Here is a 141,464-nt window from a genome sequence, read left to right as displayed (position 1 = left end):
CTTCCCTCGGGGGAACATGAAACAAGGGAGGGGACCCCAGAGGCCAGGAAAGCCCCATCCATCTGGGGACTCTGTAGGGAAGTTGTGGGAGTGTTTGCTTTTGAGTCCTGGCCCATGGCTATCACTCATGTGTCCTGAGGAAATGTGAGATGGACCCATATCTTTATTTACAGCAACAAATAGAACAGACCTTCCCTCCATTCCCTCCCTCTCCCCTTCCAGTCTTTTCTATACCTTTCCCCCCTCCCACCCCACCCTGGGCCCAAGCCCAGCCCTGCCCTCTGGGGTCACTGTATGGGTCAGGCCCCACAGGAGGGGAGACTGGGGAGGGGCTTGGCTGAGGTCAGGTGGGGTGTCTCTTTTCACATTTTGTTGTCCTCTAAGCCTGGGGGCAGGGGAGGGGGGAGGCAGGCACAGGGGCAGTGAGAGGTAGAAAAGCGCACAGCCCCAGCACCCCAGCCTCCCCCATGTCCCGGCCCCCTCCCCCAACTTTCACAGTGTTCTGCAGCCCTGGCAGCTGAGCCAGGAACGGTCCCCCCTCCCCCCAGGCCTGAGGTGCTGTTGTCCAGGGAAACCAGCAAGGAGGACCAGCACCGCCCTCTCACCGGGCTGGGGTTCCGAGAGGGCTCGGGGAGGGTGGGAGAGGCCCGGGGGAGGGGGAGGGGGCGGTCCAGCCTCGTGTGACAGCCGGGGACACCGCGGGTCAGGAGGAGAAGCAGAGCCCACAGCACTCCATGCAGATCTCCAGGCAGTCGGCCGACTCGCAGCAGGCGTCCAGGATGCCGCAGTCCAGGTCGCAGGGCAGGTCGCAGTCAGCACACTCGCCGGAGCCGCAGCAGCAGCAGCAGAGGCACGAGTCCTCGGAGCTGCAGGAGCCGCACGTGGCGCAGTCCAGGACGATGTTGCACAGCGTCAGGAACTCGCAGAACAGGCAGGACAGGATGCAGTGGACGCAGCAGTCTGCAGGCGAGACGGCCAGGGGCCGGGGACCAGCCGCGGGCGCAGGCTCACTGAGTGCTGACATAACGCTCGTGCAGCCCTCCCCCGGCTCCGTGAAAGGGGGACCCACCTTCCAGGTGACCCCAAGACACGGACAGTTACGTGGAGTGAGGGTCTGAGCCCCGGCAGCCTGGATCCCGAGTCCCTGCTTTGACCACCCTCGGTCATTTAACGAACACCGAGGGGTGACGTGTTCCAGGAACTGTTCTAAGTGTTGTGCACGAATTAAACTCATTGAAACTTGCAACGACTCCTTGAGGTGGGGCTGTATTAGCCCCTCTCTACAGATGAAGAAACTGAGGCACAGAGAAGTCACTTCAAAATCTCTCCAGGATCCTACCACTCTGCTCAGCTCTTGCCTGGTGACAGCAACTGCGACCTTGCTGGCCTCCCCACTCCCTGCCTTTGACTACTGCTCCCGGCCCGCACCTACGCCGCAAACACACGGAGGCCGGAAGGACCCTTGAAAAACTTCTGTCGGATTCCACTCCTCCTGCCCTCACAGCCCTCTAGTGGCTTCCGCTTCACCAGGAGGAAAAGCCCAAGAGCTCACAGTAGCCCCGACGGCCCCTCCCCAGATCACTCTGCTGTGGCCACACTGGCTACTCCTGGTCATGCAGGCACTGCCCCGTCCCCCCAGTGCTCCAGCCCCAGATACATGCTCTGCTCATTCTGTCCCCTCCGTCTTTGCCCAAATGTCCCCTCTCTGGGAGGCTTTCTGGGAGCACCCTCTTTAATACTGCGAGCTGCCAGGCCCCAGCCCCACCCCCTCGCCGGGACCTGCTCTACCTCCCCGCCCAGGACTTAGCACTTCCCTGGGCTTACACAGCTCTCCCCGCCTCGGTGTCTTTGTCTGTTACGGTCCCTAGACCGGTGCCTGGCACATTGTGGGTGCTGAGAAAATACACAGGAAGTGAACTAACACACGATCCTGCCTTGGGCACCCAGCTGGTACGCGGTGGTGCTGGCTCAGCAGCCCGTGTTCTGAACCGCTGGCGTGCTGCCAGGATGCTGGGCTGGCACCCCTCCCAGGGGTCGGGCCATGGGCAGTGTCCAGTTCCCCTGACCAGGCGGGCCCCTGGCTCAAGGCTGCTGGTCCTGTGGGAGTCTCACACCACCATGCAGGCTCTGACGTCCCCACCCAGTCCTGTGTACAGGGAATGGGGGCTCGCACAGCTGGAACCCCTGCCATCTATGGCAAACTGGATAAGGGAGTTCTCTTCAGATGCAAATCTGATGAGGTCACCACCTTGCTTAAAACCCTTCGAAGCTCCCTACTGTCTTCCAGATGAAGTCTAGACCCACTATGCAGCTTACCAGGTACTCTCCACCGCAGGAGTCCCGGTCTGCTTGGAGTCTCACCTCCCACCATTCCTCACCTGGAACTTCATAATCTAGCCACACTAGCCAGTTCTCACCTCTGTGCTAAGGCACCCTGGCTAGATCCTCCTATGGGTCCTTTAAGGTTTGCTCAGACACCTCCAGAGCCTTCCCAGACTCCCCTCCCCAGCTTTCTGGGCTGGTGTGGGTGTCCCCCTGTGTTCACTTTATCACTCATCATTTATCTTTTTTTTTTTTTTTTTTTTGCGGTACGCGGGCCTCTCACTGTTGTGGCCTCTCCCGTTGTGGAGCACAGGCTCCGGACGCGCAGGCTCACCAGCCATGGTTCACGGGTCCAGCCACTCCGCGGCATGTGGGATCTTCCCGGACCGGGGCACAAACCTGTGTCCCCTGCATTGGCAGGCGGACTCTCAACCACTGCGCCACCAGGGAAGCCCACTCATCATTTATCTTTTATCACATCACAGAGTGATCACCTGTTTGTATCTCTCTGATGAGAGCTTTTATGAGGCCATGGCCTGGGTACCCAGCACACAGCACAGTGCCTGGCTCAGAGCAGATGCCCAGTTCACTTCAGATGCATGAATACCCCCTTCATAAACAAGCCTGTTGGGCAGAATCTGCTCTGGGGGGGGGGTGAAAGTTATGAACACATTGTGTGCAAATGTGTACACTGAATCCTGTTTGCAGAGGACCAGCCAGAGTCCCCCAGCGTGGAGAGAAATCACTTAAAAGTTCTGGGGTGAAGGTCAAGCATCACTGGGCTACAGGTAGCCGTCACCCATGCTGAACTGATGCCTGGTGGGGAGGGGGACCTGACTGCCCAGGTCAGTCCCTCAGAGGACCTCTGTGTGGCAGGAACAGTGGCTGGTATATCTGGGTGCTCTGACCTCCCACTGAACCTTGCAGCCCCCATCCCGCCCCAATTAAGCATCTGATGGTGCATCATTTTATTACGCTAAGTGCTGTGCTCTCACTAAACAGATGGTCCATTCCTCAAGGAAAATTTCTGTTTCCAGAAATGAGGTGGCTTAAGCTGGACGAGCCCAGATGGCTCCATTTCTTGTTAGAGCAACTCTGGGAGAGTAGGGATGAGAAGGAGTTGGCCTTGAGAACTCACACGTGCCTTACCTTACCCAACATGTGTCCTCTGCAAGGTTCTCTGATTTAAGAGTCTTGCATCAGACTCCCTGGAGGGCTTGTTAAAACCCAGACTCCCAGGCCCCACCCAGAGGTTCAGATCTGGCGGACCTGGTGTGGGGCTGAGATGCTGCGCTTCTAACCAGCAACCTTGTAAAGATGCTGCCGCTGGCCCCTGCATCAGACTTCGAGGAAGCCAGCTTTGGAGGCTTCTCCCAGAGGGAGGCGAGATGGGGTGCTTACCTTCCTGCGCCTGGAGAGGGATCTGGGAGGCAGCAGACTTGGTGCTGCCCTTGCTTTTCTTGCTGCCTTGGCTGGCTAGAGATGGGTGTGTCTGCAACTTCCGGTGGGCCTTGGGGCCCCCCAGGGCACCGTTCCCTGTCCTCCTGGTGCCGCTCAGCTCCGAGGGGTGGCCAGAGCCATTCGCCACTAGTGGGGTGCAGCCCAAGGGGTTCCCCTGAGGCTGGCCTAGGAAGATGATGAGAAAGGGCAATGGTGAAGGTGGGAGCTGGCGGGGAGCTGGGGGCGGTCCCCGCACACCCTCCCGGGGCTCTGCTTGAATCCTGCCTGCTTTGTTCCTAGTTACACCACAAGTCATCTAGCTGATCTGTATTTTGCAGATGGGGAAACTGAGGCCCAGGGAAACTGACTTGCCCAGTGGCACATCATGAAACAGCCACAGAGTCGAGCCTGGCTCCTGACTCCCAGGTCCGTGCTCATTCCCGAAAAGACAGAGGTGCAAGGCAAAGGGAGAGGCTCAGGGCCCTGGACCCCACCTTCTTACCCCACGTGAAATCCACTCTCCTGCTCTTGGGGTCCTGGGATTTTGGCGAGAGAGGTGGCAGTTGGGGGTGGAGGGACAGCAGGGAAGCGGTTAACCATCTCCTCGGCCCCTGCCAAGCCCCCTGCTGCTTTTGCCCTTCGTGTGCCAGGTGATTGATTGGAAACATCTGTTTGGAGATGAATGCCCTGGCCCTGGAATCCAGGGGCTCCTCAGAGCAGCCCCCTATCTCCCGCTCCTTCTGCCTTCAGCTCCCCGCCCCATCCAGCCTCTGTGGGGCAGCTGCAGAAAGGGCTTGCTGAGGGGCCCCTTGGGTCTGACGAGGGGGAGAAGGGAAGAGGGAGGCCAAGCAGGGAGACCCCAGAAGCTGGGAACTCTGGGTCCCCATCCTAGGCTGAGGAACCGAAGCAGCTTTATCAGTGGGGTGTGGGGAGGCTGGCCCTGGAGGTCCCCCCAGACAGCCCGTTCTTTCCCTCAGGTTTGCCCACCTGGATGGCACGGTTCTGTTCTCAAGAGATGAGGGCAGAGGGTGTGTGTGTGTGTGTGTGTGTGTGTGTGTGTGTGTGTGTGTGTGTGTGTGTGTGAAGAGATGAGGGCAGGTGTGTGTGTGTCAAGAGATGAGGGCAGGGGTTTGTGTGTGTGTGTCTCAAGAGATGAGGGCAGGGGTGTGTGTGTGTACGTGTGTGTGTGTGTGGAGAAGTCTGAGAAGGGGTCACAGGAGTTCGAGGATCCCTCTGCTCAGGGGCCCTGACTCCTGGGCGGGACCCTCTGGCCCTCAGGACCCTCAGTAAACATGAACGTGGGGCACTTCCATCTCTCAGGCCCTGGGGTCTAGATCCCCAGCTCCCTCTGGGTCAGGTCTCTGGGTTTGGATTGTGGCAGGAGGGGGTGTCTGGGGCGGGAGCTGGAGGCCGAGGAGAGCGGAAGGGGGCCTCAGTGCTTCCCCTAACTGAGGGGGCTGGGCCTTTTAGTAATGGTGGGAGCACACTGCTGGGCACTCACTGCACGCCGGGCACTGTTCGGAGCATTTGGCATGCGAATTGTTCTCAGTATCTCTATAGGGCAGTATCCTCCTTTTACAGATGAGGAAATCGAGTCCCAAGGAAGTACAGTAACTTGTCCAAGGTCACACAGCGAAGTGTCAGAGGTGGGACCAGCCTGGAGGCTAAAAGCTGGGACTCGAGAGCAGAGAGGCAAGGAGCGGGGCAGAGGTTGGGAGGCAAGGGACTGAGGAATAAGCTGCTACTATCACAGCCATCACTACTTTTATAACTAGTAGCTGACATGGTTTGAGCTGTGACTAGGTGCCAGACACACACAGTGTTAAGAGCTCTAAGTGTAGTAACTACTTCCTTATGTGCTTTTTTTTTTTTTTTTGGCCACACCGAGTGGCTTGCGGGATCTTAGTTCCCTGACCAGGGATTGAACCTGGGCAATGGCAGTGAAAGTGCTGGGTCCTAACCACTGGACCACCAGCAATTCCCAGTAGTAACTTCCTTAAGCATCAAACAGATCTACTATTACTAGCCCATTTTGCAAATGAAAAAACTGGGGCCCAGAAAGGGTAAAACTTACCAGAGGTTCCACAGCTAGGAATTGGAGCGGGGAGGGGATGGAGATTGGGAGAAAGGAGCTGAGGACAAGCTGGGGAGTCAGGGAGATGATGGAAGACAGGGCTCTGGGGAGGACCGTGCTGGGAGCCTCTGGCCCTGAGCAGTGGCTGGTGCCTGCATCCGGGTAAACAGGGGTAAGGCCAGGGGAAGTGGCCAGGCCTGAATCATCCTGCCCCCAACTCCTGGCCCCATGGTGGGTGACTGGGCTGAGTCCTTAGCCAGCTTCGGTGCCCCCTGCCCTGCTGCCTAAACATGGACACAGTGACCAGAGGGCGGGAGCGTGTGGTGAGCTAAGGGCCCAGGAGGTTGGGGCAGACACAGAGCTCGCCTGTGGCCATGGCTGTGGCGGTGGTCGTGGTGGCTGAGTCACAGAGCAAACACTCACGGCCCATAGACACAGGGGTGTCTGTCCAACTCCCATCCAGGCCCCCTCCTCCGTGACCATGGCATTCATCTCTTTCTCTCAGTTCTGCTGGTGGGTGTGTCTGGAGGGCAGTGCACTAGCAGGATTTAGTAACCCTGACTTCCAGGGAGTCCAGCTTACCCCAGATGCCCTGGTTGAAGGCGGTTCCACACTTGGCCATGCCAGCTGGGCAGGCAGGCATGAGAAAGAGCACTGGGCCAGGAGACCTGAGCTCCCCAGTCTGTGTCCAGGGAGAGTGGGTCTCCGTGCCTCAGTTTCCTCATCTGTAAAATGGGCTTGGCAAGAGCTATCCTGCTGCCTCAATACAGGCCAATTTGGAAAGCGCGTGAGATCATGCAGGGAAAGAAAGTTGGAAAGTGCCAATGTGTCTGTAGATTTTGCGGATCTTACTGGTAATTACAAAATGATTCTGGTTGTCCCTTCCCCTGCTCCTGAGGGTGACAGTGGCGAATTCTCCCTTTCCAGGACCTCCTTGGAGACACTGAGCTAAACCTGGGAATATAGAGCTGAGTTTTGCTCCTTTCTACAGAGAGCAACTGCGGGTGTCTCTCCTGCCGGTTTGCTCTTGACACCCTGAAGGCTGGGCTGCCTCAGGCTCTGGCTCCCTGCCCCTGACCTCACGCTCTCTTGTCCTGAACCATATTGCCTGGAGCCTGGCCACACTCATTTTGAACTAATTTTATCCGAATCATTTTGTATGTGGAGGTCTTCTTCCTAGACAGAAAGGGCAACATCCTACACCTTTCCACCGCCCACACCTCAAGGTCCTGGCCCACCGGTAGGCTCCCACAGGCACCCACGGCATTTCTGCCAGCCCATCTGCATTGGATTCCCTAGAGCAACCCCTACATGTTGCCATCCCAATCCCCTGACCCCTAGGACTCACGTGTCACAGCTTCTGTGGGGATGTCGAGGTCAGTGCTGTCCAGAGCCTGGGAGGCCCCAGGGCCATTGCTTTGGGGCATGGAGGGTGCCGCCTCTTCCAGGGAGCCCTCCTCTAGCGCTGCCTCTGCAGGTTGAGCGGATCCTGTCACTACCTCCAGCCCAGGCAGGAGGGATAGGGTGTGGGCTAGGGAAAAAGCAGACGACCGAAGGACATTTTCCTGGTGCCCTCCTGTTTGCCCAGCCCTGGTCCCCTTCCCACAGCCCAGAATGCTGTGAGCCCTTATTCTCGGACTCTGTACCAGTTACCCAGCCCTTACCCTATCTGGCAACAGTGCCAGACTCTAGAATAGAAAGTTCCCAAACCACAGCCTGTGAACAAGCAAGGGTGTGTACACGTGCAAGTGTGTGTGTGTGTGTGTGTGTGCGTGCACCGTCAGGGAGTGGGGCCCGAGATGCACGGTATAAGGGAAGTGGGGGGAGGCAGAAACACAGCGCAGGAGAGAAGAGACAGGCAGTGATGGGGAGACAGGGACAGGCATCCAGAGTGACATGGAGAGAGAAAGAATCAAAGGCACAGTGAAAGGTAGAAGCAAAGACAGACAGTGCATCAGAATGTGGGAGACTGGGCACGGAGGAGGGCGCCCCAGACGCCCAGTGACAGACAGCCCGGGACAGTCAGGAGACTCAGCAATTGAGCGAAAGTCAGCGATGGAGAGAAAGATAAAGATGAGGTCAGAGGCAGAGGCGATGGAGAGGGAGTGGGGTACAGACAGAGCAAGAGGGAGACAGACAGTGAGCAATTGGGGCCGAGAAAGAGGATGATAGCAAGAGAAAGAGTCAGAGAACCCTGGGGGGTGAGGCGGAGGGGCTCTGGGCAGGAAGAGAGACGGGGAGACGGTCCGAGAGGGCTGGAAGAGGCGTATGGCAGCCACATGTAATTACAGTGAAAGGCTAGGCCCCTCTGTGCAGGGTGGGCGGAAGGCAGAAATGGAGCCACCTACAGTTCCTGAGGCAGCAGGACTAGGGCCCCCTGGGTCCAGGGGAGGAAAGTTCCGGGGGCTGAGATGTGGGGCAGGGTGGCAGAAAGGTGACTGGGCGTGGGAAGGCCTGAGGGTGGACAGGAAGGGTGAAGCCCAGGGTCATGGGGCCAGGGGTCAGACTGGGCCTCCCATCAGCCCCCAGGTCGTGCAGTGGGAATGACAGGGGCCTCAAGAGGGTGCCCCTCTCCCAAGCCGCACTGGGAGCAGAGGAGACAGAAACGAGAGACTCAGAGAGACACAGAGGCCAAAGGCTCAGGGAGAGGAGAGTGACACAGGGAGCCACAGAGAAAGATGAAGAGAAAGGGTGATGAAACCCAGAGAGTAAGAGGTCAGCGCCCACCCGTACACACCACACACAGAAATCACGAGACACACCCACAGGGACAGAGAGAGACGAAAGCTAGTCTTGGAAACAGTAACGGAACCAATCACAGAGCGCAGAGGGCCTTACATAGGGGTTCCTTCCCTGAGCTGTCTCCAAATGGGGGCGGAGGGGTAGGGAAGGAGATCATTAGAGGGTTCAATTCAGGTTGGGTGTGTAGGTCTGGGGGATGGGAGCATCCTGGGGGGAGGGGACAATCCAGGGGCTCAGAGACCCCTGAACAATCCTTGTTCCAAAGACCCTGGGCTCCCACGGCCAGGGGGACCGAGGCCCCAGGGACCCCACGTGGGTCGTGCAGAGAGCAGCTGGCATGCTCCCACCTGCCTAGGGAAACCATTGACCCTGCCTGGAGCTGGGAGGTGGGACAGGGTGCAGGGAGGGCTGGGGCTCCCACCACAACTGAACGGTTCTGTGCTGGGAACCCCTCCTGGTGCCCGGGGAGGCAGGGGGCAGGCCCCTCCAGCCCCATCCATTCCTTGGGCCTATTGAGAGCTCTCTGCGTTCTTAAGAGGTCAAATGGCTTTGGGAGCATCGCAGGGCTCGGACGAGGGGGAGCAGGGAAGCAGAGATGACCCCCAAGGGGGATCCAGGCCGCCCGCTCCATGGAACCTCTCCCAGCCCAGAGCCTGGTCTACAGCAGCACAGACGGGACAGGACAGTGGAGGGTCACGACCAACCTGGCACGGAGAGGGAGGCTCACGGCTTGAGTCCTAATTCCCAGAAAGGGAGGGGGCCGCCCAGCTCCAGTCTCTGGCCCCAGAGGCGTCTTGCCAAAGCCCTGAAGTGGAGCGCTGACTCTCCCAGGTGGTGTAATGACAAAGGCCTGAGCCAGCAGCTGGAAGACCCAAGCCTTGGTTTTTACCAGATACCAGCTTGGGCGAGTTACCAGGAATTGGGTCACCTTGTGTGAAAGGGGGCTCACCATGCTTGTCCCTCAGGGTTTCAAAGAGTAAATGAAACACTCAGCAGTGCCTGGCATGCAGGGGGCCGCTCACATACGCTTCCACCTGCCCATCCCCCTGCCTGCCCTCCCTCCTCTCCCTTCCTTCCTTTCCTCCTTCCTTCCTGTGTTGTTTGGTGTGATAGCTACGACGACGCACCTCCCAATACATCAAGCACTGGGTGGACCAAAATGAGAAAGACCTGGTCACTCCCCCAGGAGTCCTCTGTTGGGGATGGGGTGGGTGACAGTCACATACACCGAAGAGCAAGAGTTACAGCAGGGGCATCTAAGAACTGTGGAAGCACAGAAGGTGGGCACTTATCCCAGGGGTGTGTGTGGGTGTGTGTGTGTTTGTATGTGTCTAGGAGGCTTCTTGGAGAAGGCAATGCCTACATTGGGTATTAAATAATCAATCAGTCAGCAAAGAAGGGGAAAAGGACCTTTCGAGAATAGCAGCAGAAGCCAAGACCCCAGTGTGAACAGCCATAGCATGAACGCGGGGAGACTAGAATGATAACTGAGGCACGGTGGGCCTTGTGGTCACTTCCCAGGCTTTCTCCTGAGGTCACCAGGGCACACAGAGGTGACACTGTCAGTCCTGCAGTGCAAGGAGCCAGGATTGCAGCCTCTTGGCCCCCAGGGTTGAAGAGGGAGGAAGGCGAGGAAGAGGAGTTAGGAGACTGGTCCTCACCTGGGCCCTCCTACCCCTATGTCACCTGCCACTCTCTGGGCAGTCTCTCCTAAGTCACCTACAGGGCTGGTGACCTTGAATCTGGTGGGAACAGGAAATTACAGAGAGCACAGACAAAGTCTCGAGGAGGCCCCTCCTGCAGGAAACCTGCCATTCTGGGGTGAGCATCAGACCTCGGAAGGAAACAAGGGGGGAAAGTAAATCCAGTCCAGTCATCTTGACCTGGAAACACTGAGGGACAGACCTCCTGGAGCCGGGAGGGCTGCGGAGAGGACCCAGCAGACACTGGGGGAGCAGCGCTGAGGGCAGAAGAGGAAACTGTGCTGAGGGCCCAGAGACGTGGGAGCAGGCAGAGAAGGAACAAGAAGTAGCTGGAGGACCTGGTCTGTGGGTGACACACTGCCCAGGGGCCCCAACGCCAAGATGCTGGAGAAGAAACAGCTCTCCCTCCAAGCACATGGAGCCGAAAAACCAGGCAAGAGGCGGGGCCCATGTGCTCAACCATCAAAAGACGGAAAGAGCCCAGCTTTCCTTCTTGCGACCAGGAGACCCCTGCCCAGCCACAGAGGGGAGAACATCTCTGAGGAGAAACTCCAGGAGGATGGGAGGCCAGCAAAGGACAAGGGCCACTGTGTGGACAAGAAACTCAAGCTGTGTGTGAAGGCATCTGCCCCGGATGGGGGTGGGGCTGGAGTCCCTGGCTGGGGCCCCACCAGAGCCACCTTTTTCTAATGTGCACAGGGGGTAACTCCCTGGCGGTCCAGTGGTTAGGACTCTGCGCTTCCACTGCAGGGGGCATGGGTTCGATCCCTGATTGGGGAACTAAGATCCTGCAAGCAGCACGGTGCAGCCAAAAATAAATAAATAAATAAACTTAGAAAAAATAATAATGTGCACAGCGGGCCAGCCAGTGTCATCTTTGAGCAGAAGCCCCAGCCCTGCACTTCTCTCAAGAGTCCCCATCTCCAAGGGGGAAACACAGAAAGGCAAGAGCCCCTGTGCCTCGACATATTCTCATCCTTAACATGGGATAAGGTTCAGGTCAATGCCCTGAGTTCTGGAAAGACAGCCCCAGAAGAGGGTGGAAAAATCACCTTTAAATCCATAAGCCCGAGAGCGAAGCAGAGAGACTCAAGCTTCAGCCAGACCCTGTGTGCTCCCTCTGCCTGCTGTTCCTGGATGGAGAAGGAGTTTGGGGGACCTCTTCCAGGTGGGAAGGGTTCATTCCAAGCCTGGAAAGTGTCCACAGGGCCCTCGTCCCCAAGCTCCGGTGCCTGATGCCTCCAGCCGAGCCCTCTCCATTGTCTTCGTGGACAGTGGACCCAGCCTTCCCCTTTGGAGCTCCGACCATCTCTGCAGAGAGAGGGCCAGGATCTGATCTGCTCAGAGAGTAGTGACCAAAGCCCCACATTCCAATCTATCCCTGGCCTGGTATTCAAGGCCTCGGTCTATATCTTCAGCCTACTCAATGGACAAGGAGCCTATGTTCCAGGCTGGCCGACCTCTCCATGGCCCCAGGCCACCACAGGGCCTTCTGCCCAATCCATCCAAGCTTATATTGTTCCCCTTGATCAGAATGTCCTACCTCTCCCCTCTCCCCAAATCCAGCTCATCCTTCATGACCCAGCTGGAGTTTCACCTCTTCCTCCAGAAAGCCTTCCCTGACCCTCGAGCCAATAGTCTCTCCTCGGAGTGGCCACTTACTGAGAACTCAGCGTCCAGGGTTCCCTGCTGTAAACTGTAACTAGGGAGTGAAGTGCGGGTCCTCAATCAGACTGCAGCCCCAGTCTGTCTCTGCACCCCCAGTAGGCACTTAACAAATGTCTGTTGCTGAGGATTGAGTTCTGGAGCTTGGAGCCCCAGGTCAGGAGGAGAGAGAATGAGAAGGTGAGAATTAGGGTTGGCACCCGGCACCAAGAAGGCAAGAATGTGGACTCGTTTGATACACACTTGTGACACACAGGTCACAGGCTCAGGTCACCAGGCTGAGGACTTGTGAGGGCCCGAGATGGCCAGTTAGGCTGGGTCCAGTTGGTTTTATTTTAGGTCTGAAGGCTCCAATTCCCCAGGAAATTCAATTTAGAACCAAGAGCAGGAATGTGACGCCACAGTGCTGGACAGAAATCTGTGGGTTAGGGAGCCAGGCTCCTGGGGCTCTCGGGGCTGGATGGGGAAGAGGCCACTGGGGGAGCCAAGGGTGTGCGGGCTTGGCCACCTTCCCCGACCAGAGCTGCCCTGGGTCCCCTTGCACCCCTGTCTGCATCTTGGGTGGCTGAGGGAGGGGCTGACTTGCTCCCTGGCTATCTTGCCAGCAGGGCCTCGGCCTTGCTGTTCTGTCAGCGCTCAGCAGGGAGCGTGGGGGATTCTGGTCTCCGATTTAGGCGTCTGTGGGGTTTTGGCTGGGTCTCCTGCGGTTTGGGCTTCCTGGGCAGCAGGCTCATTCTCCCAAGGCAGCAGAGCCAGGCCTTCTCGTGTTATGAAAGCCACATTGTCTGGCCCAGCCCAGGCTGGGGAGGGGGCTCGCTGGGGCACTGGGGGGCCTCAAGTTACAGCCCAGGGCTTAACCCTCCCAGTGGCCCACCCTGGCCCTTGCCCCTGCCCTGAGCACATTCAGCCCCTCCTTTCCCTACTGGGGCTCGAAATGGGTCACACAGGGGCGAGGATCTTGGAAGGAAGGAGTGGAGGCGAGAGCAGAGAAAATGGATAAGCAGGGGAAGAATGGGAGAGTTGGAGAGAAGCAGGAGGCCGAGAAAGAGAGGAGGGGCCAGGGACAGAGAAAGAGCCTTCCCAGGCCTCTGCCCCTAGCTCTCTCTCCAGGCTGCAGGAGTCCAGTTCTTGGGGGAGTTTATTCCCCAGAAGTCCCTACTCCAGGGTCCCCACAGAGGGGGGAATCTGAGGGCTGGTGGGATGCACAGCAGACACACTAGTCTCACGTACATGCCGGCCCCTGGCCGAACGTCTCCCACTTGTCCTCACTCTAGGAGACCCCCAGCCCCACCCCACACCTCCACAGCCCTGGGTCTCCAAAGGGCCAGCATCCACACCAGGTAGACCTGGGCCTCTCCAAACGGGCAGACCAGCTCCCATGGGCGGATATGGAGACTGAGGCCAGAGAGGGGAAGGAACTTGTCCAAGGCCATGCAGGGAGTTAGTGTCAGAGGTCCAGGACCAGACCTCCGTTACTCAGAGACTCAAAGAGGGGAGAAAGGGCGAATGGGGCTGGGTGAGAGGAAGGCAGAAGATTAGACTAACCTAGAGCTGGGATTAAAGGCATGAAATCTGGGCCTGTACTCCTGCATGCAACCCCTCCAGCCTCCCGCAACATATCCCAGATGTTCCTGACTTCTCCCTGTCCCTGTGGTCCATTGTGAGCCTCAGCTCACATGTGTGTGGTGAGGGGATTGACTGAGAGCCACAGCCCCAGGACTCCCCTCTGCCCCCTCCTCGGACCCCCTCAGGGAGTCACAAACCCTCCCGGGTTGGGAGGCTCCTGCAGGAATCCCAGGGAGGTTACAGACCCTGTGAGTTGAGGGAAGGGGTGTTTCACTCGGGTGGAGAAGGAGATAAAGCGTGTGTGTGTGTGTGCGTGCGTGTGTGTGTGTGTGTGTGCGTGTGCGCGCGCGCGTGTCCCTGCAGGGTAGTGGTGGCGGGGACTGGCCGGGCCCGGGTGGGGAGGAAGACGAGCGAGACGAAATGGCAAGGAGGGGAGGGGCCGGGTCCTGTCGGACAAAAGTTTTCTGGAAGCACTAGGCTCTGGCTGGGTTGGGGGAAGGGAAGGAGAGAAAGACTCAGACACCCCCGCCCCGCCTGAGGCCCCCATAAATATTTACACACTGGGCAGAAAAGGCTGGGCCACCAATCCCAGACGGACAGACAGACACTGCGGTGTGTGTGTGTCTGGTGTTGGGAGTGGGGAGAGTTGGAGCCAACTTGGCGCGGCCACCGCCTCCGTTCGGGCCCTACCCCCATCGCCTCAGCCCTCCATTCTCCTTGGACCCGGTCCCCGATACCCAGATTCCTCGCCTCCACCTCCACTTAAGCTTCCCCCGAACCCTCTCCCCGCTTCTCAGGGAGGAGGGGGGAGAATGACCACCGCCCCCAACCCCCTACCCGGCTCTCGTCCGGTCTAGCTCTCCACCCCCGGTCCTACCTGGGCCGGGGGCTGCGCTGGGGGCTCCATGGGGCGCGTCGCAGTGAGGGGGGCGCTGGCCACTCACCTGGGACATCGGCCCGGGACCTGCGGGAAACAGAGCTCAGCGGGCGGGGCGGAAGGTCCCCGCGCGCGCGAAAGGGGAAAAGGGGGCCGGGCAGAGGGCGATCCAGCGGCAGCCGTGCGCCCATCCCTTCTCAGCCCGGCCCCCGACCGACTTACTCGTGCGAGCTGCGCGCCGCTCTCTCGCGCCGCGGGGATCACTGCACGGGGCCTGCCATGCACGACGGCCGTGAGCGCCCCAGCCCAGGGGCAACTCGGCTGCACTGCACTCGCCCCGCGCCCCTCCCCTCTCACTCGCTCCTTTCTCCCATTTCGGCGCCAGCGCGCGCCGCTGGCCCGCTTCCTTCTGCCTCCTTTCCCTGTAGCCCCCTCGCTCCTCCCCTGCTTGCTTCTCCTCTTCCCTCCCCTCCCCCCCGGCCCACCCTCTCCCCGCCCCCTCCTCGCCTTCCCAGGCGCCCCACCACCACCACGTCCCTTCCCCCGCGCCGGGCTCGGCGCTGCCTGGGCGGGACACGTCTGTCCGCGGGGCGCCGCGGCTGGAGCCCCCACAGGAAGCCGGCTCCGCGCGTTTCCTCCGCGCTCTCGGAGCTGGGCCCAGTCTCCCCAGATCCCCGCCCCCCTCCCAGGCCCAACGCCCCGGGGGGCGTGCAAAAGGGGCCGCGCGCGTTCCCCTTCGCCTGTCCTAAACTCTGCGAAAGTTTTCGAAAAAGCAAGAGAACGAGAGAGAGAGAGAGAAACCATGGTAACCACAACTACCTCGAGCCAATTGTCTGAACACTTGTGGCCCCCAAATCTCGTTGTCCTAAAGGTGGGAGTGATCAAGTTTCTCAGGCACCCTTTGCCCACCCCCTTGGTCTCTGCCCCGGGGTCCTAAGCCTTGGCACAGACCAGAAGTTGTCCTCCGGGAAATCCGGTTAGTGATCACCTAGCATCCCGTGTCCTAGAGCAGCCCTAATTCCCCCACCTCCACCAGCCGTGCGTGGGAATTTGGTCAGAAACCCAACTCTGGAGGCAAAGAGAGGTTCTCGAGTTCAGCCTTTCTTTTGGCCCCAGACTGGAATCCGAGGCCTTCCAAATTGCGGGCGCTCGGGAAAGGGGAGACAGGGAACCCCTCCCGGCGGGGGCAGCCCGGCGACACATCTGGAATTGTGAGCTGGGTCCCTCCTCAGGGCCGGGGGTAGGAAGGAGCCGTGGCCAGAGAGTCGGGGAGGTGGGGGGAGTTCAGGGACCCTCAGCGTGGCCCAGGGAGTAGGTCCCCGAGGATGGGGGAGGGCATGGAGCCTGCGGCCCGCTGGGTGGCGGTGGGCGGGCGGGCCCGTGGGATGATCAGGTGGGGCCGCCCGCTGTGGTGACAGCGTCTCGGCCACGCTAGACCAAGGACTCCTCGGAGCCGAGTATGGGCTCCCCACCACGAGGGCCCGTGAGCAATTAGGGAGGCGACGGTTGCGCCAGGCCCGTTCTCCCGGTCCCGCCTTCCAGTCCGGGCTTGAAGCCGGGGCTGGGACGCGGGGGCCGAGCTAGGGACTCGGGGCCTCTCCTTGGTGTCCCCCAGTCCCCGCAGTCGCTACTTACGACGCTCGAAGGTCCTCGCGGCGCCGTCGAGGCCAGTACCGCTGTGGTCCCCACGGCTTTCGCCACCCGAGGCCGCGTCCCCGCGATGAGGCCAGGTGGCTTCGGCCGGAAGTGGGGGGCCCCGGGCCGGGAGGAAGGGGTCCGGCTCCCGCGGCCGCGCTGCTTGGTGAGGGGGCCTGGAACTCCGGGAGCCAGCCCAGATCAGGCTGTTGTATGGAAATTCTGGGGAGCAGGGCGGACTCCCCCTTCCCGGCAAGGTCTGAGTCACTGGGACGCGCCCGCGGGGCTTGGCGACTGCAGCATTCTGACCAGCTTACCTGGGTCCGCGAGCTTGGCCTCATCCGCCGCCAAGAGTGGAAGTGGAAGGGCGTAAGGGGGCAGGGTGGTGGACATGGTCCCCAGTGCATTCCCCACCGTCGCTCTCCGTCCTCTCCTGAATGTGGGGCCCCCTCCCTAACCACAGACCCTAGCCCTGCACCACTAACCCGCCCCGCCTCCCCCCTGCTTCTCAGTCTCTATCTAGGGCCCCTAAACTCTGGATCGGCCCAGTCTCCCAGCCTTACTGTCCGAAATCAGCTGCTTGGGATCCAAAGTCCTCTGAATCTGGCCCAACACTAATTAATATGTCTGGTTTGTTGGAAATGTAAAATATTTACATTTAATCCCACATACCGGTTATACAGGTGTGCTCAGTTTGTGAAAATTCAGCAAGCTGAACATTAAGGTACATACACTTTTTTTTTTTTTTTTTTTTTTTTTTTTTTTTTTTTTTGTGGTATGCGGGCCTCTCACTGTTGTGGCCTCTCCCGTTGCGGAGCACAGGCTCCGGATGCGCAGGCCCAGCAGCCATGGCTCACGGGCCCAGCCGCTCCGCGGCATATGGGATCCTCCCAGACCGGGGCACGAACCCGTATCCCCTGCATCGGCAGGCGGACTCTCAACCACTGCGCCACCAGGGAGGCCCCATACACTTTTTTATATGGCTATTATACTTGAATGAAATGTTTTAAAAAATCAACACTCATTAAAATCAACATTCTAGGGCAAAACACAGTATGGTGTGATGACCAGGCGTGGGACTCCAGTTCCAGATCCCAACTCCACCATCCACGTGTTTCCTTGGAGAAGTCCCTTTACCTCTCTGAGCCTCAGGAGGGATGAACACTGGGGGCCTCCGTGTGGAACCTAATAGTTTCATTGCTATCCAGGACTAGGGTGAGGTAAGTGGGGCGCTCCTCTGGGGTGCAAAATTTAGGAAGGTGCCAAGATGAAAAAATGTTTTAATTCAATATTTTTAAAAAGCCAAACCAGCAAATTACAGCCCTGCCAGCCAGCTGCCTATTTTTATTTATTTATTTATTTATTTATTTATTTATTGGCTGTGCCTCACAGCTTGTGAAATCTTTTTTAAAACTTTTTATTTATTTATTTACTTACTTTTGGCTGCGTTGGGTCTTCGTTGCTGTGCGCGGGCTTTCTCTAGTTGCGGTGAGCGGGAGCTACTCTTCGTTGCGGTGCGCGAGCTTCTCATTGCGGTGACTTCTCTTGTTGCGAAACACGGGCTCTAGGTACGTGGGCTTTAGTAGTTGTGGCACCCAGGCTCAGCAGTTGTGGCTCGCGGGCTCTAGAGTGCAGGCTCAGTAGTTGTGGTGCACGGGCTTAGTTGCTTCATGGCATGTGGGATCTTCCTGGACCAGGGCTCGAACCCGTGTCCCCTTCATTGGCAGGTGGATTCTTAACCACTGTGCCACCAGGGAAGTTCCAGCTTGTGAAATCTTAGTTCCCTGACCAAGGATGGAACCAGGGATTGAACCCAGGCCCTCAACAATGAAAGCGCTGAGTCCTAACCACTGGACCACCAGGGAATTCCCCAGCTGCCTATTTTTTTTTTTTTTTTTTTTTTTTTTTTTTTTTTTTTTTTTTTTTTGCGGTACGCAGGCCTCTCACTGCTGTGGCCTCTCCCGCTGTGGAGCACAGGCTCCGGACGTGCAGGCTCAGCAGTCATGGCTCACGAGCTCAGCCGCTCCGCGGCATGTGGGATCTTCCCAGACCGGGGCACGAACCCATGTCCCCAGCATCGGCAGGCGGACTCTCAACCACTGTGCCACCAGGGAAGCCCCCAGCTGCCTATTTTTATAAATAAAGTTTTATTGGAACCAGCGACAGGATTAGGGTGAAGCCAGTGAGATGGGATCATGCAGGTTCAGGGTTAGATCCTGTCTTTATTTAAAATATTGGCATTTTGTTCATTATAGATTTTTTTGCATTAATGTTGATTTTTAGATATATTGCAGGAAAATACTGTGTACCGAGTAATTACCGAGTAATTGTAATTACCGAGTTTTCTGATGCTCCCTTAAGTTTTGCACCTGAGCCTCACTCACTCTAGACCTTATACACCTCACCGTTGTCCCTGGCCTATTACTGTCTTCTGCTGAAGGACCTGGCTAGGGCCCCGGAATAAATGAGCGGGAGGCTGAAGATGCTTCCACCCCCCTCACCACCCCCCTCAACACCAGGTAGGCTCTGCATTCAAGCCCAGGCCTAGCTTTCCTGGGGCCCACTGATCAGTTCAGAGTCAAATGCAAAGTCCTTACAATGACCTTCAGGCTCCAAGAGCTGGGCTTGACCTGCCATGGCCTTCATCTCCCCTCACTCATTTCCTTCCAGCTTGCTGCTCCCTGAGTTTGTTTTTTCAACTTGCCTCATGTGCTTGCCTCAGGGCCTTTGCACTTGCTCTTCCCTCTGCCCAGAATGTGCTTCCCCTAGATATTCACTTGGCCCCCTTCCTTGTTTCCTCTACTTATGTCACCTTCTCAGAGAGGCCATCCCAGACCGCTCATTCTCTGTCCCTTCCCACCCCTTTATTATTCTTCATAAACCTTTCACCTCTTGTTGATTAGTAGAATGAAAGCTCCAGGAGAGAGGGGGCTTTGCTTTGTCTGCTAGGGTATTCCCTAGAATTGGGTCTGACACAGAGAGCTCAATAAATATTTCGTTTCACAGATGGAAAACAAGGGGCCAGAGAGGGGAAGGGGCATTAGCAAGTCACGCAGTGAGTTGGTGGCAAGAGCTTACTAAATCCCATGTTTCTAGACTCCCAACTCAGTGCTCTTTCCTGCCTCCTGGGGCTTATCGTCACCCCCTACCCCCACAGCCCTCCAGACAGCGAAGGGTGACCCTGCACAGCTCTCCTGTACGCTCCCTTCCACACAATGTGATTACAGAGCCTGGCCAGGCTCCAGACCCTGGCATCCACCTCTCTCCAGTGTCCAGCAGGCAGGCACAGCTCTTCCTGGCTTCCTGTCTGTGGCACAGGGCTGGTCAGTGGCTGGGCTGGGTTCCGCAGCTGGACCACAGCTGTGGTCTCCATACCCTGGAGAATGGGGGGCAGGCCATTGTGGTGCGACCTCCCTGCAGAGGACTGTATTGAAGGGGGTGTGTTTGTGTGTAGTGGGGGGAGGGGGATGCTGGATAGGAACTGAACAACTAGATAGGAACACCCTCCCTAATGAGCAGAGTGGAGAATGGGGCTCTAATCCCCCCTTCCTCAAGGACATGGCATGCGACGGTGGGAGGGGAGCTCTGGGCCCCAGGCCTGATTCTGTTCCTTTCTTCTATTCTTTTTTTTTTTTTTTTTTTTTTTTTGCAGTACGCGGGCCTCTCACTGTTGTGGCCACTCCCGTTGCAGAGCACAGGCTCCGGACGCGCAGGCTCAGCGGCCATGGCTCACGGGCCCAGCCGCTCCGCGGCATGTGGGATCTTCCCAGACCGGGGCACGAACCCGTATCCCCTGCATCGGCAGGCGGACTCTCAACCACTGCGCCACCAGGGAAGCCCTTTCTTCTATTCTTGGTGATCAGAAGACGGTGGTGTGTCACATTCAGTACACATGAGTTGGGTATGTTCTATATGCCAGCCCCTTGCTGGATAGTTCTAGATTTGTTGCTTCCTTTCTTTTCTTTTTTTTAAATTTACTTTTTTAACATCTTTATTGGAGTATAATTGCGTTACAATGTTGTGTTAGTTTCTGCTGTATAACAAAGTGAATCAGCTATACGTATACATATATCCCCATATCCCCTCCCTCTTGCGTCTCCCTCCCATGCTGCTTCCTTTAATACCCACACAGTCCGGATAGCTATTATCCTCATTTTACAGGTGAGGCAGCTGAGGCACAGTGAGGTGAAGTGACTTGCCCATGGCCACACAACTAGTATGGGTTGCAGCCGGGACTTGTACCACATTTCTTTTATTTTTTTTATTTTTTTTGGCCGTGCCGTGTGGCATGCAGGATCTTAGTTCCCTGACCAGCGATCGAACCCATGCCCCCTGCAGTGGAAGCGCGGAGTCTTAACCACTGGACCGCCAGGGAAGTCCCTTGTACCACATTTCTGAAGCCCACTGCAGTGCTCATTCCAATCCCTGACATGGCCTTTAGCACAGAGAGAGAACTGTGATGTTCTTCGGGATGTGTCCCCCACCTCCAAGCTGGCCGCTGGAGATGGAGGCATGGCCCTGGCCTCCCTCCTCTGTCTCATTGGTAATTGGCAGTGTAGAAAGAGCGGGGCTTGGTTTGGTATCATGGAGACCCAATTTACATTCTGGCTCACTCACTTCTGCCTAGCTCTGTGATTTGGGGTAAGTCATTTGAACTCTCTGAGCTTCCAGTTCTGTTGTGTAAACCCAGGAGGATGGTTCCCACTTCACAATTGGGAAGAAATTAAGTGAGCACCTGGTACAACATCAGAGGCTTCAGTAAATGGTAGCTCCCTTGCCCGGGTCTGCCCTCCCTGACGCTCACCCAGCAGCAAGCAAAGGGAGCCTCACAGGGCATGTGTCCAGCACGTTACATGGTGCTCACTATGCGACAGGCACAGTTCACAGCACTTTACATGAATTAACCCGTTTAATAGTCACAACATTAAATATCAATTAATATTAAGTACCAGTATTTCCCCCATTTCACAGGTGAGGAAACAGAAGCACAGAGAGGTTCAGCAACTTGCTTAAGCCTCACAGCCTTCCCTTCAGCACCATCTTCCCTGAGGGGAGGGAGGGGTCTCAGGGCTGATCCTCTACTGGATAGGTCCTCTTCATCCCCCAGGGAAGTTAATTAATTCTGAGCTGCTGTTAATCACGTATAAATGCCCTTATGCACTGGCCTCCAAACTTTTTTTTTAAGTAATTCAACTTTATAACAATTATAAGTAAACCTCTTAAAATTTTCTGGACAGTGCCAGTCTTAAAAAAAAAGATTTATTTTTTAGAGCAGATTTAGATTCACAGCAAAACTGAGTGGAAAATATAGAGAGTTCCCGTCCCGTGCACCCCCTGCCCCACACATACCCAGCCTCCCCCATTATCCACATGTCCCCCAGAGTGCTACATTTGTTACAACTGATGGATCTGCACTGTCCCATCATTATTACTCAAAGTCCATAGCTAACATTCAGGCTCATTCTTGGCATTGTACATTCTGTGGGTTTTGACAAACATATAACGACATGTATCTACCACTATAGTATCGTACAGAGTATTTTCACTGCCCTAAAAATCCTCTGTGCTCCACCTAGTCTTCCTTCCCTCCCCCTAACCTCTGACAACCACTGATTTTTTTTTTTTTTGGCTGCGTTGGGTCTTCGTTTGCTGTGCATGGGCTTTCTCGGGCTTTCTCTAGTTGTGGTGAGTGGGGGCTACTCTTCTTTGCTGTGCGTGGCCTTCTCATTGTGGTGGCTTCTTTTCTTGTGGAGCACGGACTCTAGGCACGCAGGCTTCAGTAGTTGTGGCATGTGGGCTCAGTAGTTGTGGCTTGCGGGCTCTAGAGCGCAGGCTCAGGAGTTGTGGCGCACGGGCTTAGTTGCTCCGCGGCATGTGGGATCTTCCTGGACCAAGGATTGAACCCATGTCCCCTGCATTGGCAGGCAGATTCTTAACCACTGTACCACCAGGGAAGTCCCAACCACTGATATTTTTAACTGTCTCCATAGTTTTACCTTTTCCAGAATTTTGTGTAGTTGGAATCATACATTATGTAGCCTTTTCAGATTGGCTTCTTTCACTTAATAATACATATTTAATGTTCCTCCAGGTCTTTTCATGGCTTGATTGTCCATTTCTTTTTTTTTTTTTTTTGCGGTACGCGGGCCTCTCACTGTTGTGGCCTCTCCCGTTGCGGAGTACAGGCTCCAGACGCGCAAGCTCAACGGCCATGGCTCACGGGCCCAGCCGCTCCGCGGCATGTGGGATCTTCCCGGACCGGGGCACGAACCCGTGTCCCCTGCATCGTCAAGCGAACTCTCAACCACTGCGCCACCAGGGAAGCCCTGTCCATTTCTTTTTATCACTGAATAATATTCCATTATCTGAATGTACCACAGTTTCTTTATCCACTTTTTTAATTGAAGGGTATCTTGGTTGCTTCCAAGTTTTGACAATTATGAATAAAGCTGCTATAAACATTTGTATGCAGGTTTTTGTTGGATGTAAGTTTTCAGCTCATTTGGGTAAATACCTAGGAGAATGATTGCTGGATCGTATGGTAAGAGTATGTTTAATTTTCTAAGAAACCTGCAAACTGTCTTCCAATGAGGCCGTACCATTTTGCATTCCCACCAGCAGTGAACGAGAGTTCCTGTTGCTCCATATCCTTACCAGCATTGACGTTGTCAGTGTTTTGGATTCTCGTCATTCTGATAGGTGTGTAGTAGTATCTCATTGTTGCTTTAAACTGCATTTCCCTAATAATATATGAAGTTGAGCATCTTTTCATATGCTTGTTTGTATCTGTATATCATCTTCAGTGATGTGTCTGTTCAGGTCTTTTGCCCATTTTTAAATTGGGTGGTTCATTTTCTTATTGTTGAATTCTAAGAGTTCTCTGTATTTTTGGGTAACAGTCCTTTATCAGATACATCTTTTGTGGGACTTCCCTGGTGGTTCAGTGGTTAAGAATCAGCCTGCCAATGCAGGGGACATGGGTTTGATCCCTGGTCCTGGAAGATCCCACATCCCGCGGAGCAACTAAACATTTGCGCCATAACTACTGAGCCCGCGTGCTGCAGCTACTAAAGCCTGTATGCCTAGAGCCCGTGCTCTGCAACAAGAGAAGCCAATCACAATGAGAAGCCCACACACCACAATGAAGACCCAACGCAGCACCCCCCAAAGTAATAAATTAATTTTTAAAGAATAAAAATTTTAAAAAAGATGTCTTTTGCAAATATTTTCTCCCTGTTTGTGGCTTGTTTATTCATTCTCTTCAAAGTGCTTTTTGCAGAGCAAAAGTTTTAAATTTTAAGTCCAGTTTATCAGTTATTTCTTTCATGGGCCCTGCCTTTTGTATTATATCTAAAAATCATTGACAACTGCCAGGTCATCTAGTTTTCTCTTACATCATTTTCTAGGAGTTTTATAGCTTTGTGTTTACATTTAGGTCTGTGGTCCACTTTTAGTTAATTTTTGTGAGGACTGTAAGGTCTGTGTCTAGATTATTTTTATTTTTTTGTATGTGGATGTCCAATTGTTCCAGCACTATTTGTTGAAAAGAGTGTCTTTGCTCCATTGGGTTGCCTTTGCTCCTTGGTCAAAGATCAATTGACTATATTTATGTGAGTACTTCTGGGCTCTCTGTTCTGTTCTAATGATCTATTTTTCTATTCTTTGCCAATACCACACTTTCTTGATTACTGTAGCTTTATAGTGACTCTTAATGTTGGGTAGTGTCAGTTATTCAAGTTTGTTTTTCTTCAATAATGTGTTGGGTACTCTGGGTCTTTTGCCCCTCCACATACAAACCATTTTTTAACGGCTTTATGAAGATATAATTCACATACCATACAACTTACCCATTTAAAGTGTATGATTTAGTAGGTTTTGGTATATTACATTACTAATTGTTTTAAATTATGGTAAAACATTTATAACATACATTTTTCCATTTTAATAATTTTAAGTTTACAAGTCAGTGGCAGTAATTACATTCAAAATGTTGTGCAACCATCACCACTATCTATTTCCAAATCTTTTTCATCACTCCAAATAGAAATTTGCAACTACTAAGCAGTAACTCCCTAGTTTCTTAGGTTGGCCATGACAAAACACCAAAAGCTAGATGGCTTAAAACAATAGCAATTTATTGTCTCACGGTTCTGGAGGATAGGAGTCTGAGGTCAAGGTGTCAGCAGAGTCATGCTCTCTCTGACGGCTCTAGGGGAGAATTCTTCCTTGCTTCCTCTAGCTTCTGGTGTTTTCTGGCAATCCTTGGAGTTCCTTGGCTTGTAGATTCATCACTCCAGTCCCATGGCCATCTTCTCCCTGTGTCTTCACATAACCTTCCCTCTGTGTATGTCTTTCTCTGTGTCCAAAGGACACCAGTCATACTGGATCAGGGCCAGTTCTAAAATGACCTCATCTTAACCTTGTTAAATTTGCACAGACTCTATTTCCAAATAACATCACATTCTGAGGTACTGGGGGTTAAGACTTCAATGTATCTTTCGTGGGGGGCATAATGCAACCCATAATACTCCCCATTCCTCCCTTTCCCCAGCCCCTGGCACTCTGTAATCTACTTCCCGTCTCTGTGAATTTGCTTATCCTAGATAAGTGGAATACAATACTTGTCCTTTTGTGTCTGGTTTATTTCACTTAGCATAATATTTTCAAGGTTCATCTATGTTGTAGCAGGTATCAGACCTTCATTCCTTTTTATGGGTGAATAAATAGTCCATTGTACGGATATGCCACATTTTTTTTTACCCATTCATGTGTTGATGGATACTTGGGTTGTTTCCATCTTTTGGCTACTCTGAATAATGCTGCAATGAACATTAGTGTTCAAGCCCTGCTTCCTCTAAAGTATTTGACAGTGAACCTATATCAAGTTTTTAAAATTGCCCATCAATCTCCATGTGTCATTTACTTATAAATTATATACCTGTGCTACTATGTTATATATAGTGTCCATAATAAATATGCTTAAAAGTGAAAGGGTGAGATAAAGAGTAAATATGAATGAATCCAATATAAATGAAGTAAACATAAATAAGTGTTTCTTCCTGAATCCCGTTTTGGAGACAATGATGTACCACTCTTCCTGAAAGAATATATGTGATTGACAGACGGCCTTGCCTTAACCTCCTGGTTGTAGCTTTCTCAGGATCCCATATTTCTTTGACAATCTGATGAAAATTATGGGCACTCTCCAAAACAACTTCCCTCAAATAAACATAGCATTTCCAGTACAAGTTTGGGAGATCCATAGAAGCCCAGAAAGCCTCATTTAAGATTACTTGCCTTAATCTGAAGGACTGCTTCAGTGGTGGAATTTCAGATATCTGCATAAAGTGACATTTGAAGGTGGGGAGAAAGAATTTTATTCACCTCCGCAGCCCTGTTTCTGAGTCTATGTGTTTTTTAGGATAACCTGACATTGCTGAAGAGAACAAACAAAGCAAAATATATGGAGATTGGAATTGCATCCAATAATCAGAAAGTGCTTCTGAATAGCCAAGAGAATAAAACAGAACTGCAGGTGATGAAGGTGGTGGTAGGAGTGGAAGGGGGGGTTGTTGGGTGGGGTGTCGTGTATCCTGGCCCCTGAAGATGCCCATGGACTCCCACTGATAGACAGTCTGGCTTTAAGTCGCCAAGCTGATGGGTGGGATAATGTCAGATTCCCACTAAGGGGAAAATCACGGAGAGTTTGCATTTGGGTTTCCTTTCTGCTTTGGACCTTGCAGTAATAAGAAGCAAGCCATTTTCACATTCTCATTATCATCTCATTTACTGCCATTCGTATCAATTAGTGTCCAAACAGGGAAACAGAAACCATTCTAGGTGCTTTTAGCAGAAGGGGATTTAATACTGGGAATTGGTCACAAATGTCTTAGAAGGGAGGAGGTGATGCTCAGAGGCTAGGAAGCTGCTACCATCCCTGGGCTGGAACCCACAAACCCACACCTGGGGTTGAGTAGCTGGAAGTGTTGCCATGGGAACAGCTGCCACTGAACAGCCAGCAGGGACCCTTCTTGCCCACTGATGCTAAGGAAGTGCCCACCCCAAGTGTCCACGCTGCTGCTGCCAATTCAGAAGTAACCTGCGGAAGCAGAAAACTCTGCTTCTCCCTCCCTCATGCCTCCCCATCTCTCACCGGTTCCTCCCATTCGCAGAACCTAACTGGAGTTTGGGAAATGTAGTTTGCTAGCTTCCAGCGCCTGCAAAACACAGAAAGGAGGACGTGAAGCTGGGAGCCAACAGACAGAGCACCAGCAAGTCACAGCAGCCACCGCAGACCCCACCAGAAACAGACCCACGTGGACCACTGAATTTTCTGTCTCCCCTCACCTGGGGTACCCTCCTTGAAGACAGGTGCTATTTGTCCACCACACTTTCTCCAGCACCTTGAACGGGGTACCTGAGTCAGTGCTCCATAAAGCTGTTTTCCCTGACCATTTTATCCTCCCACGGAGAGAGGGTGAGTGTTCTCTGCTTTCAATGTATAAAGGAACCAAGGTCCAGAAAGTCATGACTTGCCCAAAGGGACCCAGCTGCCATGACATGTCTGTCTGACAAGTCTCGGGAAGGCTTTGGGTGAGGACAGGGCTGACTTGGCAGCTTTCTGTGCCCCACTGCCCGCCACGCCTTCCGGTCTGGCTGCCCAGAGCAAGCTGTGATGTGGATGTCTCTTTCAGGTCTACAAGTGCTCTCAGAGCTGAAGCCAAGAAGGGCTGACTCAGCTGTGACCTCCTCAGGGCTGGGAACTTCCTCCTGCCCCAGGAAATAGGGCATCCTGGCACCTCTCTGCCAAAAGGGCCACGCTGGAAGTCAGGTAGGCTAGTCAATGGAGACAGGGGCTGGAAGAGGCAGGAGCGGGACCCTGCGTGGGACCCTCCCTCCTCTGTTCCCCAGGGTGGAGCTCTCCATCGCAGAGTCTCTGCTATACTTAGAGTGACAAGATTTCCCAAACCAAAAATTGGTACATGTGGTTAGACACATATGAGTGTCTTTGTGAGGAAAATGGGAGAGAGGGTTAGAAATAGGGTCTATCTCAGGGTTTCTCAATCTTGGCACTCGTGACACTTGGGGGCCAGATGGTTCTTTGTTTGGGGGCTGTCCTGGGCACTGTAGGATGTTTAGCAGCATCCCTGACTTCTACCCACTAGATGCCGGTAGCATTCCTCAAGTTGCGACAACTGAAAACGTCTCCAGACATTGCCAAGTGTCCCCAGGGCAGGGTAGAGGGAAGCACTCCAGTTGAAAAACAATGGTCAGAATTCCCTGGCAGTCCAGTGGTTAGGACTCCATGCTCTCACTGCCAAGGGCCCGGGTTCCATCCCTGGCCAGATGATAGGATTCTGTGCAGCGCAGCCAAAAAAAAAAAAAGCAATGGTCTATCCCCAAAACTCAGGTTGCATCTCTACACTGGACATGACCAGTGGCCAGGAGATGGTGCCCAGTCTGGCAGAAATATAGTCCTGCCCCTTGAGGAGAGAGGCACAATTCTGGCCCTAGTCTGAGGGAAGAGACAGATCCTGACCTTGGGGAACTTCTGGACTAATGGGGGAGATTAGACAGCCCCAGAGAAACAGGAAAACATGGTGGTTAAGAACACTGAACTTTGGAGCCAGAATCCAGTATTCAAATCCTGGCTCCACCATTAATAGGATAAGTTACCTCTTCGAGCCTCAATTTCCTTATTTGTATCATGGGGATAATGATGTTGTAGAGTTCTATGTTGTAGAGTTCTATAAAATTATTTATTTATTATTTATTTGTTTTTATGGTCTTTATTTTTTAGAAAAGTTTTAGGTTTACAGAAAAATTGAGAAGCTAGTACAGAGTTCCCGTATATCTCATAGCCAGTTTTCTCTGTTATTAACATTTGTTATAATTAATGACCCAACACTGATACTTTTTATTATTAACTAAAGCCCATAGTTTATTCAGATTTCCTTAGTTTTACCTAAGGTCTTTTTTCTGTTCCAGGATCCCATCTGGGACAGCTCATTATATTTTGTTGTCATGGCTCCTTAGGCTCTTCTTGACTGTGATGGTTTCTCAGACTTTTCCTTTTTTTATAAATTTATTTATTTATTTATGGCTGTGTTGGGTCTTTGTTGCTGCGCACGGGCTTTCTCTAGCTATGGCGAGTGAGGGCTACTTTTCATTGTGGTGCGCGGGCTTCTTATTGAGGTGGCTTCTCTTGTGGAGCACGGACTTTAGGTGCATGGGCTTCGGTAGTTGTGGCACGTGGGCTTCAGTAGCTGTGGCTCACGGCCTCTAGAGCGCAGGCTCAGTAGTCGTGGCGCACAGGCTTAGTTGTTCCGCAACATGTGGGATCTTCCCGGACCAGGTCTCGAACCGTGTCCCCTGCATTGGCAGGCGGATTCTTAACCACTGTGCCACCAGGGAAGCCGTCAGACTTTTCTTGCTTGTGATGACCTTGACAGTGTTTAGGAGTACTAGTCAGGTATATTGCAGGATGCCCTTTTACTGGAATTTGTCTGACTTTTTCTCATGATTGGACTGGGATTATAGATTTGAGGAGGAGAAGGTCACGGGGTAAAGCACCCTTCTCATCGTGTTGTCTCAATACTACATCCCATCAACATGACTTATGACTGTGGATGTTGACCTCGATCACCTGGCTGAGGTGGTGTTTGTCAGTTTTCTCTGCTGTGAAGTTCCTCCCTCTCTCCTGGCTGTTCTCTTGGGAAGGAAGTGGCTGTGCACAGTCCACGCTTAAGGAGTGAGGAACCTCATAAGGAATTTGTGAAGACTGAATAAGTGCAGAAATACATGCTCCTTAGAACAGTGCCTGGCATGTGGTAACCCTTCCGAACGATTTGCTGTTATGATGACGATAGGGAGACCCTCTGAAGAGGAGATTGGATGGTCCCCACACAGAAAACATACTCAGGGCAACTTGTAAGACGGTACACTGTGTTAGGCAGAATAATGACCCCCACCACACCGCCAAAGATGTCCCAGAAATTTATGAATACATTGCCTTACATAGCAAAAGGGATTTTGCAGATGTGATTAAAGGTATGGACCTTGAGATGGGGAGATTACTCTGGATTATCCAGGGGAGCCAATCTAATCACATAAATCCTTAAAAGTGGAGAAGCTTTCCTGGCTAAAAGTACAGAGAGAAGGGCTTCCCTGGTGGCACAGTGGTTGAGAATCCGCCTGCCAATGCAGGGGACACGGGTTCGAGTCCTGGTCTGGGAGGATCCCACATGCCGAGGAGCAACTAAGCCCGTGCACCACAACAACTGAGCCTGCGCTCTGGAGCCCACGAGCCACAACTACTGAGCCAGCGTGCTGCAACTATTGAGGCCCGCGCGCCTGGAGCCCGTGCTCCGCAACCAGGGGCGCCACCGCAGTGAGAAGCCCACACACCACGGCAGGGAGTAGTCCCCACTCTTCACAAATGGAGAGGGCCCGTGCGCAGCCACGAAGACCCAACACAACCAAAAATAAATAAATAAATAAATAAATATATTAAAAAATAAAAGTACAGAGAGAAGGTACACAAGGTCAGTGGCTTTCGACATGGACGGCAGAGGGTCAGAGAGATGGCAGCATAAGCGCTTGACCTACAGTTGCCAGTTTTGAAGATGGAGGGAAGGGCCCCGGGCCCCAGGAAGGCACACAGCCCTGCCAACGCCTGGAGGTTAGCCCCACGAGACCCGTGTTGGACCTCCTATCTACAGAACCGTGAGGTGATACACCTGCGGTATGTAAAGCTGCTGACATTGGTCGAGGCAGCGATAGGAAACTGATACGTGTGCCAACAAGCATGGGGTTGGAAGTGGAAATACAGTCCTCAAGCAGAAATTGCTACTTACTAACTGCAGATGAATCAGCTTTCCAGCCCTCTTACCCTGAGAACTCAGTTCTTCCAGAACAATAACAACAACCACCAAAAAAACATTGGTGCTGATGCTGCCATTTCTTGGGGGCCAGCTGCGCCCCAGGCACTCTGCTGGGGCTTTTAGAACACTGTGTCGTTTAATCTTCACACGGCACCATGCTGTCTCTAGATTTACAGAACAGACAGAGGGAAGGACCTTCCGGCCTTCTTCACTCCTGAGTCAGCTCGCTGCTAATAATTAACTCTTTACAAGTTGGAAGTGGATTTTCAGTAAGTCAAAGTCCCTTTAAATCCAAGGGGTCAGTTAGAGGAGATGTGTTTGCTATCTTACAGGCCTTGGTTCAGGGCTGCCTAAAAATGAGTCCTGGTAGATTTATCAGACATTGCCAGAGCATCTGGAATATCCTGCATTCATTCATTCATTCATTCAATAAGCATCCACGAAGCACCAACTATCCCCTGCCCTCTAGAAGCTCCAACCCTATGAAGGAGAGTGGGGCTTGGACTGGCATAATTGTAACCTGGGCAGGGTAGGACTGTGGCCTTCAGGAAGCATGTCATAGGTGTTTAACTGGGGAGGAGGCACCAGGATGTGGGAATCCAGGAAGGCTGCAAGGAGGTGGCACATTTAAGTTGGGTCTTGAAGAATAAGTAGGCTTCACTAAGCAGAGATGATGCCTGTGGCATTCCAGGTAGGACAAAGAGCACCAGCAAAGGCATAGAGGAAGAGAAATGGAGGCTGTGGTTTAGATCTTTTACTCCTCACAGGGTGCCCATGGAGTAGGTACTATTATTATCCCCACTTTGCAGAAGAATAAACTGAGGTAGAGAGCAGTTAAATGACTTGCCCTGGAACACACCAAGCTTACAAGTGGTGAGAGGGGTGTTTGCAGCCCGGCAGTCTGACTCCAGAGCTCCTGTTTTTGGTCCGCTGGGGAAATGCAAGCTTAAGCAGGGTGAGTTTAGATGCTCATGGGCGAGAATGAGTGAGCTTCATTGATCCATTCCCTTTGTCATTCAACAAACATGGATGGAGCACCCACTGGGTGCCAGCTCTGGGCTAGGGGAAACAAGGGGACTCGAGGAACTCCCATCTGGAGGAGAAGGGAGACATGCAGATGCTGAACCCCCTTGCTGTACAGTGAGCACCCTGAGAGATGGGCAGGGGAGGGAGTGTGGAGACCAAAGGCCGGCTCCTGGGAAACCTTTTCCAGGAGGATGGGAGATGGAGCAAAGTCAGCGAAGGAGACAGGGCAAAGTGGTCAGAGAGCTTGCAGGAGAGTCAAGGGGGCAAAATCAAGCCCACCCCTGACATTTGCAGGGCCTGGGAAATGCAAATGGCTCCCAGCCTGCCCCTCCCCCTTTCTTTTCACACCTTCAGCTTGTCCTGCAGAGTGAGGGTCTCCTATTAGTGGAATGCATGCACATTCCAACCGTAAACCCCAGCTCCGTCTGTGCTCTCCACCTGCAAACAGCTGCCCGTAATTGCCCCTCAGGCCCGGGGCACATGCACCCGTCATGTTTCACCCTCAAGAGGACAAACCAAAGCAGGAAGCCCTTGCAGGCTCTGGAAGTGGGCCTTGAGCTGTTTGGGCAAAGATGCCCAAATATTGGGTACCTGGAGCGTGGCCCAGAAGACAAGTCACGTGCTCCGGGGGTGGGGGCGGCATGCTCTTTGGCCTCATGAACTCCTTGTTCTGTCAAGGACTCTGGTTGTCTGGGTCTAAAGGTCATTTTGCAGACAATTATGGAAGCCCTAAGGAGAGGTTTCCTCCGATGTCACATTCTCCAGGGAGGTTGAGTGAACAGGATTAAGAAAAGGCCACTGCCCGAGAAGGTGGCCCTGGGCTTGGTGAGAGCAGAGTCTGTGCAGGGCGGGGTGTGCAGAGATGTGGGGTGAGTGTGAGGTGAGGGATGGGAGGCAGAGAGCACAGAGCTCTCTTTCAGGAAATTTGGCAGAGAAAGGAAATAAAGCCGGAGGAAGGGAGCGTGAGGGGGAGGGAGACGAGAGGGAACGTCTGTGTTCCTTGGTGTTTAGAAGGCAGTAGACAGGAATATGTTTTAGTCGGAGGGAAAAGAGTCTGTGGTAAGAGAGAGAGGCTGAGAAACCAGGAGAAAATATGTCCAGAAAGGATCTTTTTAACTCATCAGACAGGGGGTATGATGGCCTTAAAAAAAAAAAAAAAAAAAAAGGAAGGATTCCTCTTTCTCTGAGTGAAGATGGTGGGAGGAGATTGAGAGATTGAGGGAGCCCTAGTTGGGGGGTCTGGATTGTCCCTGAAATAATCCACATTTGTCAAACACCCATTCACTATGTGTCAGGCACTGTTTTAGGGGTGCTAAGCATGTAAGATCTCACCCATGTCTCACGACGGTCCTTAGAGTCAATACAATTATTGTCCCCTCCATCTGACCATAATGGAAACTGGGGCACCAAGAGGACTAGTAACTGGCCCAAAGTAACACATCTAGTTACTAGTGATCTCAGACTTAGGCAAAGGGGCCTCCAACCAGGGATCTGCAGTTTAGAAGGCTCTGCATGTCACAGCCACATGGGAAAAGAAATTTACTAACAGAATGAGACTTCAGCTTCTGGCCATAATGAAGTGACAGGGACTAGGTTTACGCTCCTGCCTTAAAAAACTAGGACTCCAGACAAAATAGCTGAAAAAATGATTTTCAGACTTTGGTCAAAGACAACACGGGACTGGTCCCTGGAGAGAGGGAAACAAATGAGGTGAGTCCTGTAATTACCCCAGCTCCCCACCCTCAGCAGTTTCCAGGCTTCAGTGCAGGGAGGAGGGAATGCAAACAGAGCTTGGATGTCTTGCTGATTGAGAAGACAGATTTAGAAAGGTGCTAGAAATTCACAGGCCAGAGTCCCAGGGAAGTGGAGCTGAACATATATCCAGAGATCTGCAGAGGTGTCTCCTTGAGTCTGGCTGAGCACTGATTTGCACACACATGAAAGGAAAGGCTAGGAAAAGAGCCACTGAAGGCAGAGCAATGCCTGGAGCTCACACAGGGCAGGGATTAGTTTGTGTTCCCATCAGGCAGAGTGGAAAGACCTCATAATACACGGGGTATTGAGTATAGTCCTCAGAAGCGTATCCCCTTAGCAGAGGTCTAAATTAACCTTGGACTAACAGCTACTCTGTATCTGTCCTAAAAATCTTAAAAGCAAGCCTCAAAAGTATACATCTTACTTCAAGTATGTTAGCTATGTGCCAGAACAAAGTCCAACACTGCTTAAAGGAATGCAACAAACTCCTACACCAAACAATGGAAAATTCACAATGTCTAGCATCTAATCAAACTTCAGACCAATGGCCCGAACATAGAGGCAAAAATTCTAAACAAAATTTTGGCAAATCAAATCCAACAATATGGGGGCTTCCCTGGTGGCGCAGTGGTTGAGAGTCTGCCTGCCAATGCAGGGGACACGGGTTCGTGCCCCGGTCCGGGAAGATCCCACATGCCACAGAGCGGCTGGGTCTGTGAGCCATGGCCACTGAGCCTGCGCGTCCAGAGCCTGTGCTCCACCACGGGAGAGGCCACAACAGGGAGAGGCCCGTGTACCACAAAAAAAAAAAAAAAAAAATCCAACAATATATAAAAAGGATAATACATCATGACAAAGTGGGGTTTATCTCAGGAATGCAAAGTTGGTTTAATGTTTGAAAACCAATCAATTGAACTCACCATATTAACAAACGAAAAAAGGGAAACCATAGGATCATTTTAATAGATGTAGAAAATTTGACAAAATCCAACATCCATTCCTGTTAAAAACTTTCAGAAGACTAGGAATAGAAGGGAAAGTTCCTCAGTCTGATAAAGAACATCTAGAAACAGGGAATTCCCTGGTGGCCCAGTGGTTAGGACTTGATGCTTTCACTGCCATGGCCCTGGGTTCTATCCCTGGTTGGGGAACTAAGATCCCACAAGATGTGCAGAGTGGCAACAACAACAACAACAAAAAATCTAGAAACAAACAAAGAACACAACAACAACAAAAGGACATGCTAACAAGTAGAAAGGTATGACCCACGATCAGGAGAAAAATCAATCAGTAGAAACAGATTTAGAAATGAAGAGATGAAATAATTAGCAGAGGAAGACACTGAGATAATATAATTGTGCCTCACTCATATGTCTCATGTATTCAAGAAGGTAGAGAAACATATGAACATGATCAGGAGAGAAACAGAAGTTATAAAAAAAATCCAATAGTAATGTCCAGAAGTGAAAAATATAATATCTTAAATAAAAAAATACACTGAATGTGATTAAGAACAGATTAGACACTGTAGAAGAAATGATCAGAGAATATGCAGATACAGCAACAAAAAACATCCAAAATGAAGCCCAGAGACAAAAAGAAGAGGGGGAAAAAACATAAAGAGAGCATCAGTGACATTTGAGATACTACCAAGTCATCTAACATATGAGAAATTGGAGACCCAGTTTGGGGCAGGGAAATAAAAAATATATATTTCTCCAAAGGAGAAATAATGATAAAAAAATGTTCAGGTTTGATGAAAACTAAAAACAACAGAGCCAAGTGGCTCAATGAACCCAGGCAGAAGAAACAAAGAAAACCACATAAGAAGACATCATAATCAGATTGCTGAAAACCAGTGAGAAAGGGAAAACTGTATAAGCAGCCAGAGGGAAAAGAACACATCTCAGACAGAGGAACAAAGAAAAAGAGGGATAGCATATTTCTCGTGAGAAACTGTGCAAGCCATAGGACAATGGAGAGACATCCTTAAAGTACTAAAAAAAAAAAAAAAAAAAAAGAAAGAAAAGAAAAGAAAGAAACCATCAACCTAGAATTCTATACTTAGTAAAAATATCTTTCAAAATGAAGGCAACCTACCTAGACTTTCTCAGACCTAGATCTGGAATAGTCAAAGCAAATTTGAAAAGAAGTAGAAAGTAGGAAGACTTATACTGATTTCAAGACTTATTATAAAATTACACAAAATTCAGTGACTTTTATATTTTTCTGTCTGTCATCATAGAAAAAGCATAGCTCTGTGTACACACGCTTACACGTTTTTGGTTTTACGGAAGATATATTTGTCAACCTAGGAAGCTGGAACTTTTTAACGTAATGGTTTGTTAGCTTTATTTGCAGCTTTTAACTCTCAAGATATGGAACTGGGGAGTCTCCTCTGCACTCTTGCCCTGGGCTGCAAACATGAAATGTGGGGCTGTGTCTAGTAGGTGATAGACCCCAGACCTCACCAAAGTGGTCTGACCCCAAATGTTCCCCACTGCACCACACTGCCTGCTAGTAGAGAATGGGGAGGGTATTGGGGAAGAGTAAAGCACAACTGTATAGCACAGGGAACTCTACTCAATACTCTGTAAACACCAAGTGGGAAAAGAATCTAAAAAAGAGTACATATATGTATATGTATAACTGATTCACTTTGCTGTACAGCAGAAAGTAACACAACATTGTAAATCAACTATACTCCAATAAAATTAATTTAAAAAATAAATAAAATAATGGGACTTCCCTGGTGGTCCAGTGGTTGAGACTCCATACTTCTACTGCAGGGGACGTGGGTTTGATCCCTGGCTGGGGAACGGGGATCCCGCGTGCCGTGCGGCACGGCCAAAAGAAAACAAAAATTAAAATAAATAAATAAATAAACAAAATACTGTATTCAAAGAAAAATAATAAATCGATTCCCACTATATTTCAGTAGGGGGGAAAAGAGAATAAAGCACAGAGGAGTTTCTGGAAGAGGCCTGTAAAGATGATAAGAAATGTCGTAGGAGTGGAATTTAATGTACAGGAGGAAAGTTTAATGGGTGAAGGAGGTAAGGGCGGTGGGGATGCTGAGGGCTTTTCTTCTGGGGACAACAAACTAACTGGAAGTAGGGTTATCAGGAGAGAACTTGTAGCCTGGAGCTGGGAAGCCCTTGAGTTCTGACCCCTCTGTTGAGATGATTCTCAAGGAGTGGAAAGCCAGTTCACTTGATGATTGTAAAGATAAATGCATGAGGGCTTCCCTGGTGGCGCAGTGGTTGGGAATCCTCCTGCCAATGCAGGGGACATGGGTTTGAGCCCTGGTCCGGGGAGATCCCACATGCCGCAGGGCAACTGAGCCCATGCGCCATAACTACTAAGCCTGCACTCTAGAGCCGCGAGCCACAACTACTGAGCTCACGTGCCACAACTACTGAAGCCCACACGCCTAGAGTCCATGCTCCGCAACAAGAGAAGCCACCGCAATGAGAAGCCTGTGCACTGCAATGAAGAATAGTCCCTGCTCGCAGCAACGAAGACCCAACGCAGCCAAAAAATAAATAAATAAATAAATTTATTAAAATAAATAAATAAATGCACGAGAAACAAAGCAACATACTACGTTCTGGCAAGATACTTTGCCTGCTGGATACCACTAATGCCGGGCCAGCAATAGCTAGTGGTAGAGCGTGTTAGACACAGGCTAGCACTAAGCCAACATCTTTCTCTTTGGTGGTATCAAAAGGATTAAAAAAGACTCAAAGTGCAAAGTTACTATTTAAAATATATTTTAATTAATTTATTTATTTTTGGCTGTGTTTATTTTATTTTGGCTGTGTGTGTGGGCTTTCTCTAGTTGCAGCGAGAGGGGGCTACTCTTCGTTGTGGTGTGTGGGCTTCTTGTTGTGGTGGCTTCTCTTGTTGCAGAGCATGGGCTCTAGGCGCATGGGCTTCAGTAGTTGTGGCACTTGGGCTTCAGTAGTTGTGACACACAGGCTTAGTTGCTCTGCGGCATGTGGGATTTTCCCGGACTAGGGATTGAACCTGTGTCCCTTGCATTGGCAGGCGGATTCTTAACCACTGCGCCACCAGGGAAGTCCCAAGCAAAGTTACTTTTTGCCATCAAATCATCTCTGGGACACCAGTGATACAGCCCGCATCGTCTGGGAAACATTGCTCTGGGCCAGACTCCTGAGGGTGCAAAGCCGAGTGGTCAAGCCAGACTTTCCCATCTACCACTGACCTAACGTTATGTGCTGGTACCTTGTCTCCAAAGACAGCTCCCAACAATCTCTCCCATCTCTGTGCCATGTCGCTCCTCCTACCAGGAGACAGAGGCTATCTCCACTCCTGTGAGTCTGAGCTGGCCTTGGGACTCACCTTGAACAATAGAATGCACCAGAAGTGAAGTGTGCCAGCTCTAGCCCAGGAATTAACTGACGGCTTCTGCCTGGACTCCTTGGGGCCCTGGGTTGCCACGCGAGAAGCTCACTTTGCTGGAGAAGGAGGTCCAGCCACCGCAGTTGAACTTCCAGCTGAATGTAACCAAATGAGTGCCCCACTGCCGCCACAAGGAGCACAGGTTCTGCCCAGCTGAGCCCCCAGAATCATGAGAGGTAAATAGCTGTTCTTTTAAGTCACTATGTTTTGGAGCAGTTTTTACACAACAGTGGGCAACTGACCATATGCCAAGCACTGCCAACAGTCTTACATGTTATTAATCCTTCCAGCATCCCTGGGAGAAATGTTACCTTTTGCTCCATTTTACGGATGGGAAAACCCAGGCTCAAAGGGTGACATCACCATGCCCGCGGTCGCACAACTAGAAAGTGCTGGAGTGTAGACTGGACCTAGTCTGTCCAACTCCAAGATGGGCAGGACAAGGGGCTGGCTGGGAGACCAGGGGAGAACCCGTGTTCCCATGCCAGGAGGGAGAGAGAGGTGCCGCCCAACTTGCTCTCGTCCAGGACCGTTCTGGTGCCCTGGCCAGAGTGCAGCCGGCTGAGGAGGGCACTGCAAGATGGAACAGGAGGCCAGGTTCTGCACTGGGGGTTAACGTGGGGAGAAAGGGGCTCTGTGACCAGGAACTCTTTGACTCAGACGGATCCCAGCCCCCCACCCTGCCTGGGACACCACCAGACTTCACATGGTCCCAATTGGATACTATCTCTGAGACGGTCTCCTGGCTTGTCCAGCTTGCTAACCCCGGGACGCACATGGCCAGCCTCCTGCTACCCAGTGCCCATGCTGTGATGGATACGGGGCTGCCCACTGTGGGCATTTCCCTGGCACAGAGGTCCCTCTTGCCTGTCTATGGCATCCTGCCAAATAGTCTTTTCATGTCACAAGCTAAACCTGAAATTCCCCTCCCCACCTTGATCCTGGATGCTTATATGGCTGAGAGGGGACATTAACGACACTAGTATCTCCTCAGGCCCGTAGAGCCCGCACTGATTCAGAGCTGGATGCCCAGGGATCCCTCCAGGCATCTGTTTGCGTGAATTTACTAACAGACAGGTGGGCATTCCTTGGAGGCCTGGGAAGAGAAGGGATGTTTCTGGTGCCCTGGCCTGGGACAGAGGGAGACAGGAGAGGAATGAAGTGAAATCAACAGAGGGGACTGTGGAGTGTCGCTCTCAACCTCCAGTCCACCCTTCTCTGGAGAGGTCAGAGAGCTGAAAGCCACATTTCTCAGAACTCGTTGGCAATAGGGATCCGGGTGCAAATTAGTTTCCCCCTAATGTAGATGCATTGGGTGGTATTTGGAAGCAGCCGTGAATGCCCTTTTGGACTGCTTTTGCTCCCAGGAAACGTGGAGGAAATGTGCCATTTTTCTGCTGCAGCCTCCCAGGGGCCATTCTGTAGCTTCCTGGCTGTTGAGAGGCCGGTTTGGCAGAAGCAGTAGCAGCTTCCTGATCCCTGGATGGCAGCCATGGGGTGTGATCTTGATCTCTGCGCTCCAGTGGGGCCTCAGAGGGAGAAGTCCCTGCTGGGTCCCAGATGCTCACCTCCTCTTCTGGGAGATGTCGTTCTCCTGACTTGGGCAGGGCCACACCTTTCTGGTAGGAGCCACATCTCCCTCTGCCTGGATGCTTGTCTTCTCTTCTTCTTACCTCTCCTCCCTCTTTCAATCCTCTCCTCACGAGAGCAGCTCAGTTTCCAAACTGTCACTTATTCTGTAGATTCGAAGGTACCCCTGGGCTTGCAGGAGGATGGACAAGGAATCCAGAGGTTGACAGTGTAGCCTTGGAGCTGTCACTCACCACCTGAGCCCTGGGGAACACGCCCTTTCTTTTGTGGGCCTCGGTTTTCTAATCTGTAAAATGATAGTGTTGAAATGAAAGTTCCCTCCCAGCTTGAACCTACGATGATTCATTCCACAAACACGTAATTGAGGGTCTGCTGTCTGACAGGTACTGGGCTGGGTGCTGGGGCAACAAGATGAATGGGGCCTGGTTTTGGCAGAGCTCACCTTCTAGAAGACAGGCAGGTGAATAAGCACGGAATTAAACCATAGAGGGCTGTGTGCTGTGCTGTGGTTGAAAGAATAGAGCTCTACCAGTCTTGTGAAGAAAGCAGCAGTGTCCTGGCTCCCTGCCCTCCACCTCCACCCCTCCACCCCACCCCAAGTCCCCCCACTCTCAATTCTTTTAGATGATTCCTTTGAGTTTTAGCATCATACATATCTGTAGAAAAGAGACTTGCATCGCTACTTTTTGACTTTTCAGTTTTAGGTGCCAATTAAGTTCTCACTTTATAAGATGTAGATTAAATTCCCTTTTATCCACCCTCCCCATTAGAACCTTCCCCCAGAACCCCTTCGTGTCTCCCCATTCTTCCAACATGGTTACATCATCCTCTTGGTTAAATGGGATCTCAGTGTCTTCATTTTTATGACTAAATGTTATTTATAGCTAAACCATGTAGTTAGTATATTATTACTATTTCAACATTTTTTTCTCTCTAGAGTGAGCTGCCCTTTTTTATTTGCTTAGTTTTCCTCATACATATTAGTGTTTCAATCTCTAAATCTTCCCTGGTAGTGTGGATCTCATCTCAATATGTCCCAATTTTAGGCATTCTGAGCATTTCATCTTGAAAAAATCTCTCCCAGAGCCCTTTCACTTCTCCAGGAGAACCTGCTTGCTCTCTACTCCTGGCACGGATCCTAATCTCTCTCTTACGTTGATTTTCTGCTTTCTTTTTCTTGTGTTTGGGGGAGGGAACACATCCTCCACCCTCCCACTGTGAGAAATGGTAAATGAGAGTTGCAGTTTGGGGAGAATTTGCATGTCTCAACATGTTTTTATTTTACAAATTAATAGTTTAGCAGGGTATGGAATTTTAGGTTGGAAAAAAATCTCTTAGAACTTCTACGGCAATGCTCCATCATCTTCTGTGACAGTTCTGTTGAACAACCAGTGCTGTTTTGAGTCCTGATCCTTTCACGTGACTCAGTTTTCTCTCTAGAAGTTTGTAGCATCTGCGTCTCCAGTTCTGAAATTCCATGATGCTGTGCTTTGGTGAGGGTACATTTTTTTTTTTTTTTTTTTTTTTTTTGCTGTACGTGGGCCTCTCACTGTTTTGGCCTCTCCCATTGCAGAGTACAGGCTCCGGACGTGCAGGCTCAGTGGCCATGGCTCACGGGCCCAGCCGCTCCACGGCATGTGGGATCTTCCCGGACCGGGGCACGAACCCGTGTCCCCTGCATCAGCAGGCGGACTCTCAACCACTGCACCACCAGGGAAGCCCAGTGAGGGTACATTGTTATATGCTCATTGGCCTGTTCAGTTTGGAACTCATGTTCATCAGTTCTGGGAAATGTTCTTGAAATACTTTTTAAGGGATTTTCTCTTCTCTGTTTTTTCTGTTTTCCTTCTTTGTTTTTGTTTCTTTGTTTGCTTGCTACAGTTTGGGAGGATATCTTTAACTTCCAGTCTTCCTGTTTAATTTTCATTCCTGTTACGTTTTAAATTTCTGAGACCTCATTTTGTTCTCTGAATGTTCATTTTTATAGCACTTTATTCTTATTTCATGGATGCAATATCACATTTCTCTGAGAATAAATAATTTTTTTAAAAGTTTCTTTCTCTCTGCATAACAGTTTCCTCCAAATTGCTTTCATCTGTTTGTTTTGACCTCTGTTTTTCACATTAGACGCTTTCCTCATACGTCTATGAATCTTTGGGTTTCTGGGGTTTTTTTTAAGTTTATTTAGTTTATTTATTTTTGGCTGTGTTGAGTCTTTGCTGCTGCATGCAGGCTTTCTCTAGTTGCAGCGAGTGGGGGCCACTCCTCGTTGTGGTGCGGTGGCTTCTCTTGTTGCGGAGCATGGGCTCTAGGCACATGGGCTTCGGTACTTGCAGCACGCAGGCTCAGTAGCTGCGGCACACGGGCCCTAGGGCTCGTAGGCTTCAGTAGTTGTGGCTCGCGGGCTCTAGAGAGCAGGCTTAGTAATTGTGGCGCACGGGCTTAGTTGCTCCACGGCATGTGGGATCTTCCTGGACCAGGGCTAGAACCCATGTCCCCTGCATTGGCAGGTGGATTCTTAACCACTGCACCACCAGGGAAGTCCCTGGGTTTCTGCTGAAGCATGGAACTCTAAAAGCTTTGCAACTGTGGGCAGGCCTTTGCTGCCTCTGCCCTTTAGAAACCCTTGATGTCAGAGTCCTTCACCCAATCCCCTGTAGTGGTCCTGCCTCTCCTACATCAGTGTTTCCTCCAGCCCAAAGGCCCTCCATCTTACTCACTCCAGAATATGCATCTCCCATCACCTACAGTGGTACAGGGAGGGGAAGGGACCTGCCTGCACAGAGTAGGGGAGGGATCTGGAGGACTAACTGCTCCTTAAACTGACTTTCAACTAGTTTGCTTTTTTTTTTTTAATGGACTTTATTTTTTAGAGAAGTTTTAGGATCACAGCAAAATTGGGTGGAAAGTATAGAGAGTTCCCATATACCCCCTGCCCCACACATACCCAGCCTCCCCCGTCATCCACATTCTCACCCCAAGGGACATTTGTTACAACTGATGGACCTACACTGACATATCATTGTCCCCAAAAGTCCATAGTTTACATGCAGGTTCACCCTTGGTGTTGAACATTCCATGGGTTGGGACCAATGTATAAAGACAAGTATCAACCATACAGTCTCACAACGAGTATTTTCACTGCCCTAAAAATCCTGTGCTCCACCTATTCATCCCTCCCTCTTCCCAGCCCCTGGTAACCACTTACATTTTACTTTTTAAAATTCGCCTTTATCCCTACTTCTAGAGGTAACCAAGGTAACCCATGCCAACCCTCCCCTGACCTCTGGGCCCTGAGTGTGGAGCAGGGGGAGGCAGGGAGATTGCCTCTCAGCTGCCCTCTTCACTAGCTGAGGACTCAGCTTTCTCTGCCCATCCTCTCTCCAGCTTCTGAAACTTGTTGCTGTTGTCTTCTCCCTTGTTCTTTTTTTTTTTTTTTTGCTGTGTTGTGCATCTTGCGGGGATCTTAGTTCCCCAACCAGGGATCGAACCCAGGGATCTTGCAGTGAAAGCAGAGTCCTAACCACTGGACTGCCAGGGAATTCCCTCCCTTGTTCTATTCTATTTGTTTCTATGAGTCTACACCCTAAAACAAATCCCTCTGCTGTAGTTTAGCAGGGCTTCAGGATGGCTGGAAGGGAACTGCATGAGCTCAACTGGCCACCTTTAATTAGAAGCTGCTCCAGTTGGATTTTCTGTTGTCACCTCAAATTCAACTTGACCCAGACACCCCACCCCTGGCCCCATCTTCTCCTGCAAAATAAGCTCCTTCTCTTAGGAGATTCTTAGTAGGTTCTGATTTCTGCCAGTGGCTTCTGCTGCTCTGTTACCCAAGGCTTAACACCATAGGGTCCTCTCTGCACCTGTGTGTCCCTTGCCTCCTGTTCATGAAACTAGTGTCCCGTCCGGTGTCCTTCCCATTTCCCCTCCTCTGTTCACAGAGGCCGCCCAGATCCAGCCTCTCACACCCAGGCCTGAAGGAACGGCCTGTTACTGATCTTCAAGCATCCTCCCTTCACATTTAACCTACGAAATGTCTTCAAACAAACTTGCCATGGTCATGTCATTCACGGCTCAGAAATATTTTGTCTAGAGTAAAAAGTGCCAATTTCTGAGTTAGGTAGGGGAGTTTCTACAATATGACTCCTATCCGCCTCTCCTGGCCTCATTCTCCTGCTAGGACCGCTGGGCATGGTTACGGCCACTCTGAACACACTGGCCCTTCCTGACTCTGTTCCCTCTGCCTGCACACCTTTCAAGACTCAGCTTAAATGCCGTCTCTGAAACAGAGCTTCACAAGTTATCCCGGGGAAGTTGCCAACACCCTCTTCTGTGTTCCCAACCTCAAGTCGAATGTCCTAGTGCCATATTTCTTTTTTTTTTTTTAATAGTTATTTATTTATTTTGGCTGCACCAGGTCTTAGTTGCGGCATGGGGGGTCTTTAATTAGGCATGCGGACTCTTAGCTGCGGCATGCACGTGGGATCTAGCTCCCTGACCAGGGATCGAACCCGGGCCCCCTGCATTGGGAGCGTGGAGTCTTACCCACTGGACCACCAGGGAAGTCCTGTATTACCATTTTTCGGCTTACATATCTGTCTCTCTTTGGGGTTCTCTGAGGGGAGGGACTGTGTCTTATCCATCTTGTACATTCAGGGCTTAGCTTGGTGCCTTGTATACATTAAGTTCTCAATAAATGTTGAATGTATGAATGATTGACATTATAGTTATACTTCATTATTTGTGTCTATTCTTTTCTATGCTGCTGCCTTCATTATCACCATATTAATAACCCTTTGATAGGAGGATCGTTTTAATAATTAAACTCCCTGCAAGTGTCCTTAGAAGGGCCTTCTTTGTACCAAAGATTGTTCACAGCAAAAGGGGAAAGAGTATGTTCTTTTTGCATGTCGCCTAGCTTCAGTTATTATTTTACTTCTTTACATATCCATGTTCTTTCTCCAGCTGCTCTGTAAGCCTCCCGAGGGCGGGGCCTGTGCCTAGCTCTTCCTTCCAGCATTCTCCATAGCACCCAGCACCAGCCTAGGTAGAGAGGAGGGGCTCAGTGAGGATTTGTAGATGGAACGCGTGTGCTCTGAGGTCGGGGAGGATAAGTGGGCTGGTCTGGGGTGACTCTCTGATGTGGAAGCAAAATCAGGAAGCCCAGCTGGGCCTGGGTCAGGCCTGGGAGGAGGGAGATGGCAAGGACCAGTGTGGACTATGGGAGAAGGAACAGCCCATCACAGCCAAGTGTTCTCTGGGAAGCAGGGAGAAGAGGAAGATGAGGAAGGAGGGAGGGGGAGGGAGGAGAGGAATGTGTGTGAACAGAGTGGCAGCGGGGTGGGAGGTGGCCAGTGCAGTGGGGGAGGAGCTAAGTGGGTGGGAAAGCCTCCAGGGTCAAGGCCTCAGGGCAATTTCTTCCCTCTAGGGGCTGATCAGCCCCGGTCCCCCCACTCCCCTGCCTCCCGTTCGCCTCCGGAGCCCCACTTTGTAGTGTGGGCATCAGAGCCACCTTCAACTTCATTGCTGCTGAACCTTCCCTCCCTCAAGTGAGCACCACCAGGCCCAGGCCTCTGCTCGGGGATGGTGTGCCCTGCTCTCTCCCTCCTCCCCTCCCTCCCTCCCCTGGTGGGTCCCATGACCATTCCAGACTCTCCCTCCCAAAGGGGGCCCCACCCCTCTTCCTGAGCAGCTGTGGTCGAGTCCTGGGGGAGATCCTGAGAAAGGAGATGTGAGAAACACCTAATCTGATGGCGCAGGGAGGGTCCACTCACAGACACTCATGGGAGAATCAACCTGAACCTCTGCTGCCCTCTCCCCACCCCGCTTAAATATGTATCAGAAAACACAAAATCATTACAGCCGAGAAGACTAACAGCAAAACCTTTTCTAGACACTCCATGGCGGTGTCTCCTCCCCTCCACCTCTGGGGTCCTTCTTCTCTCGCTCCCTTTGCTGCTAAACTCAGTGAGAGAGAGATTCCCCCCTCGCCTCTGTTTCTGCTTCACACAGGGACTCCTTCATGCAGCTCTCCTGTGCTCCTGCTCTCCTCGGAAACTATGCTGTCCTAGGGTGCCAGGGGCCTCCTGTTGCCAAGTCCCTGTTGGTGGCGGTGGCATGGAGCCTGAAGGTGTCCCTGGCCTTGCCTTCCGTGAGCACTGCGGCCCTGCCACTGCAGAGCCCCTGCCTCGGCCTCGGGACCACCTTCTCACCAGTTCTCCTCCCTCCTTGCCCCCTGACCATCTCTGTCTTCCTTCACAGCCATGCCTCTTGCCCCACGACCAGATGTGGGCCCAGATGTGCTTCACCAAGGTCCATTTCTCCAGCCCCTCTGCACAGGGCCAGCTGGCTGTCCTGCCCCTCCCTGCAGGCCCAGTTGAACATCGAACTTCTTCCTTGGCTCTGTCTTGAGCCCAGAGGGGCTGAAAGCATGAGATTTCTTCCTCTGGCCCAGGACCCAAACCTTGGAATCATTCCTCTTTTGTTTTTAAATGAAATATTCCAGCCACACAAAGGTACAGGGAATAATGGAATGAACCCCTGTGTTCCCACCAGCTGGCTGAAGAATAAACCATTATCGATATACTTGAAGCCCCTTGAGTACCCCTCCCCATCGCATCTCCCCTTCCCCAAAGAGGCAGCCACCATCCTGAATTTGTTATTTATCATTCCTACAAATTCTTTAAATGTTCACTGCATGTGTATGTGCCTTACATGATATATAGCTTTCATAGGCATGGCTTTATGCATTATGTAAATGGCAGCACTATGTATCTTTCTTCCATTTTCTCCCCTTCAAATGTACCCAGCTGATGACAAGTAGCTCTGGTGTATCCCTTTTCTTTGCAGTCTAATATTCCATTGTGAAAATGTGCCACACTTGACGTCCCCCCGTCCTGTGAATAGACATTTCAGATAACACTCAGCTGAGGTCATTCTGGACCTCCCTTTTCTTTGCAGTCTAATATTCCATTGTGAAAATGTGCCACACTTGACGTCCCCCCGTCCTGTGAATAGACATTTCAGATAACACTCAGCTGAGGTCATTCTGGACCTCTCTTCTCTCGTGCAGTCACCAGGTCCCAGTTTCTACTCTGTTGTTCAAAAAACCTCCTGAGATCATTTTCCAAAGCAACCTCCCTATTTGGGACTCCTTCGCCCATCCCCTGGACAACCCCAGTAGCCACCTAATGGTCCCCACAGCCCCAGCTTAGCCCACTCGCCCCACAGCTACTTTCTCCCCACACCTGATGTCAGACGGTTCCCCTCTGCTCTAAACCCTCTCCTGAGTGCTACCCCTGGCCCCCCAGCCTGGACTCCCAGCTTGCCTTTGGACCCTCCAACAGTCACTCCTACTGGCTTTCCAGTATCATCTCCCAGTCCTGCAGCCTCTCTGGCCTTCTTTTTTTTTTTTTTTTTTTTTTTTTTTGCTGTATACGGGCCTCTCACTGCTGTGGCCTCTCCTGTTGCGGAGCACAGGCTCCGGACACACAGGCTCAGCGGCCATGGCTCACGGGCCCAGCTGCTCCGCGGCATGTGGGATCTTCCTGGACCGGGGCACGAACCCGTCTCCCCTGCATTGGCAGGTGGACTCTCAACCACCGCGCCACCAGGGAAGCCCTCTCTGGCCTTCTTGACTCTCCCCTAAATGCCCTAACCCATCCCACCCCTCTTTCTCTGGGTGGTTGCCCCGCTTGCCAGGCTCTCCTACTGAGCCTCATCTTTCCCTCGAGGCTACTACAGTGCCGTATCTTCTCCGAGAAGCCTGCTCTGAACACCTCTGCAGGCCACAGCATGGCGTGATGGAATCACGGATTTCGCCCCTGCCAAGCTCACTTATGTATTTATTGAAGTCCCCCTCTGATGTAAACTCCTCGGTGACATGGGCCACACGTTTGAATCTTCATCAGCAGCACCAGCAGCATCGCTGCTGACAGGGTATCAGCAGGCGTGGGCCCGTGTGCATGCTTCACATCCACCGTTCCATTTGATTCTCCCCTTGATCTTCTGAGGAGTCAGGGATTCTGATCACCACTTTATAGATAAGGAGACTGCACCACAATTCACATGCCAGGGGCCTAGCCCGGTGCCAGAGGAGGTAAATGTGGGGCGGCAATGACAGCAGTGGGCTGGGTTTCTGTCAGTCCACTGGCTTCTGGGCCCCTGCCTCTCTCTCCTCACTCAGCCCCTCGTTTTCTGCCACGTGAACCTTCCCAAAGCTCCATCTAGGTCTACCTACAAGCTTAGAACGTCTCTCCTCTCCCCACTTCCTACCCAAGTTTCCCCCTCCCAGCTGCAGCCTCTCTTCCAGGGAGTCCTCCAGGAGTGCACCAGTCCCCTCACCCCCATGGTAATTGGCACCCAAGACCACATTTTGTTAACAGCTATTATGTGCTGTGGGCCTAATATGCACTAGATATGTTTTGACATGCTGTATAATTAATCTTCTCAACAAGCCAGTGATGATCGCCCCACCCCAGTCTACAGACGAGGAAACTGAAGCCCAGAGAGGTCAAGAAGTTGTCCCAAGGCCACAGAGTCAGCAAGTAGCAGAGGCAGGGTCTGAACCTCTGCAGGCCCTGAGTTTTCTCCCCTGCAGTTCTCGGCACTTGGCTGATCACGGTCAGTTTCCCAGCCAGAGAACCAGCTCTCTGAGAGCTGAGTCCCGTGCGTCTCTGGTGTCTGCCCACCCGTGTTCCTGCGTTTGGCCTGCTCCTGAGCCCAGGCAGTGCCCTATGGAGACAGTCTGAGTTCCAGGTATGAGAGCAGGAGGGGCCCTGACCCCTAGCAGGGGTAGAAGCCTTCTACTCAGGGCCAGGAGCTCCAGAATGCCCACCCCACCCTGTACCAATCTTGCTAATTCGACCCATCTCCCAAAGGTGGCCAGTGCCCCCTCCGCACACCCCCTCCCCGGACCCTCTTGGGTAGGACAGAGGGCCTTTCAGCCTTGGCTGCCACCGTGACCATCTTCTTGGGAGGGGCTGTTTTTCTAAATTTTTGAACCTGAGGTGGAGGCAGACCGCAGGCGTGGAGGGGACCTGGGCCTGTGTGATGGCATGTCACTGTGACTACCGTGTGGTATGTGTCCCTGCCCTGGCTGGCCACAGGATAATTGCAGGCTTTCAAGATGGAAGGGACCTCTTGGTGTAAATGTAGCTAGCTAATTAGCAGCACGTGTGTGTGTGTGTGTGTGTGTGTGTGTGTGTGTGTGTGTGTGTGTGTGTGTGTGTGTGTGTGTGTGTGTGTGTGTGTGCGCGCGCGCGCGCCTTGTGAATCTGCACCCACTCCCACCCCTGCCCAGGGGCCTCTTTGCCTTTACTGCTCAGACTCACTCCGTTTTCCAGCAGAAGGCCCCCCAGTACCCCCCTCTCAGCCTCATTAGTTTTATAGAGCGTTTCAGCCTTCTTTCTCCGGTTCCCTCTGTCCCTTAGTGACATTCCAAGCCCCAACTTACCTCATTCTGCCTAGAGAAGAGCAGCATCTGGGGAACTCTGAATTCAGGGCCTGATTCCTGGCTCTGAGGCACTCTGTACCTCAGTTTCCCCTTTGGGAGTCTCCAACAAGGGGTGGGGGGAAAGCCAAAGTGTATAGCGTCACTAGAAAGCTGAGACTAAGGCACGGAGCCGCTGTCTTCCCTTCCCCCACTGCAAACCAGATTCCTCATTCTTAATGCTTCATCTGTTAGCCTCTGAGTCCCTGAGTCTCAGTTTCCTCATCTGTCAAATGGGGATAATAACAGTATCTAACTCGGAGCTGTTGTGAGGATTACACAGAATATGGGGCTTCTAGAATAGTGTGTGGTATGAGATAAGAACATTAAATGTTAGTAATTATTGTTACAATTAAAAATCTTTACTGAGCCCTTTGTGGTGCGCAGTGTACTAGGCTCCAGAGGCGTCATCTCTCCAGATCACGCTCATCTCTCTTCTCCTATTTCTGCTCAGGGTGCTTCATACGTCACAAGTTGGAGGGGGTCTGGAAGCTCCGAGAAACAGCAGGAGGAACCCTTTTCTGCCCGAGGCTAGAGACTGTTCTCAGGGACATGAGGTTGTAGGGCTGTGGTTGTCACAGGAAGCTGAGCGCCCTCTCCCCACACCCCCACCTCCCATCCTCCCCTGGAGGGCAAATTTGCCCAAAGAGGAGCAGAAGCTCGGCTTTGTCTGAAGCGCCCTCTGCTGGCCATCGGCGAAGGCCTTGGGCAAGGGCGGCGAGTTAAATAGAAGGTTGGGGGAGGAGAGCCTTCTGAATGTGAGGGGAAGGGGACTTCTGCCCGATGCAGAGCCCACAGTGCCACCTTCTCACCCTCAAAATGCCTGGCTTGGAGTTTTGTTTTGTTTTTTTTAACCAGCCTGAGAACAGTTTCCAAAGACAGCTTCTCCCTCCCCTGGTAAATGCTGAAATAGACCAGGGCAAGCAGCCAGCCAGAGCTAACAACCTGCCCCCCAACAGCTGCACAGAACAGTAGGAAGGAGAACAGCTAGACAGCATGCAGAACTTCCTGACAGCAAAACATGATTGGGGGCGGGATGTGGGAGGCGGTTCTTATTTAAAAGAAGGTAACGATGTAATGACGGGGAGGAGTGTCCCGCGTGGCATCTGTCAGATCAGAAAGGAAATTATTGAGTCTGTACTCAAAAGATGGAGGCCCACAGCAGCCTCCTGTTTCTCATATTGTAAGACCTTCTTCTCTGCCAACACCTGGGATAGATCTTCACCCCATGTCCAAATGTACTGACCAGACATTTGCCGGATCCCTGTGGGGAGGAATCAAAAAAAAGGACTCAAGTTTGAAGCAGGAGTTAGATCACTGGACGGACTGCCCTGGAAGTGAGGCTGGGTGTATCCTTGTCCCTCTAGAGTCTCCCATGTGGGAAGGATGCTCCCAGGGCCAGCCTAGAAAACAAATCTTCTTCCGTGGGTGGAGTAGGGAGCTTGGCAGCCAACACCTCTGGATTTTCTAGAAGGCTGGTGGGTTCCAAGGGGAAGGGGGGAGGGGAAGCGGCGGCTGCAGTGAAGCTGAGGGTAACTGCTTCATTGCGTTGTAGAGAATGCCGTTGTCCACACCAACTATTCTGTTCTACCGTACAGAACCCTGGCGGCCTCCACGGAGAGCGAGGTGGGGCAGATTACTGTATTATCAGCGCCACTTGTTCATAGCGTCTGGTGGGCGAGCTGGTGGGTGGAGGGTGGGGATTCTGAGCCCCCAGGCTGAGCTCCCCTGGCCTGACCTGGCTGGGCCCCTCCTGAGATGCCCTCTGAAAGGAGGGACAGGGTATTCACCCTGGGCTCTACAACGTCCGGAGGATTCGAGCAGGGGGAGGAGGCAGGGTGGACAGAAAGTGGGGAGAGTGAGACAGGACACGGATGATGGCTGAAAGGAGAAGGAAGGGCCCGAGACCCGTAAGTCAGCGGAGACTCAACCTCCAGCTCCTGCTGGCTCTTTCCTGCTCTACTTCCCTCAAGCTTGGCTTTCAGAAAGTTCCAGCAGTTTGGTGATTTGTGGGGTTAGCGATTCCAGTTCTGCTGCTTTCTCAACATCTTCCCCCCACTCTCCGCACTTCCGCCAAGTACACACACTCCTTCCTGCGCCCTGCTCTGGAGGAGGGAGTGTCTGGAAGGTGAACACAGTGCGGGCAGTAGGGAACTGGCCGATAACCCAGTAACGGCACTGGGGTCTGAGGAAGGCGGAGGGGGCTCCCTTGTTGGGGCGGGGCAGCAGATGGGGAGCCAGGACTTAATGTGGGCTGGTGTGGTGGCGCCCCCCACCCCACCCCGTCTTTAACAGCCTGCAGCTTTTCCTCCCCCAGCTGTCGGGGTCCAGATTGCATGGGCTAGAATAACCTCTTTTTCGACCTGAGCCCACCAGTGCTAGGACATTGCACACAGGGGTGGGTGAGCATTTCAATGCCCCCCCCCACACACACACCTATCCAGGTAGCCCCCAGGGAGACACGGGTGATGGGCCCAGAGGCCACCTGGGCATGCGGTCCTGCAGCAGGAACCCTCTCCATCCCTAGAGGAAATCTACTCCCTGATGAAAACATCCAGGCCAGGAACCTGGATTTCAAACCCACGAAGGAACCGGGGCAAGGAGCTGTGACTTTGAGAGAAAACAGGAGAACGATGGAGAGACCTGGTTTGAAATCTCCGAGAACACTAAGATGACGGATGGAAAAGGGGGCCAGGCGGAGCAGAGAGGAGCCAGAGCCCTGGCTGGGATGAACGTGGAGGTGCCGGTGCCCGGGGCTCAAGCCCACTCCTGTACGTGCAGGAAGTGCCCCTTCAGGAGCCCCCAGCTGTCCAGAGCCACCTTTGTGCTTCCACGCCCCCTGCCCTCCCTCCCCTTGCTGACACACGCAGGGCCCTGTGAATAGAGGACGTTTAATATTTCTGTGCTGGTCAAACAGAACACAGGTGGGGAGTACACAGGGGAGGGGGCGGGGGGCCCCCTGCCTCTTGGGAGGGGTGGCTTGTGAAGGGGTGTATGTGGGGGGTTTCTTGGGAAATAGTCCAAGGAGTCTTCTCAGCAAAGGGGCCTGGCCTGGGGTGCCATAAGCATCAAATACACCCAGTCCTTGGCCTTAAGTTGGGGTCCCCCATAGGGGGTCTGTGGAGAGTCTCACTTTTTTTCCAGCTCCTTCGCTGGAATCCACACTCCCAGTGTGATGGGGGACTTGGTCCTGGAGAGAGGGGTCTGGAGAGCCCCCAGTAAGCAGCCCAGGGTTGGGAAGAGGGCTCCCGTGCCCACCGCCCAAGGGGCCGAGGACCCCGCGGGGTGCCGAGGGCTGCCCATCTCCTCCCCTCTGCCTGCTTTCCTTCCCCCGGGCTGGGCAAGAGCAGAGGGGAGGTGAGCAGGGCCGCCAACCTCTACTGAGTCCCAGGGTCCTCAGGGTGGGGTGGAGGGAGGGTGGAGAGAGAGGGTCTTGGCCACCAACAGACACTGTAAACTTTGGTTTAAAACAATAACTTAAGTTGGGGAGGGCTTCCAGCCTGGGGCCGGGATGAGCAGGGGGTATGGGAGGCGACAAAGGAAAAAGCCAACAAAAAGTTTTGGTTTTTGCTTCCGGCATAAGAAAGGTCTTTGGTCATCTGTGTAACTGGGGGGAGGGGGGCACAGGGGAGGGGTGCTGAGGGCGGGTGAGGGAAGACTGCGATGGGGGACCTGAAGGCTGGGATGGGAGTGACCTGTCGGGTCACAGCAGCCACCGTATTCATCCCACCCGCCCCTCAAGCCTGGTTTCAGCCTGGCCTTTCCCTGGGACACAGGCAGATGCTTCCCGCAGTCCTGGCACCACCTGGGGCCCCAACTCCAGCCTCAAGGGCAGCTCGGCGGCCTTCAGCGGGTCCACTTCCACGAGTGCACCGGGCACAGGCCTCTGTGGAGGAGGTGGGCACCGGGCCACTTCCTATGCTCCCTGGCCTGGGGGGCAGCACCCAGCAAATGGGGGTGGAGGCCCCGTTCGGCCCTGTGGGGGGGGACCTGGAACCAGGCATCCCTGCTCCCACGGAGCCCCCCAGGGCACTCCACTTGTCCCCCCACCACCACCACCAGCTGTGGCTCTTGATCGGGCACAGCTGAGGAGCTGGTTTTTTCTGGGGCTGCTCTGAGACTTTAGCTGCCCCCAACCCAGGCCAGGGCAGGGGTAGGAGCGGGGGTGGAGCTACTTCACAGTAAGGACCAGAAGGTGGAAGGGAGCACAAATTAGGGAAACGGGGGCCTCTGGCCAGAGAGTACTGCCAGAGCAAGATTGGGGGGCCCTGGGTGTGAGAGGGTGGCTCAGCCCCGCCTGCGGGTCTCCATGGCACTGAGGGGCCCTGCGGGGGCGAGCTGGTGGGGGAGGAGGGCCCTGCTGCTGCTGCTGGTGGTTGGGGGGCGGGGGAGGCAGGATTCGGATGTGGGCGGGGGAGTCTGAGGAGGGGTCTGGGCCCTCCGTGTCCTCTGCCAGTCCCAGACCAGGGGTTCTGTGTCCCCTCGGGGGGCGGCCGGTCCCTGCCCCCCGACTCCAAGCGTCGTCAGGTCAGGTCACCTTGGGAGTTGCTGGCCCAGCCCCCCATCTGAGTCCTGGAAGTGCCTTGAGGTTGGGCGGGGCGAGGAGTCGGGGTAGGTGGGGCCTGGCTTCCGGGAGGGAGGGGTCTCACCCCTGCCCTGCCTGCCCCTAGAGGCCCTTAGGACAGTTCCTCTCCAGGCAGCTCCTCCTCCAGGTCCCTGTCTTCTGGAGGCCCCGAGGTGCTGGGGTTAGGGGGCCCCAGGGGGGGTCCCGGCCGCCTGTCTTCCTCCGCCTCAGCTGGCTCCTCTTTCACCTGCACCTGGTGGCTGTGACAGAAGGGATGATGTGGGCACCCTTGAGGTCCTCTCCTGCCGGCCCCAGCCCAAAATGCATCCAGGATCTGGGGGCGCAGGGATGTGTCCAGAGCTTGCCTCCCCAGGACCCCCTCATCTCTGAGCCGCTGGGGCCTGACGTCTCAGGTCTGGTCTCCCTTCGAAGGAAAGGAGGTCTTGGGATGGACAGAGATTGCCTTTGGTTGGGAAGGAGAGAGGAAGGGAGATGACAGAGGATGGAGAAGGGAGGGAAATACAGAGGATACGGGGGGCGGGGCGGGGAGCAATAAGGAGGGGCCACCTGCCCTGGGAAGAGAGCTGTGCTGAAGGCGACAAGATGGGGATCCCAGCTGCAGGGGGAGAAGACTCTGCCTTCCTGATGTTTGCGGGGGGCACGGCGGTGGGCTGCGGTCCATGCCACGGGCTCACCTGTACTGGGGTGGGGAGAGGCGAGGGGGGCTGCTGCTGCCGTTGCTGGGCAGCGGCTCCATGGGGGCGCCCACGTCGTCATGGCTGGGGGGCAGGAGGCTGCTGGCGGAGCCAGGGTTCAGCATGCCAGGGCTGTTGAGGAGGGGGAAGCTGCTCTCGGCCAGGGCAGCCTGGAGGGTACAGAGTTGGGGCCTGTCAGCGGACTCCACCCAGTCAAGTACTGTCCCTTCCCCAGCCCTAGAGAGCCTCCCGTGTGTCCCCGGGCTGGCAGATCTCTGGCACCCCCTCCCAAGGCCAGAGCTCCGAAGCTGAGCTGCCTCCCAGCTTTCCTGAGAACCTGGGCCTGACTTCTTCCCTTCCCGGGAGACAGAGGACCCCCACCCCCTGCCCCCGCTGCCACCCCAGATCTGTAAGCCAGGGAAGGGATCACCACTGGCTATGCCAACCTACCCGCTCTGTGTCCCGTCTCTGCCAGGGAGGGTGGGGGAATGTCTCTTCTGAAGACCAGTGTGCTGGAGGGAAAGTGAGGGGGTGGGAGGGCACTGGGCGGGGACCAGTCCACTACCTGGTAGCTGGCGTTAAGTGCTCCATAACTGAGGCCCGAAATCATGTTCTTCACCAGGGTGGGGCTCCTGGAGGAGAAAGAAGGCAGCGTCTGCTTCATTCATTCGCTTGTTCCTCACTCGGGCCTTGACCCCAACTGAGGGCGTGCTCTGTGCCAGGGACTATCCCGTTCATTATCCTGGGAAGCCAGAGTTGCCTGTGCCCCATCTTATTCAATCCTCCCACTGACCTGGCACATCTGGGACCGAAAGCCCCCTTCACAGGTGAGCTGCCGGGGCTCCTAGGGGCCCTGGAATGTGCCCAGGGTCTCAGGGCTGAGAAGTAGGACCCAGATCCCTCCCTGTGTCTGTCTCCACGTCAGGTGGCCCAGTATTTTCTCTCCAGTCTAGATTTCCCGATGTCTGGCAAGGTCTGAGTGATAACCTCCATAGTCCCCTACTATAAAATCCACTTTCTTGCCATCCTGAATTTTGGGACATCCAATAAGCCGTGTGCTCAGCCTGTCCCCACATGCTCCACACCAAAGGCTTTTCTGCACAAGAAAGTGTTCAGGAGTTGGGTCAGGAAAAGCAACGGCTTAAGGCCATCCTTCCACAGTGACTACCCCCAGTTTAGAGGGTGTCTCAGAGAGGTTAAGGAACTGGCCCAAGGTCACAGGGCTGGTGAGAAGCAGAGGTGTAATTCGAGCCCAGGTCTTCTGATTCCAAGTTGATAACAGGATATAAAGATTCCAAGCATTGTGACTGGCACATGGGGGCACTCAGAAGGGAATGGCTTTCCTTTTTGGGTCCCAACCCTGCCCCAGCACCCACAGCTGCCTGAGGGTAGAGAGGCTCTTGTCTGGGGTGAAGGAATCTTTGAGGGGCACAGGCACCCACAGAGAGCCATCTAACTTGCTCCAGAGGCCCAAGATACGCAGGCAAGCCCACGTGGGGTGCTCGGAGTGGGGAGGTGGTGGTACTGGAAGGGAAGCTGAAAGAGGAAACCTCCCCCAGGTTCCTCAGTTTCCACTGGAAGCGCTGCGTGGTAGAGGTCAGAGACCCAGCTCTGCCAGGAATCTGCTGTGTGACCACCCTCCAGCCCCTTGTCCTCTCTGGGCCTCCTCTCCCTGTAAAGTGAAGAGGTGGGGCCTGGAGATCTCACAGACTGGCTCATCCTGCAATAAGATGGGGGAGAGTGGCCCTGGGGATGGCAGCCCCCTCCCCAGCGGCCACACTGGCTGCCATCTGCCCATGCCCCAGCTCCGGCCGGGGCTACTTTGGGCTTCTGTCTCTCTCCGGTGCCAGGTTCCCCTCAGCTCCTTCCCTCAGTCAGAAGCAGAAGACAGAAATGTCCTCTTCCTAATCAACTGTCACTTCCAGATTCCAGGCTCTCCCGGGCTCCTTCAGCCCTTTTCTCCCCCGCCCCCAACCCCACAGTGGGAAGGATCCGGGGCAGAAAGGTACCCTGGAGAGGTATGGGGGGGTGTGGGCCCACGTACCCCGTCATCTTTGGTGGTCTCCGCTTCTGGTATTCCCGCTCGTCCACAGTCCACACGGCGCCCTTGACGTTCTCCACACGCACAAAGCACTTGTGCAGGCTGAGGTTGTGTCGCACTGCATTCTGGGGGTGCAGTGACAAGAAGCAGATGCTCAGAGGTGGCCCCTCCTCCACTCAGGGGAGCACAGACAAGAGGGTCCTCAAGTCCCACCTGGTCCCACCTTCCCCAGCAACAAGCAAGGGGAGGGCCGGGCAGGAGAAGATGCAGCTGGAGCCAAGGGAAGACCCCTCTCGGCCCTTGGAGCCAGGGGCTCCGGCATCCTCACCACCGCCAGCCCGTTGTATTGTCTGCTCCCTTCTCCCTGCCACGTTTTGGAAAACTCTGTCTACCAAGTGAATGATACCTCATTAGCAATAATCTGTTTTCTCAACATCATTAGTCAGATGCATGTAGCTGTTAGGGCTTCTGAGCGGCACGAGACCATACTCAGGTCCTGGCACCTCAGTGAGCCTGGGACACCTTACCTCAGGTGCACACAGAGTTCCCATTAAGCCTTTAAAAGTTTTGGGAGTAACTCAGGAAGCCTCACTGCAACCTTCCTTGACCACCTTGGAGCGTGGGAGCCTTGACTTTGGGCTGTGGCTCAGAACACACGGCTTATTGAGAGCATGAGGTATACAGCAGAGGCCTAATACATACTTGTTAACATAAAGAAGCTGAGAGAAAGGAGAGCCCGGGTTTAGTGGCTGTACAGCAGGAAGAGGAGGGAAAAGTCACCTTGTCGGTCCCACCTCCTCCCAGCAGGATAACTTCAGGAATTGAGGTCATGCAGTTTGTAGGACACTTGGGTGGGGGCAGGGGTGCTTGGCCCAATCCCGCCCCCCCGGGAACCTGGGCCAGGGCCCTAATCCACCCCACCACCGCCCACCATGTGCCTCGCTCCTGTCCCCATGCTCTCCTCTCGCAACTTCACAGCCCCAAACCGTCCCTGTCCCCGTTACCTGTCCCCCCCTCAGCCTCCCACACCTCATCTCCAGCCTTGTCTCCTCTTTACATTTCTAAACGGGGAAGAGAGCAGGCTGGGCAGGCAGCCCCTGCCCCTGGAGATCGGTCCCCTCTCCCTTTCTCCCTTCCAACTCTTGCCACTTGCAACTGGCCCGATTTCATTACCAATTTTAATTTGCCTCTAATTAAATCCTGTGTATTTTTCCGACTCGCTTGCTAATCCACGAGGGAGGCGGGCGGCTGGAGTGGAATCTCTTGGAGCGATAATTACAAAGGGCCTAATCACGCCGGGGCTCCTGCCTTGGAATAAATTTGCCCGCATTACGGGGCTCCGATCCTCTGCTTTGCAAATGAGAATGACCCCAATTTCCGAGGATGGCCTCACTGGGGCTTTTTTCCCTCATTTCGAAGCCTGATTCGTGATGAGAGACTAATTCGTTACGCTGAAACATTAACGGCAATTTAAGGGGTCTGGCAGGGGCTGCGTAAACAAAAGGACAGGCCCACAACATGGGCCCTGGGAGGGGACAGACACAGGGGAGGGCTGGCGAGGACCATCAGCTTGGCAGATGGCAGCTCTGTCCCCGGATGAACGGCAGCTGGCCTGGCCCACGCCGGCTCCCAACCCTTCTGCCCTGGTCTGAAGTGGACAGCATCCCAGGGTGGGGGCCCAAGAGGGTAAAGGAGGAGGAAGGAAAGGGAGCTGAAATAGTTGAGGAAAAGAGGAGGGACCTCAAGGGGCAGATAAACAGGTCGGAAGCGGGGGGTGGAAAGAAAACAGAATTGGGAGTAGACAGGGTGCATTTCCCAAGTGACATGAATGGAAGCTTGGCGGCAAAAAACCCTGAAGGTCAGAGTGGACCGCAAGCTGAGGTGGATTCTGCTGGGCCACAGGGAGGGCGCAGGCAGTGCCCCCAGTGGCAGAAACAGCAGCAGAGCACAGTTAAATGGGAAGGTCACTCAATGAGCTGGCTTCTTGCTGGGACCTAGACTAGGGGAGGGGAGATGGAGGTGAAGACCTGGGAGGGAGGCACGCCGCTGAGATGACCAAGGCTGGGCCACCAGTCAAAGGTGGTAAGAAGGCCTAAGGGGGCTGGGCTACAGGAGAGGTGGCTTCATGATGGTCATCGAGGGGTTTAAGAAAGTCACCTAAACCAGCTCCTCCCGACCTCAAGAAAGGAGAGAAGTAGAGATTGCAGAGGGTGATGCAGTTAAGAGAGAACAAGAAAAGAGGGTAGGTGGATGAGAGGCACTCTGCCCCCAAGGAGAAGGTTGTCTAGGGCAGTGAGGCTCCACATTGACTCCCCTAAAGGTAGAGGGTTAATACACAATATTAAAATGAACATTACGTAACAATTGTAATGATCCCTAAAGTTTGTATAGGACTCTATCATTACGAAACCTGGTATCCAAACTGGCCTGCAGGTTGGAGACTGAACCAGGTGGCGCCAAGAAGGCTCTGATGGCTCAGAGAGAGGGCAGGACTGTGGTTGGCAGGAAATGACATCACTCGCAGCCAATCACAGCAGCTGTCCCAGCCTTGCAGCCTCTTTGCCAAGCTTTGGGAATTGGGCACGGGGATACAGAAGGTCACGGCGCAGTCTCTCCTGCTGCACTTAGCACAGAGAAGACAGAGAAGGCTGGGCCCTTACAGACTCCACCTTGTCCTGGTCACTGGTAGGGAGGGGGCCCTAGTGACACTTGTTGAAACCTGGTGGGATCGGGGAGGTAGGCTGTTTAACTGCAGCCTCTGCACTGGCCAGCAGAGGGACTCAAGAACCAGGGATCCAACTCAGGTCCTGAGATGTGGGGGACTCCTTCCCGGTGGCCATCCTACCCGACACTCCCTTCTCCTTCCCCTCACCCCCTCCCACCCTGCTGCACAGAACCTAATATTCTCACCCATCAGACAGCCAGACAGACTCATACCCCCCATGCTGGCTCTAGAAAAACAAATGGCTTAGTGTCCCAGCCCACAACTCTTTGTGTCCCATTTTCCTAGGTTCCCTCCCTTGTCTGTTTCTGATCCCCCAGGAAAACTCTTATGGCTGAAGGTGTTAAAATGACTAATTGGATGAAGACAATTATCTTCCTGCTACTGATGGCAGAGCTGGGGAGAGTGTGAGCGTCTCTGTTTGTGCCCCAGTGTATTACAGTCCAGGGTCTTGGTCCACCCACGTGTCCAGGCCTGCGAGCCCCCTCTCTCCACCGATCCTGGGCTTCAGAGCATGCGCCTTTAGACGAGGACTCTGAACCCTGAGGGTCTCCTGTGAATGTAACCCAGGCCTCCCTACCAGGCTCGGGCACTACCGACTCCTGCAGGTCCTACTTCAGGGGGCTGGGGTTTTTGGGCCCATGGGGGGAGTGCTCCAGAGAGGTGGAGGTAGAGGGGCCCAGGGCCCAGCCTGGAACCTGGTGGGGCCACTTCTATAGAACTGCCTCCCCGAGGGGACTGTTAGGCAGCCTTGGTCTCAAACAGATCTGGAGGGGCTTCCCTGGTGGCGCAGTGGTTGGGAGTCCGCCTGCCGATGCAGGGGACACGGGTTCGTGTCCCGGTCCGGGAAGATCCCCCATGCCGCAGAGTGGCTGGGCCCATGAGCCATGGCCACTGAGCCTGCACGTCCGGAGTCTATGCTCCGCAACGGGAGAGGACACAACAGTGAGAGGTCCGCGTACCGCAAAACAAAAACAAAAACAGAAAAACAAACAAAAAAACAAAAACAAAGAGATCTGGAGATGTCCAAGGCCGCCTGGGACCCTGGCAAGGAGGAACGGGCATGCCTCACCTTCCAGGTGGCCGTGTTTCTCCGGAAATAGGCGAACATCCTGGTGAACCAGTTATAGATCTCATTCAGGGTCAGCTGCCTGTCGGGGGTTTCCAGGATGGCCTGTGGACAAGGAAGAAGTACGGGGACCCTCAGTCTGGGCCTGCAAGGGCCACAGGCCTGTGTGCTGTGCCCCAGCTCCCCTCAGCCTGGCCCCTAACTCATCTGAGAGCAGAGGAGACCCGCTGCGGAAGCATGTGGACAAGGCTGGGGGTGCTCGATGGTCCCGAGAGGGGCAGGCTGGTTACAGCCCAGCCAGAGGCTAAAGGGAACACGAGCCTCGAGGGCCACGCACTTGTGCGAGGAGCACGTGAACTTCTGCTGGAGGGAAAATGGCTCCAAGGGCCCCTGCCCTAGACCGGGAAGGAAAGCAGTATTCTTGGGAGAAAGAGGTCCGGGGGTGGGGGCTGTTTGGAATTTATCCTGGTTTTTGTAAAGGGCACCCTAAACATGAGATGGCGTGTGGATATGTGTATGTGTGTGTGTGTGAGAGCATCTGAGAGAGACAGAGAAAAGGAGACAGACTACAAGTGACCCTAAGTCTATCAGGAAATTGTCTCATGGGAGTGTGTGTACGTGGAAATGAGGGTATGGATGACACAGGGGGTGTAAGTGGCATCAACAGTGTGTGTGCTCCCACACAGGTCTGAGTGACCAGCAGGATGGCTCAGCCGAAGCCCACGTGAGGGGCCGTCCGGCTGAGAAGGAAAACGCAGGTGTGAGTGGGAGATGGAAAGTTACGTTCTCTGGTCCCAGGACCCTGCGGGAGGGGTGCAGACTGTGTGCCTCCCCCCACCCCCCGACTCCGTCTACCTTCCCACGCTCACCTGGCGGATGAGGGAGGCGTAGGTGAAGGGGGGCCGGACGTCGGCATTCTTGTAGAACTCGTGATTCTGGGCCAGCTCTGGGGGAGACAGGCAGAGGCTGAGGTAGCCAGAAGGGGGGTCCAGCTTGGGGAAAGACGCCCCTCCCCACGGCCCTTACCTGAGGAGATGGGGGAGCAGAACTTGTCGCTGGTCCTCCGCCGGGCAGGTCCCCCACTGTGCAGGGAGGCAGAGCCGAGGCCAGGGGGCCGTAGGGGGGTGACAGGGGCAGCGGCCGAGGTGGGGGGGTGTACGAGACCATCTGGGAACGAGTCCGCTGCGGAGACGGTCACCTTGGAGAATGAGGAGGAGCCGGAGACTGGGTTTAGCTGTGAGCAACGGGGAGGATGCTGAGACCAGTGCCGACGGGATGAGGGGTCCGGGGTGGGGGGGCGTGGTTCTTGGAGGGCCGCAGGGAGGGGAGAGTCACTCACTGGCTGGCTGAAGGGCTTGGGCTCCGAGGGCCGCATGTGCAGATGGGCCATCATGGCCTGCAGCCGCTCGCTCTCCTTGGCGAGCTGTGGAGAGGTGGGAGGTGAGCAGGGGTTGTGCCTGGTGTCGGGGAGCGGGCGGGGGGGGAGGCGGGCGCAGCCGGGCCCTCCTCCTCCACATACCAAGCCCATCACGACCATGCGCCCCCGCCCTTGGCACCCTAGCTCCCTCCGTCCCTTGCTCCTGGAGGACCTCGGCTTTTCCCTGCCCCTCTGGCCCCTCACACCTGAAAGCCAGGACTGGGGGCTGCCTGCTCCATGAAGCCCTCCCCGCTTCTCCAGACTGTGTGTCCCCAGCCTAGACCCCCGCACAGCCGCTGCACTCTGGGGGGCCTTCTTCCCAACAGCACACGCCTTTCCTCCCCATCAAGAGCAGAGGCTGTGGCTGAACAACACCCAAGTTCAGAGGCACTTGTGTGTGAGAGTGCCCTCACATACTGAATGGAGATGCAGGAATGGATGAATGATTCATTCACCTCTATTCATAAATTCAATAGATCTTTTACAACCACCCTCTCATGCAGGGAGCTCTGCTAGGTGCCAGAGGGAAATGGGTAAATATTGATTGGCTGCCTGATGGACTGTCCTGAGTAGCCTCCTGAGTATTCCGTGCTGTAGAGTGTAGACTCCGGAGCCAGACTGCCCTGGTTCCAATCCCAGCTCTGCCACCCACTGGCTGAGTGATCAGAGGCAAGTTACTTCACCTCTCTATGCCTCTGCTTTCTGTATCTGTAAATTGGGCATAATAATAGTACCTACCAACCATATAAGGTTGTTCAGAGGATCCCCTGAGTCACATAGGTATTTAGTATAGCACAAGGTGAGGGCTCAGTATGTTAGCTATGCATACCATTTCTGTTGTTTGTATTAGTATGAGTCTCTTCAGGACCTCGCATCAGAGAGGCCCCCAACCCTGGTTTCCCCCTCAGAATCTGGCTGCCCTCACCTTACAACCATGGTAACAAGGACCTAGAAAGCATTAGATGACCCTTCCATGAGACCCCCTAAGTCCCTCCTGGAAAGTCAGTGCTGTGGGTGAGGCAGGGGTGGGAGCCCCCCGCGCCCCTCTCCCGCAGCCTGAGGCCACACCTGGATCTCCAGCTGCTGCACCACCTGCATCTGCACGCGGCACTGGGCTGTGCTCCGGTCGTCCAGGGCGTGCTCTGTGTTGAGGTGTCTTCCGGGGGAGGAGGGGGTGGAGAAGAGAAAGTTGGCCCTGGTTCTCCTGCTGTCACCACCCACCCCATCCCATCCTCTAATCCCGCCCACAGCCTGGAAAGCAGACAGACCAAGAGATACAAAGAAGGGAAGGAGATGGGGAAAAAAACAAACACAAAAACGGGGCAACGGAAGAAGCCGCCTTCTCGTCAGCCTCCTTTGATGTCTTTGCTAAAACCCCAGCTACAGAGAGATCTAACTGCAAATGAACTAATTAAGTAAACCTCTGACGAAGCGTGAAAACAATTTGTTTGACCCTGATGCTGCAAGGGTCTGGGAGACAGTGGAGTTAATCAGTCAGTGACAGAGCCTGGCACGGCTATGGCAGCTGGCTGCCTGCTGCCAGCCGCCTGTCCGCCAGGCCCGAAGGCCGTCGCTCTCCGGGGCTGGGGCTGGGGGAAGCCGGGGAGGGCGGTGGGGGAAGTCTTCTCCTTCTCCTCACACCCCCAACCTGCTGGGCTCAGCAGCCTGGGGTCGGGGTGGGGAGGCTGCTGGCCCAGGAAATACAGAACGCAGACGGGGTAGGAGTGACCGGGGAGTTGATGGGGGGCAGAGAAGGATCGAGGCCCCCCCCTGGGGTGAGGATGGCAGGACAGCTGGTGGCTGAAGGCGCAAGAAGTGGCAAGCTAGGTGGCAGGCTGGGGCATGAGGGGCCCTGTTAGGGGAGGCAGGCTGGGGGGCAAAGGAGAGTGGGGCTGACACCTACTTGATAAACTGGCCCAGGTCTTCACACAGGGTCTCACAGCCTGGCCACTTGCACTCTCCGTGTCCGTAGAGGGGGTGGGAGCCGGGCGTCTCCTCGTGGGAGGAGCTGGGAGGGCAGGAGGGAGATGGTGGTCAGGGACCCTGAAGACCCCGGCAGCCCTGGGTCCCGCCCAGCCCCAGCTCCCCTACTGATGACGTTTCTGTCCCTAATACAGGTTCCCCAGAGGCCAGGCACAGCTGTGCGTGCCCCGGGAGAGGCAAACCTGCCGGTCCCTGAGCTGCACAACCCCACCCCAGCCTCTACCACAGGTGCCAGCCCTCAGGGTCAAGGCCAGTCCCCGGGCAGGTCTGCAGCACCTCCTCCCAGCCGGAGCCCCATACCTGTCTCTCCGAGGTGTGAGCACAGTGGGCTGTCCGTTGGGCAGGGTGTGGTGGGAGAGTGGGGGTGAGACTTTGGGGGGGGCGGCGAACGAGGTAGCGGTGGTGGCCGTGCCGGTGAGGTCCAGCCCCTCCTGCTTGACGCTGTCCTCGGCGGGCTGCCCGGGGGCACCCTCACCCTTCCACAGCTGGGGCAGGTCCGTCGGGCACACGGCTGCGATGGGAGGGAGAGAGAGGGGAGGCTGGCCGGGCCCCAGGAATGCATGGGGCCCCCACCTCACTCCTGGGAGCGGGGGCTGCCAGCCTGCGGGGACAGCGAGGGCGTGGGGCTGGGGCTGGCTGAGGGGTGGGCACTCACCTTGCGGGAGGGTCTGGAGGGGCCCCGAGGCTTGGCTGGGCTGCAGGCTGACCAGCCCCTGTCTCTGCAGGTTGAGCAGGTGCTGTTGCTGCAGCTGTTGCATTTGCAGGAGCTGTTGCTGGAAGGCCAGCTGCTTGTTCCCCAGGGCCTGGTGGGGGGCCCGAGGGGGCGGGCAGAGAGGGGTGCCATCAGCCTCAGGCGTGCCATCTGGCCCCCACCCTGAGGCCACCCCTTCCCAGGGCCTGTCGGCCCCCGGAGCTGTCGTGGTGGTGTCCGCAGCTGCAGCCTCCCTGCTCCCAGCCCAGCTTCCATAGGGCTGCATGCCTCCTCGCAGGAAACACGCACGCACACACACACGCACACACGTACGCACGCACGCGCGCAGACACACACGGCCAGAACCAGACACGCAGCACGAAGCCCTCCCCGCTCCCGCCTCCCTCCTTCTGCTGCTTCGGCTCCCGCACCACAGCTGTGCTCGCCTGGGGGGCGCGGGTGGCTCTCATCACAATGATGGATGAGCCTGTCAGACTCCAGGGGCCACTCCCGCCTGGCGGGCACCCTTCCCACGTGCCCGGGGTGCCCCCCTTCCGCTCTCAGGAGGGGGCCTTCTCCCCTCCAGCTCCTCTCCTCTCTTGCTTCTTAGATACAGAGAATCAAGGCATTTGATGGGACTTTAAAAGATCAGCATCGACAGGTCATCAGGACCCAGGCTAGGGAACAGTCACATCACTACTGCCCAGATGCCCGCCGCCTGCCCGCACTTGCTCACTCTGCTCTTGGTGGCTCCCTCTCTCCTGCTCTGGCCCCCCCGCCCGCCCCTCCCCCCCTCCAGATTCAGTACTTCACACAAGCACTGACAGTCAGCCTGTCAGCAAGCCTTTTCAGAGCCCCAGGAGCCAAGCATGTCCCAGGCACTCTGGAGGCAGGGATGGCTCAGCCCACCTGCCCTGGAGGTGGGGTGGTGGGCTGGCTATTCAGCCTAGAGACAATTCAGAGAAGGAAGAAAATAGGAGACCTTTGAGGGGGAGGCTGAGGGCGGGAGGGAATGACTGGGTGTCAGCAGGGCAGCCTCCTGGGAAGAGGCAACTTGACCTCGGCTGTGGTCTGGCCAGCAGGAGAGAAGTGCGTGTCTGGGACATGGGGTGGGGGGCACTGCAGGGCCTGGTATGGAAGCTCAGAAGGCACTGTGGCCCAGATGGGGCAGGGGGTGCAGGCTGGCGAGTTCTCTGGAGAGGCAGGGCAGGATGTTACAAGAAGCAACAGAAGTCGGGGCAGGGCTGAGGGGAGGGACTGAAAGATTTTCAGGACCAGGCTAGAGGGCTGACGTGCTGGGTCACTAACAGACAAGCAGGCAGGAAGAGGGCATGACCACGAGGCAGCCGCTCCTGAGTGCGGACCATCCGACACTCACACACCCGTCTACGCCTATGTGCTCAGATAACACAGGGCTCAGCCCTTCTGCTCCCCATATCCAACAACACAAGGCGAGGAGAGGAGGACTGAATGCGGCTGAGGGGAGGTGGCGGAATGTGGGCCTCCATCCCCCCATCCCGCCCCCCAGCCTTTCCTGGTTTTTCTACTATCCCAAGGCCATTCTGTCCTGACCACTTTGGGACTCCCAGCCCCTGGCTAGGAGAGGGCTGCCGCTGCAGGTGAGGGGCGGGGGTCCTTTGAGGGGCACATCCGGCCCTGCCTGAGCCCCTTACCTCTTTGGGTTGCTGCTTCCCAGCCTGCTGTTGCGTGAGGAGCTGTAAGTGGAGTTGCTCTTGCTGTTTCTTGTAATATTCCTGGAGCTGGGGGTCGACAGCAGAGCGGGAGTGGGTTAGCGCAGGCGAGGGACTGCTGACCCCAAAGCAACGGTCAGCCCTCTCGTGACTGGGCTGCCGTCAAACAGACGGTCCAGCAGGGAGATGTCTGCTCCGAGAGAGGCTCTCCCGGAGCAGAGCCTGGACGGAGAGGGAAGAGGGGAGCCTCCCCCTCCCTTGGTGGGGGAGGGTGAAGTGCCAGGATGTTCTTTGTCCTTCCCGGGGGTTTGGAGATACAGGTGGGGCGCTGTGAGGGCACATGGGGGTGTGTGGGAGTCTGCTGTGGGAGAGGCCTGACCTCTGACCCCTCCCCAGCTGTCTTGGAGGAATGCAGGTCAGTCCGGCCAGAGCGGTCTCTCTGGTTTCTGCCCCTGCTTTGGCCTTTGGTGATGTTGGTAGTAAACAGGGTGGGAGTGGGGAGGCCAGTGCCTGGAACACCTCGCCCTCCTCTCCCTGCCCTTCCGGGCGGCCCCGGGGCCAGACTCACCTGCTGCAGCATGAGCGCCTGCTGCTGCTGGAGCAAGGCCTGCAGCTGTGGGGGTGACAGGATCTGCTGCATCTGCTGGGGGGTGAGCATCTGCGGCGACATCATGGCCACCGACACGGGCACCTGTGAGATTCGGCCCCGTCAGCCCCTCACCTCTGCCCCACGCCGGGGGAGGGTCCGCGCCCAAGCCCCTGCCCACAGCGGGGCAGAGCGGCTCCGCAGTGAGCTGCCTGGGCTCACATTCTGGCTCTGCCACCTGCTAGCTGTGCATCTCTGGACAAGTGACTCACCTCCCTTGTTCTTGGTTTTCTTGTCCCTGAAATGGAAGTAGCGATAGTGCCTGCCTCTTAAGGTCATCACGAGGGCTCATGAGTTAGTACTTAGAACAGAGCCTGCAGGCGGCTGGACATTACTGCAGGATGTGCTGTCTTTGGCACAGGAAGATTAGACCCCAGTGACACTGGTTAGTAGAATCCATGCTTTGCAGGGTGTCTCCCCCAGTGATGGGGAGGGGCAGCACCTAGCCACTGCTGACTCCTACTCGGTCTGTTCTGAGAACACGATCCACAAGGTGGGCCTGGCCAGGAGGGCAGCCTGCAGCCGTGGGAAGGTTTCAAAATGTAGCCCACATGGCATGAGGACCTGGACTTTGGCCCCTCTCACATGCGTGTCACGTACTCCAGCACACCTGTCTAGACGGCACACACAGTGACCGGGAGCTGACGCCCAGGGAGCACCATGAGGGCCACCCTGTGTGAGTGTGTACGTGTAATCACCTAACTAGGTCCAAGTGGGGTGGAAAGAACACCATGCAGAGACGCGGGGAGAGGCAGGCTGCTCCTCCTCGCTCTGCAATGAACTTGCCAAGTGACCTCCAGCCATTCACTGGCTGTCTCTGGGGTGTCAGTTTCCTCCACCGTAAAACAGAGATGCCTCCTTCCAGCTGGAACTTGCAGGATTCTCATAGTAGGGCAGCTTTCTGCCCTCTGCCCTGGGTGAGGCCTCTATAGGAGGCCCAGAAATCTAGCTACAGGGCTTCCCTGGTGGCGCAGTGGTTGAGAGTCCGCCTGCCGATGCAGTTGACACGGGTTCATGCACCGGTCCGGGAAGATCCCACGTGCCGCGGAGTGGCTGGGCCCGTGAGCCATGGCTGCTGAGCCTGTGCGTCCGGAGCCTGTGCTCCGCAGCGGGAGAGGCCACAACAGTGAGAGGCCCGCGTACCACAAAAAAAAAAAAAAAAAAAAAAAAAAAATCTAGCTACAGGCAAAAGGTTCAGGGAAAAGCAGTATCATCATTCTTTCCCCAGTTCCCACCTCCCCTGAAACCCCTAGCCTGTGCAGTCAGAGCCTGGGTAGTCCAAGTTGCAGCACTGTCTTGATGCCCAGGACAGGTGTCCTGACAGGGCAATTGGCCATCCCCATCACTCTTCAAGCTCCATGTGCACAAGTCTCTAATCTCCCATCTCACTCCCCAGCCCAAGCAGAGCTGACACATGGCAGGCACTCACTAAGTGTGTGCTCCCCCGCAGTTGAGTTACCTTCCTGGCAGATCAACCTTGGGGCAGGGAGGGAGGGGTGCTGGTGGGCCAGTCCAGGGGGAGTGTCTTGCAAGAGACTTGTCCTGGTCAGGACAGCACAGGTTATGTCCCCAGCAGATTCCTGGGCCCTTTCACCTTCCCCCAGCCCCACAGGCAGGGCAGAAGAGGAGGAGTTGGTTCCATTCAGGATCCCTGGCAGGGGCAAGGCTCAGCCTCAAGCCACCAGTGAGGGCATCCCCAGGCAGAGGAGCAACGGGGGAAGTGCAGTGGCTCCAGGGACATCGGTAGGTCTCACTGCCCCCACCTCTTCTTGCCCCCCTTCACTAGTGGCTGAGCCCCAGCCCTGGGCTCCCCTCCTTTACTGCAGCCATCTCTGTGCAAACATCCCTGGAAGGGGCACCTAGCTTTTTAGCCACGGCCACACCGTGTGAATGAAGGCTCTGAGGGGCCTCTAACGAGGAGCCCTAAGCGCCAGGGTTGGGACTCATGCCCAGGTCTGTGTGCTCTGCAGTTCCTGCTGTTCCCACATCTCGCACCGCCTGCCCACACCCCGCCGCCCAGAGCAGGTCTTGAGAAGGGTTAGGAGAGTGTGTGGAAATGGAACCATCCAGGGAGCTCAGGGGTTCGATGAAGCTAGAGATCCCAAAGGCCAACCTCTCTCTTTACAACTGTCTCCTGGGGAGGCTCGGGAAAGTCAGGCTGCAGGGCTGTTCTGGTCCCCACTCTCGGAGGGTCAGGCCATGGCACAGATCCAGCCCCCCCGTGCAGAGCCAGCCTGTATCCTTTGCTGGGTGCCCCCGAGGCAGCTGCATACCTGTCCTTTGACGTGGGGGCCCCCAACATGGTGGAGCTCAGAGCCCTGGATTTCTGAGTCAGATGACCCAGGTTCTTATCCCTGACATTGACTATCCCTTTGAAATCGCCAAGCCTCACTTTCTGCATCTGCTAACTGGGTTTGGCACAGCTGCCCTCCCCGCTTCACAGGACTACTCAAGATGATGTTGGTGGCGGCTGATTACATGCCAGGCGTGCCAGGTGCTTGGCTAAGCCCTTCATGTGTATTATCTCCCTGAATCCTCACAGCAGCCCTGGGAGGAGGGTACCATCATCGTCACCATTTTAGAGGTGAGAAAACCGAGGCCTAGAGGGACAGTGGGGGAAGAAGTAAGTGAAGGTGATTTGTATGGCCATGAAATTCTACACAAATGTAAAGAAAATTACTTTTTAAAACATTCTGGATTTTCCTTTTCCCTTCTTTCCCTCCCCTCCTCCACGAGTGCACCTTAGGCACGCCAGGGGCCCAACGTTCCGGCCCCAGGGGCATTACGTGGCAAGGGTCACTTTGGGCAAAAGCTCTGGGCCTCCCATGCTCGTGGCTGTGAGAACTGAACTAGAGGAGATGGACAGGGCCCCCAGCCGAGGAGACTGAGCCTAGACACCCAGGAGGTCTTTCCAGGCACCAGGGGTGTGAGTCACTGCGAGTGGCCTGCAGGAAAGGATGTGGTATTTCCTTCCTTGGGGCTTTCCTACTTGGAGGCAGGGGAATGGAAGAGATGACCTTGGAAGGCCTCCCCGGCCCCTGCTGTTCCTGCCAGTTGGCTGAGCCGCAGGCTGGAGAGGTGGCCGCAGTAATCTGGATGGATTACCTTGTGTGTACTTGTCTTGAAGGTGGCCCAGCAGGGTCAAGAAAGGTCAGTGAGGTGGCAGCTGCCTGCTATCTCCTGAGCTGGCTGAGCCCATCCCTTCCCCTCACATCCCTTGGGGGTTCTGAGGACTGAGCTGGAGCTCCCCTGGTGTCCCCACTGACCCCTCACCAGGCTGGGATGTGTCAGGATGGGCACCGTCGGCTAGTCAGCCCAGCGAGGCCCGTGAGTCACCATCTGGAGGGCGGCCAGGGCAGCTAAATGCTTACAAAAGCCCTGGCAGTGTGAGCCCCAGGCAAAATGCCGACAGCTGCCTCCAGCCCCTCCCTCGGGGACCCTGCTCAGGCCTGGAGCCCTCCAACCACCACGTAAATCATCGTGGGGCAGACACTAGGTGATTTACAAAATCATCTCGTTTTATCTTCACCATCCTACGGGATAGATGCTGCTATTAGCCCCATTTTGCAGATGAGGCAAACTCAGGCCCAGAAAGGTTAAGAAACTTGTCCAGAGTCACACAGCTGACAAAGGGCAGAGCCAGGATTTTAACCCAAACAACTAGCTTCAGAACTCACACTTTCCTGCATACACTGTGATGCTGCCGCGTGCTTAGCACAGTGAACTGCAGTCCCCAGTACAGAGCCCTGGCCTGATGGTTCTCTGGGCTTGGGGAGATGGGGGTTCTTGGGGCCATGTCTGAACTTCTCCAGGAGCCTGGAGCCCCAAACCCTGGATACCTTCCTTGCCTCTCATCCCCACCCTCAGGTTCAACATCTCCAAGGAAGTGGGGCTTCTGACCCCGCGTGGGGTCCAGGGCCTAGAAGTAGCTTTTCTAAGAACTCAAGGCTGGTGGTGGGATAGGGGAGAGCGTATTTTGTTGATCTGGAGCCTGAATCAAGTGGGTAATGCAGATCTATGGCAGCCTCTTTCCCAGTGGTCCCCAACTCAAGGCAGGATTGCCTGCCCACTCACCTCCCAGCCATGTTCACCACCCCTCTCTTAGAGCCAGCTTCAGAAGAGTTTCTAAAACCATATTAGGTCTCCAGCTCCAGCCTGGAGATTGCCTGGCTTGTCCCTGTGCCTGGGCCCCAGGCAGGGAGAGCTCAATCACAGAAGGCAGCACAGGTATCTGGGAGTTTGGGCAGAAGGTTGGCTGGAGCAGGCCCCTTAGCTGGGCCCAGCCTTCGTCTCATCTTCTCAGCCCCCATGCCATTTCTAGAAGTTCTTCTTGGTGTCTCACCACGATCTTTCTTGCTGCAGCTCCAGCCAGGACTGAGGACTACCTTCTGGTCATTTGCAAGGGAGTTTAACCTAAACTAAGCTCTGGCCTAGTCTCCCCACTCACCCAGGGACCCCGATCCCCATACTTAAGAGGTTGAGTTTGGGTCCTTGATTCTGGCACCAAATTGTATCCATCCCAACCCTCAGCCTCTAAATAGGCTTCCTCTATGTCAGGTACCATCCCTGCTCCTCCCAGCCCAGCATACATGGTAAGCACTCTGCAAATGTTGTCAGTTTAGGAAGTACTGAGTAAGCTTTGTTGAGCGACCCCTCTCGTTTTTGGGGGGTGCGGGTGATCTCCGAAGGAAGATTCCACAGCCTCTTTTCCTTTCTTAATTACTTCAGATCCTACCCTTCTTACCCTGCTGCAAAGTCCTTCCTGATGTCTGACCTCAGTCCCTCCAACCACCATCCAGCGCCCTCCCTCTTACTTGGGTCAGGAGACCCTCTCTGGGTTGGGGAACATTCCTACTGTTCCCCAGCCTACCCCTCTCCCTGTTCTTAGAAGGGGGTACTAGGCTGGGCCCAGGGTAGAAAATTCAGAACAGATTCAGAACAGTAGCCCGAGGGCCACTTCAGACCCAGGGAGTATATGGGGGGCTCCTGAATTCAAAGAGACCCAGTCCTGACACTACGGGGGCATGAGAACCTACTACCTCATTCCAGTGTGAGAACTTTTTCTTCCAGTTAGTGGCTATCCGAACTGTCCTCCCCTTCCCCGCCCAGGGCACTACCCCTCTTTGCCCAACTCCTCCTCCTGAGGCCTGTCTCATTAGGTTGGAGACTTTTAAAAGAGGGTCACTGCTCAGGCCCCACAACTGTCCTGTCCGGCACCTTCAACTTCTTGAAAGCACTTGCGGAATGCAAGCTTGTTTCACAGAAAACCCAGATATGCCCTCGGAGCCACAGAGCACTGGAATCTGCCCCAGGAAAAACCCAGTCCCGGGTCCTTCTCCGGCCACCCTGTACCCCCTCCCCGCCCTGGTCCTCTCGTCCCCCCAGTCCCTCAGCACCCCACCCTTCAGGCTTCGGCGCTTTGCCGATCTGATCAGTGCTCACCCTTCCTCCCTTAGATAAACTTCCTTCCAAAGCCCCGCTTAGTCCCCTCCCCAATTTGGAGCCACCACCCCTCCCCCCCACCCCCACCCCCAAAAGGGGTGGGGAGAGCGAGGAAGCCCGGCTGCGGGGGGAGGGGAGCAGGCTGCCGGCGGAGCTGTGACCCACCCCGACTCAGACGGCAATTCTCCCAAGTTCTTTGTGACACAAAAGGTAAACAGAAGGCCTGGCTTACCCCTGCCCCCAACCCCATCTCCCCTCCCCTCCCCCAGCCAGCCAGATGGGCCGGCACGCTGCGGGGAAGGGGGCGGGGGACAAAAAGGGCAGATTGTGCAAAGGAAAACAAGAGAGACAGAGAGACATCAAGAGACAGGAAATGCGGGGAGACAGAGAGAGCTGGTGGGTGAGAGACGAGGAGGTCGGGGGAGGGCGTAGTGGCCTCGGCAAGTGAGAGAGCCTGGGAGGGGAGCAGAGAGGGACGGGCCCAGTGACCCAGACGTGCCAGGGAGAGACCCTGAGCGCAGAGCCAGGGAAGAGGAGGCAGGCAGACAGGTACAGAGGCAGAGGGCTCAGACAGACTCAAACTCCGGGCGACAGACGCGAGGCTTGGTGGAGGAAGGGCTGGGCGGTCAGGTGCGGATGAGAAGGTGGTGTTTCTTCACCTGCCCCTGCAGTGACTGCAATCCCCTCTGGAAAGCCGCCCCCTCTCTGGCACTGGGGATGGGGCCAGAGCAATTCTCCAGCCGGTCCTTCCCCTCCCTCGGTGCCAAGCCCACCCTCCGACCTGGCCCCAGCCCAGCCCAGCCCAGTACAGCAGGGCATCCTCCTCACCTGCACGGCTGAGGCCGACTGCTTGCTGTCATTGTTCCCTGGGGAGCTCAGGCCTGAGGCCTGCTGCAGCAGGAACTGCCGGGCCACTTGGAGAGCCTGCAAGACAGGGACGAATCAGTGCTCCGAGTAGACGTTGGGGGGCAAGGGTCAGTGCAGGATCCTGGATTCAGGGAGCGTTTGGAGAGAATAAAGGGGAGGAGGTCAGGGTCATGTAGAAGGTCTTCGGGATGAGTGAGAGGGTCACAGGGTCCACCTGGGCTAGGGGATAAGGATAAAGGTAGGAGTCCCTGAGAGAAGCTGCCAGGCTTTGGGGATCAGAACCCGTAGGGACTCACTCTGGGACCTGGTGAGGTTTTGTTGGGACTCAATGGGGTCAGCAAATGGGTCAGCGGTCAAAACAAGGACGCAGGAGAAAGTCGTGGTGGACTCAGGCTATTAATAGTAGGTACAATTTGTCGAGCATCTACTGTGTGTCAGGCACTTTACAGGCAAGATGTCATTTAATCCTCTCCTGGGAGGGTGTGAGGTAGGGATTATCAGTCCCATTTTGCAGAGGAGGAAGCTGAAGTTAAGTAATACGCCCAAGGTCACACAGCTAGGAAGCGTCAGAGCCAGGATTTGAGGCCAAGAAGCCTGGCTCCAAGGCCATCTGCCTTACTAGGTGGTCGGTCTGGGGGCTATGGGAGTAGCATTCACTTGGAGTCAAAGCACACAGTTGGGGGGATGAGGGTGGAGTCTCAAGGTCTCAGGGTCTGAGCGCTATGTGGCTTTACGAGTCAGTGCAGGAAGTCTGGGAGCAGGGCCTTGTGGCACTGGGGGAATTGGATCAAGTCCTGAAGGGAGTGTGAACTATCAGTGAGTTACACTGACTGTAGTGATCGGGGCTTGGAAGCCACGGTGGCTCAGACTGGACTCTGAGCCAGTGGGATCATGAGAATGGGAGGTGCATGGAGTCTGCAGGAGGAGCCTCTCCGGCCAGGCAGTGGGCCTAGGAGGTGGGCGGACGAGCAGTGAGAGGTTGAGAAGGAGAGGTCAGGTAGGAGACAGAGGCCAGGAAGTTCTCTGTAAGGTCAGCCAAGCAAGCCCTCCATCCCCCGCCACTCCAGGTCAGTAGAGGGCTCAGAGGCAGGGGATGTGGGGACCTGTCCTGAATCCACATTTCAGGAACACAAAATATACCCAGGTTCCTCAAAGATCTACTTGGGGGCCAGAGCAGTTGTGTCCAGGCCTTTGAAGGGGGGCCAGGCATCAGGTAGACCTGGCTTTGAAGCCCAGTTGTGCCGCCTACTGGTAGTGTGACCTTGGGCAAGTTATCCCCTACCTTTGTGCTCCAGTCTGCTCTGCAAAACTGGGCCACTACCGAACTCTGAAATACGTGCGGGTGGGGGTGGGGTGTTAAAGGACCAATGCTTGGCACTTGGTCGGCATTCGAGGAGCGTATCCTGAATCTCTCACCTCCTCCAGCCTCTCCCCAGCGCACCTATTAAATGCCACAGGCCACCTGCGGCTTCCTCGCACATCTATCCACACACACTTGTCTGTCCTCACGTGGACTTCCACTCTCCTACCCACCACGAGCACCACCAAGGCAGACCTATAAGGTGGGACACGGATGCACTCATAGCCCCCCACCCTGCCACTCAGCAAACACTTAGGGGACGCCCACTGTACACCAAGCATATATACACACCCCCTTCTCAGCCCTTTCATTGAATAGCTGAGCCTCCCTGAGGCTTAAACCTAGTTTACCTTAGGACAGTACCTAAATACACCCTGGTGTATCTATGGGAGCGTGTCCCAGGGCAGACCTGGCATCCAGATTGGCACGCCCCTCACCAGCGCCCCAGATCCTAGGCCTCTTCCACACCCCTCCTCCCCAGGACCTCACACTGGGAGGAGTGGCCCGGGGTTGCTTCTCTTCAAGATTCACATCAGAAAGTAGAAATCTGACCTGAGTCAAGGGCTCTGAGAGGCTGTGGGAGGAGGTGCAGGGTGAAGAAGAGGGTAAGGAGGTGGCCAGCTGGTCATCCGGAAGGGGCCCTGCCTCTATGTGCCTCGTTTTTTAGGGACCCCGCCCCAGGTCTAATGACACGGGCTGGACAGATGCTCTTTGTCCTCCAAAGGTAGAGATGGGGTAGAGGGGTCAGAGATCAGGGGGCAAGGTGGGTGAAGGATGGCTCAGAGGGGCTGGCAGCCCAGGTGACCCAGAGGGGATGCTGGTCAGGGTGGGGGGAGGAAGCCCCCCCCCAATCCCTGGTGGGAAGAGGGGAGCCACAGGGGAGGGTTTTCCAGGGGAAGTTGGAGGGAGTCCCGAGCAGTCTCCTGGTGGGGGTAGTGGCCTGGGGGGCTGGATTCTCTCCCCACTGACTCACTTACTTGGTGGTCCCCTGGAGCATGAAATTACAAGATTTACAGGAAAAAAAAATGACAGGGCCTTGCAACCTCATTCCTGTGAGACCTCCCTGCGACAGGCCCCGCCCCTCCTATCACTCTGAGCCTTTCCTCCCCCGTTAGGCCAGGTGACAGGGGACCAGGTGAGACTCTAGGCCTGGCCAGGTTGTCACCTCCTCTGACCTCCCACCCTTCCCCCCACACTCCTTCCTTCCGTTTCCTACGTGCCAGGGATGGTGCTGGGTGCTGGGCATACAGAGAAACAGAACTTGGCCCTGCCCCAGGGCTCAGGGCCTGTGCTGTGATGAGACGCCCGTCACAGACTGAGGTGGAGATGGACACCAGCACCGGGGCCCAGACGAGGTGGCAGCACTGACTGGAGGCTGGAAGGGCAGGTTCACCAAGTGGACAAGGAGGGTGAAGGGTTCAGGGCGTTCCAGGCGCAGCGACCCTCACACCACAGACGACTGAAATAGCTGGTGAGTCTGGGGACCTGGAAACCACTTGCAGGGACAGAAAATCGAGCTGTGCTGGAGGTGAGTAGCCAGAGAGGCTGGAGGAGCCCACGGGGCCTGCTCCTCTAGGCACTTCATTCATTCATCCTTCACTCATTCCTTCATTCACTTTCATGGCCACCCACCTCATACTGGCTTGGAGAAGATGGGGAGGTGACAGTGGGCAGCACACGCTCATTTCATGGACTTTACTTACAGCCCAGCCTTGACCCAATTAGGGACTTGGTACCACCTAAAGATCACCCTATAGGTGCCCAGTGGTGAGGGTGATGGGCAGACCCTGGGTTTGGGGCCCAATCTCCTCTCCCCAGATGGCCTGGACATGTCACTGACTGCTCAGTGCCCTGTAATGCTGCTCCATCCCCCACCCCCATCTGGACCCCTAACCAGGGATGGTGCTCTGGGAGGAGGGGCGGGGGAGGCCCTCTGGCCTAGGATGTCCTCCTCCAGGGTGGTCACCCAAGGGATCAGGTAGGTCTAAGACTTTCTAAAGCCCCATCCGAGTCACAGTCGCCACTCTGGCGGCACCAGGCATGTGTCTGCACTGCCTGCTGTGGCTGGGGACTGATACACGGGGTCCAGTTTCTCTTCCTTGTGGGCCAGATACAGCTTTGAGTAGGAAGAGGCATTGAGAATCCCACCGGGGAGAAGGCATGGGGGGGCTCAGGGTAGAATGGGAAATTGGGAGCCATCTGGCCTTTTAAACCTTATTTTCCTGCTCCCTCCACCCTTCAGACTGAAAACCAAATGCCCAGCTCTGTGGTTTGGGGAATGAAGTCTAGTTTTCCTCCAAAGGAAGCAGTACTGGTCCATTCAGGGCCCGGACCCTGGTCAAAGGGATCTGGATCCAAATCCTGGCTCCACCAAACACTGAGTGACCTTGGGTAAGTCACATCACTGCTCTGAGCCTCAGTTTCTTCCTGTGTAAAATGGGAATAACCCTGTAGTCGGCTCACAGGTTTGCTGTGAAGAATACATGTGACAGTGTACATGGAGTACTCAGCACAGTGCTGGCAGTGGGTCCTGGATGGACATTAACTCTTGTGATTGTGATTATTGATCTTTCACCTTCCCAGGCAGCTCCTGATCATTTGTCCAATGCCACCCAGAAGGACTTGTTAACCAAGCCCTCTTCCGTCTACACCCACCCCCATTCCCCCTCAAGCCTAAGAACTCAGTCTCGCTAATGAAGCCGAACTCTCCTCCCCCAACCGCCCATTCAGAAGTCATTAGCAGGAGCTTCACAATTAGGAACAAATGGCTTATAACGGATGGCATCCAGGGAGGGCGGCAGGGTTGGAGGGGAATGAAGCTAGTGCTTTGAGGGCAACAGGGAGCTGCTATGAAAAGAAAAACAAGTCTTGGGGCAGATGCATCTCTCATCTTCGGGATGAGACTACACCCTCATTTCTGTCTTGGAGAATTTGGGGGAGGACCAGCATCCTCTCTATGGAGGCCAGGTGCAGGGGTGTTTACTGGTTCTTTCTCCAGGCTGGAGGATCCCAGGTCTGTGTCGGGGTCCCAGCCTTACTCTGTGCGTTTGGGAGGGCGGGGACGTGGTGCTCAGGGAGACAAGCACGAAGGGCTGAACTCTGAGAACAGAGAAGCAGAGTCACGCAGGTCACAGACCTGGTGAGCTGGAGTGTTAGAGGGTATCTAGTCTAGTGTTTTCCCAATTGCTGGTCATGAGCTAATGGTGGGTCATATAATATCAACTTAGAAGGTCAAAAAAATAGGAAAAAATACACACACACACACGAAAACATCAGAGTTACTAGGTAAGTGTAAGCATTGTTTCGTGAAACTCTTGTGCGCTGCCACTCCAAATAAAAGGCATTTCTTACGGCAGATCTCCAGCAAAAAGGTGTGTGAAACACTTATCTAGTTCACTTTATCGATATGGAAACGGAGATCCGAAGAGGGGCAGCGAAGCGCCCAAAGTCACACAGCGGCAGAAGCAGAACCTGAGTCCCCCGGGGCCTGACACGGGGCTCTGCACAGGGACGAGGAGCCAGGAGCTGGGCAGACAGGATGGAGGAACCCCCGCCCCAGCAAACTCTGGTCTAATCCCGATGGTGGTAAAGAGCAGCCAAAATAAACAAAACCCAAGCTTCTTTTGTCTGCATCTAGCTAATTTTGGCAAAATTGGGATCTCAATTGTCATGATAATTTCAACTGGGAGCTGTGGCTAGATTTAGGGGAAGGGGCCCTAGAAGGGTGTTTGGTGGGCCGGCCCACCCCAAACCTGAAAAGCCCTCCCAGGAAGGCCCATCACCTGCCCCCCACCCCCCCGGAATATGGCTTTTGATTCATTTATCTATAATTCATTTTTGTGAAGCCCCACAGGGCACTCACACTGTCCTAGACACTGGGGACATGGCGTATTTGTTTTAATGGAGCTCATGTTCTAATGGGATGAGACAGACCCTACAACAAAGCGAAGCGAGCTGTGAGAGACGGTGGCCAGCGTTACGCAAAGGACGGCTGGCTGGTTACTTAGATTGTGTGGCCAGGGAAGGCCTCTCCGAGGACGCATTTAGGATTAGGGGGCTACTTTTTCAAGGGAGGGTATTCACGGCTGGAAGGAGCTGGTGCAAGAGCCCGGAGGTGGGCATATAAGGTTGGAGCATTATGAACCAGAAAGGCTAGTGTGGCCAAGCTGAGTGGCCTGAGAAGAAGTCCCAGGGGTGAGCAGCAGCCACATCACTGGGACGATGGCTTTTTATTGCCTTCTACACTCAAGGAAAAACTGCTGGCGGATTTTAAGCAGGAATTGATACAATCTCTGAGAGGAGATACCTAACCCACTGCTAGTAAACAGTAGGTACCTAATAAGTATTTGTTGACTTGAATTAAACAGGAAATGTCTCTCCATCTACCCCTTGAAATACAAGTCCTCTGGGACCAGAGTGTGGAGGGAAGGGGTGCAGGGAGAAGGGTCAGGGGTCAGGGGCCCCCACCACTAAGGGTGCTGACCTGAGGAGATCCAGGTTCTCCACCAGCCAGGCTTTATCCTCCAGCAAAGAGACATAAAAATGAAATTACACAGAGAAGGGGGGCAAGGAGGATGGGGGAGAGGAGACCATAAAACCCCGAAGTGATTCTACACCTTTTTCCCTTGGAAAAAAAAAAAAAAGCTTTTTGGAAAAGGCTGTAAATTTTTTTTACACCAACCTCGTAAAAATGACATCGGCGCATTCTCAAATTAGAACCATTAAAATGAAAACCAGCAACGCGCAGATACAGACAGGCCCACGTGGGTGGGAGACGCACAGACCGGTTTTAGGACCCCTTCACCGCCAAGCGAGCGTCTTGAGAATGCCTCCTCTCCACAGAACAGAATTAACAAATGAACCCAACGGTGCCCAAAAGGGCAAGGCCCTCCCCGGAGGCTCCTTCCTTCCCTCCCTTCGTGCCCCCAGCGGGGAGCAGCCCCAGGCCCATCCAGCCCCTCTGGGCCAAAACCGGCTCCACCAGAAAGGTCCAGCAGTGGCATCTGGGAAGGAGCTGAAACAGTGCGGGGCAGTCGCGGGATGGTGGCGCTTCCCCTCAGAGAGACTCCTCCCAGATGCGTCCCAGTAACTGGAGTTCTCCAGAAGGGTGTCTACTCCCAGGCCTGGGTTCAGCGCCACCCTCACGCTAGCCATTCCGCAGGGGCTGTAAGTGTGGGGTTTAGAGTGGGGACTGTGGGGGGCATGCAGTTCCCTCCCCACTGACTCCCACAGGGGCTCCTCAGAATGAAGGGGCTCCAGTAGGAGAAAACCTAGCTCACCCGCTGGGCAGTGGCCCTGGGATGCGGCCTGTCCCGCTTCAATCCTTCACCCTCAGAAGCGGAAACACTCACCCCCTTTCCCCAATTCTCCCCAGTCCCCGAACTCCTATCAGGAAGGACAAGAACTCTGGTAATAAAAAGGGGGTGAGAGGGGAAAAAAGAGGGGGTGTCAGAACTCCACAGCAGAAGGGAAACCTGGGAGCACAGTGGACTTGCTCTTCCCTAGTCCCAAGGAAGCAGGGGCCTGAGCATCCCTTTCCCAGGCCCCAGGCCCTCTCCTTGACCTTTCTCTCCCCTCTTAGGGAAACTTCCTTTTTTGCTGGACTAGGGGGCAGACACACAAAACAGGGTGGCCTTTGGTTTAATAACCCAGGAAGGGTAAGAGAAGGGAGGTTAGGTCCTCTCCCCTGAGGCATCCTCTCAGGACCCTGCCTGTCACCTTACTACCTGGGCCCACCTCTCACCTGCTCTCTGTTCCCAAGCAGGAGGGAGCGGTCGGTCGTGTCTAACACTACCCCACAGCTGTCCCAGGTCAGGGACCTCACCCACGGGAACTTTCTAAGTCTCGCCTCTGAGGAGTTCGCCTCTGAGGAGTTCGGGTCCCAGCTCTCCCTCCAGGCCCCCAGCACTTCCTTGGAAGGGGCTGATTCTACGGAAAGAAAAGGGGAGTTTGGAGGGTGTAGGACTAGAGATGAAGGAGCAGAATCTGGGGCAGGAGGGTGGGAGTCCCAAAGACTGAAGAAACGGGCCCCAGACCTGAAGACAAAACGCAACTGTTGACAGCGTGTGTGAGGTGTCTGGGCTAATTCACCTCTGAAGCCTCCCCTTTCCACCCCCTCCCCCTAGAGGAGAGCCAGATGGGGGAGGAGAACAAAAATCTCTTCCATTCTTCTTTCCCCAGCTCCCTGACACTCCCCTCACTCCATCTCTACGGAGGGGGGTGAGTTAGAAGCCCATGGATGTGCAGAGCCCCCAAACCATTTTGAATCTCCTCACAGGATGTGAACAGGGTGGGATTTGGCCCCAGTTGCCAAGGCAACTGCAGTGGGAGTTCCCAGACGCTAGGCAACCCTCCTGTGACCCCCGCTGACCTGTCACCCCCGCAACCAGAGGACAATAGCAGTGCAGGCTCCAGAGGCCCAGGACGCCTTTCAGCTCAGCCGCAGAGCCAGCAGCCCTGCCCGCCCCCACTGTCTGGCCCAGTCCTCCTGGCCCCAAGTCCAGCGAGCATCCAGCCTGGCCCCCAAAACCTCCCCAGGCGCTCCACCTCACCTCCCCAGAGCTGGCACACACTTCTCCCAGCCCTGGCTGCCCCCCATCAGGGATATTTGTGGAGTCTATGCGGAAAGCCCTACACACTGGGAACATTTTCATACAGGTGAAATTAGATTAGGAGAAAATGCAGGGGCGACCTTCAAAGAAAAAAGCCATCCTAGAGGGGAAATATGTGGCCGGGGGCCACTGAGGAAGGAGACTTTGTCTTGGTGAAGGAAGGGAGGGGGTTGATAGGCAGCTGGCACGCCTGTTCGGTCCAAGGCATTCTTTAACAGCAGCTGGGGATCACCAACTCCAGCGGGCCAGCAGGGTGCCAGGTGCAAAATAAGGTTCGTGTTTGCTGAGTGAATGCACGCTCCAGGGCCCACAGCGCTCTCCTCTCCACGCTTCCTTCTCAGGGGTGAGTCTCCAGGAGACTGGAGACCAGATGAAAGCCCCAAGGACAGAGTGGAGGCGGTGTGGCTCTGTCACTCACCAAAGAGAGGACTGGGAGGAGGGAGCGGGAAGCTGGGGCCTTGACTGCTGAAATGGGGCAGCCAGAGGGGGACCCTCTCTCCAGTCAGACAGAGGCTGGCAGCTGAGCCCTGTCTCCCCTACCCCGCCTCTGTTTAAACAAGCTCCCGGCCTGCTGTTGCATGGAAACAGGCGCCTGCTCTTGTTCCAAAGTGACGTGGCTGCCCTCTTCAGCACTGTTTGTTTCAGCCTAAAGTCCTGTCACCAGCCTGACTTCTGACTCGCCCTGTTTATCTCTCTCTCTCCTTTGTCAACTCATTACTCCCAAAGGCCAAGACTGCATTTCCAGGGCTTGTTTATCCAGAGCAGAGGGGCAGGGACCAACAGACCGACCGACAGATGGACAAAGAGGAGCCACGGAGGCACTAGGAGGAGGGACCAGGGCACTGCCCGAAGACCCACTCACGCCCTCTGCCTCTGGAGTGGCCACTTAGAGCTGGCGCCCATTGCTGCTTTTGTTGATTTGTTTTAAGAGCGCTTTTAGATTGGGAGTGGAGTACTCTCATTCACTCACCAGCAGTGGTTAATTTAGCACCTACTAGGCGCCAGGCCTTGCTGCCTCCATTGCCCTCAGGGGACTGTGAGTGTGGTGGGAGCTGAGCCCTGCACTAGGAATCGGGAGACCTGAGATCCAGCCTTTCCCGTGTCACCTGGACAAGTCAGTGCTACCTCTGGCTGCCCCCTCGTTGTGACATGGGAATAATAACACCCATCTCCCCAGGATGGTGAAGCAATTAAAGACCCAAAGCACCAAACAGAGGCAAGGTGTTTGTTTGTCCTCGAAGGACTTCCTGGTGGGGGTCGAGGAGGAGGGGGCACTCGCTGGGCCACGGCCCTCTTTCCTACATTCGCTCTACCCCACAAACAGTCAGAGACGCTTGTTGGGGGGGACCAGAAGGTGTTACCCTCAAGCTCCCCCCAAAGCCTCGCTCATATATTGGAAGCAGAAGGACAGCCCATAGACTGTTTCCTTTTAATTGAAGATTTTGTAATTTTAATTTTGCAGGGTTCTTTTCATAGTTTGGAGCCAAGAAAACCTTTTTTAAGTCTCAAATATTTTCCTTGGCCCCAGGCACTACGCCCATAGTGAGCCCAAATGGATAAAACAGCCCTCCCTCCGCCCGCCTCCAAATCTCCACCCCAGTTTATTTGTGAAACAGATATAGGATTTTCCAGGACTTTGGGATATTCACCAAAACAAACAGGGATAACTGGAATGTGGAATATAGATGGTAAAACATGGCCTGAGCGCAACGCAGAACAGAGAAACCTGATCGGTACAGACAGTTCTGTCCCTCCGCACCCCACACCTCTCCCCACTTATCCTGATATCTGTGTTCAGTCTTCTCTTTAAATAATTTTTTTAAAGACACTTTCCAGTTTCAGTATTCCTCCCAGCCCTCCCCCGACATTCAAACTTTTTCATAGCTCTGTCTGCACAGAGGTGCAGGAGGGGAAGAGTTTTCACCCATACAAAATGGGTGGCCTTGGAGACTTCTGGTGGGGTGTGTTCTATTATTATTTGGATGAAGGGCAGGGTTCTGCCCTTTGACCTTCTGTCCCCCGTAGGTGGTACAGATTCTGTGGGTCTCTTCCCCAGACAACCTGTTTAGGAGGGCTTGGGAGATACCAGCAAACTCCCAAGGACCATCTCCCTGGAGAAAGGAGACAGGCCCTTACTGCTCAAGTTTCCACTGTTTGCAAGAGGAAGGAGTTTTTTAAAGTCCTCAATTCTGTTCACATCCGTACTGACCGGGGATTTTACACCCAAACTGCATCTGATCCTAACAACCCCTGTACTTTAGGTGCCAAGAGGTAAGGGAAGCCCAGGACTGGCCAAGGTTGACTGCTGGGAAGGGGCAGGCTGGGACTTAACCTGGGTTTGTTCAGTTCCTGCATCAGTGCTGGCTGACCAGCTCAGTGCAGAGCGCGGGGCCGAGCTTCTGACGGTACTGCTTCCAGTGCGACCTCTAGCTTCAAGAAGTGTGGTGGTAAAGGGCCCCTTAGGGGCTATGGAATCGGGGGAGGAGCCCCAGGGCAAACCCGGGAGAGAGCATAAGGGCGATGTGGGTACACACATCTGTGTGCACGAGGCAGGGGTGGGGTACGGGCAGGGAGGAACATGCAGTACCCGAATTTTCCACATTCCCAGCAGAGCCCCCAAGGGGCAATGCCACCAGCAGTGATTCGAGGAGCAAAGTCAAATAAGAGAAGGAGCATCCCAAGGCCAGGGCTGGCTGGGCCGGTTCTCCTGAACTTGTCAGGCACGATTCTCCCTTTTTCCCGGGTGGGGCCGGGACCTGGGGCCCCTGCTCTGTCATAACCCAGCTAGGCTTCCCCACCCCCTAAGGCCTCTCGATCCTCAGAGAGGCTGGTCTTGGACTCCTGAACTCTGCAGTTTAGGGTGGGAATGATGAAGGGGAAGAGGGCGAGGGACACAGACAGGGCTTCCAGTCTGAGCGCTGAAAATGGAGGCCTGCCTCTGCCTACTGCTCTTGACCTTTTCCCAGCTGCCTTGACCCTTGGTGCCTGGAAGTTTAATCTCACAGCTAGCTTGCATCAGGGGCCCAGGCGGAGGTGGAGGTGGGGAACATTTTATAATACAAATAAAATGAAGATACCACTGTGCACAGCCCCCCTCCCTCAAAGAGCACACACCTAGAGCAGGGTCTCCCTACCCCAACCCTGTTTGTTAACTTAGCGGGAGTGCGGGAGGAGAGCCCAGGCGCCCACCCACCCAAGACGCACACCCTCAAGCCTGCTGCCCAGGCGTCTGTCTGCCCTTGTGGGCGTTTCTGAGGCTGCCCTAAGGTCCATGATCTCAGGGCGCCCAGCCCCACTTCTCTTTCTGGGAGGGCGGCTCTCCCCCTGCCTTAGTGACCACTCGAATGGGAGCGCACAGAGGGGGTCCCTGCAGGCTGGACCTTCTCAAGAATGTTAAAGTGAGGCTGCGTGGCAGGGAGCTGTGGCCCCCAGGTGGCCAGGGTGTAGTGGGAAGAGAGGCCTGACGCCCCTCTCCCCTCTCCTGGGTTGCTGGGGAGAGGCGCCAGCTCCTACCTGTTGCTGCTGGAAGTGGAGCAGCTCCGCAGGGCTCATCTCGCCGTTGCTGTCTGCGCCCGCGGCCGCATCCCTGCCTGCGCTGCCTCCGGCGGGGCCCGCAGTCCCGGCCCCGCCGCCACCGCCGCCACCGCCGCCGCCGCCGCCGCCGCCGCCATCGGCCTGCCCGGAGAGGCTGCCCACGCCGTTCTGACCAGACGGAGCCGACCTGATTGTCTCCGAGGCGGATTCCACCATCATGTCGCTCTAGCGGGACCTGGAGGGGGAGGAGAGACACGGGGGAGGGGCTGAGGCTGGACAGGCAGGGCGGGTTCCACCCGGGGAAGCAGGCGGTGCCCCTCAACACCCCATCCCTAAACAACACAACCCCCACCAAGTCCTGGGGCGGCTTCTCCCTCTCAGTTTCCTGGAGGCTGATCCCGGGACCCCTGTTGCGGTGCAGGCCCTCCCTCCTAAGGTCACCCTCCGCCCCAGGCAAGGGAAGCTCCAGACTGAAGCGGAGGCCGCCCCGTTGCCCCCCCATTTCCTCGAGGAGGCGCTCCCCCCACAACCCCCCCCACACCCAAACCGGTTCAGGCCTCTCCCTCCAGGCTAGTGTGTAGGGAAGAGCGAGGAGGGGGCGGGGGTCCTGCAAGGACTTGAAAGCAGGTGAGCTAGTCCCCGAACCACCATATTGCCCGCCCCCGCCCACACGCACCTGTAATGGCCTTTGTGTTTGTTCCCCCCCTAGATGGGGAGTTCCCCAAGAGAAGGGCCTCCTTCCCGCACCCCCCACCCACACACACACACACAGCAAAAGCCGCTGCCATTTTCCCAGCAACTATTGGGTGCCAGACCCTCCGCTGGGCCTGGAGCTGTGCAGGGAAGGCAGCTGGTGGTCCGACTTCTCTGACCTTCCATTCTAAGGCCCTCAGACCAGCACCTGGCCCAAAGCAGACACTCAATATTTACTGTCTCTACAGGCAGCAGGATCCCTTCTCACAAGAATTGTGGGAGAATAGTTTTTTGGGGGTTTTTTAATTTTTATGTATTTATTTTTGGCTGCGTTGGGTCTTCGTTGCTGCACAAGGGCTTTCTCTAGTTACGGAGAGCGGGGGCTACTCTTCGTTGCGGTGCGCCGGCTTCTCATTGCAGTGGCTTCTCTTGCTGCGGAGCACAGGCTCTAGGCGCGCGGGCTTCAGTAGTTGTGGCTCGTGGGCTCTAGAGCGCAGGCTCAGCAGTTGTGGTGCACGGGCTTAGTTGCTCCACGGCATGTGGGATCTTCCTGGACCAGGGCTCAAACCTGTGTCCCCTGCATTGGCAGGTGGATTCTTAACCACTGCACCACCAGGGAAGTCCCGGGAGATATAATCTTGATTTTACAGGTAGGAAACTGAGGGTCCAGAGAGTCAGAGGATTTACCCAAGGCAAAGTCAAGGCCTGAATCCTGTATCTTCCCCCATCTCCCCCAATTGCCTCTCAAGGAGTGGCTGAAACATGCTCAGAAAGAGAGAGGGTATGACTGGGATAGTTATGGTTATAGCGAGGAGGAGGCCTGGGTTTCCTTCTACAACTCACGGAGGCTGTACTATCTCAGGGACTTGTACACAGACTATGAAGCAGATGGGGGACTTCAGCATGCAGAGCTGTTCTCAAAGTCTGGGGTCTCCAGCTATCCCTAGATTCACAGCCCCTTGAGAGGAACAAAAATTTCAGCCAAACAGGACACAGTTGGTATTCCCCACTGATCTCTGACATGAGTCTTAAAACTCCCTAAACCTCAGTTTCTTTGTTTGTATAAGTAATTACTCCAAGCCTCTCAGATCCTGTGAGGAGTAAATAAAATAGCACGTACAAACCACCCGGCAGAGTAAGCGCCAATAATGATGAGTCCCTTCTTCACCTGTCCTATTTGTAAGGCTGAACACCCTGGGCTCAGAGAGGTCAAAGACTTGGCCCAGATCACACAGCGATCGGGCTGGAAGCCAGCCAGCGTTCTTTCCTCCCTTCTTGATTACCTTTTGGCCTTGGCAGACCCCACAACCACACGGTGTCCCTGACCCAATAAATAGGTGCAGGAGGGCCTTAACAGAGAAACTGCTGGAAGGATTATTTCCCGAGTTCCTTCTCTGAGGTGGCAGCCCCCCAATTCTCTTTCACTCTGGAAGAACTCTTTTCTCCTCACTCTATTGGGCCACTTGCTGTTTCTGTCCCTGCTGTCAGCAGAGTGGACAAGACAGTGAGGGTATCTAGGTGTGTGAAAGGCCCGTGGGGAGGCCACTAGTTCACGTGTGTGCCGTATCACCCTGTTCTTGTGACTCCAGGTGTCTGTCCCAGTGGACCTGTGTGGCCTCCTGGGTGACTGTGCTGCTGGAGTGTCCCACGTTTGTGCGTTTCTCTGTGTGTTCCCAAGGGCTTGTTGCTCCCCCACCCCCTAGCTGCTGCTCCCAGTCCTGGGTTCTGCGAGGAGCTGGGCAAGGGCAAGGGCAAGGTTGGGGGCAACGGTTCAGAAGTGATTGAGCACTTGGTCTCCGGCCTTAATGGCCGTGTCAGCCCCAGGGCCAGTAGCTACCAAATGATGGATGGGGTGGGCACCGTCCTCCACCCACCAGAGCGCAGGGCTCCAGCCCCTCCCCACAACCGCCCACCTGGATCCCTCCCAGCAGCCTACAGAGCACGTTCCCTCACTCAGGCCTGGGCCCCAGCTACACGAGGGGGATGGGGAGACAGCAGGGGCCGCTCTGCTCCCCCTCTGCCTGACCCTGGCCCCGCTGGGGGTGGAGAGCAGCTGCCTGCCCCATTCCAAGTCTAGCTTCCCTGAGATCTGAAAACTCCTGGGCCCCAGGGGACAAAGACCAGAGCCTCAGGGGTGTGTGTGCACAGGAGAAAGGAGAGAGAATCCAGCAGTTTCTTCTTGGGGTAAAGGGAGAGTGCCCCCCTTCCAACATTCACACACACCATAAAGTTGCTCAGACAGCAAGTTTGGAAAAGGGAGAAAAAAGGAAGGAGGACGCAAACAGAGGTGCCCTTTTCTTTTCTTTTTATTGGGGGGGGGGAACAGAGCGACACCCAGTGAACAACATAATTGCTTCAATGTGGCGTGTAATAACAGCTATTCAAGGGCCGATCATTCATATTAAACAGGGTGAAGCCAGCCTCTCATTTGCATGCTTGAGATTATATGCATTTGAAAAGTCATTTCCGCAGGGTGTACCAATGGCATTAATTCCCACGTGGCGCGCTGCTCTGCCCCCTCCCGGGGCCTTCACCTCTTTCCAGGCTCGCGCCTGCCTGTCCACCAATACCAATCCAAACCTGCAGGTGGGTGCTCCCAGGACTCTCCTCACCTCTGCCCTGAGACACCTGTCCTCCTGAGGAGGAGCACAGCAGCAGCCTCAAGCCTCCTGCCTGTCTCTCTGCAGGTGTTGCAACAGCACTGGGTTGCTCCCTGCACTGTGGGTGAGCAGGCTCTGGGTGCCTGGCGCCCAGCCAGGTAGGGATGGGGTGGGGTGGAGTGGGGTACTGGAGGCAGGCCTTGATATCCGTGCCCTGCACCCACAACAAGGGTGTGGGCTGGAGGGGAAAGGCAGAGTCCATGGGAGCCTGGACTTTGGCTAGAGAAGGCAGGGGACTGGGTGTCAGGGGGCCTGAGCTCAGTCACAACCAGCTGTGACTTCTTTGCCCCCCTCCTTCTCTGGGCCTCCATTTCCCCATCTCTACATGGAGAGGTGGTCTTGAAGGTCTATTCTGACTTGGGAGCTCCAGGAGGAAAACTCCCTTGTCAGTATCTACACAAGAAGCCACCGTGTTCTAGCGGCTGGTGAGAGCCACCGAGGTTCCACTTGAATCACAGCTGTCCCTTTCCCAAAGGGAAATGTAGGCCTCAAATTTCCCAATGGGGACCGGGGCTGCCTGCTCTGGTACTGAGGGGGACCCTCCAAGAGCCCCCTCCTCCATTCACTCCCACCCTTCCGCCTCTCTCCACACACTCCTATCCTGCCAATCCGCGCTCCCGCCCCAGGCACCCATTTCCTCAGTAAAGAGCTGCTGACTACCTGCAGAAGTGGAGAGGCGCTCTGGGAATGAGACCATCTGATTTCAAGGGCCTGCTGTGTGACCTTGGGCAAGTCACTGGGCTCATACCAACAAGTAAGGAGAGGCAATTAGAAGGTCTTTCTAGGATTTGCTAATGAGGCCCACCCCAGCCTTCCCTGCACCCTCTCCTACGCTGCGCTGGGGGCAGAGGCCGAGTCATTTCCCGTGCTCTAGGATTTTTGTCTGGGGTGCTGGTCCTGTCCTTGGGTAGGTCCTGGTCTTCCGTCTCTCAGGGTTCCCTTGGGGAGCCAGGGCACCTCGGAGCCTTTGGCCAGTACCCCGACGCTCCCGACGCTCCCGCAGACAACGCCGTCCAAAGGAAGGAAGGAAGGAAGGAAGGGAGGGAGGGAGGAAAAAAGGAAGCAAGCAAGCAGGGTCAAAGCCACAGCCGCCTCTTCCGCTCCGGGGGAGCCTGCGGGCCGCCCGGGGTGGGGGGGGGCGTGTGTGGGGGGGTCCCACTTCCCGAGGCTCCTGGCCCTTCGAAGAACGCGGGCTCGCAATGAGGGCCGCCTCGGAACGCGCCCGGGTCCGCCTCTGTCCCCTCCCTGGCCGGAAGTGACGAGTTCCACCTACCTTGGGGCCAAAGGGAGGACCCAAGGGCTAGGGTGCTTTCGGGGGAGGGGAGAAGGACGGGGAGCCCCACACGCGTAGAAACTTTTTGTGCCTTTTCCGCGGGCCCATATGGTGTACGGAGTATTAATTACCGTAGCTTTTTAATTAACAATCGCTTAATCTGAGCCGTAACATTTGCCACGACACCCTACGCCTCGTTGCGAACCCGCGCCGCCCGCCCTGCCAACTCATCAATTAATTTTTATTGACGTTTTCTTCCCCAAACAGGCACAATACCAGGGTTTTCCAATTAACACCTCCGCGATCTCTAATTAGTGCAATTAACAGACTGATGGATGCCCGGAGTTTACCCGCGAGGGAGGGAGGGAGGGAGGGAGGGAAGGAGGGAAGGGGCGGAGCAGTCCCCAGCGCGCTCTCTCTCGGCGCGCGTCCCGCAGGGCGCACACGTGCATGCGCTCAGCCTGAGAGGGGGAGCACCCCCAGCACTTGGGGGAGCACGGCGGATGGGGGCGTGACCACAGGTAACCTGTACCCAGAGCAATAGTGGTGATTTGAGTTGAAATAGCATATACAGTTTCCAGCCCTTTCGGAAACCTAGAAACTAGTTGGAGAGACAGCTGAAAGCCTGAGACTAGAAGCTGGGAAACTGGCTTCTAGCCCCAGCTCTATCACCAATTTGCTGTGTGACTTGGGCCAAGTTAGTTCTCCCCTTTTCTTCTCTGTATGATGGGGGAAACTAGACTAGATGTAGCTACCTATTTATAATGCATACCCCTATCAACTTCCAAGAAAGACTGGGAAGCAGACTGCAATAAAAGACAGATTAAGCTACTTAAAATATAGTATCGTGGGGTAGTAGGAAGGGAGAATAAATAGGCCAAGATCTTAAGCCAGCGGATCTCACACTTGAGTGCATCAGAATCACCTTGGAGGGCTTGTTAAAATACAGATTCCTGGGCCCCAGGCCTGGAGCTTCTGATTTTAGGTCTGGAATGAGCCTGAGAATTCATTTCTAAAAAGTCCCCAGGTGGGCTTCCCTGGTGGCACAGTGGTTGAGAGTCCGCCTGTCGATGCAGGGGACATGGGTTCGTGCCCCGGTCCGGGAAGATCCCACATGCCGCGGAGCGGCTGGGCCCGTGAGCCATGGCCGCTGAGCCTGCGCGTCTGGAGCCTGTGCTCCGCAACGGGAGAGGCCACAACAGTGAGGGGTCCATGTACCGCAAAAAAAAAAAAAAGTTCCCAGGAGATGCTGATGCTGTCTGTCCAATACAACAGGGCTTCAACGATGAGCACTGGCTTTCAGTTATGAGCTTCCTGGTGGCCAAAACGAGATGATCTACCTCCGAGACCATTCACTCATTCAACATGGATTTAGTGCCCGATTAAGCCAAGCACTGAAGACCTATCTGCAGGAAACTGAAATTCGGTCCTGGCCCCCTACAGGCTTACAAAACACAAACAAGCCAGTACAGGTGTCCTGGCTGCTTTGAGGGCAACTGGTAATAATGGAAGTCCTATTCCCCCTCCTTTTCCTGGGTAAACCTGGCATTTGCCTTTTCGAAAGTTTAGCCACTAGTGGAGTTATGGTCATGAACAAAGTCATTCTCCTCTCTCCTCTGACGCTGGCCAGGAGAATATTTCACCGGCAATGACCCTTCATCCATTCATTGGTTCAACAAATATTTAAGCACTTACCCATGTGCCAGGCTGTGTGTGTGCAGACCTGAACAGAACAGGGCACAGGCCCTGCTCTCTTGGAGCTAATGTTCCCAGGAGGTGAGGCAGATGATAAATAAGGACACAAATAGATAAGCTCAAATAAAATAAATTCTATCAAATATGAGTGCAGGGAATAAACAGGGGGATTTACACGGGGGCAGGGGGCAGGGGGCAGGGAAGGCTTCTATCTATCTATCTATCTATCTATCTATTTTTTTGCAGTACACGGGCCTCTCACTGCCGTGGCCTCTCCCGTTGCGGAGCACAGGCTCCGGACGCGCAGGCTCAGCGGCCATGGCTCACGGGCTCAGCCGCTCTGCGGCATGTGGGATCTTCCCGGACCGGGACACGAACCCGCGTCCCCTGCATCAGCAGGCGGACTCTCAACTACTGTGCCACCAGGGAAGCCCAAGGCTTCCTTTTTAAATGGCGCCTATACTTAGAAAAGAATGAGCAGGTATGGGTCAGGTAAGGTGTACACTGAATGCAGGGGAACAGCATATGCAAAGGCCCTTATTTTACAAGAGAAGTCACTGGTTTCAGACTTTCTTCGGAGCAAAAAGTCTTTGAAATGGACACATTTCTAGATTATATAAAAAGACACATAAGTGGGTACCACATAGAACAGAGCATGAGGATGCCGTCTATTTCCTTCTTTCTCTTTCTTTTCCTTTCTTTCTAGCTGTCCTGCTATCAGCTCTTACTTGTGTCAAGGGACGTAAAGCAGAGGGCTTTTCAGAGCAATGAGCACTGGCATTTCAAGTAACTTGGGATACTTCCCAATCTGTCATCCCAAGACCCAAGGATCTCCTTCCCCATTCAGCTCAGGCCCCAAAGGCCCACTGGCTTCAGGCCACCAGGTGAGGGAGGGCTCAGGGAGGAGCCACTTTGGGCCTCAGCCTTTCTTATCGGCCCCTCATTTAGCATCCTACCTGCTGACCCTGCTCTGATCTCTTATTACCTCTGTAATTAGAACATGAGCAGTGAGGTCACCATTCTGAACCTTGGTTTCCTTGTTTACCATACGAAGCTAATACCAATAACCCTTCCCTTCAGGGTTGCTGTGGTATCAAATAAAATACACTGCCAGAGAAGGTGTTCAGAGAAGGGTAGTTACTACAGTTATGAGGACCCAGCAAGTCCAGATCCCATCCCCTCATCCTAGCCTTATGGTTTGGCACTTGAGGAAAGTGAGACAGAATCCAAGGGTTAGAATGTCTCTAGCTCCAAAACGGGTCCCCACACCAGAGCAGGGTGATGCGAGTCACATGACTACTTGGTTCTCTGATCAGCCCGCCAGTGTCTCTCCTCAAGCAGATGGGGCTGTCAGAGTTCCAGAAAAAGCTCAAACCCTCTCCAGGCCCAGCCCTCCCTGTACTTGGGGACTCTCCCTCGTGTGGGTCAGAGGCTGGCACCCTTGGTTTTCTCCCTAAGACTCCCACTTTAGCCTGAGAGTCTCCCTAAATGATACACTAGGAGCTATCTGGTCCACCTGTAGGGACCATTCAAGGCCTCTTCTTAGCACAAAACTTCCAAGCCCAAGGAGCTAGTGCACGTGGCAGGGTGAGGACACACCTCTCAAAGGCTGCAGCAACCTCTGATTTGGAAGGGGAGCCACCATCCTGGGCTGTCTGTTCCAGGTTCTCCCCCAAGTTTTTTTGTTTGTTTGTTTGTTTTAATTATTTATTTTTGGCTGCGTTGGGTCTTCATTGCAGTGTGCGGGCTTCTCATGGCAGTGGCTTCTCTTGCTGCGGAGCAAGGGCTCTAGGTGCGTGGGCTTCAGTAGTTGTGGCTTGTGGGCTCTAGAACACAGGTTCAGTAGTTGTGGCACACAGGCTTCGTTGCTCTGCAGCATGTGGGATCTTCCTGGACCAGGGATCGAATCTGTGTCCCCTGCATTGGCAGGCGGATTCTTAGCCACTGTGCCACCAGGGAAGTCCTCTCCCCCAGATTTAAATAACTTTATTTTCTAATCATAAAAGTAAGACATCCTGGTAGAAAAGTATGAAGAAAAAGTAAGTAGACTTATAAATACCTATAAGTCTACCAGCCAGAGACCCTTTGGGGATCCACCCCTTCCAGTCTCATCCATCTTCGCTCTCTTTGGGCATATAAACATTTAAAACGTGAGCTTGGGTTCATAATCTGTACATGGTTTGAATTTTTCTGTTTTCCCACTCACCACTTATGGTCATAACCATTTCCACATGACATCAAATATTTTAATTAACAGTTTTTAGTGGTCACAGAGTTGTCTGAATGGGCTGTGTGTTCCAGAATTTATTTAGCAAATCCCCTAAAGCTGGACATCCAGACTGCTGCCTATTTTTTCACTATGACACTGTAATAAACACCCTCATGCGAACAGAATATTCTCCATTTCTATTTGCTTAGGATACATGTTTAGGTGGAATTGCATATTTTTAAGGCTCTTGATACATTTATTCCTTAATTGATGTCCATAAAATGTGTGCTGACTTTGCCCTACCTTCAGCAATGCACCCCTGTCCCAGAGGACTCCATTCTCCTCAGCTCATTCTCCAGAGGATTCTCAGGTTCTGCTTATGGTATTGAGAGCCCAACACTACCGACCCCGTCAAATCTGGGCACATAGTTGGGTGATGGGCCTCTGCCTGCAACTGACACTGGGCACAGTGGGTACTGGCATTTGGACATACAGAGGGTGATAAAACACAGCCCTTGTTTTTGGGGGGTGGGTTATAGTTTGGTGGAGAAAGACATACAAACACAAGCATTTAAAAATACCCATACTGGGACTTCCCTGGTGGTTCAGTGGTTAAGACTCCGAGCTTCCACTGCAGGGGGGGTGGGCTCAATCCCCTGACAGGGAGCTAAGATCCCACATGCCATGCAGTGTGGCCAAAAATTTAAAAAAACAAAAAACATACCTAGGTTCCACTCCAAATCAATTTAATTGGATTATCTGGGATCGGCATGGATAATTTAAAAAGCTCTTCCAAGTATTCTAAACTTCAAGTACAGCCAGGGTTGAGAACCTCTGCCCTACACAACACACACAACTTTACAAATGTTAAGTAGATACTGGGGGGGGGGGGTGGCGTGGTTGCTGGCTATGGGTGCCTAGAGGGAGTGGGGGCGCTCTGGGAAGGCTTCCTGTAGGAGGTGACTTCTGAGCTGAGTCTTATGGAAGTGAAGCCTGGGCACACAAGTTGTGAATATATTTTAATAACAACCATTCCCCTCAGGGTCCTTGAAAGTTCTTTCCCATACCCTGTCACACACAACCTGCACTCACTCTGACAGATGAAGGAACCATACTTCAAAGATGCTCAGTGATGTGTCAAGGTCACTTGGCTTCTAGGAGGTTGAGCTAAACTGAAACCCTAGAGCTCTTCTGACTCCCAAACCAGTGCTCTTCCCCAGAATTCCACCTCAGACGTGGCAAGGCCCAGAGGGCGGTCACTCTGGAATTTCCCTGGAATCTGAACCTTTCCCCACCACCATCACCACACCCCAGCGCACTTTCACTGGCTCTGGCCCCAAAATGCTCCCAGCAGGCCCTAGCAAGGTGGCCTCCCTCAACACGCCTTCCAAGTACCATGACCAAAAGGAAGAATTAACTAAAAGAAAAAAAAAAAAAAGAAAAAAGAGAACCAAAGATCCCACTCCATCTCATTAAGAAAGTAAACATAAGAGCCATCTAAGTGTCTAATTAAGCTTCTAATTAGTCCCTGCTTGTTACTAATGCAAATTAGATTACTCCGCTTAACTACAGCATGTCCACAACACCCTTGTTAATTGCGGCCTTTTGAAATTAAATTACTCCCTAATTAGCATATCAAAGCCATTGATTCGGAGCTGGGAAAGATGAGGGCAAAAGGAGCCGAATGCCAAGTTTGGTTAATCAGAGACGGCTAATTAAATAGTGCCGTCTTTCGTGGGGGGCCTGCTGGTTAAGAGGTGGGGTACTCATCCAGGGCCCAAGTGGCCATCTGGAGCCTGGTTCTGGTAGTGCCCTTGGCACCAGGGGGCTCCAGCTGGCCTGGGACAGCCCAGTAGTCTGGCCTTCTCTGGGGCCCTGGCTGCTCTGCCCAGCCCGCCTCTGACATGCCCTGGCCCCTCCCTTTGTCTCTCCTGATGATATCTAGGGGTGGCATTCACAGGGATCTTGGGTACCAACTCAGGGGCATCCAAAAAACACACCCATATTCGAATGTGCAAGATTCAGCATCCTTCCACATCTCTCTCCCTGTTCCAAGATGAATTCTGGAAAGGTGACTGCTCCCAGTGCTTCTCTAATCCCCACCTGTGGTTCCATTCTCGGAAGAGTCTCCTGATCCCCAACAAAAAGTACATAAATTTCAGGGGGGGCAGGTAAGAGGGTGATGACTTTCATAAAGGGGCTCACCTGGGCAGGCGTGGGCTGATTTCAGCTTGGAACAGACCCCTCAAGACACAAGATCCTGTAATTCCCTCCGTGGTAGAAGGAAGGGGAAAAAAAATCACCCACCACCATCAGTTCTTATGCAGCTGTGCAAGAATTAGATTTGGGTCAGGGTGTCGTTAAAGGTCTTCTCTGAGCTCTTGTACAGACCCTGCAAAGCCTCTCAGACACCTGCCCCTCCCAGCTCTTCCTAGAATACTGAGGATGGGCAAAATCTCCATGAAAAAGTTGCTAACTGAAATGCCCTCAGGGGCTAGGCCGGTCCCCAAGGGGGCCAAGTGGGAAGTGGAGGGTACTCAATCCCAGTCTATCTTTACCCCACAGAAATGCAGGCTCTGTGTTTGATAGGGTTTGGGTTTTTCAAAAGCAGCCAAGTGGGGATATTTATGTGAAATTTACCACCGTAATAAACTTTGTGTGAGCCAACAAAACACATAAGGGGTGAAGTTGGTCCATTTGTGACCTCAGCCCTTATGGCCAGCATTCTAGACAGGCAGGTTCCAGTCAGCTGTGTGACCCTGGACAAGTTACATCACCTCTCTGGGCCTGGGGACCTCACCTGTCAAACAAGAACAAGGAGGTATGTGAAATGGCAAAGCACAGCTCCTCAGTCAGGGTCTGGTGACTACCTAGTTCTACTCTGTACCTGCCATAATCCCTTCCCAGACTTCGGATGTCTTCTAGAACCTTCTTCCATGCAGAAGGCAGAGTCTGGGCTTCCAGGTGTCCTTGGAAATGCTGAGGGCTTGTTCCTACAAATGCCTGACTTGGCAGCTGGGCAGCTAGGAGGTACACACCTATGCTCTCTGCCCTACATTTAACGGATTAGCCCTGGTGGGTGCAACAGATCTTAAATGCCTCTTCTAAAAACGACAGAACTTTCACAAGAACAAAATCTTGATGACTGACAGGTCCCTAGCCTGGTCCTTCAGTGTCCCCCTCCCCCAACTTGGGTATGTATATGTGTGTGTCTGTGTATGTGACTCTGTCCACAGCTCTCCTTCCCCCAGTTCTCCTCTCCAAGTTTCTCACCAGCAGCCCCCGCAGCACAGAGTCAGGGTCATGGCCAAATTCCCAAAGGGTTTGGTTTTGCTGATTTACGGAAGGATCAACCAGGGCCCAGGGGAGAGGAAGCCCCCGCCCCCACCCCGCAGTGCCCAGCTCAAAAGGGTGAATCTCAGGCAGTGCCCAGTCCATGGGTATTCATCCAAACTAATTGGTCTAAAGGGCCCATAGCAGTGGTTTTATTTTAGAAAACAAGCGAAATTTAAAGCAAAGCAGAAAAAGATAAATGGGGAAGGGGTGAGGCTGTCCTGGTGTGAGGGGGAGGGCGGAACGGTGGCACAAGCGGGCCAAGCTGCAGCCCGCCTCGCTGAGCTCTCTCTCCCAACGAGATTCAATTAATTGATAACAAGAGGCATCAAATTAATTTCTGGAGGATGTGAGATTCTGATGAAGGGAAATCTCGTAGATGGGGATCGGGTGGGAGGCGGCGGGCAGCGCCCCCTCTAATCAGGCTCCGCTGCCTAATTGGGGAGGAGGAGACTTGCCTGGACCGCAGGGTCGTCTGCCCCACGCTCCACAGTGCCCCTTTCGGGCAGGACACGAGGAGGCAGTGAGCTCCGGATGCGTGGAACAAAGGGGGCCGGTCTCCTCTCACCCAACGCCCAACTCCCTCCTCCCCGCCACCAGCCCACAGCTGCGGGGAAGGGCGGGGGCAGGGAGAGGCGAGTGTGGGTGCTCCCTCACCAACTGCACAGTTATGAAAACCAGGGCCCAGAGAGAAGACTGTCATGCCTAAGGTCACAGAGGGAATGAGGACGCTGGTAGCAGTGCGCTTACTGGTGCCCCTCAAGGGTGAGTCCCAGACCCGCGTGACCCAGACGGGTGAAGTCATCCCCAAGCTCAAGGAGGTCGGCACACAGCGTGGGAGACCCTCCCTGTAGCTAAAAGATAGAGGCCACCCGCCCCCTCTTCCAGAGTTCCCTGGACCCCCAGACCCCAGCATCTTAGGGCCGAAGACACCGGGCGCGTGAGCTTCCCGCCCCTCGCAAAGATGTGCTCAGGGTAACACTGGTCCGGCTAGCAACCCAGAGGGAGTGCCCCCAGCTGGTGGGCGAGGACCGGGGGCCCTGGCTCTCCTGAGAACCCTGGAGGCTTCCTAAAGGAAGGATTCTCCCAAGTGGACCAACTGTGCACCCTCAATATCCGACCTTCACAAGTGCCTCTGTGCCTCCGGCTCCAACCCAGAGATGTGGAAGCCTCCAGAAGCACTGCGCCCAAGCACTTACAGCAGCCGCCGCTCCCTCGGTCTCCTGCAAATCCTGAGTTCCCATCTCTCCCCCAAATTCTCCTCAGCTGCGCCCGCCCTTTTCTTTCAGGGTGTGATACACATCTGCCCAAAGAACCCCGTGAAGGAGTGAAAAGAGAAAGTACATGCTACCCTCTTTTGGACCAACTTCTTTCGGTCTGGGTCTCCTGGAAGCCTGAGCTCCAGAGCTGGGGAAAGGAATCCCAGGGAGCCCGCCCTCCAGCACGCCCGGTTGAAGAAACAAGAACAGAAGCCCCTTCACCAGCCCACGGGCCAGTTTCCCTTCACACAGCTCAGCCCTCCTGAAGGCTCTCAGGGCCAGCACCTGCATCCTGTGCCCGCTGCGGAGTGTGAGGACCGGAGCCTGCCTCCAATCACCAGAACTTGCGGGAAAGATCCTCACTGGGGCACTTGCTCCATTTCTGATTTTCCAAGTTGTAAGCGAGCCACCTCTTATTAAACCTCTTCACCTAGACTCCTGTGGGCCACTGCACACAGTGATGGCTCCACAATATCTGTGGAATGGAGAGGAGGAGTCCCGGTCTCCATGCCCGGACCCACCCTGCCCTCCTGTCGCCGCCATTTGTCCCTCCCTCGTTGCCGGTGGGAATTCTGGGTAATTGCCACCCGCTGACCCTGCCTACCTTGAACAAATGCAGAGGGTCACTAGTCTACACACCTCACTTTGTTACTGTCTGAGGAAAAACCATCTCACCTCCCCTCCCTCCCATTTGCACCATAGCCCAGGTCAGGTGCCATCAGAAACTCCAAGTAGGGGAGAGGACTTTCCCCATGCCCTGCACCACCAACGACTCCACGCACCCTCAGGTCCCAGCTTGGGAGGCTTCAGCTGGGCAGAGGATGGGGCCTGGGGAGGTGGGCAGAGCTGCTGGGATTTTGGGGAACAGGCTGCATGGCTATGACCAGGGCTGGGGAGAAGAAAGGCACCGGGCTGCACTGGAGCAAGGGACAGCCAGGTAAAGATCCCGGGAGGAGTCATCCTGGGACAAGGAACAAAGGAAGGAAGGGCATGAGCCTGGCCCAGGCTTGAATGGCTCACTCCTTTGAGGGACCAGATGCTTTGACTCTATGGCTCAGCGCCCTGTGGCCCTGTCCAAATGGGCACCTTTTGTGCTAGGAGCTCTTGATTTCCAGCTCAGGCAGGCATGCCCCGAGTCCAGGCTCTGCCCAGGGCCCACGAAACGCCATCTCACAAGACCACTGCATCTGCAAGCCTCAGCGTTTGGAGTAGAGGGTTCCTGCTGTAATCCCAGCAGGGCAGAACTGGCCGTGGGTGAAGGTGTGCATTTCCATGGAGAATCCAGGAAGGCAATGTTGAAAGAGGCAGAAACTTCGCACTCAAGGGAAGTTTCTTTCTGCTTCTTTAAGCTGGTCCATCCAGGAGTAGGTCCCAGATTGATCTGAGACTGCCTGCCAAGCTTGTCTTCCATAACGCTGCATAAGCCAGGGTTCCAAACCATACAAAGTCTCCCTTTTTGGAGAAAGGTGGTGCCAGCCATTTTTCCTCCTCTGTGTTCTAGGGAATTATCCCTCCCATTTTTGTTTCCATGAGCACCTTAGGATGCTGGGGGAGGGGGGATGACTGGACCTTCCAGGGTCACGTGCACGTGGGAAATGTCAAGTTCTGAGCCCAGACCTTCCCTTAAAGGGAAGACAGGAGGAGGAAACCCAGCCTTCTCGTTGGAGGACTGAGGGGGGACGCAGGCCTGAGCTTTTGAAGGAGGGATGGGGAGTGGCAGGCCCTCCCATCCCCTCCTTTCTCCCTTCCCCACAGCAGAGGCTCAAGCCCCACCGGTTACACTGGGAGTCCTAGGAGCCCCACATGTTAGTCCCAGCCCTACCACTAACTAACTGTGTGACCTCAGACAAGTTGCTTCTTCTCTCTGGGCTTCATTTTCCAATCCCCTAAAATGGAGATTAATTTCCAGTATTCAGTCCAGCATGTGGCCTGGCAGTGCTGGGAATCTAATAATAAAAGCTACCCCTTGGTCAGCACTACCCTGCGCCACTCCCTATGCTAGGTTCTTTACATCTGCTCTTCCACCCTACTCCCAAACAGGCTCTAAACGGCTATCATTGACCTACTTTACCCGTAAGAAAACTGAGGTTCCAAGAGCTTAACTAAGTTCTCCAGAGACCCATCACCATTGGCAAGTTCCAAAGGCTTTTCCCCTGTGACCCTGTGACCCATGTTCTGCCCTGGGGAGGCCTGAGTTCCTTGCCCTGGGTTCCAGAGTTCTGGAACCAAGTCATAGGAAGTCATTTCAGCCATCGGAGCCTCAGAATCCTGTCAAAAACAGTGCCTGCCCTGCCTTGGTCTGGGAAGCTGGGAGATTTTGAAAGGAAACTGTGCAGAGCTCTTTGGATGGAAGAAATTATTACTTTGCACAGTTTGGGTTACTAGAAAAGTAAAGACATTGTGCCTGCTGGGGATGGGCATGGAGGGGTTTGCATTTCAGCTGGAGAGACAGGAAAGCCACCAAGGCAGTGGGGCAGCAAAGGATTAGGATGGAGGGAAGGAGGGTGCAGCTACTCCAGGTGTGGAAGATCAGGGAAGCCTTCTTGGGGAGATGGCCCTTCCCGCCTTGCACCTCATACCCTTCCTCTGAAACAGACACCCTGCTCCCATCCTCCTCTCTCTAGTGTGATATCTTATCTGCCTCTCCTACCCTGACAATGTGCAGACCCCAGCCTTCACTGCTTGGGCACACCAGTGCCCAGCCTGGGACCTGCCCAGACAGAGTAGGGGCTCAGCAAACCTTTGGGGAATTAATGGATTAAAGGATCCCCCCTCCTTTCCTGCCCCTAAGGAAGAGGTGTGTTTGGAGTAGGGGCCCAGCAGGATATGCACATTCCTGGCAAGAAGGGATCTACCTGCCAGCAGCCAGAAAGGAAGTTCCTGGCTAAAGGCACAGGAAAGGAGGTGGGGTAGGGATGTCTAGGTGTGAGAAGTGTACCTACACAGAAGGGGACAGGGACAGGTCCTTTTTCAAGTTAGGCCCAACCTGCCCTCCCCCCACCCCCCAGCACTGGTGTCAGGCCTTTCTCCCCGCAGGGCTCACGGGTTCACCAACTCCATAACTCCTGCAAAACCTGCCCAGGACCGGGAGAAGGACAGAAAACCCCACCCAGGGGCCCAGCACTTAGTGCCGGAAGAGAAGGTTCCCATGGTCCCCCCCAGTTTAGTGCCAAGGCTGGGATGGGGCTAAGGTAGTGGTGGGGGGAGGATCCAGGAGAGATTCACATCTTACAGGGGTCCTGAGTTGGCGGGGAGCACTCTCTACAGCCACCTCCTCCCCATGCCACGTTGCCCCACTGATGAGAGGGGGAGTGACGCCAAATGGGGAGCCCCACGACACATAGCCCTGCTTTTGAGAGGCTCAGATCTAAGGGTGCCAGAGCGAGCAAGCTGTCCAGGTGCCCACAGCACAGTCTCGGGGCCCTCCCTCCCTCCTGCCAGGTGACAAAGAGCCCCAGAACCCAGGCAAGACAAAGTTAAAACAAAAATAAAAACAAAATAAGCATGCAGATTTCCCATCTCCTGAAGCGGTTTTCTGCCAGGTTGGGCAGGGGTTGTCTGGGGCAGGGGCTGTCTGAGGTGGGTGGCTCTCCTTAGGGCAGCTGGGGCCTGGCCAGCTTGTTGGGCCTTCGGCCCCTGCACCCACCCGCTAGCTCACCAGGAGGATCATCGGCTTGAAATGCCCAGCGCCAGCAGCGCTCAGTCCCAGAAGTGAGCTTCTGGGTTCAAATTCCTGGTGTCGAGGTCTCCATTACCCACTGTGCTCCACAATGGGACTGGTCAGACCCTCCCGTGGCTACAGGCGGTACAGATGATCCCACAGCTCCTTCCTTCTGGGCGGGAGAAGGGGGCACCCAGGTGGGCCTCCAGCTCCGACCCTAGCTGCCTCTCAAACTGCGCTCCCAAGGCCCTCAATCCCAGACCCAACACGGTTCGCCCTAGGACAATCCAGGCGTGTGCTTTAACACGGGATGAGGATGCTGAAGTTCAAGTGAAAACCCGCATTGGCCAAAATGCTCCTGGGCTTTCTCAGCAACCACGGGGATGACAGCTTCAGACTTGGGTTTTCTCCTCCGGGCACCCCACCTCCAACCCCTGCTCCAGGCTCCGAAGTCAATCAGCAGGGAGACCCGGCGCTGGGGTGCGAGACACGCGGTGATCTCCAGACGCCTTAAACCCCAGGCACGGAGTGAGCGAGGAAATCAGTCAGGCGGGGGATGGCAAGAGAGGCCGGCGGTGCAAAGGGACGAGCCGGGTGTTCTAAGGGCTCAGGGTCTCCGCGTTCCCGTATCCTCTTCCCCTAACCTAGACAGTCCGGGTGAGACGCCGATGTGTTCACGAGGTCGCCCCAGTTGGAAAGAAAGAATCCGCAGCCGTCAGGGCCTCTGACTCAGAATCCGCCTCCCGCGAAATCGCATGGTCCTTTGCCGGGGACGCCGGGACCCCAGGTCGCTCAGGGCGCCCCGCATTCTAGCGCCTCGAGCTGTAGCTGGGCTCAGCTCAAGTTAGTTTGGCGTTGATGGGGAGCGCAAGACTCGAGCACTGCCGAGGTGACCGCCTCTCAGAGAGGTGTCTGCCAGGGGGCTGTCCAGGGGAGAGGCCACAGTCCTGGATCTGAGGGGGGGTCTTGCTTAGTTATCCCGGGGCACTCTTCCCTGGCGGCCTCCGAACCCTGCTGCCGCCCTCTCTCCCCACTACATGGTGAGGCGGGGCTCTCCCCAAATGCGGTGAATGAAGATATCGGGCGGGTCAACCCCCCCACCCGCCAGCACCGGCGCACAAAATCACAAGGGGCCGTTTCCAGACGCTCTCAAGTCCCCAAGAAGTTTTCCGCTCTATCTCCCAGCCGACCCAGGTATGGCGGAAAAGCGTTGACTGGCCCCGGAACCTCCGAGGTGCGACCCCAGCAAACCAAGTCCCCTCCTCACCTAAGGCGACGCGTTGGATAGGACCCCGGTGCCCCCCCCCCATCTATCTGCCTCCGGCGCGTCCTGGGGAGTCCTGGACAGACTGGGGTTGGGGGAGCCCACTTCACCACTTGCCTCCCCGGCTCAGGAAAGTCCGGGCTGGGAAGTACTCTTTGTCTGACTCGGGGCGGGGGGGTGGTCGCGCCCCCAGACACCCCATTCCCCGCGGCCAGGCCGGGAGGAGGCCGGTCCTAGATTCTTGGGGGGAGGGCGGGCCTTAGTAGCCTTTCCAGCCCCCCCCAACCCCTGCCGACCTCCTCTGCCCGCCCCCCCGGCGCCGCGCCGTAGCCCCCACCTGTTCCCCAGGCAGCTCCGGGCCGCGGGGGCCTGAGCCGGGGCGGCGTGGGTGTCGCGGCTGCGCTGGGTCAGGGCGCCGCAGCCGGCCCCGGCTGGAACAAAGTGCGCCGGCCTGGGCCCGGCTCCTCCCGGCGCGTCTCCCGCGGGCAGTTTGCAAACACAAAGTGAGCCAGTGAGCGGGCGAGAGAGTGCGCGAGCGAGGGAGTTGATCTGGTCGCCGGCCCAGCCCCCACCCGCGTCCCCGAGCTCGGCCAGCCACCTACCTGTCCGGCCCGGCCGCTCCGTGCGGGCTCCGGCCCGTCAGCCCGCGCGGGGCATGGGGCTCGCTCCGGTCGCCGCCCGGGCCCGCCGCCGCCCGCTGGGACTGCCCCTCCGCGCCGCTCGGCGCCGCGCAGCTCCCGGGCGTCCTCCCTCCGCGCCGCGCCGGCCGGCCGCCGCGCGCCCTACCCTCGCCGGGGCATCGCACTTTGGGGGCAGCTCGGCTTGCTCCGGCTGTGCTCCTCCTTCCCGATCCTCCCGCGACGCTTGTTCGCTCGCTCGGGCGCCGGGGCTCCGGGACCCCGGCGTCCCCGCCCCCGGCCCAGCCCTGGTTCCGGCCCGGGCTCCTCCCCGCTGCGCCGCCGCCGCCTGCGCCGCGCCCTCCTCGCGGGCTGGGGGCTACGTCCCGGCCGCCGGCCGCACAGTCCGGTCCGCAGGGGCGGCCGGCTCCGGACTCCGAGGGGCTGCGACTGAGCCCGGGCAGCGAGTGGCTGCGAGCGGGCGGCGCGCGGGCGGGGCGGGAGGGGGCGGGGAGGAGGGGGAAGGAGGGAGCGCGCGGAGAGCGAAGGAGGAGGGAGCGAGCGAGCAGCGGAGGGAGGGAGACCAACTTCTAGCGCTACCATAATTCACCTAAAGCAGGTGCAGCAACTTTCACCCTGCCCGACAGCCAAGTCGTGAGCGAGAGGAGACCACGTGGACCAAACTTTAGGGGAAGGAAAAGTGGGGATCTGGGGAGAAGACGTAGGGCTGCGATCCTGTAAAAAGGGGGGGTAGGCGGAGAGACCCCAGGGATTCACCCTGGCCTTGCGAATCCCTTGGCGCGCTTTGCAAACTCCAGCTTTTCCCTGGAGTCTGGAGGTACGGCCAAGCCCTGCTCACACACGGTTCATTGGTTCCCGGCGGGCTGCGCCCTATGCAGGGAGTGGCCGGGGGGGCCCAGAGCCCGGAGCCGGTGTCCTTCCTCCTCTCCCTTCTGCGCCCCACTGCGTGGGGCCGGGGGTGGGCTTTTGAACCGGGGGTGGGGGAGGTGGGAAGGCTCCTTCTGGGCTTTGTGAACGGTCACCCCGGGCGCGCGCCGCCTCCCTCTCCGGAAGGGGAATTTCCCATAAAGTGCTCTGCGAACCGGTGAAGAAAGGGCCCAAAGCCGGACCCACGCGGGCAGAGCGGAGTGCAAAGTAGAAGCAATTATCCGGACAAATTAGATTGTAAACAAAACTCAACGTCTTTTGCCTGAGGGCGGGGTAGGGTGCGGGGAGGAATCGGAGGGATTGTGGCGGTAGCCAAGGTGTGTATTTGGGTTGGGAGGGGGAAGTCTGGATGAGGAAAGGCCCCAGATCCAAGGGGGAGGGCTGTGCTGGTAGCAGGCACCCCATTCAGAGACCCGTGGAAACCTGAATAAATCCTACCCCCGCCTTCCAGCCCCAGAACATCTCCGGTCTGGCTCAGTGTGTTGCAGTGGGGAGGGGTGAGGGACACCTCAGGGGTTGTCAAGGAGTGCCCATGACCAAGGGATGACCCTGCTGTGGAGGGAGGGCAGGAAGACCGTGGCTCTAGAAGGCTCTCCTGCCCCAAATCACCCGAGGCAGGTGGAGACGGGCAGGCGCAGGATGCTCCCGTGGAATGTGAGCTGGGGGTGCTTCAGGGATTGGAGCTTAGGGTATGCCAGGGCTGTGCCCTGGGGAGAGAGGATTTCTTGGAGGAGAAGCCTTTCCAATGGGGCTTGGAAGAAAAAGAGAGGAGACTCCCCCTTGGGTTCTCCATCCCTTATTCCATCCCTTTTCTGTGGGTGCAAATAGCCAGAAGGAGCTGTAATGTCAATGCTCTCTGTCCAGGCCTAGACCCTATGTATTGCCCTACACAGGGCAGGTGTGACAGGCATATTCAGCTTCTGCTGGTGTATTTCAAATAGCTAGGTGTGAAATTGTTCGGAGGAGGACCCTAAGCACCATTTATGTGGATACCTCAGGGTCCTTTCCAGTGTAGTAAGAGCAGAAGCAATAAGAATAAAATAACCACAGCTAACCTTTGAGTCATACCACATGCCAGGCATAGGACTCATTTCATCTTCACAATAACCCTATAAGTAGATAGTACTATTAACTCCATTTTACAAAAAGGTTAAGTCACTGTCCAGGCTCACCCGGCTGGTAAGTGATGAAGCAGGATTTCAACCAGAGCTACTTCTGTGGGGCCTTTAAAGCAGCACTGCCTGCTTGTGGGTTACCTGAGGAGTATAGTTTGGGAGAAAGGAAGCCTTTGATGGTGTGACTCTATTTATTTTCTATGGAGAGTCAGCGCTGGTGGGAGTCAGGGTGTGTGGACAGACCTGGGCGTGGCCTGGAGTTGGCAGGTTCTTGTGTAAGCCCAGCTGGATTATGACCACGCCATGCCCCTCAGGTCTCCTTACCATCGGTCCCACAGAGGCTTCAGGTCAGGTGAGAACTAGGGACTTTCAATACAAAAGAAGGGATGAGGTGACCTCCAGTGGGCTTCTCTGGCTGTCTGTCATGCCCACTGCATCCTTTCCCATCACCTTCCTGCAGCAGCCCTCCATACCTCACACGTGGATTCACGTGCCCAAAGGGATTTCCCTAGGAAATGCTTTGGCTTTCATTTCAGTTTACCCTCATCTCCAGGCCAGTTCAGTTCCCAGCACCCTGTGAGTCACAGTGGGGGGCCCAAGGGAGGCAAAAGATCCTGTCTGGGCCTCACCTAAAGGGCATTTTAATGAGGAAACAAAGCCTCAACGGGAGAAGTCTCACAAACAGAATGTTGAGCATAAAACCAAAGAAAGATACAGAACACACCCCCCAAAATTAAAGCAGCCCTTCCTTCTGATGCAGGCCCTCTAGGAGAAGGTTCAAAAAAGTGGCCTTTGGCTCCTGAACCAGAGTGCCTGGGAACAGGATGGTCCTCTTTCTGCCCTTGTTCCTTCAAAAGGTCTAGGCTGTGGTGTGGCAAGAACCAGGGCCCATGGCGTGTCCTACTACGGAGGCCATGGTTAAGAGCACAGAGACTGGAGTGAGACAGCCTAGGGTTGAACTTCAGTGTCTGTCACTTACCAACTGTGTGATCCGGGCAAGTTACAGGATGGAGCCAGTTTCCTCATCCACAACATTGGGAGAATGCCTCCTGGGGGGTTGGGAGGGTAGCATGAAAAAGCCTGGGCAAAGCATCTAGCTCTGTGACCTGTTCATCAGATACTTTCCATAAACACTCATTTTCCGTTTTGTGAGCTCCAGTTTCCTCACCTAAAAATGAGAATACTGACTTCACAAAACTGCAAGTCATACATACATCTGCAGTTGATACTTAGTAAGTGCCTGCTGTGTGTCAGGCACTTGATTCACGTGCTATTTGGCTGCATCACCCCTGGCATAGTTGCTTTTCTCATTTTACAGTGAGGTACTCAAGCTCAGAGAGGTAAGGCAACTTGCCCCAGGTCACACAGCTAGAAGATGGTGCAGCAAGGGCTAACTCACAGGTCTTCCTGCTCTGAAGAGCTGCCCTTTCCCAGGGTCAGCTGCCTCCCTGTTGTGGGGATGCAGTGGGTTAGTGGGTGAGCTTGTTCTTAGTATCAGGCCTGGCACTGGGTGTGTGTGTATGTCCAGAAACATTAGTCAGTCCTTTTATTCCCACGTCCCAACACATCTAGACCCAGGTATTTTATGTTTCCAGTCATCCGATTGCTTGAATTTTACTTCTTTTCCCTCTTCAAAACCTTTTTTTAAGGGAATTCCCTGGTGGTCCAGTGGTTAAGACTCAGTGCTTTCACTGCCATGGGCTCGGGTTCCATCCCTGGTCGAGAAACTAAGATTCCACAAGCCACGTGGCATGGCCAAAAAAAAAAAAAAAAGTCAAAAAAACCAAACCATTTTTTAGTTAATTAAGGAATAAAACTTTACCAGCATGATGTAGTGGCTCAACACCTAAGTATATACCAACAGAAATGCATAATGTGTTCACCAAAAGACAGACACTAGAATGGTCTTAGCGGCCATTCTACAAATAGCCATCAACAGTGGAATGGGTGAATAAATGCTGGTATTCTCATGCATGGGCTAGTACTTGGTAATGAGAATGAACAGGCCATTGCCACACACAGCAACGGGGAGAAGTCTCACAAACAGAATGTGGAGCATAAAAGCCGGTCTTGAGAGAGAAATTCCACCTATCTGAAATTCAAACATCGGTCAAATAAAATCGAGGTGTTAGAACTCAGGAGAGTGGCTACTCTAGGCAGGGGAATAAGTAGGGGTTCCTGGGGGACTGGGAATGTTCTGTATTTTTTGAATTTGGGATTTGGTTACATGGGTGTGTTCACTTTGTGACAATTGAGCTGGCGTAGACTTATGATCTGTGCACCTTTCTTTAGCTTTAAAAAATAAAGCCTACAAATTGTTGCTGATAAAGTTGAGAACCTTCCATATCCTTCCCTCCCTTTCTCCATCCTTCCCTTGCCAGAAGTAGCCAGTTTCCAGAAGCTGGGAGGTAGCCTTCTCAAGTAAGTGTTATGCTCTTAAACATTTAGTGTGGCTTGGGTGTCTCGAAATTTTAAATAAAAACTATCCTCCTGCTCCTTGCTTTTACTATTTATTGGTGGTATTATTTACTAAATTTCATGTTGCTGAGATTAATCAGGTTTGCTATGTGCATCTCTAGGTCATTAATTGAAAAGGCTTGTGTTCTATCACGTCAGTGCACTGCCATTTCTTTACCCAGCCTCCCAGTGATGGACGGTTGGGTTGTTTCCAACGTTTGGCTATTGTGGTCACACTGCAGTGGGCTTCCTTCTGAGCAGCGTCTCTCCACCCACCCACCCAGGGCCTTCTGCTTCTCTCTCCTCCTTTGCCTCCTGCTCAGTCAAGCTGACCCCCTTTCCTTTTGTGGTTCCTCCACTCTGGCATCTTCTCCCCTCCCCACCCTGCTTCCCAATCTTTCTGACTCAGAAAGACCCAGGATCTGTGCTGGGTGGAGGCGGGGGAGGGATGGAAGGGGGTAGCCTCTTTCTTTGCCACAAAGGCCCCTGTTCTCCAAGATAAATGACGATTTTAACAAAGAAATATTTCATTAAGGGTTGGTATCTTAATGAACTGTGCCAGGAACCTCTCAGGCACTCTCCAGACTCTCCCCCTTTTTAAGGGGGGCTCCTACTCTTGAGGGGAGGCTTATCAGTTTACCATATTGCCCTGAGTAGAGGACCATGCAGTGTGGAGAGCTGTCCCTGGGGGCTGTGGAGGAGGGGAGGGCACCCAGGCCTGGGGGTGGGGCCTGGTTACCCCTCTTGGTGGCAGGTGCTGGGCCCTGGGAGATGTTTACAGACCTCACTTTTAGGGCCTCAGAGACTCAGGCCTTGTCCACGGGGTGGTGGGCATGGGCCTCCAGGCTGATTGGTGGAAAATCATTCATTAAGGATCAGGAAATGAACAGTAACCTGACAAGCAGTGAACAATTTTCCATCAATTAGAACACAGAGTCTTTGGGTGAAATGAGACCCTCTCCGTGGAGGGATTTCCTAGCAAGGAGAGAGCAGGACACAGGCAGGGATGGGCCAGGAGAGCAGACTCGGCACCCTTTCCCTATCCCATGCATCACACCCAGCCATTCACCCAGGGGGCACGGGTGGGGGTGGGGCACGGGGAGGCCGTGCCCAGGGACAAGGAAAGGCCAAGTAGGGGCACGGAGAGGAGAGCCCCTTCTCCCTTCATGCGGTTCATCCTTCAAGAGCTACCCGAAGTCTTCCTTCCTCAGAAAAACGCTTGGATTTAAATCCCAGTTCTGTCGCTTTCTAGCTTGAAACCCTGAAGCAGGAGGGCTTAATCTCAGTTTCTTCAACTGCAGAAGAGGGAGAAAGATGAGGGTCCAGCAGAGGTGGTGAGTGAGTGTAACACCTGTAGGGTTCTCCACCCCCGGAGGCATGTCCTAGCTCAGGGCCATGATCATTATCTCTTGATCGCTCCAGCCCACTTCCACCTTTTTCCGGCTCCTCCTTAGCTGGCTCTTGTTGATTTTACAATGTGCTGTTGGCTAACTTTTATTTCATAAGCACCAAGTAACTTTTAATACATTGTATTGTTTGTTCACTGTTTAACCATGTATGCCTCCTCTCTCTAACTAGATAATAAACTGAGGTCGGGGCCCATGATTTTAGTCATTTTGGGATTTCCTCTTGCACCCAGCCCAGTGTGCTTTGCAGGGTAAATGCATGTTGAATTGGTTTGATTGTAATTTGATACTTAGTTAAAAAAAATAGCCTGACACCTCAGGGCAAGTTGGTGCCCTGCAGGTAACAGTGAGGGGGGCTGGGGGAGAGTGCGGAGTTTTAGGAGCTATGCAGTAAAACTGTGTCTTCAGTGATTGGAGGGAAAGAGCGGGGGCGGGGAGGGTCAAGGTGGGGACTTGGATGGAAAATGGGACAAGGCAAAACCCTCACTCCCTCGGGGCTGTCGCCTCCTGCCAGAGGGCTGTGCCCCCCATTCTTCTCATGACTGCTCCCTGCACGTTTTCTGCTTGTCCACGGGGGGATGCCTTCAGAGCTCTGCGCTCAGCAAGGGAAGCATTCCTTCCTCAGGGAACCTGGAAGGCCTGCGTTTTGGGGTCTCGGCCAGTGGCACTGAAGGGTGAGGTGGGATGTGAAGGAGGAAAGTCAAAGCCAAGGTGGCCTCACACTGGAAATAGCTACCACCTATTGAGCACCTACTGTATACCAGGCACTTTTCATATGTATCTCTGATCTCCACAGTAGTCCTAATGTTTGATTCTTTTGTTTGTTTATTATTATTATTATTATTATTTTGCGGTACGCGGGCCTCTCACTGTTGTGGCCTCTCCCCCGCCGTTGCGGAGCACAGGCTCCGGACGCGCAGGCTCGGCGGCCATGGCTCACGGGCCTAGCCGCTCCGCGGCATGTGTGATCTTCCCGGACCGGGGCACGAACCCATGTCGCCTGCATCGGCAGGCGGACTCTCAACCACTGCGCCACCCGGGAAGCCCTGTTTGTTTATTTTTAAAGAGAAGGCAGTGCCCGAAATGGCAGAGGCAATCGATGTAGGGTGGATATAAGGGGAGAGAAGAGAGAGTCTTTATATGTCTCTGATTGTGTGTGGTGTCTGGCAAGGCCTGTGGAGTGGGGCTCACACACTTTCCTGGGCTCCTTCACACTGGTTTGAGTCCATTCCGTGCTGGGCCTGGACTCCAGCGCCCACCTCCTTCCCAGTTCTCCTGCATCTTCTCTTCTTTCTGGCCTTCTCTCTTCTAGATCCCTCTGCTCTTGACCCCTGGCCCTCCAGCCCCAAAGACCTCTCTCATGGTTGCTGGGCAGCAGGAAGTCCCTGGAACCAGGCATCTGAAGGCTGGAGTGAGGCTGGATCTTGATTAGAGAAGAACCAACTGTGCGCCGGTCCCTATGTTAAGCACTCTTCATTCATGACGTCATTTCATGACGTCCCACCAGCCCTCTGAGATGATATAGCAGATGCTGTGAGTGCCCTGTCTGTGTGCCCTCAACCTGACCACTTATACCCCTAAGGCTTCCAATCACCTACCTGCCTATCTTTGCCTGAGGGCTTCCTCTGGGCATTGGACTCTGCTTTGCCACTATTGGGAGACCAGAAGTGCTGGGGAATTAACACCATCCAAGAGAGTCCTGCACCCATGACGGATGAGCCTTGGTGTGTAAATAACTGAGGTGTGTGCTCTACATGCACTCACAGGGTTTCCCCAGCAGGACTGAGCCCACCCGAGGAGCTAACTTGATAACCAACTTGACTGCTTTCCTTCCTTTCCTTATCTTATTTCCCCACTTCTCTACTGGTGTTTCCTTTACCTCCTACATCAACCATGTGTACTGGAATAGTTGTCTCAGGGCCTGCTTCTGGAGGAACCCAGCCTAAGTCAGGTGGGTACCATTATTTTATCCTCATTTTACAGATGACAAGACTAAAGCTCCGAGACGTTGAAACTCACACACAGTTCCACAATTATGTAAGCGAAGTGCCTGCATTCACACCCTGGCTTGTTAGACAGCAGAATGTCTACTTCATCGCTCTCCTGTATGCCTTCCGTTTTTTTTTTTTTTTTTTTTTTTTTGCGTTACACGGTCCTCTCACTGTTGTGGCCTCTCCCATTGCGGAGCACAGGCTCCGGACACGCAGGCTCAGCGGCCATGGCTCACAGGCCCAGCCACTCCGCAGCATGTGGGATCTTCCCAGACCGGGGCACGAACCCGTGTCCCCTGCATCGGCAGGCGGACTCTCAACCACTGCGCCACCAGGGAAGCCCCTGTATGCCTTCATTCATTCATTCATTCATTCATTCATTTATAGCTGTGTTGGGTCTTCGTTTCTGTGCGAGGGCTTTCTCCAGTTGTGGCAAGCGGGGACCACTCTTCATCGCGGTGCGCGGGCCTCTCACTATCGCGGCCTCTCTTGTTGTGGAGCACGGACTCCAGACACGCAGGCTCAGTAATTGTGGCTCACGGGCCCAGTTGCTCCGTGGCATGTGGGATCTTCCCAGACCAGGGCTCGAACCCACGTTCCCTGCATTGGCAGGCAGATTCTCAACCACTGCACCACCAGGGAAGCCCCTGTATGCCTTCTTGAAGGCCCTTCCCCCTCTGCTCCCAGTCTTGTTCAAGGCCATTCCCCCTGGTTTCCTGCCTTGAGAGGTAAGAGATGAAGAGCAGGGTGGGTCGGGCGTACACTGGCCGGAACTGGGGAGTGTTTACAGGTCACCCAGCTCTCCCCGCCTCCCCGTGGGTCCCAGGCCAGGAGTCAGAGCCAGTTCTTGGATCTCAGACAGAAAGAGAAGCGATGACCACCCACAGGACTGGACATAGGATGAACAGAAAAAAGTGAATGCTACTTGGAGTGCTGGAAAAGGAGAGGACAGAGTCAGGGTACACGGAGGGATGGACTCAGGGCTGAGGAAGCTTTCCAAGCCTTTGCGTTATACGAAGGCCTGTGATCAGACTTCCCCGCATGCAGCAGCCCCTGTAAAGGAGGAGCAGCCAGGGTGAGAGCTAGGAAAGGATTTCTTGATAGTGGCGTTTGCTCAGACTTGGGCACTGGAAAGTCCCCTTCTGGGAACCTCAGGCCCAGGGGAGAAATCGGCCAGCATCTTCTATGAGTGTGGAGGTGGGCACAGCGTGGGGATGACCTGAGCCCCTCAAAGACAAAAGTTACACGGAGAGAACATCTTGCAATTTTCTACTTGGTTGGTTTTCACGACATCTTTGACTTAGTTTATGTTCTCCCAGAAGCAGACTCTGACGCAAGGATTCAAGCATGAGTTGGGAGTGGGAAAGTGGGGGGCTGGGCGGGGGCTGGGTGGTCAGGAGGCCCACATAGGGAGTGTTAGCATGTACTGTGAGTGAGAGGGGCGCAGGCCTGCTGGGGAACCCCGGAATAAGTTTGAGACACGCCTCAAGTTGTCCATATGATGGGGGCAAGAAAGCTGGGGTATTTATCCACCAACTCCCTCTTTGCCATTGGTGGAGGTCTGCTTCCAGACACATTAACTCTCCAGCACTTCCAGCTTGTCCTGAGTCTGAGCCAAGGGCGTCTCCATGGCCAGAAAAAAAAGAAAAAGAAAAAAATAACCCTCAGGCAAAGGGAAGGTGTTGGCAGTAAGCAGCCTTCAGCGTTTGGAGGTAAGTGCTGAGAGTCATAGGCAGAACGCCAGCACCTGCCACACTCTGCCCTCCTCCTTGACTTCTCCTTTCCATGTGCCTTTGTGAGCTTGTGTCATCTACCTCTTAAACGCTTCGGGTTCTCAAGCCTTCAGCCTTGACCCATGGCTCTCCTCAAGCTACATGTCCTCTTGGACAATCCCATGTACTCTCATGGGTTTAACTACCATCTGTGAGTTGGTCCAAGTACCATCACTTTCTTGGACCTCCCTCCCACCCCCATGTCTGTGACCCTCCAGTGATGGCATACACAACATGGCCCAGACCCAAATCATTCAATATCATCTGTATCCAAAGACATGCCCCATCTCTGCATTTTCTCCTCAGTGGTGGCATCACAATCCACCCAGTCATGTAGAAACTATTAGAAGTCACCCCTTGACTCTCCCTAGCCCTTTCTTTCACATCCAATCAGTCACCAAGTCCTGTGGATGTGGTTTCTAAAATATTTCTCAGAGCCATTCCCTCCTCTCCATCCCCATTCCTACTGCCGTTGGCTGGACCCTCATCGCCTTCTACCCGGGTTATTCCAGTAGCCTCCTAACGGACTCCCATTTCCAACCTGATCCCCTCCCCGTACCTCCTTCCAGTCCATCCTCCACAGTGGTCAAAGAGTTCCACCTACAGTGCCAACTTGAACTTGTCATGCCTTGTTCAAGACCCATTCCCACAGGGCCAATTTCAAGTATGCCGGTCTGGTACAAAGAGCACAAGGTATCCTTTCTTGAACCTTCGATTCCATCCCTGGCCACTCCCAGCTCTGCCGCTTCCGTCTTGTGGCATGTGCTGTGCTCTTTCCTCTCATGCCGTGTCCTCTGCTTGGAATACCTGTTCTTCCACTTGCTTTCACAGTTGACTCGAAGACCCAGCTTAGATGACACCTCTTCTCAGAAGTTTTCCTTGAATGCTCGGAGCTGGATTAGGCACTCTTCTTTTGTGCTCTTTTACTGGTGCAAGCATCAAAAAATTCACTGCAAATGGGCTTAAATAACAATAGTAATAGATTGACTTGTGTAACTGAAACATCAAGGGGTAGGGCTTGCTACAGGTGATGTGTGATCTAGGGGCTTAAAAAATGATGCCGTTGCTGTCTCTGCATTGTTAACTCTGCCTTACCCTGGGTGGGCTTCATTCTCAGAGTCCTTGGAGGCAGTCCTATAGCTTCAGACTCACATTCTGCCCAGTTCAGTCCAATGAACTGTTCAAGCAAATGCTGGCTTGTTGGGACCTGTCTAGGGATTTACTTGCCCTTCTCCAGACCAATCAAAATGTCCAAGGGCTTAGCATGTTCTACTTCAGCAGTTGGCAAACTCTGGCCAACTTGTTTCTGTAATGGCAGAGTTCAGTAGTGGAGGCAAAAGACCAGCAAACTTTTTCTGTAAAGGGATAGATAGTACATGTTTTAGGCTTTGTGGGCTGAGGCAAAATCAAGGATATTATGTATCGACAAGAGATACTATGCATAACAAGACAGAAAACAAATTTCCACAAAATTTTTATTGATGGAAGTACAATAATAATTGAGTACATTTTTAAATTTTTTTGGTAATAAAAGGTCTACTAATCAGAAGAATGGGATTTTTTTGGTAAGGGTGGGAGGGATAACATTTTGCTTAATTGGAGTTCAAAGTTAATGCTCCTTACCATCAGATCGATGACAAATGTTCATCTATAAAAATTATTCTTGGCACTTCCTCGTGGTCCAGCGGGTAAGACTCTGCATTCCCAATGCAGGGGGCCTGGGTTCGATCCCTGGTCAGGGAACGAGATCCCTCATGCATGCTGCAATTAAGAAGCCCAACTGAGAGTCCTCATGCTGCAACTCAGAAGTCCGCATGCTGCAACTAACGATCCCCATGCCGCAACGAAGATCCTGCGTCTCGGTACAGCCAAAATAAATAAATAAATATCTTAAAAAAATTATTCTTAGTTCACAGACCATACAATAACAGGCAGGATTCGGTCCGGGGGCCATAGTTTGCAGACTCCTCCCCTGAATTATATCAAACCATTATCAAGCTAAGGGAAGAGACTGTGGGAAGCTGGAGAAGGAGACAGCAAACCACTCTGATGGTGGAGATGATATCAGTACCAGAGGGCCTTGGATGTGGAGCTGCCTTTGTGACACACCATTCACAGAGTCAGGCTGTGGGGGCATTTTATCAGACATGTCTTTATAAGACAAGTTCACGTCCATTAGGCCTCCTAATCCTGACGCCATCCCTATAACATAGGCAGGGCAAGGGCAGTTGTACCCTTTTTACGGAGGGGAAAAGAGGCTCAGAGAAAAGTGACTCGTCTGAGGTTTCCCAGCAAGGCCTCTCTGGGATATGTTTGAGGATTCTAAGACATGGGCTTTGGGATGTGTGCTTTGTTGAGTGAGTAATTGAACAGTTTTGGCATCCGCTGGTTGGAGGGCAGAGGCTGGGCCAGCAGGAGTAAAGGCTGGTCTGGACATGTCCTAGGAGGCTAGGTCTGCGGCAGGCTCTGTGATATCCAGTGGTCCACTGGGATAGGTATGGTCAACACAGGTGCTCAGGAACCCAGCTCTGTTTCAAGAATCTCTGGGCTTAGGTCTGTCTCCCAAGCAGGACAGGTGATACCAGCTCGGTACCCCTGAGCTAGGCTTCAGGTAAGAATGCCTGGGACACAAACAACGAATTTGACCCCTCACCTTATGGCCTCCAGCCTCCAGGTCTGGCCTCATCTCAGTCCCTGATGAGCGTTCTCATCCTGCGGGCCAGGGTGGGGTTTATAGATTTTGGTTTTGGCCGTACTTCAGAGAATGTGGGATCTTAGTTCCCTGACCAGGGATCGAACCTGCGCCCCTGGCATTGGAAGCACAGTCTTAACCACTGGACCTCCCAGGAAGTCCCTAGGGTGGAGTTTAAACTTTGATGTTGGGATGACCCCAGGGTGGGGGCAGGTTGTGGGCAGCCCTCAGCAGGACTCTCTCAGCCCTCCTCCAGGGCTGACCTGGCCTCAGGCAGGGCTGCCCAAGGTCAGGGAGGGGTCTGGGGGTGGGCAGAGGCAGCCAGAGGTGAAGGATGGTTACTGGGGTCCCTTCCAGGATGACGATATAGGGATACCAAGTGTGTGAGCGCAGGTACAAACACACACACACTTACTGGTCTCACAGACGTATTTACACACTCCCATAGGCAGATGGTCGCACCTACGCCTATCTTCACTACCAGGATCTCACATACACACACACACACACTCCAATGGTTTCCTACACTTATTTACACACTCCTAAGCTCACACCCCATGTTCATACACACCAGTATTAGTTTCCTAGGGCTGCTGTAACAAAGTACCACACACTGGATGGTTGAAAACAACAGAACTTGGTTATTGTCTCACTGTTTTGGAGGCTAGAAGTCCAAAACCAAGGTTCTGTCTGAGACCTGTAGGGGTGGATCCTTCCTTGCTTCTTGCTAACTTCTGACAGCCTCAGGCATTCCCTGGCTTGGAGATGCCTCGCTCCAATCTCTGCCTCCATCTTCACGTGGACATGTTTCTGTGTTTCCACATGGACATCTTTTCTTTTCTTTTTTTTAAAACCTCTTCATTGGGGTATAATTGCTTTACAATGGTGTATTAGTTTCTGCTGTATAATAAAGTGAATCAGCTATACGTATACATACAGCCCCATATCCCCACCCTCTTGCGTCTCCCTCCCTCCCATCCTCCCTATCCCACCCCTCTAGGTGGACACAAAGCACCGAGCTGATCTCCCTGTGCTATGCAGCTGCTTCCCACTAGCTATCTATTTTACATTTGGTAGTGTATATATGTCCATGCCACTCTCTCACTTCGTCCCAGCGTGCCCTTCCCCCTCCCCGTGTCCTCAAGTCCATTCTCCACGTCTGTGTCTTCCATATGGACATCTTTTTATCAGGACACTAGTCAATGCATGAGGGGCCAGCCTACTCCAGTACAACCTCATCTGAACTGATTACACGTGCAATGACCCAATGTCCAAGTAAGGTCATATTCTGTGGTACTGGGGGTTAGGACTTCAGTGTATCTTTTTGGGCGGGGACACATTTGACCCTTGACAACACCTTATGGCCATAAAAATCTCACATGTACCTATCATACTCCCACAGTGACACACAGATGTATACACTCAAAGTCACACAGACACATGTTCACATGTTCTTGTAGTCACAAAATCGCACATACCCACATATGCCACCAGGATCACACACCCACACCCACACGTACACTCACAGACACTCCCTCTCCTTCAGGCTCCCCGTCTTACACACGGCTCCGCACCCGTCACAGTGACTCCTTCACGTGCCCGCGTGCCCCAGCCTGTCTCCCACACATCGTCCCCCTTACCCCTGCCACACTCAGAGCCCACCCCGTTAGGGTCATGCTCGAGGCCCACACTTGGCTTGTACCTCTCACACCCTCTCCACCCACAGTCCCTCCCCTTCTGACTCCTTCTCCATCCAGCCCACCGGCTGCCCAAGCTACCCTCAGGGCGGGGAGGCAGCAGCCAGCCTGGCGGGCACCCTGCCCCACCCCAGCCGGGGCACCAGGTGAAGAAGCCCTTGCCGGCTGGGATCAGGCGCCTCCCACGAGCCTTCTCCATCGTAGACTCCCACTCTTCCTTCCCTGCGGCGGACAGACAGATGGACACATGCACACGCGCTCTCACGCTCACCCCCGCGCCCCTCTGGCAGCCCCACGGCAGCAGTCTGTTCCTCATTATGGGCCAATGCGCCTGTTTACTCACCCAGCTGGATATGGTTAGAGAGTGATAAATAATGAAAGAGAAAACAGGCTTTTCCCCTCTGTGGCTTCTATTTATGTAACATGTGTCACAGCTCACTCACAGACTTTGTTTCGGAGCTGGTTGCAGGAAACAGTTTATTTTTTCCGGACAGTGGCTTGGGAGGCGGGGTGGGGGGCCGGGGTTTGGGTTTCTGATCTCACGCCCATGGGAGTTTCGGGATCTGGTTCCCAGAGTCCTCCTCCTCTGGTGCCTCCCCTCCCTGGCTGCCCCACCCCCACCCCGACAGCGACAGCTCTGGGGCAGACGTCACAGTTCAAGGCTGCCTTAGAACCGGGTTTTCTGACTCCACCGATTTGGAAGGAGTCGGGGTGGTTGGGGGCCCCTCCCAGCTGCCTGTGAAACCCCTCAAACAGAGGGGCTTGTTTTAAGAGCCGCACAGCTTGAGGCCAGGACTCTCTGAAAGGAGTAGGTGCGACAAGGGGCTTCCCAGGTAGCCTGCACCTGTAAGGCGGGAGGGAGCAAAGGGATTCCTTCTATAAAATATGAATAATAATCCACGCCTTGTGTCCACGTAGCACTTTCGCGTCCGTGGTCTCAGCTGCTCCTTCCCAGGTGCGAGATTGAGGAACAGGGATCAGGAGGGACTGGCTTTGGTCTGCTCGACTGGTTGGGAAGAGCCAGGACTTCAAACTCACCCATCCCACCGTCCCTCCTCTCCCAGGGCGCCTCCCTCAGAAGAGTTCTGGTCAACTTAACATACACTAAGGCAGGTGGGAGTAGTTACAAGGGTGTGGGGACTTGGAATGCGGGGGATATGAGTTGTCAGAGAAGTGAGAGGGTCCCCCTTCTGTCCTTCCCGCAACACTAAGGTGGGCATCCTTTGAGGGATGCTCCAGGGCGAGAAGCAGCAGCAGGAAGTGGTCCTGCTTCCCAACCCCCAGTGCAAGGAGGCCTTGGGAAGTTTAAAGACAACCTGTCCCCTTGGAGCCTGTCTCTTTTGCCGGGGCAGGGAGCCCATGACTTGTTTGACATGGAGCCTCAGTAGGGTCCCAGGTCACCTGCCGAGGAAACCCCCAAGGTACCTACCTCTAAGGAAGGCAGAGTCTACTGTGGAAGATGGACTGGGAAGCCCCCAACTCCAGCTGACTCTGCCTGTGTGTGTGTACAGGTGACATGGGATCAGTCCTGCCTGGTGGCCTCAGGGATCCTTTCGGGGACCGTCCCACAGGGATCTCCTGGCTGGTGGGAGAAGCGGACACATTCCTAAGACAAGGTCTTTTGAACACTGCCTGACAAGCATAAGAAGACACAGTGAACAGTGGAGGATTACTGGACTGAATGTCAATATTGTGACATAGTATGAGTGTGTTTCGGGTTTGGTAATTACAATCATTGCTGCTTTTGTCGTGGTCATCCATTTACAATGCTTGGTGTCAGTTTATCTCTTGTAAAAATAAAATACAGTGTGTGTGTGTGGAAAAAAAAAAGAAGACACAGTGAAGACTCAGTGAAAAAGAGTAAAAGCACGAAGGAGGTGGTTTTCAAATTTAATGGGTGTCAGGGTCACAAGGGAGCTTATTAAACTCTGATGCCTAGGCTTGCCCTTGGGTGTTAATTCAACAGGTGGAGAGCATCCAGGAATCGGCATGGCTGACAAGGTCTTGGGAATTCTGAGACGGGTGGTTTCCCAAAGGCTTGGAGACAGTAGAGCCCTCAGTGGGCTCCGGAGGCACCTCCTGCCTCCCAAAATGAGAAAGAAGCATTATGGTCAGGAGGAAATCTGACTTTCCCCAAAGAGTGGGAATAAACTGGTCAGAAGAATGATAAAATTGGTTTGGTTGGAAAAAGGGAGAGAGGAAGGGAGGGAGGGAAGAAGGAAGGAAGGAAGAAGGGAAATGAGCGTTTACCCACACCAGTTAGGTACCAAACACAGTTATATGATGACTGGATCTGTCTGCTTTGACTTTTTGACATCTATACCCATTTCTGAAACCTAAAACACTGTCAACATTTTATTCTTATTACCAGGTAATGCTCACACAGAAACACCCACCTTACCCTGAGTCAAAACTTTTTGTACCAGCCAAGCAGTTTGCACACCTTTGAGCACATACTACATAACAGGCACTGTTTTAAATGTTTTATATATGTAGTTTTATATTTATGGCACCACAGCCCTTGACAGGCAATAATATTCCCATTTTACTGAGGAGGACATCAAGGCTCAGAGACTTATCTAAGGCCACCCAGCTATGCAAATCCTGGCCATAGGAAGAGTTAGTGCTCTTTTCACTGCTCCAGGGAGGACTCTTGTTGGGGAGCTAGAGTAACTTAATCCAGAACCTGCTTTGCAGCCCTCTCTCCAAGACTCCCTCCCTCCCCCTCCCCCTCCCCCTCCCCCCTGAGGAATGGGGAGGTGACCTCTCTGCTACTCCTGCAGGCCCTTGCCTTTGGGACCCTATGGACCTTCACAAAGCCCACCCAGCCTGCATCCCAGCCTCAGAGCTTTCTGCCTGCAGGCAAATGCCCAGGACAGGAAGCTAAGCACCCGGGGTCTCTGGTATTTAGTCCTGGGAGCACTTGAGGTTCTGAGGGGGTCCCAGGAGGGAGGGGCCATGTGAGAGGGGCTCAAGAAGCACCCCTGTCTAGGTTTCCAGGAGCCCGCTGCACCCCTGTCCCCCTGGCAGGATGCGTGTGTCACAAGCTAGAGAGGGGGAGTGTCGGGTCGGGGCAGGGTTGGCCAGAGCCCCTGCCCTGGGCATTTGTTCAGGCTGCAGGCGAAGCTTGATTTCAAACTTAGGGACTCACAGCAGTTTCCCAGGGGTCCTGCCCCGACCCCCCCCCCCACAAACATTCACCTGCACACACACATGCTCTCAGGTGATTCCACTGAACTCAGGACCCCTTTTCATGAAGACCCAGACAAAGCTCTGGCCTCTGATGTCCCCTGTGAACAGTGACATGAATAGTAAAAATCATCCTAAACCCCACAGGCTCTGCACACCTTGTCTCTAAACTTCACATTGATCCTGCAAGGAAGCTCTTACTATAACCACCCCCTAACCTTAGACATGAGAAACATGGGGCTCAGAAAAGCCAAGTGACTGGCCTGAGGCCACACAGCCAGTGTGTGACGGAGCAGGACTGGGATCCGGATGCTTCATCCCTATTGCCAGGCTGCCATTCCTGTCTCTCTCCCAGCACCGGGCACCCAGTATGCATTCAGGAAGTCAACCCATTCATGTGCATATGTGGGTTTTCTTTCATACACAGTCAGCACAGGCCCCAGCTGCCCCTTTCTCCAAACCCACCCTGAGCTGTGATCTCACAGCAAACTCAGAAAATCGCAGACCCCTCTGCTTCTGCTACAGCCAGAACCAGCACCAGCCTGAATTCCCTGGGTTCCAGACTCAGTTTCCCTCTGCCTCTCAGGTCCACAAACCTGAGCAAGGCTCCCCCTGCTTTGAGGAGACCGACAGCCCTTAGCCTGGCTCCTGCCCCAGGTCTGACCCTCACTCTGGCAGCCTCCAGCCACCTCCACCCTCCCCTCTTCCTCGGAAGCGTCAGGCCTGGCACTGCCCCCCTGCAGCCCCCTCTTCCCACGGCCCCCTGGGAGCCCGGGCTTTGCTTGAGGGCAGCGAGTGAAGCCGGCTGTAACAGAGAAACCTCGGGCTCCTCTTTAGAAGTCCCTGGAGGAGGCAGATCTGAGGAAAGGCTGCCAAGAAGGCGCCTGCAGCAACGTCAGCTTGAGAACAACCTGGCTGACAGGATGCTGAGCGGGGATTAAGGTCGGGATCAGGGAAGCCAGGGAAATGAAGGCAAGTTCCCCGCTCCCTTTCCTGCTGCCACCACGGCCTCCTCCGCTGCTGGGTTTGTCTTCTTGTTTGTTCTCTGGGAAAGTGGGTGGAGAGGGAAGTGGGCAGGGGTGAGGCAGGGAGGTGGGGGGAAGGACAGGGGAGAGGTGGAGACGGGTAGGCAGGGGACAGAAGGCGATTATTCTCCTCTGGTCGTCAGGACTCAGTGAAGGGCCGGGCAGAGACATGGTCGTCCTCGCCTGGGACCCTTCCCTGCTGATTGTCCCCAGTTGGCCCTGGGGCAGCCAGCAGCGGCCCTGTTAACCCTCCCCCATGTGCAGAGACTGTCCTGAGTGTTGGTGGCAGGACCCGTGAGGACAGAATTGTTCTTAACTCTGAGAGAGGCTCCCAGGCCAACATGGCAGATGTGATACAGCCTCCAGAAAGGGGACAGGCCTGTTTCCACCTGCCTACAAATGCAAGCTCTCTGTTCTACGGAAAGGCCTTCACCCCGACCTGCCTCATCATTGAAACGTCACGAGAGCCTGGCCAAATGGGCTACTGAGTTCCGGATCAGCCAGTGCAACAGAATTCTAGTGAAGCCCCAGACCCTGTCACTGGCAGAGTTAAGAGCATGGCCTCTGGTCTCAAACGGCATGGGTTTGAATTGTGGCTCTGCCACTGATTTGCTGTGTGACCATTAGCTAAACTCTCTACACCTCAGTGGCAGAAAAGGGTAGCAGCCCCTCCTAAGGCTGTTAAGATGAAGGGAGTGAACACACGAGCAGTGCTTGGGGTAGGGCCTGCCACAGGGGATGGATGTGATAAGGGCAGTTGCATTTATTTTGGGGGCAGAGGACAGGAATAATAGTGATAATCCAAAGTCAATCACCCAAAAGCGTCCTGGAGGAAGGGAGTGTGGAATCTGATTTTGGAGGCTGAGGCTTGACAAGGAGTGAAGACACGAGTGAATTGGGGGTGAGGGACAGAGCCCCTGTTTGCCTGGTGAGTATGGGGCCTGGGGGGGGCGGGGATTTAAGGATGTGTCTGGAGAGAGGTAGAAAGGGTTTGTTTTCCCGGAGGCCCACTCCTGGCCAGTCTTTCTCCAAAGTTCTTGCTCTAACTAGGGGTAACATGACTACTCTCTCCCAGTCCTGCCAAGGGTGAGCCTGGGGTGCAAAGACCATGAAAAGATGCTGTTGATCATCGTGACCTTCCCAGAATGGGGCATATTTCAGAAATCCAAGCCATTCAGAGAAGTTTCCAGTTGTACCTGTGTTCTCTGGACCTGGTGAGGGACAAGACAAATAGAGAAACATGCAGAGACTACAAACCTGGTGGCAGATGGTCCCAGGGGGTTGAGTTCCAGCTCTGCCACTGACCAACTGTGTGACTTGGAGCAAGTCAATTAGCCTCTCTGGGCTGGTCTGTGACATGGGATAAAGATTCACACAGGAAGAGAGGAGGGCTCATTCCTGGCCTCCTCCAGGGCTGCAACTACAGGGCCCAAGCTGGCCAACGCTGCAGTTCCTCTTGGGGTTCCTCAGCCCCCCCCTCCATCTCTGGGCACCCTGGCTGCAGGCTGGGTGTAGAGAAGGGTCTGGGTGGGAGTGAGAGCCTGGGATGGGTACCAGTAATTGAGGAAAGGGTCTGCTGAGTCTGAGCTCTGGGGGGAAGCACTGGGCCAGGGGACCTGGTCTCTGCACGGGTGGGTGGGGAGCTCCAGGCTGGGGATTTTATCTCTAGGGGACTGGTTTCTGGAGAAAGTAATTTCAAAAACTTAAAAAAAAAAAAAAAACCTGTCAATAAAATTTATGTATATTTATTGTAGAAAATTTGGAAAATACAGAAAAGCATAAAACAGGAGATAAAGTTCAACCATAATCCCACCACTCAGAAATAACTGTGGTAAGATTTTCCGGTATCTTCTAGTTTTTAAAAGTACACACACACACATTCACACACTCAGAATCACACACACTCATGAACATTTGCACATCTATTCACATTCGTATACTCACACACGTATTCACACACTCACACGTTTACATACGTATGTGTAACTATTTATTATAGCATAATGCACTTGATGTACCTATATCTCAAAAAATGTAGAAATGCATCGCGGAATCATGAATACATTTACGAAATACGTTTCGTAAAACTGGTTTCTTCATTGAATAAAATATCGAGAAACCTTCCCCCATGTCATTGAATATTCTCCTGCTACATCATTTAAAATGACTGCACAGGACTTCCCTGGTGGCACAGAGGTTAAGTATCCACCTGCCAACGCAGGGGACACGGGTTCGAGCCCTGGTCCAGGAAGACCCCACATGCCATGGAGCCACTAAGCCCTTGCGCCACAACTACTGAGCCTGTGCTCTAGAGCCCGCGAGCCACAACTAGTGAAGCCTGCCCGCCGCAACTACTGAGCCCATGCGCTGCAACTACTGAAGCCTGCGAGCCTAGAGCCCGTGCTCCGCAACAAGAGAAGCTACAGCAATGAGAAGCCTGCACATGGCAACGAAGAGTAGCCCCCTCTCGCCGCAACTAGAGAAAGCCCGGGCGCAGCAACGAAGACCCAACACAGCCAAAAAACAAATAAATAAAATAAATAAATTTATTTTAAAAATAAAATGACCGCACAGTGCTCCGTCTCCTGAGTGTGTTGTAAGGCATATACTTTCATCCATCCTCAATTTTTGGTCATCCAGAATGTTTCTAGATGTTTGCTATTATAAGCAACACTGCAACAAACATCTTTGTAGAGAAATTCTTGAGGGGGCGGCTAACTGCAATTGTTTATTGGTCTGTTTCCCTGCAGACCAGAGTGTGAGACTTTCCAGGGCCGGCTCTGCATCGGATTCGCAAACCTTGCTCCTGGTTCCTCGTAGACATCCAGTAATTGTTGAATTGCGTTGCATTTCTGGAGCTTGTGCTCTGGACTGAGGGACTGGGATGGTGGGCTGATCAAGAGGGAGCCCACCTTCCCTGCTAGAACACTCAGGGGTCCCCAGCGCCCTACGTTGGGTCCGCCAACTTCTAGGAAAAAACCATTTCCAAGCCCAGAGCCACTGTCCATCCCGGAGCCTCGCTGAACTGCCTCCCTTTATCTTCCTGGGCAAACCTAACTTGCTTCCCCCTGCACGCGCCCCTACATCTGACTCATTTGAGCCCTTTTGTTGTGTCTTCACGCTGAAGGCCTAGCCGACAGAGCCCTTTCACCTGCTCACTACTGCTGGAGTAATGTTGTGGTAACTCGCTGGGCTCCCCATGAAGCAGCCCCCTCTCTGGCCCCCATTTCTCACAGCACAGCCCCTTGGCCCCTGGGGTGTGCCCACAGGGCACACCTCAGCCCTGCCCCCTGCTCTGCCCGCCACCTCCGCCACCTCCCGAGGCACCAAGGAGCCTTTGTCTCTTCCTCCCCGCTGGCTCTGGGCGGATGCTGTCATTCTTCCTAGTACAGATTTGTAGAATTATGGATTTTGGAGCTGACACCCAGCTTCCCATTTCTCAATGGGTCTTTAAAATGAATGAGGGGTAAGAGACAAAAATGGAGAGGTAAAACTTACTAATTTAATTTCCCCCCTCAAGCATCCATGCCCCCAACCTCCTGCAGTTTTCTCTTTTTTATTTTCTCTTTTCCTCCCTCTTCCCCCTTTCTCTCTTCTCTTTCAGCTCCGACACTCTCTCCCACCCTCCTGTCCTCATTTCCCCTCCTCTCCCCTTCTTTTTTAAGTTTTTTTTTCTTTTAACTTTCAAGGTCATTCCGGACTCCTGACGCCGCCAGTCCCTTGGTGAGACGTGAGCGCCATTGGCGTCTGTGGCCTCTGTTTCCGTGGCAACCCAGTAACCATTAATTTTCAATTAAAGGAGACAAAAAGCTCGATGACAGCTCCAGGTCTGCTGAAGATGTCAAGAATCTGTATTAATATACAGCAAGAGAGCATAATTGTGTGTCCATCTTCCAGAGCAGCGAAAAATGGAGGGATAATTACCAGCTCGAAAGCCACTCTGTAATTTAGTTCTTACTGTCACCACAGCCCTACACATTAGCATAAATTAAAAGCAGAGTTTATTGTTATCAAAGTGCATTGATATCGCCAGACCCGCTTTCTTCCTTTTAACTGTTTGTCGTGGGTGAGTGACTCCCCAGCTCTCTCAGGGTCTCCCTGGGGTGCGGAGAAGTTCCAGCGCAGGGGCTACCGAGGTACGGATGCTGGATCTGAAGGTCTTGGTCATTTCTGCCATCCTCCCTTGGGGTGGATGGGGGCAAGCCTCAGGGCATCGCCCCTCTGGCGGGGTCTGGGTCTGGGGTGGGGAACTTGGATATTGATTTGCCTTCCACGTGTGAGTGCTTTGGTTTGCCCGTGGGCCCTCCAGCTCTTTCCGGAGGGGGCTGCTGCCCATCTTGGCGTCCCCTTTCAGTGCCTAGTGCGGCGCAGGGCAGGTGATGGGTGCTCAAAGCCAGCCTGTGAAAACGAAGTGAAGGTCGAGGGGTCTCCTTTTCTGGGGTAGATGTCAGCGGGGGCCCTTCCTGCTTCCCCAGTTCAGGCTGTGAATTTCCCAGCTCTGTGTGGAGATGCTCCTGGCTCTGGTCCAGTTCCCACTGCCCACTCAGGGCCCCAGGTCCCAGTGGGGCCCCTCTGGATGCCCCTCCCCTTGCTGCTTGGCCATCCATTACCACGCCCTCCCCTCGCCTGGGTCCTGCCTCCTTGCAGACTCAGGTCTAAGTAGTTATAGAGCCTGGAAGTGCCTCGCTGCCAGGGTGCCAGTGACAACAACAGAAATCATGAATTTCTGTGAATGGGGGATGCGGGGTTTTCTTGTATTCTATCTGGAGAGATCTGTCCTTCAGAGGGAATTTAGTGTAATTACCCTTAAGGGAGCGATCTTTACACAATCAGTCACAACACTGACCTCCTGGCTGAGATCTGACAGCAAAATTACAGGCTGTGTACTCAACAGAAGGGGCATCCTCCTTTTTTGGGGGGTGGAGGCGGGAAGGAAGGAGGAGGAGGGGAAGGAGATACAGAGGCTTTGAAAAGAAAAGTGCTGGCTTCCAGCTGCCAGGAGAGCGGGTTCTCCTAGGCAAGGCATCTGTGGGGCAGGGAGAGATGTCCAGAGATCCCCCTGTACTTCCGCTGGTCCTGAGGGGGTGTTGAAGTGGACATTTCGGCCCTTTAAATCTTTGAGCCGTGCGTGGTCTGTGATCTTCGCTAAAGTTAATCTTATTGTAGGTTAGGGTTTAGAGGATACTAGAATTTATTCAATAAACCACCCACACATGTTTCCCCAAACACATCTATCTGTCCCTTGGTCTCTCTCCTGGGGCCTGAATTTCCACTATTCCTCCTGTCTTTGAGTTAATACATCCTAGATCCTGTTAAACTGCCCCTGGGTTATTTACTTGGCAGGACGAACATGCAAATCTGTGACCACTCCAAATTTAGCATGGATTTATCTGTCACACACGCCGGCCTGTCACATGGCAGAATCCTAAGGACGCAGGTCAGGCAAGTTTTCACAAAGTAATAGAGAAAGTCCACTCTGTGGGCAGATCGCTACAGACTGTAAAGCCAGGGAAGGAATGGAAATAGATCCCCAAATCTCCCAGCTGGGAGGGGCCCCCAAACCAGCAGATACAAACTCCTCCCAGTGCAGGGGTCCCGTCTGCTCCACTTCTCTCCAACTCTAAAGAGGTCCATTCTGAACGAAATACCACCGACTCCTGGAAAATTCCTCCTGAGTAGAGTGAAAATCTGTTTCCTATCTTCCCTTTGGAGCGGAGGGACGAGTCTAAACTTTCCCCAGTGGGACAGCCTTTTAGGTACATGGACACAGTGTCCAACATCTTCTCCTTCGCTTCTGGGACTCAGTGGGCCCATCACCATCCAGCTCACCCTCCCATGGAAGAGCCGAAAAGGAATCTCAAAGGGCGAAGGAAGGCCTGAAACACTAGTCCAGCGTTTACTGAGCATCTACTACTTTCCAGGCACAAACACCCACCGCACTTCCTTTCATCCTGTCTAGTGAGGAGAGGATATAGTATTCCCATTTTACTGTAGAAGAAAAAAAAAGACCCAGGAAGCTACAAGTCACTCGCCCCAGATGACCCAGTGGCAGGGGGCAGAGCCGCGATGGGAGCCCAGACTCCTGATCCTGGCGAGGCTTTCGTTGAGCATCCAGCTGCCTTCGCCCCCAGGCCCAGCAAGCACCCTGGACTCTGTCATTGCTCTGCCTGTCTCCCCACCTCCAAGACGCTTTGCTCCAGGGATGCCTTCTCTCCTCTCTCCTTGGCAGGGAGAAGGAATTCCAGGGGAAATCCATCTCGAGTCCTGCTTCCTCCCTGAAAGCTCCCCTGCCCTCAGTAACTGCGTTAACGACAGCACCAGCAATTATTTACGACCACAGGACCACGCTCCAGAGCTTGTAATGTTCTAAAGTAGGGCATTTCATTCAATTCCCCAGGCATTCTCCCTGGCTGAGGGTTCTACCTGGACCCCTCTCCCCTCTGAGATCTGTGTCTCCTTCAAGCCCACCTTCTCAGTGATGCCAGTCCTAACCATCCTTTCCCAGTTCCTTGTACCCTGCTCCATCTCTTCCCACTGTCCCTATCACCTTTTAACATAGTATATAATTTGTACATTATTAGGCTCGTTGTCTATTTTCCTCCAAAAGGGCAGCAACTTTGTTTGTTTTGTTTACTGTTGTGTCCCAAGCACTTAGAACCCTGCCTGGTAAAAAGCAGGTGCCTGATGTGTATTTGTCAAATGGGTGGGAGGAATACTTAAAACCCAGGCGTGTTAGTTTTACAACAAAGAGGAACTAGGGCTCTAATTATGGGTTAGGTGACTTGTCCAGGGTCACAGAGCTGGTGGTACCCAGATCCAAGCCCTCATTCATTTGGGACTGCTGAGTATGGGGCTCTAAGTCGGGCCTGTGTGGGCGGAGGGAGAGCAGCTGGCTTCCTGGGGGCTTTCTGCCTGCACGCCCACCAGCGGGTCCTTCTGGGTCCCCCTTCCTTCCTTCCTCTTCCTGCGGCTCTTTTCAGCACCTCTCCCAAGCCCCAGCCGGGGAGGGGCCTGCAGGTGCAGTCTGACTGGCTTCCCTCCCCTGAGGACTGGTCCCTGCCTGGCCTGGAGTCCACACGCAGGGGCCCTGGGCGCCCCTGGGAGGCCCCCATTCTGGTCTCTGAGTGGCTCCTCTCCCCGGGATGTGAATCCGGGCCCCAGAGTGGCCACACAGAACATACATCTTAAACAAACACTTCTCCTTGCTGTTTATCTCCCTGGCCTTTAAACAAACTCTTTCAAAGGTTTCTGCTGATAGGAGAGATTTACTGAAAACCATTCCTTGCTTAAAAGCTCTGGGTTTATGCTACTGGGGTGGAGGCACGTGGTTTATCCTCCGGACCACGTGTTTATCCTCCAGGCCTTGATAGACAAGCAACAAAGACTAATCTTTATGGAAAAGAAAATAGGAAAAGCAGGAAAGGGGAGGGGTGGAGACTGGGGGAGAAGTTTGGTTCTTGTCTTTGACTCCAGGAGCCCGTGGCAGGTCTAGTACCGCAGGACCCATCACACTGCAGCCCGAGGGGGCAGGATGCGGCGCCCGGCAGGGTGGGGCTCCCTTGAACTTTGGACGGAAGGCCCTTGGGCAGGTGAGCCTCTTCTGGGGCCCCCAGCCCCGGCCAGAGGCCCAAGTGGACCTCCCCTAGTTGGAGGGGGTGAGGGCAGGGACGCAGAGGGCAGCAGTCACATGACAATATTTAATCTTGTATTCGACCAACATTTAGGAAGCACCTAGTGTGTGCTGGGACCTGCGCTTACAGAGTTGAGTAATCGTTAACCTCTACCTCAGCATTTCTGTCGGCCTGGCGCTGTTCTAAATCGCTTAGCTGACTTAATTCATTAACTACAGCAGTCCTAAAAGTAGATTCTATAATTATCCTAGTTTTGCAGATGGGGAAACCAAGGCACAGAGAGATTACTGAGCCACACCCCAGAGGTTTTGGTTTAATAGGGGTGCAGTCCGGGCATCATATTCTAAAATATATCCCGAGCAGAGAGCTACTGTTATAGAGATGGACGTACTCCTTGGGTCCTCTCCCCTCGTCTTCCCAGTAGCACAGCATTTCATCAATTCTAAGGTACACACATCTTTGATGTCTGAGATGTGTCTCACAATCCATTGACAGCAATATTTCTTAGTGGAACAAAAGTAATAGTGCATCTTACAATCTTAGGTTTGAGAAAGTGTAGAAACAGAAAACAAATCTCTACCACCTGTGGGCACGGGCTGGGTGGGTTGCATACATTTTCTCATTACTCTACTTCCCAAAGCTTTGAGACACATCTTGTGAGCACCTCTGATGAGAAAACAGAGGCACCAGGAATTTACTAACTTGCCTAAGACCAAATTCAAACTGTGGATTTGAATCCACAATTAAATGGCCTAATATTTATTCCTGACCCTTGAAGGGTGTTTTATACTTTTCAAGCTGTCTTCACATTTATTTTGTCCACTGAAGAAGAAAGACTGAGTGGCCTGTTGTAAGTTACACACCTGACTTCTCAGCCTGTAAATGTGAAAGACCCACGGGAGGTTTTCTTGTTTTTGTTTTTGTTTTTAAACCTACCTGGGCTTTTGTAGATAGAAGCTGCTCCTAAGAGGAGAACGGGGCCAGGGAAGTGGGCCAGGGCAGAGGCCCTGGGCAGGGGCGGATGTCATTGCAAAGACTTGGCTGACTTCCGTCTGTGCTTTGTTTGTGAAGTGAAGGGGCTATTGCAGCAGGTGGGGACGGGAACGCAGGTAGGAATTTCCACTCCTTCCCGGGCCTCGCTCAGGCCGGAAGCCACTGCCCCTCCTCCGTGTTTACACTTGACAGGCCACACCCCTCAGGATGGCACAGACTGACACCCCTTCCCTCATCCGCCTGCTCTGAGCCAAATGCCTTTCCCAGCACCCTGAAAGTACTTTTCAGCACCTGAGCCCTGACCTGGGTGGGGCTTCCAGGGAAGAAAGGGGGAGAATGTGATGAGGAGGTTAGGGGTGGGTTGAGGTAAGATGAGGAGGTAGGGGGTAGTCCAAGCTAGGACAAAGTTATGTGATTGTCTTGCACTCATCACCTTTCTTTTTGTATTATTTTTTTATATTGGGACACCCAGTTTCTAAAACCTTTTCTCCCCACCTAGCAATTCTTGCTCTAAGATACGTCATTAAGGTAAACATGATTGAGAGCAGCTTCCAAAGCCACCCTTTCAAGAGAGAAGTGCATTTTGGCAATGGCCTCTTTGTCCATTCATTCTTTGATTTACTCAACAATTTCCTTGGACATTCCTGGGGACCCTCCATCCCATCTGAAAGCCTTATCTGGGCCATCTCTGAGCTGTTTGGTGGGCTACTGTCCAAGTTTTGGCTTTGCCAGTAATGACACCCCTACCCTCTTATACAACATCTAGGTATATTGGCAGCAACCCAAGCTCTCTTTTTCACAATTCAGTGAAAGAAAAGGTAATTCACTCTCATGAAAAAAAGTTTGGGGGGCTTTGCTTTAAATAAAAAAGGTGGTGCTTTACCCCAACGTTCATTGCAGCACTATTTACAATAGCCAAGGCATGGAAGCAACCTTAATGTCCATCGACAGATAAATAGATAAAGAAGATGTGATATATATACAATGGAATGTTACTCAGCCATAAAAAGGAATGAAATAATGCCATTTGCAGCAACATGGAAGGACCTAGAGATTATCATACTAAGTGAAGTAAGCCAGACAGAGAAAGAGAAATATCATATGATATTGCTTGTATGTGGAAACTAAAAAAAAAAAAAAAATGCAAATGAACTTATTTACAAAATAGAAATAGACTCATAGACATAGAAAACAAACTTATAGTTACCAAACAGGAAAGAAGGGGAGGGGTAAATTAGGGGTTTGGGATTAACATATACACACTACTATATAAAAAATAGATAACCAAAAAGGACCTATAGCACAGGGAATTATACTCAATATTTTGTAATAACCTATAAGGGAAAAGAGTCTGAAAAAGAACATATATCTCTATATCTATCTATCTATCTATCTATCTATATATATAAATGAATCACTTTGCTGTATACCTGAAACTAACAAAACATTGTAAATCAACTATTCTTTTATTTTTTTGCGGTACGCGGGCCTCTCACTGTTGTGGCCTCTCCCGTTGCGGAGCACAGGCTCCGGACGCACAGGCTCAGCGGCCATGGCTCACGGGCCCAGCCGCTCCGCGGCACGTGGGATCTTCCCGGACCGGGGCACGAACCCGTGTCCCCTGCATCGGCAGACAGACTCTCAACCGCTGCGCCACCAGGGAAGCCCAAGGATGGTGCTTTAATAGGACATTTCCAGGTATCAACCAATCAGTCTATTTAGTTTGGTCATTGTGCTGAGCTTCTTAGGGCAGTTGGGCAGGAGCCCATCCAGGACATCAGACCCTGGATGGAATTTCCAAAGGGGGCCACTGCCAATCAGGGCTCTGGGTTCGTTTTTCTCTCTCTGTCCTCAGGAGAGAAGGAGCTGACTGTGAGCTATTAGGAGAAGACTGAGCTCAGAGCTGGAAGGGACCCAAAGAATCCTCTAGTCTAGTTTATAGAAGCCAGAGTGGCTTAAAAGTAGTACAGCCTTTTAATAAACTTAATTTATGCTGAAACCCCAAATATAAAACAACTAGGAGTTGTAGCTCTAGTTGAAGTGGGAAGCTGGATCCTACATACTCTGTTTCCCCAATTACCTTTTCAGTGGTCCAAAGCTCCCCTGTGGAATCCCAAAGCTTGAAGTACACATATATTGGGTTGGCCAAAAATTCATTTGGGTTTTTCCATAAGATGTTATGGAAAAACTCATCTGAACTTTTTGGCTAACCCAATAGAATCCACTGAGCTAGTCCAGTGATCCATGTTACAGACAAGTAAACTGAGTCAGAGCATGATGGGGAAGATGGTGGCCCCTAATTAGGGTCCTCCACCTCCATGGTCTGCTTTGGGTTCACATTCATTCCCTAAATTCATGATGTGTTTTCCTTTCCAACTTGGCCTGCAAAATCCTACCTGCCGTCAGCCTCAGCTCAAATGCCACGTCCTCACGGAGCAGTTCCCAATTCTCTCATGCAGTTCTGGCTCCACGCCCAACCCCGTCGGTGTTCCCGGAGCTGGCTACTTTTGCACCTCTCTTAGGGTCAACTTCCCTTGCATTTCTGCTCATGAAGCAGGTCTTTTCTCCTTCACCAGACTGTTGAGCTCTCTGAGGTCAGGGCATCTTTTTCATTTCAAGCATCCAGCCCGTGAGTAGGTGTGCAGTCACATTGAAGCTGTTGACATGTTTTCTGGGGTGAAGGTGAGATGCTTTGCCCATGGTTGTGGGAGGGTCTGCCTACTGGACAGCCCTAGTTCTCATCAACTCAGCTGGGGAAGGCCTTGAGTTTGATTAGACGGTTACATGGAGAACTGAATTAGGGTGGGGGAGGGACAGACTTTAGAGCTTGTGGCGAGGGTCCTTACTGTCCTGAACTGGACCCTTCCCCACCCCCCAGAAGATGGGGAGCAGAAAACCAGGTAGGAGAAGAGAAGCCAGGGCCCCTACACCTCCTGCCATCACTGGTTTCCCTCTTCTCTGGCATTTTAAGAGCTCAGACTCAAACCCTTCAAGGGCTTTTGAAACAATTAGATTTGCAAGTGCCCAGCACTCAGTCTAATTGCTTAAAAGCCACTTCAGGCTCCAACTGACCCAGAGTAAAGCCTGGGGAGTGGGCAGGGGGGAGGGGAGACCCGAGACACTCTGTCGCCTTGCTTCCCAGGCCTTTCTTGGCGACCAAGGTCTGCAGCAGTGGTGAGGCCGAAAAGGGACCTTCGATTGTCCGCAGGTAGCAGAAAAACTGAAATGTCCCTGTCCTTTCCCCAGCCCTTGCCACCAGGGAACTCCTCACATCTAATCCTTCTCTCACACACCTTTTCATGCAAATCCCAGCATCCTCAGGGGTGGTCAGGGCAGGTGTGTTTATGACCAATTTTCAGAGTTCAGACTAACCCAAGGTAAGGAGGTCCAGAAGGGTCAGACAACAACTCTGGGGGTATCTGACTCAAAGATGATGCTGTTCCTCTGGGATCTTCTGCTATAGGGGCATGAGGGGCTTTTGCAATCTCTAAGTCAGTTCCACCTCTCCACGCTTTTCTGATTACTCTTCCCCCAGATTCTGGTTTTTACACAAAATTCTTCTCTCTGGCTCAAGATCCTACAATGCTCCATATCAGATAGGGTCAAATATTCCCTGCAGCCTTTGCGCCCCCATAAGTGGGCCCACATCACTTTAATGCCATCCCATCCCTGTCCCTTTTCACATGCTGTGCTCTTGCCCTGCACTCCTCCACCATCCAATGGAGACATCTATTTACGTGCCCAGCATCAGGCTCAGCAGTGGGGACACTGGGACGAATAAGTCATGGGCCCTGCTTTCAGGATGACACATTCTAGGTAGAACATAAAAATATGAACACATGAATTTCTTTGCCAAAAATTTGTTGAGCTTCTACTATGTGCCAGATGCTGCCCTAGGCTCTAGGGACACAAACAAAACCTATAAAGTTCCCATTCTCATGGAGCTTATATGGTGGAAGAAGAAACAGGCAGCAACGTGTAAGCAAAGAGATATGTAAACCACCAGATGGAGATGCGTGAGTGAAGGGAAACAAAAGAGGGGGAAGGGAAGGATCTTGGAGGTGGGACCATTTGAGCAGAGACCTGAGTGGAGGGAGGGAGCAGCTTGTGCAAAGTTCCTGAGGCAGGGCTGCTGTCCAAGTGTTCAAGGAGGAGCAAGAGGCCAGTGTAACTGGAGAAGAATGAGTGAGGGATGGCAGGGAGAGATAGACTGGGAGATTGGGATTGACATATACACAATACTATATATACAATAAATAGCAGGGTTTCCCTGGTGGCGCAGTGGTTGAGAGTCCGCCTGCCGATGCAGGGGACGCAGGTTCGTGCCCCGGTCCGGGAGGGTCCCACTGCCGCGGAGCGGCTGGGCCCGTGAGCCATGGCCGCTGAGCCTGCGCGTCCGGAGCCTGTGCTCCGCAACGGGAGAGGCCACAACAGTGAGAGGCCCGCGTACCGCAAAATAAATAAATAAATAAATAAATAAATAAATAAAAGTAAATAAATAAATAGCAAATAAGGACCTACTGTATAGCACAGGGAACTCTATCAATATTCTGTAATAGCCTAAATGGGAAAGAATGTTAAAAAAGAGTGGATATATGTATATGTGTAACTGATTCACTTTGGTGTACACCTGAAACTAACACAACATTGTAAATCAACTATACTCCAATAAAAATTTAAAAAGAAAAAAAAGAAGAATGAATGAGGGAAAGAGATGAGATGAATCAGAGGGAACAGGGGCTGGATCATGACAGGGGCTGTAGATTCAGCAAGGGCTTTGGATTCTAGAATGAGATGGGACCATTGGGGATATTGAGCGGGGAGTAATATGAGCAAATATATGTTTTAAAAGGCTCACTTTGGCTGCTGATGGAGAACAGCCTGGAGTGGAGGCAGTAGAAGAAGTAGGGAGACTAGTTAGGAGGCTACTGCAATAGTCCAGCAAGAGCTGGTGATGGTTGGGGTATTGGGAAGTAGTCAGGTTAGAGATCGTTATAATACAGTGTAGACACTCTGTTATGAGAGCACAAGTCAAGGATCACTAGAGGTTTGATCACAGAGCTGAATCTTAAACGAGGAGGAATTGGTCCAGACAAGAGATAGGAGATAGGCTAGAGGGGACACGAAGTTGTGAGGAGCTTGGAGCAGGTAGACAGGCCAGAGCATCATTTAGAGGCAGGGAGTGGTGTAGCCTGGGGCTGGAGAGCTGGAGAGGATGAGGAGCTGGATACCAAGGGTGAGAGCCTAGTTGAAAAGTTTGGGCTTCCTTCAGCGGGCAGCAGAAGGCCACCAAGGGTGTCAAACCTGACCTCTTCCCCATCCAGTTTGTGCTGGACAAAGGTCACTCTGAATATAGAGGGTGGGGAGGGGCAGGACTGGGGGCTGGGAGGCCAGTTAGGAGGCTGACCTGGTGACAGATGGGAGTGGCCTGGACCACAGGAGCCCGGATGGAAAGTTGCCAGGATGTTCAGGCGATGGCTGATTGGATAAAAAGGCATAGAAAATGAAGAACGAAGAGTGATCCTTGTTCAGCTCCCGGTGCCCTTAGACTGGGATGAGGGCCCCCTCACTAGGGCCCTCCTCACAGGGCAAGAAGTCTATAGAGCCCACCAGGACCGCCCTCCTTCCAGATCGCTCTCCAGATACCCAGGCCCCCTAAATTCTCACGTGCAGGGTCTGTGCAGGCTGCCTCCCCAGGTCTACCCTCCAGGGTGAAGGTGCCAGGCCTGCAGGCTGCATGGGGGATTATGCAGAGCTTGGGCCTGCAGACTGGGGTGGCCGGGTGGTGCTCCCAAAGCCCTTCCCAGCTGAAGGTGAAGCTGAGGATGGGAAGGGAGGGGAGGCTGGCTGCGGGTGGGGGGCTGGGGGAGCACAGAGGCCCAATCTCCCTGCACTGTCCTGAGCAGAACTCCAAGAAGCCTGGGAACTCTAAATTTCAACCTGGCCTTCCAGATCTTTAGAAAGTATATGTGTCAGCCTGGGAGAATAGAACATATTTTATTTAACAGTTTGTTAACTTGATTTATAACTTTTAAATATTTAGACATATGGAATGTGGGCCTCCACTTGTACTTTTGCCTGGTCCAGGAGGGGTGAGTGGAAAACTCCCCAGGGCCAGGATTATGTCTTATTTACCTTGTTCACCCTCCCTCCTCCGTCCCCCATCCCTGGGCCCCTGGGCCTTGGTAATTTCCATCTGACTGGAAAGAGAATCAGATCCCGGCCTGATAGTGAGATATGTGGGCTTGCTGTGGCCCCAGGGAGGAAAGGTTGGTCAGGTGACTGCAGAGGCCTTTGGATGGTGTGGCCTGGGCAGGGATTGGGGAGGACATGGACTGGGGCCCAGGGGTTAGGAGAAGGGACTCCAGGCACAGATGGCCCCGTTCACAGCCCACCTCTGCTCTTTAGGATTGTGTGGTTCTTGTAGGACAGGATAATGAAAATAATCCCTAATTACCCCTACCTCACAGGGTATTCGGGGAAGATGCAGTGAGCATCTGGCATGTAATTAGTGCTGTAAAACATTTGTTATTACTATCACATAAAATGGTCCCTTTGAGGGAACTTTTAAGCCAAGCTAAGGGGCAGCTCCTGGCAAATCAAGGAAGGAGTCAAAGTTGGTTTTGGTGCCAGATCTTTCTCTTCCCACTTTCAAAGTTCCCCATGGGGAGTCACTCAGTGATCAGGCTGTGCCTCCCCCTAACTCCCTCTAGCGACCCCCCACAAAAGCTATCTGCTATTTCTTCAAGCTCCACCTTCTCCATCCTCCCATTCCCTGGAAGCCTGGCCAAGAAATTCACTTACACACATCTTGCGGGATCTCAGTGAAAGCCCGGAATCCTAACCACTAGGCCACCAGGGAACACCCCACTTGCAAATCCTTGAGGCTGTAGTTCACAGGAAGATGTCAGTGGGTGAGAATGGGCCCAGCACTGTGCTGAGTGCCCTAAACTCACCATCTCATTTAATCCTTTTAGATAGTCCTAGGAACTCTGTTCCAGACGCTAGGATCCCTATTTTGTACATGGGGAGACTGGGGCAGAGAGAGGTTAAGTAACTGGGTCAGGATTTCTCAGCAAATAAGTTACAGAGCCAGGACCAGCAACCAAGAATGAGTGGCTGGAGTCCACTCTCTTTCCCAGGAGGAATCCAGCCTTATTTGGAGCTCCTGTGATACTCCTGCGGAATAGAGTTTAGACCCTCTGGAGACAAGGCCCTGTCCCAATGGAGACACTTTGAAGATGGGAGGATTGCAGGCACTTAGCAGGCTGATGGTGGGCTGAAGATCTGGTGTGTCAGGGAGAGGAAGTTCTTTTGTTTTCCTTCAGATTATAGTTGAGGACCTTCCAGGCAAAAAACAAGCAAACAAAACAACCCTCTCTTTTCAAGGGACAAGGGCTATGGGTGGGTCTGGAAAGGAAGGTACTTTGTGTTTTGGAAATTCTGAGACAGAGGTTTTTTGGGGCAGTACGGTTTCTACTTGGAGGGGACAATGAGCTGCTCCTTCTCCTCTACAACCCTGGTGACTTGGGCTCCTTGGAAAGCTGCCCAATTTGGGGAGCAAAAGCCCACGAAGTGATACTCAGCCATCATTTGCTTGTCGAGTGGAGACAGAGACATTTGATTCTGGCCCCTGCCCTCAAGAGCTTACAATCTCATAGGACGATGGATACACACACTGTGGGAGCTTCACATGGAAAGAGCGCCAGCTGAGGCCTGCCATCTGGCCCTGAGGTGAGCCTACTGTGTGACCTTGGGCAAGTCACTTGCCTTCTCTGATCTTGGTTTCTCATCCATAAAATGAGAAAGTTAGTATTGATCACTGCGTGAAACCTCTTTTTTCCTTTTAACAACGGGGCCTGGAGTTCTAATGCCATTCAACACAGGACTCTGGTGCAAACAGCAGAGCTCCGCTGCTTCTGAGAGGTGGGGAACCCACACTCTATCTTCTGTCTCTTCTTTTCCAGGGCAGCTCTAAGTGTCTCTGATGGTAAGGCCTGAACCACATTGAGAAACCTCAGGAACAGCCTCATGGAGGAAGTCAGGTGGACTTGAAGGCTAGAAGGATTCTGATGGGTGGAGGTGTGGGAAGGGCACACCAGGCAGGAGGCAGGATGTGAGAAAAGATGCAGAGACAGGGAAGGGCAAGGTTGACACAGGTGCGACCAGCCTGGCTGGAATGGAGGAGATCTACATGAAAGGAGGTGAAAAGCACTGCCTAAGAAAGAGGTTCCCAGGTGGCATCCATGGGAACTTCACAGGTGCATCAAGGGGTAAAGATGATTTCCACCACAACTGGGAACACACGTCCAGCTTCCTTCCTACAGAAGGGTGGGGTATACCCTGCTGCCAGGGGGAGGGTAAGAACCAGCATCCAGGAAATAGTAATAATAATGGTATCTACTTCAGAGCGTCGTTTGGAGGGTGAAATGAGTTAGTGTACGGAAACTGTGTCTGGCACATGGGGAATGTTGCATAAGCCTTTGTAAAATATGGTCAGACCAGGGAGGACCCTGAGGTCGCCAAAGTTGTGCATCTTTTCTGGTCTCTGACCTAGCATTGGTAGTGATGACTCAGAATTTCTCCAGCTTCAGTGCTCGCCCATGATGGTGATTCTGCGACATGTGTGCGCACGCATGTGTGCACGCGTAGGGTAGGGAGTGTAGCCGCAGGTGTCTGGCCACTCCCTGACACACACGCACACACGTTCCCTCCCTCATTCCTTTCTCTGTTGCTGGTTTGCTCCTGGCCATCCCACCCTCCAGAGCCCCCGATTTCCTTCCCACCCTTACTCCAAGCCCACGCCTCGCTCCCAGCCTCCTCCCTCCCCTCTCGCAGAGCCCCTGGCCCGCCACTCACCATAAATCTGTAACTCTGGAGGGTGCGTGTATGGGGTGGGGTGGGGGCCGTAGTGGAAAGGCAGCAAACCAAACCACCCCAGCTAATGAAAACGGCGATAAATCTCTGTCCGTCAGGTTTGTTGTGAGCACAAACATTGCCAAACAAGGGCCCAGATGGCCTGCAGGCCCTCCTCCCCACCGTCTTTAGAGCTTTAAATGGAAATGGTTGCTCTTACATCTATTTACTACTCGGAAACGGGGCTGGGGGGCGGGGGGATGCCTGAGTCCAGGAGTGCTTGGCCACGAAACAGGTTTGGGCCAGGTGGGAAGCCTCTGTGCCCCACACCTGAGCAGGCCTCCTCTGGCCAGTCCCCAACCTCCCCCGCTCTTGCTCCTGGAGAGAGCTGGGGTGAGCTCCCTTTGACACAGGCCAGTTGCAGGGAGTGGGGAGGAAGAGGCTGCCTTCACAGCCCGGCCTCAACCTGCTCCAGTCCCCAGACACACATCCCGGGGCAGCCAGACCCAGCTCCTCTCTGTTGTTTCCAAAGTTCTTCACCCCCTGCCCAGAACTTTCCTTCCTTTCCATCCGGTCAGTTTGAAGCCTACCCTATCTTTCAAGCCCAAGCCAAGCCCCACCTCCTCCAGGAAGTCTCCCCAGCCCTAGTCCTCCTGGACCTCTCCGGGCTCATTCCTACAGCCTTGCCCACTGGGAGCCACCCGGCACGGTCATTACCGGAGGTGGAGAGGTCTGGGTGTATAGTACAGCTGGGCTTTACGGCTGAGCAGAGGGACCTGGGGCAGGTTAATGTGCCAGCCTCAGTTTCTTACTCTGTAAAATAGGTATAATTATGGCACAGTTGTGAAGAGTAAGCGAAGTGAGTATAGTATGTGCTTATAAAGTGAGGGACATGAGGGGCACAGTCTAAGAGCTCCGTGTCAGCATTTATTACTGTTGCCACCCACGCTGGACAGCACACTTCCCTATGCCCTATCTTTTCACAGAGATGTGCATATGTGCATGTGCACGTAGGCATGTGTGTTTGTGTGTGTGTCTGTCTTAGTTTGGGTCCCCTGAAAACAGACTCTGAGACAAAAACTTGAGTGCAGGTGGTTTATTTGGAAGGTGGTCCCTGGAGGCTGGAGGCAGGGAAAGGGAAGGTGAGACAGGCTGGGGAGGGGGAAGAGCCAGTGAAGGGCGGGGTGGTTAAGGAAGAGTGGGGGCTTGCTAAAGCACGGCAACGATACCTCACAGAATTGTCCTACAGAGGTCGGGGCAGCTGGGGTATTTTTCCACCCACTCCTGCCCCTCATTAGTGAAAGTTGTCCCTGGCATTTCCCAGCTGCCCTGTGGGCTGAGTAAACCTCGAATGGGCCCCGCACAGCAGAAACTGTGCAGGTGAGAAGCAGAAAGCTTCCTTGGGGTGGACAATTCCAGGCTCACTGTCCCCTTGTCACCACAGCTGCAGATGAACTAAGAGGCAGGCCTAGGGGATATGGGGTGAGGTACCAAAGGCATCCTCTGCTGAATTCTCCACTTTTCTATCCCTACAGCCTCCAGCACAGTATTTTGCACACAGTAGGCACACCATAATTATTTATGGACCAAAAGGAGGTTTGGGCTAAGGGATGGGAAAACCTGGAATCTCCCCACTTTTCAGTGTCTTGCTGAGCAAGACACATGACCACTCTGGGCCCCAATCTGCTCCTTCTGTGACATGGCCACATTCTCTGCTTATCCTATAGTCCTGCTGTGATGAGTTGGAATGGTCTTTGGGGGCTGCTCAGAACAGGGAATGTGTGGCTTATGATGCCTATGATGATGATGATGATGTGGGATAGGGGAGGTTCCCCAATCCAAGTTAGAGGTGCCCAGTGGCATGTTATTCACACATACTCTATGGTCAAAACACACAGGTGTGCTCCCCTGGCCCTACTGGGATGCCTCCTGTCTCTTCCTATCCTGTGACAACTCCAGATGTAAAGGATCAAGAAAGAAAAGACCAAAGGGCTTTGAATTCCTGACTCCTCTGTGGAAAAAAAAAAAACCCAAAGGGGATTCCCTGGTGGCACAGTGCTTGAGAGTCCGCCTGCCGATGCAGGGGACATGGGTCCGTGCCCTGGTCTGGGAGGATCCCGCATGCCACGGAGCGGCTGGGCCCGTGAGCCATGGCCGCTGAGCCTGCGCGTCCGGAGCCTGTGCTCCGCAACGGGAGAGGCCACAACAGTGAGAGGCCCATGTACCAAAAAAAAAAAAAAAAAAAAAAAAAAAAAGGCAAGCTGTACACAAACACTGGTAACAATTCTTACAGCAGAGGTCCCGTGAGCACCTGTTTTGCTGCTGGGAAGAAATTGTATACCACCTGGATGACCCAATTCTGGACAACTCTGAAATTCTCCTGCAGGCCCTTGCAGCCTGATGTCAGAGCAAGAGCCCTGGTTTCAGAGTCAAACCTGAATCTTCACCCCAGTTCCATCTCCTGTGAAGTGAGTGTTACCTTGGACAAATCACTCAGCCTCTTTGGGTCTCAGATTGTCCATCTGTAAAGTGGAGACACACATCTACCTGATGGGGACATTATGAAGATTTGATGAGTCAGTGTAAATGAAAATACCTGGAACCGTGACTGGCACTTAATAAGTGCTCAATAAACATTAGCTATTTTGTTCCTGTTCTTTGACAGTTAGCAACTTTGCGTAGTTTCTTTGTTCACTACAAAGTCTCTGTCTCTGTCTCCCCCACGTCTTCTCCACTCAAATGTAAACTCCGCAGCATAAGGACATGCCTGTCTCGCTTACAGTTGTATTTCCCAAGCCTGGCACACAGCGTGCAACAGATATTTGTTAAATGAATGAATGGAAGTAGCAAAGCACGTTCTTAGGGATGGGAAGGAACTCTGACAATGTGAGAACACTCATCAGTCTGGACCAGCCCCAAGAGGGACCCGGAGCTGTGCCAAGAGCCGTATTAAGATCAAGAGAGTTGGCTTCCGGTCCCAGTTTTGCACTTAACTGCTGAGCCACCTCGGACAAGTTGCCGCACTCTCTGGGCCTCTCTGTGCTTTCTCCAAAGCATGGGAGCCCTGACATTCCCGGGCTTCCCCCTTCGAGGCTGGCCTCCAAGGAGCTCCGACCAGCTGGGGAGTGTGGGATTGTGGATTTGGGGATAATTCGGCCACTTCATTAATGACAAGGAAGGAGTAGTGGGAGGAGATGGTGGGAGGTAGCAATCCTAGAAGAAAAATCAACAGAAGGCTGTGGCAGCTGCGGGTGGGGTAGGTTTGGGGACAGCCACACTGGGCTAAAGCGCCGAGCGGCTGTTCGCGCCCCGGGAGCGTGTCTCCTCCGCGGCGTGTGCGCCCGGGTCTCGGCCTGCCCCTCCCTTCCTTGCGCGCCTTGCCAGTTCCCGCCGCCACTGACTTTCTGACTTCTTAACTTGTCAGCAAATCCCAGAGTTAAAAATGCACACGCACCCCGGCCAGCCGCCAGCAGGGCCGTCTGGCCGCGGCTCCAGATGTGGG

The 141,464-nt window shown here is 53.8% G+C and overlaps 2 protein-coding genes across 2 annotated transcripts; both read right to left on the bottom strand.

Moving 5' to 3' along the window:
• Nucleotides 1-244: 244 nt before the first annotated feature.
• Nucleotides 245-14,465, bottom strand: MDFI (MyoD family inhibitor; the record flags this gene model as incomplete). Its single annotated transcript, XM_079712099.1, has 4 exons — nt 245-960; nt 3,724-3,948; nt 7,185-7,367; nt 14,390-14,465. The coding sequence occupies 4 exons, from the start codon at nt 14,463-14,465 to the stop codon at nt 704-706; spliced, it is 741 nt and encodes a 246-aa protein (XP_079568225.1). The 3' UTR covers nt 245-703.
• Nucleotides 14,466-52,869: 38,404 nt separating this feature from the next.
• FOXP4 (forkhead box P4) lies at nt 52,870-102,248 on the bottom strand (the record flags this gene model as incomplete). Its single annotated transcript, XM_079713728.1, has 17 exons — nt 102,176-102,248; nt 83,506-83,761; nt 71,983-72,078; nt 65,635-65,757; nt 65,049-65,135; nt 63,340-63,487; nt 62,985-63,195; nt 62,605-62,709; nt 61,770-61,857; nt 60,624-60,707; nt 60,311-60,518; nt 60,154-60,230; nt 59,288-59,389; nt 55,497-55,618; nt 54,018-54,084; nt 53,453-53,622; nt 52,870-53,017 (listed from the first exon to the last, which is right to left on the bottom strand). The coding sequence occupies exons 2-17, from the start codon at nt 83,743-83,745 to the stop codon at nt 52,870-52,872; spliced, it is 2,076 nt and encodes a 691-aa protein (XP_079569854.1). The 5' UTR covers nt 83,746-83,761; nt 102,176-102,248.
• Between the last annotated feature and the right edge of the window lie 39,216 nt (nt 102,249-141,464).

Source organism: Hyperoodon ampullatus, assembly GCF_949752795.1.
Source record: "Hyperoodon ampullatus genome assembly, chromosome: 10".
Classification (NCBI taxonomy): domain Eukaryota; kingdom Metazoa; phylum Chordata; class Mammalia; order Artiodactyla; family Ziphiidae; genus Hyperoodon; species Hyperoodon ampullatus.
Note: the sequence above shows the minus strand (reverse complement) of the source record. Positions and strands in the feature narration are given on the sequence as shown.